Source organism: Schistocerca gregaria, chromosome X (assembly GCF_023897955.1).
Source record: "Schistocerca gregaria isolate iqSchGreg1 chromosome X, iqSchGreg1.2, whole genome shotgun sequence".
Lineage (NCBI taxonomy): Eukaryota > Metazoa > Arthropoda > Insecta > Orthoptera > Acrididae > Schistocerca > Schistocerca gregaria.
Window position 1 is genome coordinate 38,402,424 of NC_064931.1, and position 144,179 is coordinate 38,546,602.

At 40.4% G+C, this 144,179-nt stretch overlaps 1 protein-coding gene across 1 annotated transcript; it reads right to left on the bottom strand.

Moving 5' to 3' along the window:
• Positions 1–4,377: 4,377 nt before the first annotated feature.
• On the bottom strand, positions 4,378–77,611 carry LOC126299544 (calsyntenin-1). The gene is made up of 18 exons (XM_049991539.1): positions 77,328–77,611; positions 62,573–62,730; positions 61,821–61,942; positions 59,278–59,486; positions 58,736–58,882; positions 58,208–58,399; positions 56,457–56,720; positions 53,831–53,958; positions 43,853–44,030; positions 39,429–39,602; positions 38,765–38,897; positions 36,395–36,594; positions 34,723–34,910; positions 34,487–34,603; positions 24,925–25,216; positions 15,786–15,958; positions 9,584–9,796; positions 4,378–9,434 (listed from the first exon to the last, which is right to left on the bottom strand). The coding sequence occupies exons 1-17, from the start codon at positions 77,461–77,463 to the stop codon at positions 9,596–9,598; spliced, it is 3,012 nt and encodes a 1,003-aa protein (XP_049847496.1). The 5' UTR covers positions 77,464–77,611; the 3' UTR covers positions 4,378–9,434; positions 9,584–9,595.
• Positions 77,612–144,179: the final 66,568 nt, after the last annotated feature.

The following is a 144,179-nucleotide window of genomic DNA, read 5'->3' on the forward strand; positions in this document are numbered from 1 at the left end:
CTGAATCTACAGTGTCTGAGATAAACTTGTTTTCGTCCAAGAATTAATAATTTCTGAGCTAAAGAATATGCCCTGGGATCCTGTAACAAATGAATATTCTTTGTTTCTTGTAAGCCCTCATTGGTAGCATTTATTAATTAATTATACTAATTTCAGTATCTCCACTAACAGTATCCTGCCCCCATGCTTCTGGAAATGGCTTTGTCAGATTGCTTTTAGTTCAGGATTCCAAGACATTCCACACATTTTCAACCAATTTAAATTACGAGACAGGAATCTTTTGCTGTTTTGAAGTGTTCTACAGGAATCCAAGTACAGTATTTGCAGCCACATGCTTAGTACTGCTGTCCTGTTGGAATATTAAGCTGTTTAATCTTCATCTGTACACTTGAAGTTACCTTATTCAGCAACTCTGACCACAACAGCTGCACACAGTCAATATGTGACTTTACACAATAGCTGCATTCCTATGGAATAGTTCTTACATTAACATAAGTGATCTACATAGCTGGTCAAGACATTTCCCACTCTTCTGAACATGCTCAAGTGAGCCAAATTTCCACCCATACAAGCAACTGTTCAGATTATTTACTGGAAACTGGAAGCCAACCCCCCCCCCCCCCCCCACTTTATAACTGATATGAAGACTAAAAACAAAAGGCAAAGCTGTCCTAAATACAGAGGTTGGTTTGAAAGGTCAAGGCTTCATTAAGAATGGTCTTATTGGATGTGATATACCCTTTTGATCTGTGAACCAATCGACTCAGCCAGTCAGACGGGGACCTACAGACACTGAAGCATGCTGCAATTTGATACTTTTCACGTATACAAATAATTGTCTGGAGTGAAAAGTAAAATGAATGACGAAAAACCAAACTATAACCTTAATGCCGTATCACATGATAAGAGTTTCTGGATGAATGTTTTTTAGCAGTGGTGTCATGTAACTGGTCTAGTGTAGCTCATTAATCTTTATTTTACTGCTTCCTTTGTTTTGTGGTGCTGAATGAAGACTCCCTAAAAGATACCTCCAACATTGACTTTCAGCTCACTGAAGGAGAATTATAATTTTGAAGAAACACTATGTAAATGATAAAGTGAATGGGCAATGTGCAATACGTTCTAAATTTTATTGTTCCACTAACACTGGAGGCCAGCCACCTAGAAAAATATAGGGCTTAAGGAATTGGCCATTTATGCTGTTATTTAAAGCGTTACTGGCACCTGTGTAATTTATGTATCACCAAGAGTAATACATACTAGAGGAGGACCAAGCTTCGAGAATTATTTTTCATAGTTACTTCAAGTTCTTTGATATATTACAAATTTTTGAAGCATGATAGAGTATGAAGTGCAAGGTGAGTTAATGAGCAATTTCTTCCTCTTGAGCTTCCCAAAATTTCCTGCTCAATCAACAAACAAGACTTATTTGTAACACAATTATAGCGCACTGCAATACCTAATGAATACAAGCATGAAATTATGTCAATGCAATCTTATTGGATCAGCCATTGATGAAAGCAGCTGTTACATTCCCTAATCTTTCTATATAAATAATTCAGCAGATTGGCAACAGAAAGCAGCACCAATTGAAGGTCAGGTAGCGAGACGTCTATACATTGTTCTCATATGAAATGAGACAAGTTTTTGAGCAACAGGTGGTTCATCCGCGGCCTGATCTGAGCTCAGGCTTGGCCTTTAAGGTGTTAATACGAACATATTTTGTTGGCTTTCATGTAGAGAACTGTTTTCGTGGTATTACGTTGCAGTTCCCCACAGTATGTAGAATTTACCAAACAACATCTGTCAAGAACACGTATTATGACAATTGCATTGTACATTAATAAAATCAACTATTAGTAGTGCTAGTTCCTTCATCCCGACTTCTTTTACACTGAGTCAGCCATAACATTTTCCTTGTTCTGTACAGAGCAATGTCAGATGGTATAAATCTGTCATTCCATCTAGTAAGACTATCTTTGCACTTAGTCAGTCACTATCTTTTGTAAAAAGAAAGGAAAAAATGTTTTTAAATCACATGAGACTGTGTGTTTGAAATTTCCAGTTCAACAGTGCACAACACACAGTTGGATACTATTAAGAAACATTTGCTGACAAATTTACTTCAGTTCAATTTAACACCTATGACATCTTCAGTTTGTAACTTAAACCAACTTTTTCAATGGCACCTAAAAAAAAGTCCACCATCAATAAAGTGGAAGGCATATAGAGCAACAGATGTTAACAGAAGGACAGTTGTTAATGATGTACGTGTGAATTTCACTGTCCGGATGCTGCTTATTTTGTGTGCCTACACAGAAACGTACTTGCATAATTAACATTAGTAGAAAATTTTACATGCTTTCTTTGTTAGAAAGTCCAGCTAACAGCTATTGCATAGCAATCAGGAACATGTCACATGAGGTAGCTACTTACTAGTTACCACTTCTGGAAATGTTACTTACACAAATATACAGCAAACTAATACACCAACCACAGATCATTTTCAACCCACTACATACAATATTTTGCCAACTACACAGTTTAGTGTTAATTAGTTTCCATATACAGGAACATACCATACAGTATCTAATACTGGTTCTGGAAACCTAATTCATATATTTCTATACTGTCTTCTACTGATGCACATATATGGAATTATATTCCTAGTCAAGCTTATTTCATTCAGAGAATGAAACCAAAAAACTTTTGGAGTCAGTCATGCTGAGAAATCTGACACTATTAAACAATCCAAAATTTAACAAAAGACTAACCTGGTTAATCTATTTTTTGTAAAAACCAGACTACACTATTGAACAATCAAACTTTTAATGAGAGACTATTCTGTTTAATCTAATATTTGTAGCACCAGACTACAGTTACAAAAAGCAATGCTCATTTCTGAAATATTTTTCAGTTTAGTATGTGATCAGAAGCCCATACTTTACAAATAAAAATAAATTTATTAACTAATCAAAGCACTGTGTCATGTTGTCTGTAAGTGATAAGTGTATCTGCTTCTAGTATGCAATGAGGACAGTTTATTCTTTCCAACAAAAAATAAATGAAAATTAAATAAGTTGGAAGAATCAGAAATGTGTGCCGCTAAATACACTAACCTTGTTGACTGAGTTAGTGTAAAACATCACAAACGCAGAGTATGTAAAACTTTTAGTAACAGCTGAGTACTGAACATACACGAACAAAGAAACCAGAGTGGGGAAGCAGATACTTATAGAAAGTATGATGTTAAGTCTGGGCAGAAAAAAAATAATTATAGAAAGTTACATCACCTCACATAGTCCTTAAATATAGTCACATTTGTTCAAAAACAAGTATAACATGAAAACCACCTCTAACGCCAAATATGATAGCTTAAGAGCAAAAGCTATGACCATAAGCAACTATAAAAAATATGTAAAAGTAATGTCCTGTAAATATGGAATGGATGTATTCACTGCACAAACATTATAAAATATACAACTTATTACTTTGCAATAAAAGCAGTTTTAGAAACAGCACAAAAGAAGACATTCTGCTTTACTCTACAGCACAATATATTAACAAATATTAATTATGACATTATTCTTTTCTAAGGTGTAGTGTTGGGGAGTAACATGACATGCTACTACAACTTTTAAATTCCACCAGTATTATTTATTTGTGTGTTCTAAGTGTGCACAGTTGGTTAGCAAATTTATTACTAATGTTAATATCTTTAAAAAGCCTAAAAGAACTGTTAAGAAACAAAATATTAAGCAAACTACAACCTATTATGCTAGGTCAGTATGAAGAGGATTTCATACTGTTAAACCCTTACATCATTGTCATCAATTTAATCAGTCCATATAAGTTCGCTTAACAAACCTAACTTTTGTTTAGATCATGTCTCTAACAGTCTGAGAACATCACTAGCAACACTGAGATACCTAACAACAGAACACTGGAATATTTTCAAGTTTGTTTTTAAATTTGTGGTGTTTTATTTTCATAGTTCTCCCTCCCTCCCTCCCTCCTCTCTCTCAACCATACTTTTATTCACATATTCCGCCCAAAGCATATAAAATGCTTCAAAATTTCAGTGAAAGGACACTCATTACAAATTTTTATAAGTAACACACTGGATAAATTGTTTCATTCTGAAGAACAGCAACAACTTTGAAAAAACAAACAGGTAATTCATTATGTTACACAGTGTGGCACAAAAATTCTGTACAAAATATAAATCAGATTTCTGAGAAAATGCTGAAATGTTCTATGTACATATTGCTTTTGGACATTATACTGGGAAATTGTACACACATATTTTCATTACCATGATATGCATTTTACTTTTTATGTAATCACATTCTCATAGGAAATATAAAACAGAATGAATATGTCTCTCACACACACATTTATTTTATGCAGTTGTTTTAATATTATTTGTAAAATATACAAACACTGTCTGAAATTATTTCCTTATGTTCAATAAAAACAAAAGTTTTGCATCACATCACAAATGCAGTCTAGCCTAATTCAAAATCATAACGTTATTTGTGTGACCACTACAGCATTCCAATTACAAAAGGAACAGCAAGTTTATTGGAGATCTTAAATTTCATGCAGAGTGCTGTATGTAAGTCTCAATGTTTGTACACCCAATCAGTTCAAGTGCGAAGTGAGATTTGTTGACTGGTCCAAAGCATGGCCCACTGAAATCTATTCAAGTCATTACTATGTGAAGATTAATTCATCTTATAATGAATGGACAGTAACACGTGAACTCAGAATACAGACAGATGGTTGAATCGACACGTTATGCAGTCTTAACACTTATGGCAGAAGATCATACAAGTAAGTCTCACAAAACCAACAGGCAGTTTTTTCCCCTAATTAATAACTACCATTTTTCAATTTCCCCTTTAGACAGATTATTGTGGATATGGTGCACTACTCTTTTTGCCTCTGCTCATGTGTGACAATCTATGGAGCTAACACTGTGACAATCCTCTGGATTAAGCCACCATATTTTGTGCCAGGAAATTGTGTAAGAGTGCACTGATCTTCAACACTATAGCACTATGTCAATTCCAGCTGAATTCTTCATTCAACTTCCAAAGCTGAAAAATTGGTCTACAATATATTTATATTTATTTGTTTACATCCAGTTTAGTCTTAGTACAGCTCTAAGACTTGTTTTAAAGTAGCTAAATGATATGTCGATTTGAAAATGAAAACTCTGCAGACCATTATGAAATGTGATCTCCGAATTCTATGTACCTTAAATGCACCAATATTCCAGTCAATATATGATCTTCACCAGTACAGTCAAATGTACAGCCAAACTAAACACAAACACTGCCACACAAAAAGGGATAAAGCAGATCCAGCTGCAGAGGAAACCTCTTGTTCAGAGTGGAATGTACCAAACAATTTTCATACTGCCAGGAGGAAGGAAATGCTTTGTAGCTTTTACTGTTATGAGGCAGGAAACAGCACACACAATAATGGTTTCCTGTGTGTTTCTAACAATACTGAATTCTTTCTCAGTGAGGACAGTATGAAAATGATTTCCTTCCACTCTGGTTTGAGATGATTATTGGTGATTTACTCTTGATCTGTACAAATAAAAATTAAAATCACACACAAAAATAACACACAACACACAAAAATCCACTATAAAAATTTTGACCATCAGATCACAAATGTTCAGTCATCTTAGTTATTTCTTAAAATTACACAAAGTTTTGCTTGCAAAGAACAAAAAAGGCATGATTCAAATAAAAAATGTATTAAATAAAAATTTTCAACTTATTTTTAATTACAGGCTTTCTGTCAGGATACGGCTGTGAAACTAGCCCATGTGAAACCTGAATCAGTGCATGTCAAATGAACATTTTAGGTGATCGTAATATTAGAAGCCTTAAGTACATCACACCTTAGTAGCTGCTTATTAGAAGTGGCTTAAAACATAAAATTAACAGAAAAACTATTACAATAATGCAATTAAGAATATTACAACACAAATTATGTGTCATAAACACACATTCTTCTAACAGATTACATTTAAATATATAAAAGTGGATTTCCGTGTAATACATTTTCATTTTTTGGTCTTTCATGACCATAAATAATTACAGTCTAAAATATAAAGAAATACTGGAAAGAAGCTGTCAACATGTATGCCAAGTTGTCTACAAACTGTTTGACTTTTAATGTTCAGACTTCAGATAGGTCTAATGGTTAGAGGAAATATGTGGTATAAACAATGAGCCTATCATATGGGCGACTGAGATTAATACTTAAAAAACCCTCAAGTTAATGCAAGCATGACAATACTGAAAAAACTTAAACCTGTCAAATAATTAGTTACTATGCATTTCAAAACTAGTTTCTCTTTTGCTCTCCATATACATAACTATGATGATCTTTAACCAAATTGTTAGAGAAACAATGTGGTTAGTGCAATAGTCTCAGAAGTACAAAATAAATGCTCTGCTTACAAAATTACAACTCTTAACAGGCCAGTAATGAACCTCTTCCTAGTAACAATGTCACAGAATAATCAGTACAGCCACTAATCTTGTAAAATAAAGTAATGTGCCAACCTGTTCTTTTCGTGAAGTACAAACACCCAAATATCTTTACTCAAAAGGTAGAAAAATTAATTTCCCATGTATGTTAAACTTACTGCATGTATATTCCAGCCCATACCTATAACATCTTTTAGAAATTACAGTTAAGAGCAACAACAGAAGATTCCCACGAGTATTTTTCATTCAAAACTATGATACTAACTTAGAAAATAACTTGGCAAAACATTGTTACTTATGGCACATGTTACTGTCTATTGGCCCACGTAATAGGCACTAAATGGCAGTACATAACAAGAAAACATGGCAGTAGGTTGCATGATCGGAAGAACACCAAGTTCGTGATTCGAAGTTCAGGAAGAGTTCCAAAAATTTTAATTCTTCAACAATATCCTCCCGTTTTTCTGTTAAATTTCATAAAGTGCATATCTTTGTCAAATAGTGTATTTGCACTATAACTGGAATATTTACTTGAATGTAACAATAAAAGTTAAATATGTGACGGTGTACTGATAATCACACAACTGTTAAGACGGATGTCAGACAAGGGCAAGTAATATGGACAAGGGTAAACAGAAAGACAAGACCCTTTATTTCAAATGCTTTAACAACTGCTATGAGCAGTAAATTAAGTTACGAAGATTTAGAAAGCTGTAACATACATCAATCTGAAATCCAATAGATCAAGGGAATTTTGTGCGAATGTTTATTAAAGACAGAAAACCAACGTGACAATCTGTGGAATTTCATTCCAACTGCAACAGTTTGCATAATGAAGCCTCAAGGTCTTTCTTTCTAAAACATGAAAGTCCAATAATACCGAAATAATGAACACTGCTACTGTTCACATTGTGTATTTTTATGAGATGCATTGTAACTGAAAATACTCTCATACACTTGGAAAAAGCTACAGCTAACAACATATGCCCTTTCTATCCAACAAAGACCACTCACTGTAACAAAATTTTAATACTACAAGGGCAAGTGAAGGAGCACAAATGCAAAAGATCCAGACATGATAAAGGATAGTTAAACAAACATTGTGTATAAGCTGCTAGCAAAGTCACAAACACAAAGTGATCAAACTGTCTTTGTACAAAAGAGAATCCCTTCAATAACCAAATATGATAGTCAATAGAGGGGAGAGAAAAAAACAGACAGCAACATCCACTGCACAGATGAATCAGCAAAGATACAATACATGCAATATATAACAATAACTAGTTTATCAATAGTGAAGTAGTTAATAGTACTATTATAAGCTGAAATTGGAGTAATGGCATTTTCTCCCCATAATCTATTCATGATTTTACAATTTAACTCTCCCAAAAAAATTGAGATTTACAGTAAAGTTAATTTTGTTCCTTCTCCATTCAGTTAATACTACATAACTGAAAAAGGTGATATCAAAATACTTTTTACAAAATGATTAAAATAATTCCATTATAATGTTTCATTGGTCATTCACCATTAGTCAGTCATTATAATTGGTGTTTATATTTACCAGTGAAAATTCTAAGTCATGTTGTAGGACTTCTATCCAAGTATTTATTCCTCACTTCCTTCAACATGTTTATCACTTCTATTCTTTAACCAACAAGCTGCTTTTGCTATGGTCATCATAAGAGCAATTGTATATACCTGTGGGCGAGTAGCATACATATAATATGCCGAGGATAATCTATACTGAAAATTTAACTTCTTTCGCAATCTGTCTTCCCCATTTCTCCTCCATAGGGCTTAACAAACCTTCCTTAACTCAAATGTGTAACTGTACAACAATGGGTTGTTACAGATAACAATACTTAACAAATCTGTCCTGTTCTGCTCTTGAAAAATTTCATTAGGGACATAGATCACGTAATACCCTGGCATCTAACTCCATTTCCACTCATTACTTTAAGAATTCTGTTCTTTGATGAACCTTAGTTCTAACTAGTGTACAATCACTTCTGTTCCGACAGGCAGAGAAGAATCTCCATAAAACCTGTTAATGAAAGTTCCTGATGATAATTACTGTATTCATGCAAAAAAGAAAAATGTGAGACCACTGAAAGTGGGGAAGCAGGCTTGTGCAGTGTTTATATATAGTCCAGCAACACACAGTTTCAATACCTAAGCAGTTCACTGAAACACTCTACAATATACTGAAGATATCTTGGCAGGTGTTGACACTGTATCTACACACCAACTGCTCTGAAGCCTTTAACTGGGCTGACAGTAACAGCTACAGGTTGACAAGACTAATGACTGGTTCAAAATCTGTTAAGTTTCCCCGTGATTAACTCCATTCTCTTATACATTCACTTAACTAAAAAAACTGTAATTACACTACTAGGATGTTGCTGAATTTCTCTTCTCTCCTAAAATAATTCTAAAGTACGTATCACAAATTGGGAGACTTTTGTAGAAGGGTCACAAGTCAAACCTGACATAAGGACCAAACAAACAATAGTACTATGAAGTAAATGCAGAACTTGACACCCCAGATAAAGATAACATCCAGCTAGAACTGGGGTTAATAAATATGCTTATATAAAGCTGCACAAATGGAAAACATGTGATTAATGCAACCAAAAGCAAAGGAATGTGTAAGTACAATTATTCGAACAACTCTTAAATTACAATCTTAATCAGGTAACCCGTGTGAAGGAAATTATTTTCCTTTGAAACTAGTAACCATCATCCACAAGAATCTCATACCCAGCAGAAATGTTAGACATCTGAATTTAAATGCTAATAATGGTGTGTATTTGCCACTGAAAATTATTCTCTTTCAATTTTTCAGTGTGATATCTGAGAACAAGAACTGAGGACATCGGGCTTGCCTCTTGATTCCTCTCCACGGAAATGTTGCACCTAAAAAATAAAAATAAAATATAAATATCAATGGTTAAAAAGAGTGTGACTGCTAGAAATTAATTTTTCTACATAGTATTATGGACTTACGTAATATCTACCTACAAGACAAACATATCGGAAGGATAAAAGATTTTAAAATCACTTACTTTGATACTGATCTAAATAGCAAGTGTGGAATTGTCCCATTCAAGATCTCTTATTTTTCCACCTTCCCCACCTTCATCCTCTTCCTCATCCGTTGAGTCTAAATCATCATCACGATAGCTCGAACCATCATCAGATGTGTCGTCGTCTTCACACGCAGCATTGTTACTGCTGTTACCACCAGGTCTCGGTGGTTGTGCCGAGCCATCCAGTTGCTAAAGTTTAAACAATGTTATTAATACAGTTACTCAGAAAAATGGAACATATGACATGTACCTTGCAATACCATTTCATGTTGAACTTTATCATGAACGTCAAAAATTTAGTCTAAAAATTAAAATACAAAACTGAGAAAATAAGACAAATTTTTAAGTTGGGTTCAAACAAGAAATAGCACTTGACATCTTTGGATTTCTATTTCTGTAACCCATTTAACATGTCAAGCCAATTGCAGTGCCCGTGGCAGATTATTTCTGTACTGAGACTTCTTTGATGTGAGTTATCTTCTGTGTTAACAAACGGCAACAAAACTTCATGTGTGACTAATGTTGTCTGCTTCTCAGTTTGGAGCCTGTATCTGGATAGAGGAGGATACATATAAATAAAAAATATATCATTTACTTACAGGGGTTTTAATTATCTACTTGTACATATAAAAACATGCATTTTAATCATAACTGCAACTAACTGTTTCAATATTTTGTGAACACAGTAACTGGATAGAGATTTCATGACAGAAGAAGCAGTGCTAAAGTTACCACTGTACTGCAGGAATAGAACGACCAATGAGACTGCAGGAGAGGTGGGTAGATTTGTTATTGACAGCAAAGCTTGTTAGTTAATAGTAGTCAGAATACCATAACAAATTCATAAACTTGTTGATGACACAGAAGAGGAAACCACCACACTTTTAACCAAAACTTGCCAGCTGCTGTGGATCCACTCCTTTTTTTGCTCTGAACCTTACCTACATAGTTGCCACCTACTTCAACCCTTCACCTCTCATATGCTACAAAGTACAGGATGTCTCTGTGACACTTCTCTACACCTGTATGTATCTCTCTGCACCTATCCATAACATTATGATGAGACAGAATACTGGAGACATAAAATTATCTCATTGTGATAAATTGAACTTTCTGATAAGCATGTGCCACCACTTCAATGACATTCTTAGTCTACTCTTTCTATGCAAAATACCACACAATTATAAAATACATGTAATTACACATCTATTGGAATTGTACCAATGACTTGAGAAATTTGAGTGCAACAGTGAAGTTACCTGCAAAATTCTTTAATGGCTGGCCACATAAAATGTCCAGATGAAAACAAGTTAATTGTTGGATGTTTTTATGACTACCTGATTGAACTGTGATAGTTTTAGAGACGTTCAAACAAAGTTTGCAGTTAGTAGCGCAAAAATATCTAGATGCAATATTATTTGGAGGCAACTTGAACGTATCGCGTGTAGATTAGGAATGCCTACGTATTCACTGCAGGGGGTATAGACAGTATTGCGAAGTGCTTTTGACCAAGTTTTCCAAGAACTGTCTTGAACAGCTAGTTTGGAAGCCCACACACAAGTGAAATATCTTCAACCTTGTAGCTACAAGCAAGGCTGGACCTTATCAATGGCTTTACTATAGAGATGGGGGATTAGTGATAGTGGTATCATGGCAACAATGGTTACAAAAGTTAATCAATCAAGAAGGCTAGGAGACTATTTCTGCTGGTAAGAGCAATAAGCTGCTGTTAGCATCCCACTCAAGACAATAAACTGACATTTAATTACAAATGATAGGCATAGAGAAATTACAGGCAAAGTTTAAATGGATTTTAATTTGAGTTCCGGATAAGTATGTGTCGAGTAAGTGGATTAAGAATGGAAAAACCCGTGTGGGATTAACAACAAAATTTGGAAAATGCTAAGGAAGAACAGTCTGTTGCACACTCAGATCAAAATAGAAGGCACAAATGACGACAGGCAAAAGTTAATAGAACTTTGTACGTCTGTAAACATCTTGCTGAGAGCCCAGGAAAATTGTGGTCCTACATAAAATCAGTGAGTGTGTCTAAGGCATCTATCTAGTCATTCACTGACCAGTCTGGTGTGGCAGTACAAGATGGCAAAATGAAAGCAGAAGTACTACATTCCACATTTAACAAATTGTTCATGCAAGAGAATTATACAAACTGTTTGGCCATCACACAGACTCCTGTATGGATGACATAGTAATAATCAACTCTGGTGTAGAAAAACAACTGAAAGAATTTCAAGTAAGCTGCAGGTCCAGATGGAATCTTAATTCAGTTTCACGAAGAATACTTTATGGCACTGGCCCTTACTTAGCTCGCATTTACCGTGAATCTATCACCCAGTGCTAAGTCCCAAGTGATTGGAAAAAAAGCGCACGCGACTTCAGTATATATGAAGATTAAAGGAACAGACCTGCAAAATTATAAACCAATATTCTTAACACAACTCTGCTTCATAATTATTGAAAATATTCTCAGTTCAAATAACATTTCCTTGAGGGGGAAAAGCTTCTGTCCACAAATCAGCACAGTTCTAGAAAGCAGCGCTTGTGCAAAACACAGGTTGCCCTTTTCTAACATGATATTCTGTGAACCATGGATGCAGGACAACAGGCAGATTCCATATTCCTAGATTTCCAGAAAGCAATTGACACAGTGCTCCCACTGTAGGCTGTTAACGAGGGTATGAGGATAAAGAATAGGTTCCCAGATATGCGAATAGTTGAAAGACTGCTTTAGTAAAAGAACCCAGTACGCTGTCCTTGACAGCAAATGTTCAAAGACAAGGGTATCATCACGAGTGCCCAAAGAAGTATGATAGGGCCGCTACTATTTTGTGTATACATAAATGATGTGCTGGATGGGGTTAGCAGCAATCTGCAACTGTTTTTTGATGATGCTACGGTGTACGGGCATATGGTTGGCTCCATTTTATTGGGAGAGTTTCAGGAAAGTGTAGCCCATCTGTAAACGGATTGCATACAGGACACTAATGCGACCCATTCATTGCTTACGTGTTTGGGATCTACACCAGGTCCGATTAAAGGATGACATCAAAGCAATTTAGGGGTGGGCTCCTTGATTTGTTACCAGCAGGTCTGAGCAAAACCCAAGTATGAAGAAAATCCTTCATGAACTCAAATAGGAATCCCTAGAGGGAAGGCAACATTTTTTCTAAGGAACATTACTGAGAAAATTTAGAGAGAGAACTGGCATTTGAAGGTGACTGCAAAATGATCAATTCTACTGACACCAATGTACATTTTGCGTAAGGACTGCAATGATAAGAGAAATCAGGGCTCATACAAGGCATATGGAAAGTTGTTTTTTATCTTTCTCCGTTTGAAACTGGAACAGGTAAGAAAATGACTACCAGTGGTACAGCAAACCCTCTGTCACACACTGTACAGTGACTTGTGGAGTAATCACATACATGTAGATGATATTAAATGGGTTCTGTAATACAAAGAGCATCAGCAACCACACATCTGCTGTAGATGCAATGTATTTTGTGTACTCAGAATTTTAGAGCTACACAGATGCCATAACCAATACACAATTGCTGTTGTTGATCGACTTACATTGTGGTTGCCAGCTCTTTTACACACTGGCATGTCATGCACACCTATCATGAGTAGTCACCTTTTGACAACAAAGTCATTCCTGTGAAATGGGTTTAAGATTTACTGGTTATATATGGCAACACTGGCTACAATTCAAACAGCATTTATTCACAAAGTCCAGTCACAAAACCATCAGATTATTCATGCCACATATAATTTTACTACACAATGAGAGGTATCAGTTTTTCAGAAAGAAACTTTTAAACACAAACTTAACCCTCAGATTCCAAACTTTTCTCCCAAATTTTACTAAAATTGTTACTCCACACACTGAATTCTAAATTTAGTAAACAACAGCTTGCTTTAAACATTTACATTATTCTGTGGTACAAAATTTGATAGTTTTCCTTCATCAAGGAAAAAAAAATTGGTTGACAGTCTATCACCCTCCCCCTTTTACGCTCATTAGGAGATGTGATACTTATATCAGGTTCCTTGTCTCAAATTCATGGCATATTCCAGCTTTTTGAATGCATAGGTATATAGCATAAAAAAGTATAGTACTTGCATGAATTTCAGGCTGGCATACATCAAGAATACAACTAGAAATATTAATTCATGGCTTGGGGGGGGGGGGGGGGGGGGAGATTACAAGTGATGTGGATTAAATATGGCTTACCAATCGTCCAAGCAAAAAGCTGTTCTTTCTTGAGAGATCTTTTGCTGTATACCTTAATGCAACGCACAGGAAGCATCAGCCCTTTTCAAATTTATGAAGACAGTTAGAAGTCACTAATCTTTAATCACATTAGCAAAGAGAAAAAATGATTAGGGTGAGGGTAGGGGTTAGCGAGAGTGGGGATGGGGTGGGAGGTGGGGGGGGGGGGGGGAGGTTTGGAGGAGATGGAGGTTGCACACCTACCTCTCAGCACAGCCAAGAGCATTGGGGTCCCACCAGACACTCCAGGGTAGGCCTCCAGTGCAAGTCTACAGCACTGGCTGGGAGCACTGACTCAAAATAATAGAGCCACCACTGTACACTTGTCTATATTTAGACCAATGTGAGCCTCCCAGCTTCAGTCTATGCCCTGCTGTCAACTGTTACTTATACTGCAGCCCTCAAAATGTGGAAATTATTAGGTTACTGACCCTGTATTGCCTCCGGGCACTTTCATGTCATTGTATGATGTAGCCAATCAACAAACAAATTCAATAACCAATGTTTGTGCAGTGTGCCATAACACTTACATTCTCCTCGACCCAGATAAGCTGTTATTTTCAAGAGAGCAGAGAGTGGAGCTTTGGTACTATAAACAGCACAGAAAAAATATCCAAAGAAACAAAATGTACAATAGTGTTACAAGTTTCTGCAAACAAACCTTTTATCAACTGTTTCCTCCACTCTTTAATATTCTACAATGGAGGTATCAACCAAGGCGAGAGACAAACGGTTGGTCTTTTAAGTCAACAGTGTCCAGACATACTCGTACATGGTGTGCAATGAGCAGGTACTGAGAAGCTCCAGGCACAGCAAGACTGTGGTTCTGGTGTTCCAACAGAGGTTGCAATGTTATGTATGAATCTCTCAGTACGTGACACTCCAATACCGACGTCCGAGCTGTCTCCTCTTACTTCCTCTAAAGACACTGATCTCAGATTCTAGAATTAGCGTAATGATTTTCATAATTTTTTTAATTCAAAAAGGGTTCACAAAATGTGATAGTCTGGAAACACTAATCATGACAATGAAGCAGACTTTTTTTCATGACAATGAAGCAGACTTTCTGATTTCACCATGTACTACTTTTTTATCATAGTAACCAAATTTGAGCTTTTCTTCCTTTACAGTGAAGATCCTTTAATGGGAAAGAAATATAAGTGGCTTCAGGCCCTTGTATAGTTTGAATGGTGCTGCTGTTTCACTTTTTTTTGCGATGGGACAGTATACATATAAAGAGAAATATTATGAAATTTGCCAATTAGGTCTTATCTCACTACATATTCACCTCAAAACAATGAAAATTTACTCCTCACTTTGCTTATGAGCATCTCCATTATGGAAGTTACAAAAATGGTACAATATAAAACCCAAGATAAAACAGAAGACGCTACAAAAAAACCTTTGATATGACAGATCAGTCCATCCTATTCCTTTATTATAAATCAAATAGTTAGTAGTGTATTTAACACATTGACGTACACATTCATCAGTGTGACACCAATCTCTTGTAATAGTGACTCCTTTCAGCTGAAAAATTTCAGTTCAACAGCAACTGATGAGAACCACTACATAAAACTGTTTCATTTGTAATAGTGCTACTTCAACAAAAGCACCAACACAGATAAACTGCCACTCTAATAAAACTGTTTCAACTATTTTAGGTCTCTCACACAAAGAACACACTGTGAGAAATTTACTTCACTGCAAACAACTAAGATCTCTACTATTTCGCCACCTGTGCCACATAGTGGAGTAATCTGATTTTTAATGTTCCAGTGAGAAATTTAACTTCATGAAACTTCAATCCATTACACATTGTTTGATACAGTGTTTACAAGGTAAGTTGAGACTTTTGATTTGGTTTCTAAAAACTGCACATACCTCCATTGGATTGACGGTTATAGTAAGGGCAGAGTCATCCCAGGCCATTTCAGTGTCAGCAATTTCCTCCTGTGTAGCCCGATGATGTGCAGCACGGATTCTGATTACTCCCAACACAATCATGAACAATAAGAAACCCACACAGACAACTATGATAATGGTGACTGCATGACCTGTGACACACACAGACAAACATAAAATTAACAAAACCTCAACAATCTTGAAATAATGTTTATATACACTATTGTTTTAAAAGATAGTATAATCTTTTCAGACAGATTTTCATATTCTTTCATTCCATGCAGTGGTACTGAAAACTTGGAAGAATCCTCCACAAACATTAATAAATTGTTACAACTCAGTTGTTTCAGTAAGGCCACTCGGATTTTATATAACATTTCAAAAAAACGTTTTAAGTAAGCAACATTTCTTTCTTTCACACAATTAACTTTTAAGTAAAGTACATTATGCTTATGGGAATGTGAGTTTACATGACTGAGTTACAGCAAAAAATGCCATGTAAATGACAACTGTTTTAAAACTGGAACATAAAGTAACGATTACATGTTACTCAGCAAATAATGATTCAAAATTTTACTGTCTTGTTACATGAAGTAGGAGGTGGTATTAAAACTGGCTCAGTTTGCTTCTGCATCAGTATGCATGTGTCATCACTGCAATTTTCATGGGCAAATTCAGTTTCACCCACAATGCATATTACAGTGATCTTACAATTCTGCTTCATCCCATAGAGTTAATTATATTTCAAATATGATTGGGCAAAGACATTGTCCCTGTGTTTGGCATTCATCACTTATGGTGTAGAGTCTCTCTTTAATCAAGTAATGATTAAAATATTAATTCCTATTACATCCATTTCTTTGAACTTTCAGACATTGTTTGGAATACTTAACAATACCTTAACCCTATCCAATCCAGTTTTTCTACTCCCTGCATTCTCCCCAATTCTTATTTATTTAAATGGGTAAGATTACAATGTATTACATGTTATAACAGCATGGTTTTAAAAAAGTAAACTGCAATATGAGATCACTTAGACAATTTTCTATTCTTTTACACTACTCTTTGAAACTATATTGATGTTTGTGTACAATTTTTTTCTGTATTATAATTCTTAAAACATTCTCCCGTGTGCAGTACAGGCTTCCTCTGGAATGTTTTGTAACAGAAAATCTTTTTTCTTCTTCCTCCTTTCTCCTTGCATTTGCCGTAGACCATGCAATCCTTTGATTTTTTTTCACATTGTAAAATGCATTTTCCCATTTAGTTTTTCCTCAGTGTCAAGACAATAATGGTCTTTCTCTTTTCTTTGAATTTGTATTTCTCGCCTGGCCAACTAGCTGTAGGAAAGGTTAGTCTGTAGTTTTCCACGTTCATTTTTATCTACTGAGTAAAGAATGTAACTTCACTATAAGAACTTCATTCAGCCACAATAATAATTTTTCCTGCCATTTGTGATTCTGCCTTTTAAAATAATATCAACCACAGTACCAACCAGCACTGTCAACTCCTCCGATAAACTTGATGTATTCCAAAATATCAGTAGGTTTCAGGAACTGCACAGACTCTTTCTTCCTGTAAAGAGTGGTCAATTTGGTTTGAGAACCAAAGAACAAACTCAACGTAGTCTTTAACATCTTGTCATGGAATGAAAGACCCTATTTTCATCTCACTTTGATAGGCACTTAACTCATATTCAGCAAGTTTTCTCTTTTTCAAATCGCACGGAAAATCCTTCCTACAAGGCATAACTGTATCTTTTATACGTGCAAATTGAGGGCTCGTGTAGAACTTGTCAGTATAGATCTGATAGCCTGAACCGCCTGCACAAGCCAGCAATTACTGTTCCAAATGAACTACTATTTGGGTTGCGAAAGGTAAATCGAGACAAATTAGACTTTCTGTAGTTGTCTTTCCATAATACGAAATGTGAGAAAGAAGAGAGACATTTTCTGAATCACAAAGACAGAAAACTTGTAAACCCCTTTGTAGGCAGCACTTTAATACTTCCTTCGGATCCTAATGAGTTCTCATCTACAGCCACATTTCTTTTTGGTAAATAAAGTTCTTTGCATTTCCTGTCAATGTCATCAGGAAAGTTCTTCACCTTGCTTCTTCTCGAATGTTGACACCATTCAGCTGTGACAGATTGAACTAAATTCAGCATCCGAAATATCTGAGAAAAATGGAGATGAGAAAAAACATCCTTGAAGAATAGCGTTCATTGTAGCCAGTCTTCTGTAAAATAGTCAACTAATACGGCCTTCAAATTCAAGGCTATGTTCAATATAACACCAAGAAAAGTCTTCAGTTCTTCTACTGAAACAGTCCTCCACAAGTGCACAATGAGTGTTTTGTAAATGGAGTGACTTTCTGTATCTTTTCTTTGCATACATATTTGTAGCATTCACAATTTTTACTAATTAGACTTTCAGTGAAAGAGAGCTGAAAATACTCAAGTTCGGATTTTGTTCAAACTCCATGAGCAATGGTGAAACTCTACTCTGTGACACAAACAGGAAACTTCATGAGATCATTGTTTCCATCACAATAAACTTCTGGTACTAGCTACATAATGTGTCCACCAGTAAATACTGACTCACTAGAACTTTTATCATGGCACACGGTGGAAGTTTCTCCCCAATCACTTTCATCACAAAATTTTCCTTTGTCTTCAAATACATTGACAAACCACCTGCCAAAACAATCATCACTCACACATTTTCCACCAGATGATATCGTATAAGAAATATGCAAATCCAAAACGGTTTGAGTTGTCAGATCTTCGTACAAAGTGCTGCCATGTGCCTAGTAAATTCTAACAATGAAGTGTACAGAATGCACCATAATGGAAACATGTACATCTTCCAACATCGGAACCGTAACAGAAAATCAATGTTGGACACAGTCTGACAGCAGACTGGAAAGCTTTTAAGACTAGTTTTCTTGGAATTTTGCAAATGTTTGTTACAAAATCTGTCAACATCTCACAACTTGCATTTATCATACACTGAACACTGGGGAGCACAGCCAAATATGCAGTATGTTGTACCCTATCAATTTGATGCTCCATTTGGTCAGACTGTACAACCTCTTGTTACATGAGGTGACAAAATTACAACTTTTTGTGGTATATGAAGTTCAAGCCGTAAGTCAAGGAATTCATTTACATTTTAATTAAGAATTCTAATCACAGACTAGACACTACATGGTTATGTTAAGGCGAAACACAACAACTTACCACCCCCTCCCCCCCCCCCCACACACACACAAAAAACAGTTTATTAAGCAAAACATCCCTCCATGGAAGTGGAACACAAGAGAGCAACAAGGCTCTTACTATCCTGCCAAAACTACGTAGTACTGCATGTTACTGGGAGGTTTACAAATGTATTCTATGTAAAATTACATACCTATTACTGCCAGTCATATTGAGCATGTGGGCAATGAAAAATACAAATCACCTATGTTAGCATAATTCAGAAATATGGAGTGACACCAGTTATATACTGCACTGAGGGTTTCGAGAACAGTGAAAGAATTTATTATATCTGGAAAATTTGAAGCCAGTTTGTATGTCGTTTTAATCTATGAAGTGTTATGTATAAATGGCTGATAAATCTAAGACATGCTTTAATTTTCTTTTGATTCAAAAGAAGGAAGTAAGTTGTTATTCGGTAAGATAAAATGATAATCCCGCCATAGCAGGTACAAACATAGTCATATGACTGGGTAGTCACATTCCAATTCAAAGTTGTGCAGCATGAAAAGTGATCTTGGAAAATACCATTGCAGGAAGATATGACAACCTGCTGCTATCATTAATTTTACTGACAATGAGAACCAGAAAAGTGCGATAGTGCCAACAGCGAAAGTGACAGAAGGTGCAAGCAAACCTTGATAAAGAAAAGTTGATGCAAGTCAATGGTGTGCAAATCATGGAAGGAGAGACACAATGTCAAGTGGAGCAGGATTTAAGTACCTGCCCCAAAACAGAACTAGTAAAACACATCTAAGTATTTCACTGATGAGATACGTAAATGCATTATTAGTCAGCAATTTCTGTGGTACTATGAACAATAAAGGAAAACTCTCTCTGCAAAAACTTCACTGCTTTTGCTGCACAAAACTGGACTTACAGGCTAGCAAAGAAACTAAGAGAAAAATCTATACCATCTACCAGATTTGATTTCAAAAGAAGTCTAAATAAACGAGTCATTTTTCATATACACTATACTGTGAATAAATGTAGAAAAGTGACAGCATCCAACAAGTACTGTCAAACAGCAGTGCCAGGTATTTTTTTATTGTTCCGAACACAGGGTTTCACTTCATTGTCATCTCTCTTCTATGACGATAAGAGGAAAACTTCAGACTATCATGTAAGAATGGACAGTAAATAATTAAAAATATATAGAGACAATGAAAGGCAAACTTTTTGATTGATTAAGAGCACCAACCTTCTCAAACTTTTGCACGACAATGGTTCCCTATCCCCTACTGCCATACCATCTAGTAAGTCCTATTGAACTGGTCTGGAATCTTGCAAAGAAGAAGATCCATAGACATAATACGTCAAACCTCTCTCTGAACCCAAAATAAATAATGGTTGATGCATTTGTTGCTAATAAACAAACATTGTTTATCACCTTTCCTGGCACAAGTCTTTAAATGTAATACTACTACTACGGTGATTTGCATGTCAATTTTTGTTATAAGTGGCACAGAAAATCAGTATATAACAAATAAAACAACACAGAGTTAAAATGTACAAGTTAAAGAGTTGATTTCCCAGCATACACTAATGGCGCAAACCATGATGGTAACTTACACTTGGTGATCAAAAGTATCCAGACACCTGGCTGAAAATTACTTACAAGATTGTGCCACCTTCTATCGGTAATGCTGGAATTCAATATAATGCTGGCCCACCCGTAAGTCTGATGACAGCTTCCACTCTCGCAGGCATATCTTCTATCAGGTGCTGGAAGGTTTCTTGGGGAAGGACAGCCAATTCTTCATGGAGTGCTGCACTGAGGAGAGGTATCGATGTCAGAGTTCCAGAACATCCCAAAGGTGTTCTATAGCATTCAGGTCAGGACTCTGTGCAGGCCAGTCCATTAGAGGGATGTTATTGTCGTGTAGCCACTCCGCCACAGGCCGTGCATTATGAGCAGGTGCTCGATCGTTTTGAATCCCCGAATTGCTCTTCAACAGTGGGACACAAGAAGGTGCTTAAAACATCAATGAAGGCCTGTGCTGCTTGAGTGCTACACAAAACAAGGGGTGCAAGCTCTCTCCATGAAAAACACGTCCGCACAATAACACCACCGCCTCCGAATTTTACTGTTGGTACTACTCATGCTGGCAGATGACGTTCACCGAGCATTCGGCATACTAACACCCAGCTATCGGATTGCCACATTGTGTACCGTAATTTGTCACTCCACACAACATTTCTCCACTGTTCAATCACCCAATGTTTATGCTCCTTACATCTAGCAAGGCATTGTATGGCATTTACCGGCGTGATGTGTGGCTTATGAACAGCCGCTCGACCATGAAACCCAAGTTTTCTCGCCTCCCGCCTAACTGTCGTAGTACTTGTAGTGGATCCTGATGCAATTTGGAATTCCTGTGTGATGGTCTGGATAGATGTCTACCGATTGCACATTTCGACCTCCTCCAACTGTCAGTAGTCTGTCAGTCAACACACGAGCTTGGCCTGTACGTTTTTGTTCTGTACATGTCCCTTCATGTTTCCTCTTCACTATCACATCGGAAACAGTGTACCTAAGGATGTTTAGGAGTGTGAAAATTTCGCATACAGATGTATGCTACTAGTGACACCCAATCACCTGACCATGTTCAAAGTCCATGAGTTCTGCGAAGTGCCCTATTCTGCTCTTCACGATGTCTAATGAATACTGAGGTTGCTGATATGGAGTACTTGGCAGTTTGTAGCAGCACAATGCCACTAACAGGAAAAACTTATGTTTTTGAAGGTGTCCGGATACTTTTGCTCACAGAGTGCAGCTAGTATAAAATTTCTCAGATAAGTAAGTATAAAGTTGTTTACATAGTGGTGTCCCATAATCTATAAATCAATACATGTACCACGCTGGAATTATGTCTTTTTTTCAATCTCATTAAAATTATTTTTAAGACAATTTCAGTAACATTTTAAATCACAGATTTTAAACAACATTCTGTTTTGAAAATATACAGCATAATTTTTTTAAAGTAAAATTTACAATTAAATATACATCATAGGTTTACATGTAATGGGTGACAAACCGTCATTTTTAGAAAGTAAGTCCACATAGTTCAGATTATTAATCAACACAGAGTCATATCAAAAGTCTTGACAAAAACATCATCAAGATAACTATAAGCAACACAAATTACGCCATACAATATCACTCCAAGAAGTACTATGAGGTTCACATAATTGTATTCTTTGCACTATGTAAAATTAATTACACCACGTCATATCTGTCCGTGATGCAGTGCTTGTGATCTAAGTACAGCGCATTCATTAAAAAATTACAGGTTAATGTGTCAGTGTAACGGCATAGCGGATTACTGAAAAATATTGTGGAAGTTGTGGTATAGTTCCTAAGCTATAAGAGAATATGCATCCATTAATATATATAGAAAGAAACTTCCACATGGGAGAAATATATTAAAAACAAAGATTCCAAGACTTACCAAGCGGGAAAGCGCCGGTAGATAGGCACAATAAGTAAAACACGCAAACACACACACAGAATTTCTAGCTTTCGCAACCGACAGTTGCTTCTTCAGGAAAGAGGGAAGGAGAGGGAAAGACGAAAGGATGTGGGTTTAAGGGAGAGGGTAAGGAGTCATTCCAATCCCGGGAGCGGAAAGACTTCCCTTAGGGGTAAAAAAGGACAGGTGTACAATCGCGCGCACACACACATATCCATCCAATGTCTGCTTGTGTCTGTGTATGTGCGGATCCCCCTAAGGGAAGTCTTTCCGCTCCCGGGATTGGAATAACTCCTTACCCTCTCCCTTAAAACCCACATCCTTTCGTCTTTCCCTCTCCTTTCCTCTTTCCTGAAGAAGCAACCGTCGGTTGCGAAAGCTAGAAATTCTGTGTGTGTGTTTGCGTGTTTTACTTATTGTGCCTATCTACCGGCACTTTCCCGCTTGGTAAGTCTTGGAATCTCCACAGTACATGCTACTGTGGAATTTGAAGCTTACATATGATAAAGTGCTCATAGTTTGCCCTTTCAAGTTTTCAGTGTAAGTAGGCAGAAAGTACATCAGCAAAACACCTTTTATGTTTTAATTGTGTGTTATTTTATTTGTAACACACAGATGTTCCCCACCACTATTTATTACAAATTGACAACATCATTATGTGCCTTTCAGTATAGTAACAAGCATCTGTACATCTAAATATGAAATAGTGCATGTCTGAGCCATCTTCAACAGGGATGTTTGTTTTTGTAACTTGCAGACCCAATGATGAAAACACCGATCTGTCGAAACCGGTAACAGTAATAAAAAGAATTGCTAGCAAATCTTGGAAAACTCGATTCTTCGCGAATAATATAACTTTCAGATTGCTCCCAATGATTGATGCAAAGTCGTCAAACATATATTTGATATTCAAGTAGCTTTTTAGCTGGCCGCACAAGACTGTGTGGACTTCTTTGCAGGCATTTCCACTAGAGACTAAGCAATTGCCAATAATGGAACCTCTGGTGTTGGTGATATTAGCTGAACACATGACCCATTAGACCATTCGGTAAATTTGCTTATGCAGTTATATTAGATTTTAGTGTTGTGACATTGTAAGACCCTAAAGGCAGTCAGTCATCCACTTTTAACACTCTGCTGTCCGGCGACACCACAGTTGTGTTGGGCACGAAACAACGGTCAACGGCCAGCGACACCACAGTGGTGTCGTGAGCATAGTACCGCGCAGTGACCGGCGACACCACTTTAGTATCTTTTGCATTCTGTTGGTGTTCTGTTTAGGTAACAATAAGTTACACATGTCAACAAGTCTTTTGTTTTTATAACTACTTGTGCCCTTTCATCATGGCAGACAAAAGGGACGATACAATTAATTACAATGAATTCGTGGAGAAAAACTTGGAGGTTGGCACTCCATCATGTACGTTTCATCATGATCCGGTTGACAGACTTTCTGGTCACATAAAGCAATATCAACTAATAGGCCTACGCATTTCTGAAATGAATAAATTAAAACCAAGAAACTGCCATAAAAAAAGCAAACTTAATGTGCAAGTCTTGTGGAGTTGCGTTACATCTTGGAGACGTTTTTGTTTATCATATTAAAGAAATACTAAGTACCAAAGACAATGTAAATAAACAAATGTATGAAACAAATTTTTTATTTATTTAGGTATGTGTATCTTCGAAATTTCATGAAAGAATGGGAACACGGTTGAGAACTTATGAGAACTAACAATGCGATTAGCAAAACTTAACAATTTATAATCTCTTGATAATGTCAAGAATGGCCGGCAAAAAGTCAAGTAATTCGAATTAGCGATGTCGGCACCAATAAATTTGTACGAGACGCGCGGACAGCAAAGTGTTAAGAATACTGGAGTGTACACTATTGCCAGCTCCCCTCCCTGCTTCTCGGGTACGGACATGGCAGTGCTGACGCTGTGGCCAGGTTACCAGTTTAATTTGCCATGTAATAAGTATTCTGAACATAAGGGCATCATGTTTGTCAAGTGATTTACAAAAAATAAATAACCATAGAGAGTTGACCTGTATTGCTGTGGGAGTACAACACACAGCACACTGTGACTCATGCCATACACATTATGGATGAAATTTAATTGATCACTGAAAACCAAATATCAACATTCCTTTGTTGATTTTGATTTCTAATTATCCTAAGGAAAATACACTAAATGATACAAGAACCAAAAGTAACTGGACTATGACAAGAAACCTATCAAACCTAACTTTTTTTTGTTTTGTTTATTGTTCTACTGCAAAATGTGCAATCAAATCAAGTCAGCATCTCAGTGATGAAAAGTTTCACTTAGGTTATACGTACACATGCACACATTCTCTTTTGTTCACAGACAATTATACTTACTACCACCAGCAACAGCTGCTTGTGTGGAGTCCATTCCCGAAGTTAGGTAGACATCACTAACAGTCTGAACTGGGCGAAGTTCTACGTGATGTTTGTCTACATGGGCATGCCCTTGCAGTGGCTGCTGCACTTGTTCAGATGCCACAGCCACATCTGCAGCAGAAGCATGCTGATCTTTTTGTTCCTTCAACAGCGAGTCCTGCACAGATGCTGGTTCCACTGTAGCTTTTGCCGACTCAGTATTTTTACTCGGTCCTCTGTTAGCAGGTGGCCGTGGATGAATAACAGTCAACTAAACAAAAAGAAAATTAATTCCTGTGACTGCTTTATTTAGTGCTAAATTATTAAATCTAACGATAACTATATAGTTCATAAATAAAGCCCCAGAGTACAAAGAATTACGAGAGGAATCTGAATTCAGTCTATAATAGAAACTGAAAACCTTTTTACACAAATGAAAACAAGTTGAGGCAGAAAACTACTATACCACTAAGATAATTTTGTACTTACACATCTCAATCAATTATTAGAATTACAAAAAGTTATAGAACCAGACGTCCAATAACAAAAGGGAGAACCAATAATGCAGGCATGTGGGATAGAGTGAGATATAGTCGGATCGGGGCAGTGAGTGTGTGGAGAATCGGTGCGAGACGTGTGTGTGTGTGTGTGTGTGTGTGTGTGTGTGTGTGTGTGTGTGTGTAGGTGGAGTGGAGACGAGGGGAGGGGAGTAGAGTCGGGGAGGAGGGGAGGGGAGTAGAGTCGGGGAGGAGGGGAGGGGAGTAGAGTCGGGGAGGAGGGGAGGGGAGTAGAGTAGAGTAGAGTCGGGGAGGAGGGGAGGGGAGTAGAGTCGGGGAGGAGGGGAGTAGAGTAGAGTCGGGGAGGAGGGGAGTAGAGTAGAGTCGGGGAGGAGGGGAGTAGAGTAGAGTCGGGGAGGAGGGGAGTAGAGTAGAGTCGGGGAGGAGGGGAGGGGAGTAGAGTCGGGGAGGAGGGGAGTAGAGTAGAGTCGGGGAGGAGGGGAGTAGAGTAGAGTCGGGGAGGAGGGGAGTAGAGTAGAGTCGGGGAGGAGGGGAGTAGAGTAGAGTCGGGGAGGAGGGGAGGGGAGTAGAGTCGGGGAGGAGGGGAGTAGAGTAGAGTAGAGTAGAGTCGGGGAGGAGGGGAGTAGAGTAGAGTCGGGGAGGAGGGGAGGGGAGTAGAGTCGGGGAGGAGGGGAGTAGAGTAGAGTAGAGTAGAGTCGGGGAGGAGGGGAGTAGAGTAGAGTAGAGTAGAGTCGGGGAGTAGAGTAGAGTAGAGTAGAGTCGGGGAGGAGGGGAGTAGAGTAGAGTAGAGTAGAGTCGGGGAGGAGGGGAGTAGAGTAGAGTCGGGGAGGAGGGGAGTAGAGTAGAGTAGAGTAGAGTCGGGGAGGAGGGGAGTAGAGTAGAGTAGAGTAGAGTCGGGGAGGAGGGGAGTAGAGTAGAGTAGAGTAGAGTAGAGTAGAGTCGGGGAGGAGGGGAGGGGAGTAGAGTAGAGTAGAGTAGAGTAGAGAAGAGTCGGGGAGGAGGGGAGGGGAGAAGAGTCGGGGAGGAGGGGAGGGGAGAAGAGTCGGGGAGGAGGGGAGGGGAGAAGAGTCGGGGAGGAGGGGAGGGGAGAAGAGTCGGGGAGGAGGGGAGGGGAGAAGAGTCGGGGAGGAGGGGAGGGGAGAAGAGTCGGGGAGGAGGGGAGGGGAGAAGAGTCGGGGAGGAGGGGAGGGGAGAAGAGTCGGGGAGGAGGGGAGGGGAGAAGAGTCGGGGAGGAGGGGAGGGGAGAAGAGTCGGGGAGGAGGGGAGGGGAGAAGAGTCGGGGAGGAGGGGAGGGGAGAAGAGTCGGGGAGGAGGGGAGGGGAGAAGAGTCGGGGAGGAGGGGAGGGGAGAAGAGTCGGGGAGGAGGGGAGGGGAGAAGAGTCGGGGAGGAGGGGAGGGGAGAAGAGTCGGGGAGGAGGGGAGGGGAGAAGAGTCGGGGAGGAGGGGAGGGGAGAAGAGTCGGGGAGGAGGGGAGGGGAGAAGAGTCGGGGAGGAGGGGAGGGGAGAAGAGTCGGGGAGGAGGGGAGGGGAGAAGAGTCGGGGAGGAGGGGAGGGGAGAAGAGTCGGGGAGGAGGGGAGGGGAGAAGAGTCGGGGAGGAGGGGAGGGGAGAAGAGTCGGGGAGGAGGGGAGGGGAGAAGAGTCGGGGAGGAGGGGAGGGGAGAAGAGTCGGGGAGGAGGGGAGGGGAGAAGAGTCGGGGAGGAGGGGAGGGGAGAAGAGTCGGGGAGGAGGGGAGGGGAGAAGAGTCGGGGAGGAGGGGAGGGGAGAAGAGTCGGGGAGGAGGGGAGGGGAGAAGAGTCGGGGAGGAGGGGAGGGGAGAAGAGTCGGGGAGGAGGGGAGGGGAGAAGAGTCGGGGAGGAGGGGAGGGGAGAAGAGTCGGGGAGGAGGGGAGGGGAGAAGAGTCGGGGAGGAGGGGAGGGGAGAAGAGTCGGGGAGGAGGGGAGGGGAGAAGAGTCGGGGAGGAGGGGAGGGGAGAAGAGTCGGGGAGGAGGGGAGGGGAGAAGAGTCGGGGAGGAGGGGAGGGGAGAAGAGTCGGGGAGGAGGGGAGGGGAGAAGAGTCGGGGAGGAGGGGAGGGGAGAAGAGTCGGGGAGGAGGGGAGGGGAGAAGAGTCGGGGAGGAGGGGAGGGGAGAAGAGTCGGGGAGGAGGGGAGGGGAGAAGAGTCGGGGAGGAGGGGAGAAGAGTCGGGGAGGAGGGGAGAAGAGTCGGGGAGGAGGGGAGAAGAGTCGGGGAGGAGGGGAGAAGAGTCGGGGAGGAGGGGAGAAGAGTCGGGGAGGAGGGGAGAAGAGTCGGGGAGGAGGGGAGAAGAGTCGGGGAGGAGGGGAGAAGAGTCCGGGAGGAGGGGAGAAGAGTCCGGGAGGAGGGGAGAAGAGTCCGGGAGGAGGGGAGAAGAGTCCGGGAGGAGGGGAGAAGAGTCCGGGAGGAGGGGAGAAGAGTCCGGGAGGAGGGGAGAAGAGTCCGGGAGGAGGGGAGAAGAGTCCGGGAGGAGGGGAGAAGAGTCCGGGAGGAGGGGAGAAGAGTCCGGGAGGAGGGGAGAAGAGTCCGGGAGGAGGGGAGAAGAGTCCGGGAGGAGGGGAGAAGAGTCCGGGAGGAGGGGAGAAGAGTCCGGGAGGAGGGGGAGAAGAGTCCGGGAGGAGGGGAGAAGAGTCCGGGAGGAGGGGAGAAGAGTCCGGGAGGAGGGGAGAAGAGTCCGGGAGGAGGGGAGAAGAGTCCGGGAGGAGGGGAGAAGAGTCCGGGAGGAGGGGAGAAGAGTCCGGGAGGAGGGGAGAAGAGTCCGGGAGGAGGGGAGAAGAGTCCGGGAGGAGGGGAGAAGAGTCCGGGAGGAGGGGAGAAGAGTCCGGGAGGAGGGGAGAAGAGTCCGGGAGGAGGGGAGAAGAGTCCGGGAGGAGGGGAGAAGAGTCCGGGAGGAGGGGAGAAGAGTCCGGGAGGAGGGGAGAAGAGTCCGGGAGGAGGGGAGAAGAGTCCGGGAGGAGGGGAGAAGAGTCCGGGAGGAGGGGAGAAGAGTCCGGGAGGAGAGGATCATCATCATCATTATTATTATTATCATTATCATTTGCTGATTTGTCATTATTTACTAGCTTCCTGATATTTCAACGAGATAGATGATTTCGAAACACATCACATCATTCTGAAGTAGAACTAGAAACCATTGTAACGAAATGAATTGAAGGCATATTACAATCAGGCTAATGTACTACTGTCATATATTCCTGACTCAAGTTCCACACACAAGCTGTGCTAGACTTTTGTTTCATGATATACTTGAAATCAGTGTCATTGGTCACTGAAAAGACAGTGTCAAAGAGCATCACACTCGCATAAGCAAGAAATGTATTTGTTAACACACGCAGAAAATTAGGCACAAGCTCATAATTAACTGGGTATATCATTCACAGAGACTGCTCGCACTGTTCAATTGTTGCGAATGTTATATTATCACCCAGGTGCAATGTATGCTATTCAGCACACTAGGGACGTTAAGAGTATTCTTTACTTTTGACCGATAGACAGCTCCAACAGACTCCCTCCTCTGAAACAGGCAGATAGTAAAAGTGACTCCAATTCATCACATAATTTATATGAATCCTAGCCTACCACTGCCCCTTTGCACCCAAATTCCTCCTAGGCAGCCTTCACACTTTTCTATATCTTCACTTGCTACCTCAAAACTTTTTCTATTTTCCATATCCTGGAAACTACCTTATTGTTGTTTTCCATTCACTAGATTCACTTCTCTTTGTGTAACATTTTATCCTGTATGTTAAATTGGTTGCCTTTTTCCTCTTCGTCAGATGTTTCACAACTTACTCTACCTCACCCAAGTAGGTCTGTTTTTGTCTGGTCTGTGACTCTGAACTGAGTGGTGATTCTGCCCTCTAATTCATTGCTTGTTTGGCCTGTATGTGATTCCTTGAGAGGTATGGCATAGTCTGTAACATAGAAGTTATTAATACTATTATCAGAATACACAAATCTACTCTGCATTATGACTGTAAATAATTGCACCACATGGCAATGGCTGTTGGGCTGGTTTGATTGGAGACGACCACAAGCCATTAGTGTTAACGGTCATCGTACCCTCGAGGCAGCTGAGAGATGACAGTCACGCATTTACAATTACTGTATTTACCCAAATCTAAGCCACACCTGAAAAATGAGACTCTAAATTCAAGAGGAAAAAGTAGGTTGCACTTCAAAATCTAAAAAAATGTTGATTCATTCTAATATGACATACAAATTAGACAGAATGGATGAAGATACAGATACAGTAGTTTGGTTCAAGTCGTATGCTTAACAGTCACTTAAGCATTGTTTTTTGTAGATTAATTTGCTCTTTCGGTCATTGTTTATAGTCGCAGAAGATTTAAAAATCAATACTAGAAGTGAGCTGCCAGACTTCATTTCTGACTGTACTACTATTCCGCACAAGAATAATACAAATGTAAACGTAACATGATTTGTATATTCTTCCACGTTTCTTATTGTCTCACACGAGTTCGTTAGGCGGACAGAATGTAAGTGAGGTAAAAGCTGAAATGGAAGAAGAATGTTTACAGTTGTGTGTTCTTATAGCAAAGAATGTACGTGATTCACAGGAATCAGCTCGTCACTGGTAGTGACACATCAAGATGTAGCATTGGCCACACAGGCTTGCCAAACAGATTTTCGTAGTAGACTTGAAATGTGTGACTAGCGACAGTTTAAAAAAAGCAGCTTACAAATTAAAAGCAGAAATAGAAAACAAAATTTTATTAATAATACAAATTTTACGAAACGTTTAAAATATCAATTAGATTCTATATGAGTCTAATCCATTCCAGCACCATGTCCCCCAAATGCCACCCACTTTCATTTGCTTGTAGAATTACAGTTTTTAGAAAAACTTCCAATTTCAATAGTCTTTCGCTTGAAAACTACGAATGGGGGTAACTTATGTTCATAAGCTATGCAAGCAACCATGCCAGACAGCTGTTTTCCGCTCCCTGACAACAATACTGATATCTTTCTTTCCTCTGGTGTCAACTATATAATTCGATGGCATGTCAAAATATATATGAGAGTTTGGTCAGCATTCCCTATCTGGACAAGAAGGTACTGGTTTTCAGTGTGTTGCCTGATTATGAAGCACTGAAACTCCACAAGTTTTTCTTTGTAATTTTTTGGCAACTTCTGGGCAACTGAAGTTAGCATCTGAAGCGAAAAACCACTGCACTTCATCAAAAGCACTCCAGTTGCAACTAGCCTTAAAATTTTCAGTATTTTGCACTCTAACAATTTCATGTGCGTTAATTTTAAAAGTTTCACCACTCATACGCAGGAATGTTTGACGCTGTTCCTTAACAAACTTGTTTAAAAATTACTTCAAGAGCAAATCAGCCACATTTTGGCCCACTAAAGGCTTCCCTGCACTGGAAAATTCAAATAATTTGTCTATTTGCGGACACCATTATCTGGCGTTACTCTCATTAATCCCGTACAGTGTCACAGACCTGTAGCATGAATAGAACTTTTTTTCTGCACAAGAAATAACTTCCTTCTTGCATTTGGCTCTATAATGAAAGTGCTTCATTATGGTTCACTAACACAAGCACTTCACAAAATTTTGATGAAACAATACATGAAATCAGAATGATCCATGGCTTACCAACTCATCCAAGAATCTTACAGCCTTATGCATTGTTGGTATTTACGTAAAGAATTTTAATATTTGACCTGCAAAGCATGTCTGTGTAGCATTGCATATATTCAATGGGAAAAGTTAGTCGTGATGGCTCCTAGCACAATTTTTCTGGACTTCCATTTGCTCTGCACTTGATTCTAATCTGCAGGCTGTTTTTTGGACCCCAAAAACCAGAAGAAAGCGTGGCTGAGATTTGAGTATGTACGATAGTGACATGGCTACCTAAATAAGTGTTCATAACACACACACACACACACAAAAGGTTTTAACTTTTACAAGGTTTTGGAGCCACTGGCTACTACTTCTGGGAGAAGAATTGAAGGGGGAAGTATGAGGGATGAAAGAAAAGGACTGGACAGGATCAGGGAAAGGGAAAGGGAAAGGGATACTGTTCAGGAAAGTCAACCAGGACACTTGGTCAGGGGAGACTTACTGTTAAGTCTCCCCTGACCAGAGATTCTGGGTGGCTTTTCTGAACAGTACCCTTTTCCCTAAACCTCTCCAGTCCCTTTCCTTTGCACTTCTTCCTTCCCCTTCAACTCTTCTGCCAGGAAGAGGAGCTACTGGCTCCCAAAAGTTTGTAGAAGTTAAATCCTTCTGTGTGTATGCTCCCCTGCCACTGCTTGGTGAGTAGATTTTTTAACTGTCCATTTACATTATATTATCAATAATTAAGTGACCAGGAATAATATGGCATCAACTGGGTTTTAAAGACGACTTTTGAAATTTTGGGGCTATAGGGCAATGTGTTATCGTGGTATAATGCATATCCACTGCGCGCTGAAGGAAAAATAAGCCTCTAAAACTTCCAAGAACAGGTGTTGGTACTGAGAATACCTGAAAATTGTATTATTTTTAGACAACTGTGGTACCTAACAGTATTCCACCCATAAACAACTCCCATTTACCCATTTTATACAACCATGTGGAAAGACCTAGTATTTACAACATAATGAATGCTTATGCAGTCCCATTTACAGCCAGCAATTCATCCGAAACTACAACTTTTCACCAATATGTCTATAGTTGGCCATATTTATGCATCCAATGTAATGTATACTGTTGATGTATAATCGCTCTGCTACAGGAAAGGGGACAGGGGAAGGATTAATTTTCTGCAAAAGCAAATATTTCACTAAAAAAACTTCTTACTATACAGAATATAAACTATTTATTCACATTATTATTTATTTCCTTTCTCAAACGCTATGTCTGGTTAAAAATGGAAAGTGACATGGACGTTGATCAAGTGTGACTCTTTTAACCGTACGGTATGTATTACATTGCATTTAGGAACTTTCGGATAATTTAACATATATCAATAATTACAGATTTCTGTAGTTGTATATATGTGTTTAGATGTAGCTGTATTGTGGATATTGTGTGGTATGACACCTGTAGTTGATAGTACAATTGGTATAATCTCAACTTTATCCTGATGCCACATGCCCTCAACTTCCTCAGCCAGTTGGATGTATTTTTCAATTTTTTCTCCTGTTATCTTCTGTATATTTGCGTATTGGGTATGGATATTTCGATTAGTTGTGTTAATTTCTTCTTTTTATTGGTGAGTATGATGTCAGGTTTGTTATGTGGCATTGTTTTATCTGTTATAATGGTTCTGTTCCAGTATAATTTGTATTCATCATTCTCCAGGACATTTTGTGGTGCACACTTGTATGTGGGAACCTGTTGTTTCATTAGTTTATATTGTATGGCAAGTTGTTGATGTATTATTTTTGCTACATTGTCATGTCTTCTGGGGGTATTCTGTATTTGCTAGTATTGTACATCCACTTGTGATGTGATCTACCGTTTCCATTTGGTGTTTGCAAAGTCTGCATTTATCTGTTGTGGTATTGGGATCTTTAATAATATGCTTGCTGCATTATCTGGTGTTTATTGTTTGATCCTGTATTGCAATAATGAATCCTTCTGTCTCACTGTATATATTGCCTTTTCTTAGCCATGTGTTGGATTGCCTCTTGATCGATGTGTGGCTGTGTTCTTATTTTTTTGTTTTTTTTTCCCCCCCTTCTATGAGTTTCCGGTTCAGGTATGTTGTGTGGCAAACTTTTAAACCTGTGCATATAATCGTTTATAAAAAAATGTGGTTATTTAGCCAAAAAACTAGATACTAATTTAATCAAAAATAAATGCTACATTTTCAGCACCCTCATAACACTTCAAGTTCCATTACAATTCATTATCCCTCATCTGCTTTGTTCACTGTCGAAATATCCACATCAGATGATACATATTACATCCTTCATAAAAATGTAATTTCGTGAAAGCATTCCTTTATATAGCTGAAGATGTGTTCCCTTTTGGAATCAGTAATCATCTAATATGCCATTTTCTGACAAGTAGGAACAGCAACTCTACAACAGCTTGTCTTAAAATAACAAGCTAACACTGCACCTAGAACGGGCATTCAAATGAACCCAAGACAGATGGAAAAAAAGTAAGTAAACTATTCATTATTTCAAAAGTAACTGCCATAACTATTACTACATTTATCGTACTGCTGGACGAAATGGTCAATGCCTTAATGAGAAAATGTTTGCAGCCACCTACGGAACCATGATGGTACTAAGATGTGCATCTCTTCGACTGATGAAAATCAATGGCCACACGTCTCTTCAGGGCTACACAAACATGGAAATTGCTCGGGACAGATCAAGACTTTATGGGTGATGTGTATAAGGGCTTCCCAAAAAGCTCATCATGATTTTCCTTCAGGGGACTTGCCTGTTGTTTCGGCTATGCTGTAGAAGTTTCACTAGGAAGCTCTTACTCATCCTCCACAGTCCCGATTTCCCCCCATATGATTTCCATATTTTTGGAGCCCTAAAGAAAGACATTTGCGGCCACTGATTTGCTTTGGACAAAGTGGTGCATGGCTGGATACAATCGTGGTTCCATAGATAGCCACAAACATTTTTCCACCAAGGCACTGATCACCTTGTCTCACAGTGGGATAAATATAACTGTTATGGCAATTACTTTTGAAATAAAACAGTTTACTTTCTTTTTTCTGTCTGTCTTCTTCATTTGACTGCACCTTAAACTTCTTACATCATCATTTTTATGCTCCTTACAGACAGCACGAGCAAACATTTGAACATCATACACTAGTCTAAAATTTTTTGAGTTTCATTTTGTATGACTCATTATGTTGCTATTTTGTTATGTATGGATGTAAATTATTTTTTCTTGTAAATATGTCAGTGCTTTTCAGTGATTAAGACATTGTGCAAGTATTACCAGTGAGCTGTAGAATACACTGGCACTCATAAAAACAGAACCATTAACAAATTCTTTGAAGAAAACTAGATAACTTACAGTTTGGACATATTCATTGCTCATAAACCTCCCATTCATTTCTGAGCATGTCAGCTTGAACACCCTGTTGAGGTAATATGCAGGCTTCCTATTAGTGTACTGTATCTGACGGAGAACCTAAAATAAGAATGTACATGGAGGTCACATGTTAATTCTGTTAAAAAAAACCACAGCAACTTTAGTGTCCAAATTTCTAACTTAGTCCATTTGATCTTTGATAGATGAGGTGGCATTACCTGTTCATAATTGTATATCATGTCAGCCCCAGACACCATAACACCATCTTTTGTAACCTTGGCAACAATACCAAACTGTGTTAGCATGTTCTCTGGGAGGGTCACTGTTTCATGATCTGGGTTAAGTGGTGGATAGACTGAAACAGTGCAAGAGTCCAACTGTTTCTCGATAACACTGATTGGCTCTCCTGAAATTCAAGCAAAATCTTTGTGACTAACACTGCAAAATCTTTTATGAACTGTTAAGTTCAGTATTACAGAGCTACCATACACATACATAAGCTATTCACTGAAATTCGTACTCCTGCCTTAATAAAAATTCATGGACAGCAGTAGTTAACTTTTGTACAGTATGCAAACTACAAGCTCATGGCAGACAGATGTATATTAGAAATTATTAACAATTTATTGATGTATGCTGTTTGCACTGAATGGGTAACTGTAGTGGCATTTAATAAATGAAGTACAGGCATTGTATACTGAGCTCAATGTGTGTTACACATTGAATCAGGAAAGCATTTGATTCTGCTGGACAAGTATAGAAGTAACTGCTGATAACCACCATCTTAGAAGCCAAATGGTAATGTGTAAATACCTGTTATCACTGTGTGACTATAGCCAAGCAAACCACGTGACTGCCTTACAAATTATGAGATGCTGCTCATCGAAGCTTGATACACTGCATTTATGTTTTTGAAAAGGATATACCCGAAAAGCAGTACCCCGTTTGGTTGGTTTAATGTGTCATCAATAATGTGATTCATACATTTAGAATGTACGATACACATTGTGGAACAATCTCCAAATAAAACCATTCATCTAATCAACAAAGGAAGACATGACCCCCTGGAAGTTGCAGTATGACTATTCAACAGCTAGTTTTGACATCTTCATCGTCTAGTCATTGTAATTGCTGGCTATTTTGAGCTATTGCCATCATATACCATAAATCACAAAAATATTAAAAAGTTATTTATGTAAAATTCATTTAATATCAAAATGAACTTTTAAGCTGCAGTGTACATACATTAATTATGCTGTTTGTACTATACAACATTTTATGGTCAGCCATGAAATAACATTCACTGTATGAACACTCATATTTTAATTCTTGATAAATAAAACTTTTGACTTAAAGTTAACAAACTTCATAGACTGTTGCAATTATACAGTTACATATAATATTACTTTCAATGTTTAATCATTCACAGTGTGTGACAACAATAGGCTGCCAAAGTAGCCAGTACGACTCAGTTATGCTGGCCATATGAAAACTGTATTGAAAGTAGCTGCTGAATAAATTGAAGTCATATTTCATCTTCCCTGCAGTATTACAGAGCTACATACACAAACAAAATCTATTTGCTATTTTTAAACACATAGAAGCTGCACAAAACATATCAATTCCTTCACTCACATCAGATTGCTCCAACATAAGAAAACTTATCAAAACAGCAAAACATAGTTTTCAAAGAATTCATTTCATTATAAGGTTGTGCTACAACAGGTGTGCCACCACACTGTTTACAACGCCTGTAGAAGACAAAAAAATTATGAAAATAACTATCACAATCCTCTCTACTAACAATAAATAATTGGGAAATAATTATTAATACTTGATATTAAGTATTGCTTTTATATATCATGAGTAGAACACGACAAGGAAACTCACCATGCTTCCATGGCTTTTGGCCTTTTGTCTGACCAACAGTGATTCGCACATCAGTAAATACTCGCACACCAAGTCTGAAGTCTTCATATTCTCGGGCAACATTTCCTGTTCCATTTATGTCTATGCTTGGCTGCTGTGGCTGAAGGACCATTACATAGCTTTCTACACTAGGCACTTTCACAGAATGCTCACGTTCACAGCTGAGAAAAAGGATATTAATTTTATGAGTGTCAAAGAAAGAGTAACAAAATTTTGCATAAATCAAAACATACAAGAACTAAAAAATTATATGAATGCCATTGTGTACAATGAGAAATTTTACAAATGACAAATGCATGAAAGTTGCACAATATTTGAAAAGCTCCAGTAAAATTTGAAAGCCAAAATAAACCACTTCTCAGTCAGGTATTAAGAAATATTGCTAACTTGTACAGATCTGCGAAGTACAGGTAAAAACTAATGCCATTACCCAACACTTCAGCAATTAGGGGCAGCCAGAACCATTCACATCTGTCACTAATTAGAAGACAAAATATGTGGAGAAATACATGAGTTATTAGAACCGTCTGAACAGATTATAGAGCCTTTGCCCCAAAGGTGCATTATGTTGGGGTTGGGTTGTTTTGAGGGAGGAGAGCAGACAGTGAGGTCATCTGTCCATTGGTTAGGAAAGGATGGCAAAGGAAATTGGCCGTGCCCTTTGAAAGGAACCATCCCAGCATTTGCCTGGAACGATTTCGGGAAATCACGGAAAACCTTAATCAGGATGGCCGGATGCAGGATTGAACCGTCGTTCTCCCGAATGCGAGTCCAGTGTGCTAACCACTGCACCACCTCTGTTGGCGGTGCATTATGCCACCTAGTATTTTCATACTACTGATCATTATAGCTTTCAACTCAAGTTGTTGACCAACATTATTGGGTGGGATCTTCTCTAGTTCTCCACATGATATTACCTCCATCTGAAGGAACTATCAAAATCTGAACATTTACCTTAGTAAGAGTACAAAGTGCATCAACGATAAAGCGCACCACCATAAATCGTTTGTTTCAGTCTTGTGTCCTCATAATTGTACAAAATAATTGAACTTTTGACGTGTGTAGTCTACATATACACATACTCCACATGCCACTTTACAGTGCATGGCAGAGGGGACAGTGTACCACTACTAGTCGTTTTCCTCTCCTGTTCCACTTTCAAACAGAGCACAGGAAAAACGACTGTCTATAAGCCTCCACATAAGCCCTAACTACCACCATCTCATCTTCGTGGTACTTACACAAAATTTATGATGGTAGCAGTAGAAGCGTTCTGCAGTTGGCCTCAAATGCCGGTTCTCTAAATTTCCACTAAAGTGCTTTATGAAAAGAGCATCATCTTCCCTCCAGGAATTCCCATTTGAGTTCATGAAGCATCACCGTAATACTTCTGTGCTGGTTGAATCTACTGATAACAAACTGAGCAGTGCCTCTGAATTGCTTCGATTTCTTCCTTTAATCAAACCTGGTGGAGATTCCATACACTTGAGCAGTAAAAGAATGAGTCGCACTAGCATCTTATATGCTGTCTCCTTTATAGATGAGCTAAAGTTCCCCAAAATTTTCCCAACAAAATGAACTTTGGCATTTCCCTTATCTATTACCCATAGGGTCTGCAAAGACTAGATTAAGACTGCCTATATTGAGCACACAGGTATTTACCTTAGTGGTCATTCTTCCTATGTTCCATAAGCAAATGGCATGGGAAGAAACCCTAATACGTGGTACAATGGGCAATACCCTCTACCATGCACTTCACAGTGGTTTAAAGAGTATAGATGTAGAACAAATTTATTTATGTCATATCTGCGTGTGCTCTCTTTTATGTCCACAAGACGACAGCTTCAATAAAACTACATGTTGGAGATAGATATCTGGTACATTACCTACCAAAATCAGTCACGAGCTACAACTGATGATTCTATCACAGCGTAGCCTTTGGTAGCCAATGCTTTCTTAACTGATTCAGTAGCACTGTACTGACACCCTGCATTTGCATTATATTCTACAATATTTTTTACTCTTGTGTTTAAATAACCAAACAGGTTATGTACTTTCTTTTTCAATTTTTATACTCTTAAATCGCTCTTGAAACATTGTCTCTCAATCATGGAACCACCTTGTAATGTTTAAACTACCGGAAGCTAACAAATTCAGAAATAAAGGGATACTATCAGTTGGCATATATGTAGCTGTATTATTAGATTTTTCTCTTAAGATTTTAATTTATTAGAATACATATGAACAATTGGAAATACTTTTGAAACACTAACTGGAATATCATAGAAATCCAAGTAATCAAAAACAAGCAAAAATATGCTGAATGCTTACATCACAACAGTTGAGAGGTGCAAATTGCGTCTGCCAGCAGTGGGAAACTGTCTCAAATTTGTGTAACCAACTTTTCTCAAGAGAACAACAAGATTAGTCTTGTTATCACCTTCAATGCTTAGTTCTGTCAAATCTGCAAAAGAGATTAAACTGTGTACATAAAATAAGACACCCAAGACAACCTTAATGACCAATAAACCATATTTATGACAAAATGTTTCATGTTAACAGATACTTTTAATAAAATTAATATGATGAGCTGTGGTAAACAAAAAAGGGGGGGATGTCATACAAAGACATTAAAAATTTCAGAGCTTCAATATGAACACACAAAACAATTCTTGCTTGAGATAAGGCTTGTAACCCTTGCCCTGTAGACATGACATCAGCTAAACAAAAATTCATTGCCTGTGACTGTGTTTCTAATTAAGCTGCTCAAATGCCACAACATGAAACAAAGTCACTACTGTTGAAGATTTTTAGACATGGCTCACTATTTCGTTTCAGCACTGAATGAAGAATATCTGCTTTGGAAATAAGGAAAATGAAGTTAGTCGAAAAAGTTTAACAGAATCAATCATGCAGTAATACTAAAATTTCCTGAACAGATTTTTCAAGCAAAGTTTCAAACCCTATTACTGAATTTGCTCCCTATTTTACTCACCACTGTTTGTCAACAGCTCCATTCCAGGTTCCAGTAATTCCATAGCAGGTACCTCTAAACTCTCTTTACATTTATGAAGGCAGCTAAGAACTTCAGGTTTCTCAGTCTTATTTAGAAGTATTGATAAACCTGCTAGGTAGCCTCTGAAATGATGCTTCATCTTGCTGTCAGAACCTGGAGAACAAGATGCAGTCTGAAGTATATAATGAAAGTTTGAGTAAAAATATGTCATAGGGAAAATTCCAGCCAAGCTCACTTCATATCTGGGTTATTAAATGCTATATTTATCCCAGGAATGTCTTTTCTTGCAACCTATGATTCAAGGTATTAAAGAGATATCAACACATTTTATTGCTTTAGCAGTACTGTTGCCTTTCTTAAATAACGGTAACTGCCGAGCAATGATACAGAAGGAGTGTTTTAATGAATTATCTGAAGACTTTCATGCAATTTCAACCAATTTTGAGAACTAAACAGGAAACAGAACAATGCAAAACAATGGCAGAAGTGACACAGGGAAGCATCAATCTCAGTGACTTACAGACTATGAGGTTAATATTTCACCGAGATCAAAACAGTTTGGCATTCAACCAACATCAAGCAAACTGCACACATGAGGTTGTGGATCAGCCAAGTGGAACGAGAGAAGTTCTTCAGCAAGAAGAGAAATCCTCTCTTTTGGCATTATTCTCTCTGAAATGATACAAATGTGTAATTACTAGCACTATCATTGTGACTCACCCTTATTCTGGGTTAAAGAAATGTGTTATTTGGGGCATGCAAAACTATTTTCGGGACAACTCACATCACCTGTAAGTAATACTGTTACAAGGTAATGCAGCCAGAAGGTTAGTTTGCACACCGGCAAGTTGATTGTGTTCTATTAAGCACGAGGAACAGAAGAAATCTTTCTTCATCCCTTAACAGTGGACTGTTTGATTCAGACCAAGATGTGGGATTTGTTACAAAAGCGCTACAGCTGAATATGGAATTACAAGCACAGTGGAACTTGCAATTCTTTTATATGCATAAGCATTGTTAAGCAAAGTGGGTATCAGATTACAAATCCAAAGGTCCAGGGTTGAATTTTGAGCCAGTTCTAGAATTTTTTCTCACACTAATATTTTTTTTACATCTAGCAATATATTTGTTAATGTGCAAAATAGCATGTTGCACTGTAGTTCCAAGTTCACTTTAAACTGCAGGTTGTCTAATAACTGGCATACCACTTAAAATAATACCTAGCAAAGCACTCTCTTGTAAAATGGATTTCTGGGTTAAAGGCTGCTTACTTTTTTAAAAATAATACTGGGAAAGGTACATTACATGCTATGATAAAGATCTAGGAAACATATTTTAACTTATTTTGAAAGTCGATGGCAATGTTGTTTCACAGAAGTAATTAATCCAATCCAGATCTTCATTCAGGGAAGTGGTTGACATACATTATGATACGAGGCCATCACAGCACAGTTAGATTTTCCTTGTTGTTTGGGTCACATTAAGCACTTCCACAACTAACCATGCGATGACAAATACTGAAACTACTTCAGTGATAAACATCTCCTTTGTCACCACACAGTGAATGGTCACACGTCCCTAAACAGAGCTTACAGAATAGTCAGGCAAGGTTTTCCAGTTTGGTTTGTCTGCCAGAGGATTTCTAAACATGTCTGGCAACCATTCTAATTGTTAATATGTAAACAGCAGTAATCATAGGCCTTGCAAAAAGATAGAACCAGCAGAGAAGTGCAAGTAACTGAAGAAAGAATCAGTCTGAATGTTCATTTCTGAGGCAAAAGGTAATGTCTGTAAACTTAGCACTGACTGTCTGAAAAGCTGAAATGTTTAAAAAATTTACAGAGTTATATGGAATGTGTGAACTATGTGAGATCATCATAGACTCATGTACAGAAACTCTGTTTTGACATTTTTAAGGCTATGAAACAAAGCTTATGGCACATAAGGTTGGGCAGAGTTACAGTTAAAGCCCAAAAAGTTAATGTGGAACTACAGTTACATTTTCTACAGTAAGTAGGTATTATGAAAACCACTGTAGAAACTTGACTGAGTTACAGCCTAAGCATGCGGGATCTTTTCTGAGGCAATCTTGCATTAGGCTGCAGTCCCATAAAATACCTTTGATCGTAGAAACATCTATGGTTTGCTAAAGTGGAAATAAACCACACTGTTTACATGGAAGTCTAAATATTTCATTTTGGGTAACCAACTCCCATGTATTTAAATTACTGTGAGAAAACTATGTTTCCAAGGTACCATGGATATTACAAGGACCCAGGGTTTGGGAAGTAGAGACTGTCTGCAGTGTGCTTCTGGTGTAATTGATAGATTCTGGGGTGGTTGTGAGTGCATTCAGGTAGCATTAGGGTTTATATAAGTGATGGCATAGTTAAACATATCATTCACTTCTTATGACTGTTATGCCTCATAAGGAAATCGCACCTAGCATATTTCACATGGACTGTGTGAATTATGACTGTGCAAACATTCTACTGTAACAGCAGAAGAAGAGATGAGAAACTACAGTAATTTACAGGTTCACATTCCACTTTTAAATTTTTATTATCAGTATTTTATTTTTTCATCAAATGAGCTTAATGTTACCCATATCTGCTTAAATAAATATCTCATATTGTACATTCCCAAACAAGCTTTTGTCAATCCCACCTGTATCTGGAGGTCTTACAATAATATCTCTCCATAATGATAAACTAAATGTATGTGGTTTATACATATTCTTGTCCCATTAATGTGACGACTGCCTACGTTGGACATCAACATGCAATAACCACTCTCCGACAACAGGTGGCAGCACTAGCAGTGGAGTGGTTGAATGATTCAGAAAACACTGCAGTTCTCATAAATAGGAAATTGAGTGATGTATCTGACATCCAAAAGGGCATGATCATTGGCTTTCGGACCAAGGGTGGAAGCATTTCTGAGATGGCCAAGTTTGTAAACTATTCATGTGCTGTTGTGGTTGTAGTATACTGTGCATGTCAAAACAGTGGTATCCAAAACTGGCATCGAAGGAACTGTGGTGCACAACCAGCCGTAGATGACAGAAGTGAAGACGGGTGCTGAGATGCGTACAGGCAAATAAACGTGCAACTGATGAGCAACTAACCACACAGTGGAACCGAGGGGCTACAAACAGTGTCTCCTCAATGAGCATTCAGCATACTGTGTATGGGCCTCCATTGCAGGCACTCAATTCATGCATCTTATGCCGACTGCTGTTCATCGACAACGAATGCTGTAATGTGCACACCAATACTGGAACTAGACACCCACTGAGTGGTGACAGGTAGCCTCTTCAGATGAATGACATCTTATGCTACATCGGACAAATGGCTGTTGGCATGTATGGCATGAAACATCTGAATGCGAGCACCGTGTAACAATTGTCTGAAGGGTACAGGCTAGATGAGGGAGCATTATGATCTGGGGAATGTTTTCATGGCATTCTCCAAGTGATTCTCGATGGCACAATGGATCAACGTAAGTACACATTGACCTTGAGGGAGGACCTGTACACCCCTAATGCAGTTTATTTTTCCTCAGCATGGTGGCATCCATGACCAGGACAATGCAACATGTCACACAGCTCTTAGTGTGTGTGGTTCGAGGAGCATCAGGGTGCATTTACCATACTCCTCTGACCATCAAACTCCCTGTGGACTTAAACCAAATTCAGAATCTGTGGGACCATCTCGATGAGGCAGCACGCACCATGGATAATCAACTGAGAAACGTAGCACAGTTGGCCACAGCACTGGAGTGAGTATAGGTACACATCCCCGTCAGTACCTTCCAGAACCTCACTGGCTCTATCTGCAGGTCTCTGAAGTGGTCCACGCTGCGAAAGGTGGTTATTCAGGCTTCCGACAGGTGTTCACATTAATCTGAGGGACATTGTATGTATGTATGTATGTATGTATGTATGTATGTATGTATGAGTTGGTTGCATATTTCCAAGGAGTTTGAATTCTGTCCCTGGTTGGTGTAACAATTTTTATGAAAATTAATGAGACACTAACTCTGGCTAAGTTTAGCATAAGTTAAACATGGTAATATGCACTGTGGTTTTAAATCAGCATTAAACTCTCACACTCTGGGTAAACCAGTTCATTACTTTACGAAAGGAAAGCAATGGCATTGCAATACTAGAGGAAAGTTCCCAGCATTGCACTTAGGTGTGCAAACTGATCTTCAATTAGTGATTAATTTACTTGTACAGGAAGTAACTTTATATGAAAGAACTGCTCTTGTAACTAATCTCACAAAACAGTATGCAATCTGCAAAAACCTGGTAATACAGAGTTAGAAGTTCATCAACTTATTATATTAAACAATTTTAGTAGTGCTGGGATGGGGAGTAACAATAGAACTGCCGACCTTACCTTGCCAGCATGCTCCCACAGTGAGTGTAGTATTGATGCCTTTTGTATGATGGAGTGGCCAATCATCTATGATTTCAGGATTCTTCTTCTCTGCTTTGAACATCTGACCATCCACATACAGGGTAACCTCAGGGAATTTTACAGACACTGCATAATGATGCCATTCATTATCACACACCTGAATAACAAGATTAAACAGTGCATATAACTGTATTGCCATGAAAATTTTAAGTATGCAGAAATCAATAAAGCTTTAGACATTTTACCTGTGTTTTAATCCCAAACACCACAAGTGGAGACTATTTGATTATTATTTTAAACGCAATCACATAACATAAAAATAATGCTAACTAGTTTTACACACAAATAGAAGCTGAGGATGGCCAATGTATGACTGGAATCAGTTATGATTGTATCTCAAATAACAAGAAGTGAGTAATACGCCCAAATAAACACATTGTCTGCCCCCCTCCCCCCTCCACATAAATAAATTTCAGACTCTTGTAAATTCTTTTCTCCAGATCTGACCTGAATATACATTAATTTGCGAACTCCACTATATGTGCCTGTTCCTAAACCTTATTCAAACCTGCAAGATCACTACCTGTTACACTGATATACAATAAAGGTTTCAAACGAAGTTTTTCTGCCACTATCCAATGCTATGCTGTAGTTAATGCCATGCTAAGGTTAACTAACTAGGCTGAGATAAACTTTAAACTGAAAATAATCACATCCATGAAAATAAAGATGTTTGGTGTTATAGCTCCATCTCACTTTCAACAATGGGAAACATCAATTCTGAAGTATTTCTGTGTAATCTGAGATAATTAGATGGTTGCTAAAGAAAAAGAATGCATAACATAAATACAATGAAAAATTTTACTGTAAGAATGTCAGACAATTACGTGTCGCAAATATAATTTAGTAGTGTTAAAACACAAAGGCCCTTCCAGAAGTTTAAAACTTTTGCCTTGAAAAGGAAACTATTGCTATATATTTTGTGTACGGACTAGAGATCAGAAATAGAGTGAGCACTAGTCTAATGTTGAGGGTTGCATACTTTATAAATCAAGGCACCATTGTTACACCATCAGTTCATTTCTGCTGTAGTTCTGCAAGTGTGACGAATCAGAACTGTGCGCTGCAGCATACTTAACTCTCCCTCTTACTGAAGCATGCAGAAGTGTACAGCTAGTCATTACTTACTGTTAGTATGCAAGGCAAGTATACAATCTTGTTGCTGTAAAGTAGCATTAACAAGGCTTAACAACTAATTGTCAGGTTCAAATGGCCTTTAAATATGCTGTTTTTTGAGAGACAGTGAAAGATGTAAGACAAAAATTAACTGAAGCAAAGTATACTATTGCAAATGTCTTCCATTAGGTGACGAGTGAAATCTGAAGTAAGTTTCATGCTGTAATCCAAAAGTCACATGAAAAACATACAAATTTCATCCAACGCATGGTCCCTCCATCCTAGATATGTCCAGCTGGGAATAGCCCCAGAGAGGCAGGATGCAGAAGACAAAGCCTGACGAACCCGATTATATCCAAGAAGCAAGTAGAAGTGAAAGAGGGGTAAATGGGTGAAGGCAGGAGAGCTGTCCCACACATAAAGCAGCTGGAGGCCCCTGGGACACAGTCATATGATGGGAGATGCACCCTCTGCATCTGACTGGTGCTTCCATACCGTCTGTTACCCCATGAAAACTAGTAACACAGACAAGTTGATAAATTCTTGTGAAAGTGAGCAACAAAATTGAGACAGTAAACCAATGATAAAAAAGGAAAAGAAAGAATTAAAAAGGTGGGAAGGGCAGGAACCAGGCTGGACCACCAAGGGCAGCCATGGACCACCTAGGTCAGAGCAGGCAACAGGGCACTCCTCCAACACCTCAAGGGGCCGACGAGGCTAATGTGCTCTATGTCACAGAGAGGAGAAGAAACTACTTTCACTGGCAAAACAAAACCCGATAAGCCACTTTGGTGTCATCTGCTAGCACTAGAGGTAGTACATCAGCTAGTTTAAGGTTTTATCGTAAGGTGGCCAACTTAGGGCACTCCAGCAAGGTGTGGGCCACCGTCAGTGGATCCTCATTCCCAATGCTAAGCCGACAACAGTAGATTCCCTGTGAGAAGCATAGAAGGAAGACTGCCACATAGTAATGGTCTCAGTTATGGTTCACAGTTCATTCAGAGAAACTAGGGCACACCAATACGGGTTCTAAGCCTCCAATTATTGACACCAGTTGGGGCACAGACTGCTCTACACTGTGTGTAGAACAAGTACCAAACAAGTCATATTTCAAGCCATTCTTATCTATTTTTCTTTTAGCTACCAATTTTGGCACATCACTGGTGCCATCCTTTGACTCGTGTACGTGCTGTGAACACGTGTCACACAAAGCTTGTTGCGATACAACAGGAGCCATCAAATACATCCAGATTCCATGAGAATCTATGCACACTGTGACTGGAAGTACCACATAACTTGGTGTAATGCACCAGGAGCTAACATAAAAAAAATTGGATTTCATAAATATTTTTTTTGGAGTGGATACCCGAACAGTTCAACAGTAACTGTGTAGATGGCCAGTCAAAGACAACAGGTCGAAGATAACATGTTTTAGGCTGCCTTCTTCAGAAGAATATTCATGGAATCTAGATTTATTTGATGGCTCTTGTTGTATTGCACCAAGCTTTGTGGTACATCAATTCAGTTGCATAGGGGCATGGCAATGGCACCATTGAAGTACTACAACTGGTAGCTTACAGAACAATAAATAATTAATTGAAATAAAGCTGTTATTTTGTTCTTTTTCTACACACTGTTTGATCAGTAGCTGTCCTGAGGCAGTGGTGGATCCTTGAAGGCTCTACAAAGCTCCAGTCCTGTCCTGTCTTGGTTATGGGATTCTGGCATATAGCTCGGCATCATGTTCAGTGTTGCAGGTGCTGGACTCTGTGCACCATTGTGGGGTCCAACTAGAAACAGGTGCCTTTTGAACCAGCCCAGCCTAATAGTGGAGGTGTGGGTACTCCTCCCTCCCCCCCCCTCCTTCCTTCCTTCCATTGATTTAACGCAAACACCACACAGGGTATCTGCTCCAAAAACTACACTACTCCCATTGTCATCTCTTACAAGGGAGCAGCCACATAGGCCCCCATTTTGTGTGTCCCTTCCTCATATCTTGTCTCAATCTACCCTTTGGACCAAAACACACTGTTGATCCCATTGTTTTTTGCCATCTGTATCTAGCCATCCTTTATGTATTTGTAGGTTTGAAAGTGTGCTTGAGCCCTCAGCCAAGTTCATTCTTGCACCACCAAGACGTCCGCCGCTCGTGGTCTCGCGGTCGCATTCTCGCTTCCCGAGTACGAGGTCCCGGGCCTCGAGATGACTGGATGTTTGTGCTGTCCTCCTCATTTAATCATCATTCATGAAAGTGGTGAGAATGGACTGAGCAAAGGTTGTGTGCCCCACAAACCTATCACCAGCATCACTGCCAAGCCAAGATGTTCTTAATCGACAGTGACACCCCCAGTTTTTCTTCAGGCTATTGACCACTACTACCCTGAACACCCATTGTTTGTGATCATCTATCTTCTTCTGTGGAATATAGCAAGCTGGACACTAAGTTGTTGACCCTCAGGTCACTTTGACATCCCAGGGAAGAACACACAGGTTGGCCGCCTTGGCTTTCAGGATACTGACTGTAGATGGGGGTACCGTAACTATAGCTTCTCTAGAAAGCTCATGTACTTGCCTTGCATATTAACAGTAAGTCATGACTAGCCGTACACTTCTGCATGCTTCTGTAAGAGAGAAAGAGTCGATAAGTATGCTGAAGCACACAGTCCTGACTTGTCAAACTGGTAGCTAACAGAAAAATAAATAAGGAAACAGATTGAAATATGACTTGTTTGGTTCTTGTTCTACACACAAAGTGTAGAGCAGTCTTTGCCCCAACTGGTGTTACTGACACAGCTTAAGAGTGTTAAGGTGCAACTAGCATGTTTTGCTTAAGTTGGCATAGATGGAGAAGCCACATCAACAAGGCACTAAAGACCAGTCCCAAAAAGTGGTCAAACTCCACCACACTGATCAACTAGTCGTTGAGTTAGAGTTGTGGGTGTGGATGTACAGTACAACAGTGACAGAAGTGCACGATGCATGTCTTGGTAGCTGAAAACCGGAAACCAGGGCGAGAGCCCAGAACTGCACCTTACATGTGTCATCCTACAGTGTAATTACACAGTGGAGGAGCAACAGTAAATACATAAATCCATCAGCCCACAGGAACAGTATCACTGTAGACACCACTGCTGCAGCTAGGTTATTTACAGCCACTAGAAAAAGCAGCCACACTACTGAGATCTGTGAGACCCTATTCTCTTGTATATGTGGGACACAGCGATTAGCATCAACTTTAATTCTATAGTGTGACAAGAAGTTTTAGACAAAAATCTGGAGCAGACCCCTGAGACCCCACTCGTGTAGGGTAATGAGGATGCGGTGATGCCATAAGCCTTTTGCAAGTTGAAGAAGATAGCAATAAGGTGCTGATGCTAGGCAAAAGCTGACTGGCTGGCAGACTCAATTCAGACCAAATTGTCAGCAGTAGAACTGCCTTGGCAAAAACCATCCTGGGATGGAGCTAAAAGACCACGAGACAAAGTACCAACACAGATGCCAGCTAGCCATATGTTTGATCAACTTCCAGAGAATATTAGTGAGACTAAATGAGTGATAGATAGCGACAAGAAAATTCCATGATAACAATAATGCAAAAAGCAACATGAAATTAGTGGTTTTCAGTGAAATAATGTGACATGGCAATTTTTCCAAGACATGGAAAAATTTTTAATTTTGCCATAAAAATTATTTATAAATCTGAGGACAGCTGTTACTAATATTTGTAAATGATAGTTACTGAATGTTTAAAAAACCACTGAATACAAAAATACAGTTCAAAACAGAATCTGTCAAAGAAATACAGAAATTGGGAAAAAATAGCACCGAATTTGGCAAAATTATAACAGCAAATATGGCAAAAAGGAGAACACTGAATTTAGTAAAAAACACTGATTTTGCACAAGTAGCACTGAGTTTGACAAAAATAGGAAACCAAATGCATAAAAAACAACACCGAATGTGGCAAAAAAAAAACCAACCTAAGTTTTGCAAAACAATGATGAGAGTTTGGCAAGAAAACTGCACTTGGAAAAAAATTGCATTTGGCAAAAATTGACACCGAATGTGGGGAAAAACACCAAATATTGCAAAAAAAAAAAAAAAAAAAAAAACCTATTATATATAAAGAAGAATGTCCACTTGTTTATTTGTAATTCATACAAATCTACAGTTTTACTCCAGTTATCATGAAATTTTGCACACTTGACTTTCAAGATGGGAGGAAGATCACTGTCTAAATAATATTTCATCATCTAAATATGTATGTAATCTATAAAGGGAAAAGGTTGCCACCAAAACTCTCTGAAAATTCTTGATCCAATTTATTTCAAATTTCTACACGATCCCCTAATGAACATTTGGACACAAATAAGCTATGTTTTTAACATATACTAAGGTAAAAATGAAAGTCAAGGTATAGATATGCACATGTATAAATGTCAGCAATAAGCACATATATCAGATGTCAGTACTATCACGCACACACGGTATGGAAGGGCAGTGCATTGGCAGAGCTATCATTTGTACTCCAGTGATTCATGTAAGGAGGTTTCGGGCACGATTACAGCTGCATGATGGGAATTAGACTGAGTGCAGAATGGTAGTTGGAGCTAGATGCATGGGTCATTAAATTTCAGAAATCATTAGGGATCTCAATACTGCGGGATATACAGTCAAGAGTGTGCAGAGATTACCATATTTCAGGCATTACTCCTCACCACAGACAATGCAATGGCTGACAACCTTCACTTGACGACCAAGAGCAGCGGTATGTGCCTGGAGTTGTCAGTGCTACCAGACAAGCAACATTGCACGAAATAGCAGCAGATGTCAATGTGAGACGTATGACAATTGCATCCATTAGGACAGTGCTGCAAAATTTGGCATTAATGGGCTATGGCAACAGATGACCAATGCAAGTGAATTTTCTAACAGCATATCGCCTGCAGTGCCTCCCTGGGTTTGCGACTATATTAGCTGGACCTTAGGTGACAGGAAACAGCGACATCATCATGTGAGTCCCGATTTCAGTTGGAAAGAGCTGATGGTATGGTTTGAGTGTGGCGGAGACACCCCGGAAGCCATGGACCCAAGTCATCAGCAAAGCACTGAGCAAGCTTGTGGTGGTTCCATAATGGTGTAGGCTGTGTTTAAATGGAACGGACTAGATCCTCTGGATGTTTGGCTACTTGCAAAGCAATTTCAGTCATTCATGAATGTCATGTTCCCAAACAATGGTGAATTTTTACGGATGACTATGTGCCACGTTACCGGACAACAATTTTACGTGATTGGTTTGAATAACATTCTGGACAATTCGAGGAATGATTAGACAACCTGGATTGCTCGACAGGCGTCCTATTGAACATTTATGGGACATAATTGAGAGGTCAGTAGGTGCAGAAAATCATGCACCAGCAACTCTTTGACAATTATAGACACAGTATGACTCTGTATTTCTGCAGGGGATTCCAACAGCTTGTTGAGTCCATGTCCAGCCATGCCGAGTTGCTGCACTATGCTGGTCAAAAGGAGGTCTGAAACGATATCACAAGGTACCCCATAACATGGCACATGAATGTACATATAAAACATATAGAATGAGATTACTCTGCAGCGGAGTGTGCGCTGATATGAAACTTCCGGGCAGATTAAAACTGTGTGCCGGACCGAGACTCAAACTCGTGACCTTTGCCTTTCGCGGGCAACTGCTGGAGTTTCTATCAGCGCACACTCCGCTGCAGAGTGAAAAATCTCATTCTGGAAACATCCCACAGGCTGTGGCTAAGCCATGTCTCCGCAGTATCCTTTATGCCGGAGTGCTAGTTCTGCAAGGTTCGCAGGAGAGCTTCTGTGAAGTTTGGAAGGTAGGAGACGAGATACTGGCAGAAGTAAGGCTGTGAGGGCCGGGCGCGAGTCGTGCTTGGGTAGCTCAGATCACTTGCCTACGAAAGGCAAAGGTCCCGAGTTCGAGTCTTGGTCCGGCACACAGTTTTAATCTGCCAGGAAGTTTCATAAAACATATGAACGACAGAAGTTATTACCGATCATTTTGAAAAGTACTTGACCAATTTACTTCATATTTCTACATTCAAACGAAAGAATGAAGATGATTAACAAAAAATTAAATGCCTGAGCAAAGAAATACCTCATCAGAAACTGACTAATTCCTTACAATTACTGTCGCAATACTCGTATTTGAGAACCATCAGACGTTACTAAATTGCACACCAAGTGAAAGCTCGAGAATTTGACAGAAAAATGACTGTAAATACTTATTTACTGATTAGTTGCTATTGTTACATATGACATAACAAAGAAGATACTTTACTCTGTGTTTCACGGTTAATTTTATTAGTAACACACTCAATGCCAAGTCAATAGATTATACGGGCAGCATGCCCTTCCAAAACTGCCAAATGCTCAGGTTCTACGGACCAGCGTATTTTGCTGATCTCATCCGAGAGCTGCAGTAGTGATAATGACATTACGTATAGTGCTGCTGTTCCTTCCACAAATGAATGTGATGCTGGTCCAGTAATACCAGTCAACAACTCAGAGAAATTCTCGCAGACACTGACTGCTCGAGTTCAGTGCTTGATTGAGTTAGTATAGTCATAACTGATGACAGAAAGTAACTGCAGTCACAAACTAATCTCTGTGCATCACAAACAATTGAAAGAAACCTTATGCAGTACTCAGTTCCTGGAAGCCAGTTTCTCTTGCTGAAATTAGATGCTTCTTGGGAATTGTGTTTCATACGAGCATGCCACAGAGGCCAAAATTACCATATGACAGGAGCACTAACAATGTTTCCAGCTATAATTTTTGTCCACAGGTAACGAGTCTTTACGTTTCGTGCAGGTACTGTCAACTCTGATCAAAAGAAACCAGGAGAACAAAGCTTTAATATAGTTTTCAAAGTGCTTCCTTGCTACAATAATTTGAATGGGAGATGTGTTCCAACTTATTGCCCTCCTGAAAAACTGACTACTGATGAAGGTATATGCCCATTTCGTGGCCGAGTCAGTTTTTGTACTTCCATGCAGAATAAATCACAGAAGTATGGAGTGAAGTCATACACGCCTGCTGAAGCAAATAGCGACTACGTCATAAACTTCAAAGTTTATGCTGGAAAAATACAACAGTGATGACAATTCATCTTCAACAGTTGTTACGAGGTTGATGTCTAGCGGCAATTGCTCGAACAAAGGACATAATGTTTATTTAGATAGATTCCGTTCTAGTCCAACTCTCCAAGCAGTTTTCTCGCTAAGGTATCGGTACTGTAGGGACTGAATAATAGCAGAAAGTCAATGCTTAGAGATCTATTTACAGCTAAATTGTAGAAGGGTGAAAGGACAAAAAGATGAAAAGGAAAAGTCTTGGCAATGAAGTGGTAGGACACACAAAGGATGTATATTCATTGTCCACAAGACCGTTGCCACTTTTGCATCACACAAAAAGGAAGGGAGTTGAAGTAATGAAGCCACTTCAAATCTTAGATTATAAAATGACCAAGGTTGGAGAGTACCTTTGAGATTAGCAGCTGCAGTACAATACATTCATGCACAGAACTGTAAAACTGTGGTGGAAGCTATATTTTAATTTACTCTTACTATGAGTATTGAATGCATTTGGACTACACAATTCCTTTCAGACCAAGAAGATTACAATAACTGATTTCATTATACACCTTGCTAGACAGATGGCTCATCATATGGCAATAGCTCCAAAAAACCAAAACAGACCTGTAGGCAAATTGATAGAGAGACTTTCTGTAACATTTACCATCCGCAAGCAAAATATATGCCTCTCATGTATGTCGTGTCTTCTTCAAAACCACAGAAAGAATGTAGAAAAGTATCTTCCGAGGAGATACATCATTAGTGTGAAGAGTGCTCTGTGGCGTTATGCGTGGAGTGCTGTTATAAAATATTCCATACCAAAAAGCAGTACGATTCCACGTAGAACGTGCTATTGTATTTAAATATGATATTCATCACTGATCATTATGTATTTATAAACTCATTTACTCCACTTATTGGGCCAGTACACAGACTTAACATCCACAGTGCCCTACAAACACAAAGGTAGGTTTGGATATAGTACCAACAAATGTCAATAGATTGGAGGCCGATCAAAAGATAGAACAGAAGCCGAAATTTGCTGAACAGTAACAACCTGTTTGAACAGTTTGAGTCATGCAAAACCGGTGATACCCGAGCTCAAACAATAGAACACAAATTCTCTAGAAACACAATGAGATTCTTAGATAGTGCAACTTACCATCTTTCCATGCATAATTTATTGCATGCCTTTGACACCGAATGATTCAAATATGCCAACTTAAAGTGATTGCAGTTTCCCACGTGGCTCACACTGTCAGATTTTTCCGACATGTCAACTTGCACTTGAAAACGGTTATAGCTAAAATCGTGACTGTGTGAAAGGATTTTTTTTTTAAAGTGAAAAGTCATATTTCCGATGTAAAGAATAATGGATTTTCTTTCAATAACATTAATATAGGAAGTCATTGTATACTGCAGAAAAATTTCAGCTAGTGACTGTGAAAATTGTTGGGATTATTATTTCATTTGCTTCTGCTTGCTCTAAACTCGATGATACTCGTCTAACCTTAAGTCAGTTGCTCTATCAAACACATTAGTATAAAATTGTAAAATAATATGCCTGTACTACAATAGTTTATTACAAACCTTTTGCTCACTTGGCCTGCCTATTCCAACAACACACACAAAAATTATGAAGAATGGTACACACCTGAGATAATTTCCACCTCCACTCTGCCGGTCTAAATATATTGAGATCTCCTTCAGAAAAGTCTCGACGAAGAAGTAAGATTAAACGGCAGTTCCGGACGAACAAAGCATAATGGTGTCTATTCATATCTGTAAATGAAAGTAATTTTAGATTGAGATATATTGTATACAAACCTTCAATAAATTAATATGGTTAATTGAACAGTAAGGTCATTAACTTTATTTTTGTAAGACCTTAAATGTCTTTGGAGTGATTGTATTGTCTCTGACACCTTTTTGGCTATAATGTCTTACAATTTTCAGTTCCTGCTGTAACAGGAGACAGAAATACAGCAAAGCACAACACATTAAGCGATATTTTAAATCATTTGAGGAAATCATCATTTATATTATCCACTTTGATACATGCCTAGTGAAAAGTTCTCACCCTGTGAGTGAAAGCAGATTTCGTGAGTAAAAACTCCAGTTCTATTTCAATGAAGACACTCTTTAGGTCAGTACACTTGATCCACATCTATAAACTATCCACATACAACATAAGACGTAACTGTGTCACTGGACAGCAATGTTTTCTAAGTGCATAGGTCTTCACATGTAGGGATAGATGGTAGCTGGCAGGTGCTGAATCTTGAATATGGAGTTTATTTTTTTAATACTACCTCAATTTTTCCAGAGGGCTTATATAGGCAATTAAGAACAAAAATCCTTTATCACACAAAATTTTGGTCATTAACTTCATGGTAGATTAAGTTGATATCTTCTCTTTCCACTGTGCTATTGGCTTATTACAGCTCATTCACTACCATATTTGCACAAAGCATTGGTGAATCTTTTTAAACAGCATGAATGCTACTAAGAAATTGATTTTTTGATTTGATTTTTGCCAGTATTCAATAAATGTAGCTCCTATCTTACACAAAGCTTTCTTGTATATAATTGTTCATGTAAAATATATAACTCTCATCTAATATCCCTAAAGCCTCAGGTAATTCATACACTTACACTAATTACCCTATACCAAATTGCACACCTAATCATAATTTTTGTCTCATTGAATCTTCTGTGGATTTTTGAAGATAATGGGCACATACGCATTTTGCCAACCATACCTTGAAGACTGGAAGTGTAGTAACAGATTCCTATTCCAACTTCAATTATTTTACACTGGTATGATTGCCCAAGCAGAAGAATTATATGACAGCATTTCAGTTGATCCGTTTGAAAACACACACACACACACACACACACACACACACACACACACACACACACACACACACACCAAATACTTTAAGAATAATCATTTAAAAAACTAAGACAGTCGACACATGTTATGAAGCTAGACATCTTTCTTATTTATTTTTTTTATTATATGTACCCAGAAGTACTATGGTAAATTTTGTTTTTTGAAAGCAATGTTACATAATTACCTGACATTTTCAGGAGAGTAGTTTCTGTATCAATGTAAAAAAACTTTCAAAATAGATGTTTTATTGCCCAGATCACTGTTGATACATATCCTGATTACTAGTTTCAGCAAAGTTTTATTGCTATCTTCTGATCACAGTATACATGAATTCTAAAGCCCCTACATGTGGCACTTTGCCACCTGGCCATTGTAAACATGGATATAAACTCTCAGAAAAGACACTCCATTGTAACACTAAGTACACTAAAATAGAAGCTGTAACTATCAGCAAGGCACAGAGATGTCAAATACATCAGATAGAGTACATCCACTGTTGGCACACTGTGTGTTAACTAGCTCCTGGTTATCAACACACACACATCTGACAGCAGTGGATGTGTTCTTTCTGATGTACTTCACACCTTTGTGCCTTGCTGATCTAGTTATGGCTTTTATTTTTGTGTACTCGGTGTTGTATGGGACTTATTTTTCTGTGTGTTTACCTTCATGTTTTCAATGGCCATATGGCACGGTGCCACACTTTTGCTTTATAATTCACATGTCTGAGGATGGCCATACAACTTTTCTGAAACTAGTAATCACGATATGTATTAACAGTGATCTGGGCAATAAAATTGCTATTTTGGAAGCTTTTTTACAATGTTAAATACTTTTCATTAACACAACTCTATTGTCAAAGAAAGTTCTTTGGTAGTTTTATGGCTATAATCTTAATATCTTTTGGAGTATCACATTTGTATAGGCACAACATTGGATTGTTTGACAAATTTCTTTAACAAAATTTAGGTCTTGTATATAATTTACATTAAAAATCCAAATTCAAAGATATTACTTGTTTCATTTGCTCAAAGATTAACATTGCAGAAACTGAATACATAGCGCAGACTGATCTGACTAGCTATTCGTCATCAAACAGCTTTTCTACAACCAGCATGAACACTACCTACTAAATTCAATGTCTTTCATGCTATGACACCACAAAAATGTTAATGAACATTATAAAATATTTAATGATAAATTAGCAATATCTTTTGATGAAATATCAACTGAATCACAACAACATGATAAGCTCACAGATGGTTATATTAAGACACTTTAAAGAAAAATTACTTATACACAGTTTTAAGCCAGTATATTACTGATCAGTAAAGCAACAGCTGGTTATTCAAATAGAGTTAATGAAATTAAAATGACGTACTATGGTCATCAGCTGAGCAGAGTATGTGCTCCTTAACATGTTTATCCTGGTCAGGATTTTGTTTGTGCTTCATCCATGTTGCAATAGTGAAAACAGGAGATAAATTATGGTCCATGACATCAGAAGGAATAGTCACGGCAGAGCTAACACCATCAAATTCAAAAATCTGATCTGATTCTCTTCCTTCATCTGTTGGGAGAGACTTTGTCCATTCAGATCCTATTCCAGGACTTGGCAACAAATCAATACTTTCCATACTTGCTCCTGCAAATATTTTAACATTATTAAATGTCTAATATGAACAAATCGTAAATATTAAAATTACATAACTGACACCCAAAAGACAGTTTACTACACAATTACTTTTGCGATAATAGTTGTCCACAAATTACATGGGGACAGACCACCACCACGTGAAAACAATTTGTGTGTATAGGAGTCTTATAAAGATATGCACAATACATCGATTTTAGTGATAGGTAAAATGTTCATGAAATTTTAAAAAAGAAAAATCAGTAAATAGGCTGGAAATGGGCATGGAACATGGAGAAGGACCTGAGTTTTGTTTAGTATAAGTCTGAGCTGATAAAAATTTGAGATGGCAACCACATAATAAAGATATCTACTCAATCAATTAGTATTTTGTGTCACTTGAGTTTCTAGCCAATACACTGCAGCTTATGTAACAAATCATCGGGCTAACTGAAGACAAAAGAGCACCTCTCATCTTTCACCTTTACTGTGATGATGATAACTCCTGTAGGAATACACTACTGAATCAAAACTATCACAGGACAACATTCCTTTATTGTACTTGCTCATAGCACTTAAAAAGTGTGTTACACCATAGCATAAGATGGAGTGCAACAGTTCATTAATTAATTATTCCACACACTCATCTCACCTACAATTTCCACCTGCAACAATAAAAGGTTAGTAGTGTGTGATGCTCTTTAAATACACAGAACTGTGAATAACGTTCTGCTCGAAATATTCAAAACTGGCACACCATGTCTTACACGACTGTGATCTACACACTTAAATGAAATGTTAAGGCCAGAACCAGGACTATAGTTCAAATTTTCAGGCTGAGTGCTTAACAATAATTTACTCCCTATGTTTTCAGTATCCTGGTTATATAAAGAGAGATACTATGGACTCAAACATTTTTTCCAGTAGTATCTCCACATAAAAATAAAAACATTTCTGCTTTTTGAAGTTTTTGGACAAGTAGAGAGAATGCTTCAGTTACAGATTAAAAACAAGAAGTTCAAATCACACATTATGTTGTATGTTTGCACATCTTATAGTCAACAAAAATTTCAAAAAATTTTAAAGTCAACTTACACTATTGGAAGTATTTCTGACATGACAATTTGTGTTTCAGGGTTACACTCAGTATTAGTTTCTCTAAAAGTTTTACACTGCTGCTTTCAAACAAAGAAACAAAACAATTTAGGGCTTTATTAAGTCATCACACCAACTGCACATAATAAATAACTGCCACTAAAGATGCATCTAAAATTTCTGCTTTACCAGTTTTAGAAAAGCACTTGAAATTACAATTACCTGCAGTCACCATAGGTTTAAAAACACCATATTTAATTTCCCATAATTTGTGAAGGAACTCAACATTTATCATGTTTGGACTAATTCTGTTTTGGAGGCTTAAAAACTTACAAATGAGACCTCTGATGGTGTATTAGTAGTAGAGCAAGTTTTATTTTAGGAAAAACTTTTTGCATACATACCACAAAGTTTACGTTGGCTCTGAACAGAGTATGTGTCTCTGTCACATCCCTTTCCAATGTGAGAAGTAGCAAGACTAAGTTTGGCCTCAACACTTCTAACATTGCAGGGCACATCACACAATTCTAAATCAGCATCAGGAAATAAATCCTGTCGACCAGTTCCAGGTGCGTAGTCTATTCTTTCAGGGATACCTACAATTATACAGACATTATATGTAAAACTATAAACCAATTACTTAAATTTGAAGACAACCCACCAATTGAGGTATATGTATATGTGGAAACAAAACTAATCACTATTTGAAGTCTAGCAAAGATTTATGGTGAAACAAACTACTTTTAGAACTATGACAAACATTACACACTCTAAGAGAATTTTTCTCATTTAAATATCTTTTAGTGCTAAAGATAAAATGACTGTTACACAGTGGTGAAATTCTGAAGATGTTTCATTGAAACAGAACTCACAGTTGATGGGAAAGTGAAAATTCATTTACAATGTGCAATAATATAAACAGGAAAACTTACCTTTCCATCCAAGTTTGCACACTCTATTCACTTTTATTGTTACCATGACAGGCACAGATTGTTTCATGCCACAGTCATAAGCAACAACAGATAGAATATGGTTGTGACTTCGTTCATAATCTAGTGGTTCTGTGTTACGAATTGCTCCTGCAAATTGCAAGAAACGTTTAGTGGCTATACAAATGCTGTGCTTATAAATCACAATACGAGAGAGAGAGAGAGAGAGAGAGAGAGAGAGAGAGAGAGAGAGAGAGAGATGGGGTTCCGAACTATCCACATGTAATATTAAGGCCATAAACTATACTTTTCATGACAGATCACTCAGATGACTAATGTATATTACTCAAATTTAAATTTGAGATCATTAGCGCTCACCAAAATCAATATTACAGTGGGTTACAGAAAAATGAATCCATAAATTTTGCACATGGTAAGTGTTATCCAAAAATTATTAGACTAATAGTAGTGATTGATTCAAGGAACAACTATTATGCACCACTATATAAATATTTTATTTTTAAATGCTTATTTTTTTTACATACCTTCATTATCAATGGTGAAAGGCTGGTCATTTGTCAGGATTTCATATTTGCAAACATCTCCATATTTTGGGGTACAGTCCCTATCAGTTGCTTCCACACGAACTATTTCTTCATACAATCTACCTTCGTCGACCTGATTTACATATGAAGGCTCCAAAAATGTTGGTGGGTACTCATTAATATCCACAACTGATATATGTACTGTGGCACTAAGAAAATTAATTTAATTAGTTTCATATTCAACAGATGATTTTATAGTCACATCACAAATTATTTTGTAAATATGGTTACGTGCTCATCTTTTGTAAGTTTTATTAAGAACATACAGATGTTAATCAGTAACTCCTACCCACCACCTTTTACACATCACAATCTTTTTTCCAGAACAGGAGTAGTAGTGGGTAAAAGATCAAAAATTAGTTACAGCATTGTGCACAGCATTTTGTGCAAAGATAACATTAATACCATGTAATGGATGCCTTTTTTTCTTTTGGTACAGTAAGTACATATTCAACAGTGTTTGTAATTACAACTATCAAATATTTACAGTGAAAACTAAGGCTGCATGCACTGCAAATACTTCACATGTAACGGAGCAAACTTGGCTTCAATGGTATCACACTAGAAAGATTATGGTGAAACTAGGATCATCATTTGATTAGAGACTGATAGTAACCACATGATGCCAAGTTCAGTACTATAAATAATTAGTTCTGTCAGTAGGGAAAACAGAACCAGAATCTTTAATCTGAACAAGTGGTTCTCACCTATAAACTTTAAGGCTTAATCCATTTGTTAATGTTACTTGAACCTTTCAAGATGGTACATTGCATGCTCATGTGTAGCCTACTGGCATTAGATTATGTGGCTAACAGGAACAGGAATGCAGTTTCATTTAAATTGCTATAGCGAAGGAATTATTTGTCAAAAATAATTAAAATTTCGGATATTGTTGACAACAGACCTCTATTGTGTTTCAAACACACACAATCACTTAACATGAACCTTCAGTGTGATACAATTGGAAGCAATCATTGAAACAAAGTCTATAATACAGTTTTCTTCCTGTAGGTTTCCAGCAGTTTTGTTACAAGATGCTACCTGATGTTTACACATGCACATCCCTTTGCCTTTCACTGGCTTGATAAACAATAAATACACTGTGCACTGAATTATTTATAGCCTTTCAAATATTTTCATGTATTACTTTACATATTTTTTTCTTTCTGTAGACAGAATTTATAGTTCCCAATTTATTCCAACTTGCACACTTCCAGAAAAAGATCTTAATGGTGCGTCAGCATAGAAATGCCTACACTTTGCAGTGTTGCCTGTCATTAGTAGATGCAGAGTATCACAGTTTTACCTGTTAAACTGCAACTGTTGTGATTATTATGATTGGGTTATCACCAATGCAGGTGCTCATGATGTGCAAGTGCCTATGATGATTCCTGGCTTGAGTGTTAACAATTAAATACAGGGGGTTAAGGATACAGGTACAGATATTGTGATCACTGGTACCATAATTTGTACTCACTTCAGTGTGTTAGTTATTTTTTCCTCTCTGGCTTCCCACAAAACACGTCAATTTATTACCAGATGTTTTCTGCACAGTTGTAACTGCACAGCAAAGTGGACTATGCTTGTCAATATGTATTTTGCGTTCACACTTCAATAAATATCTGACCTGCTGCCCACAGGTAAAATTAACATTTAACCTCCACCAGTTGCACTGTTTTACTTCGCTCATTTTCACTGCCCATCATTTCCGGTCAGCTTTTCTGAATATTGGCACCAGATATCATCATGACAACCTTCTTGCCACCTGCCCCTCCCCACCCCTTAGTTGTGGTGTTTTTCTGCTTTCACATCAGTACGCATCTAGTTGCTGGATGGAACACAACATGTGATCAGTAGAAGGTTAATGGCTTACTTGTGCCATGCATACTTTGAGGTAATAACAAACCTAAAAACATACTACTCTTAACAGGTATAACTATTAGTCTACAAAGGAATTAAATACTGATGTAACTCTGTTTACTACCTGTTTTCAGACATCAATAAAAGCATTTATATCCCCAACACCCCATATATAAATTCATAACGTTACTTCTTGACTTACAGAGAGGGAAAATCCTGTTTATGGCCTCTCACATAAGAACCAAACAGGTCACATCATTCAAACTGATTTTACTGCCTATTTACACCAATTCAAACAAAATTAATTTCTGTGAATGCTTTCCAAAAAAATTTAACACATATGGGGGCAGTGTGGAGATGGAAGGGGGTGGGTTACTAACTCGCAAAGAAAGCAGTTTCTCACAAGGTCAAAAGCTTCACTGCATTGGGGTTAATAATTCAGATGTGTGATGTTTCAAAACAGTCTACCTTTCGCATTAAAGAACATTAATAGGTCAACCAAATTTAAAGGATCACAAAAACATATTCCCAAGGTGCTTTCTTTCAGAGTTGGGTGGCAGAATATTCACAATCAAAATTTTAAAACTCTACACACAGTTCAGAGTAAAAGTTTTAGTACTTACTTTTGAGAGACTTTCCCTGAACAGCTAACAGCAGCGATGTCAAACTTATAGTTTTTCCTCTTCTCGCAGTTCAAGGCTTTCCTAGCATGCAGTTCAGCTTCACCTTGGTTTTTCAGGATGATCTACACAACATAAATACCCAAATTAAATTATGTATTGAGCATCAGTTATAATTAAATCTTAACATACAGCTTCTTTGGAAGTTAAATCTTTTACTTTCACGATGCACCTCATCCCACAAATTTTGCAAAATGACGTACAGCAAAAACATGATACAAATTCCTCTACCCCATTTTTGTCGAATATGAACATACCTTATGAATAGGAGACTTCAGTCAAATGGAAGAACATAACTTTATATACAGTTAAGTCCCTGCCTGATGTCAACTTCGGCAGTGTTTCAAAACAGTCTACCTTTCGCATTAAAGTGTGTGTGATTATATTTACTTAATTCAGTGCTACCTAGAAGTCTCCTGAATTACTGTTTAGTAATTAACAGTCACAGAACTCTACACAGTACTTTATAAATTTCATAAATTACATGATAGGGATCATTTTTCTCTAGTAGCGATTCTTGCAACACAGCAAAACAAGGCAGAGAGAAAGAATGGCATACCCTGAAGGATGTCACCTTTGTTCCAAATTTCAACTGCAAATTGAAAGATATAGCAGACTATACTGACACCTACATAAATTATTACTCTAAGTATTATTTTAGTTGACAAGAAAGCTTCAGTGTAAAGATACATTACCTTGAATGGAGCTTCACCATGGTGCTTATTCACAATTCGAAACTCACAAATATGAGCACCAGTTGCTCTAATTCTTGGTCTCACTTCTACAATAGTTTCATTCTCTTTTACAAGCCCATGGTAGCCACTTTCCAAGCTGGGTAGCTCTAATCTGGGAACTGAAAAACAATCATTAACATTAAGTATGATTGTCTTACACACACTGCTAACTAATAGTACCAACTGGAAAAGTATTTTTTAATTAAGTTAGTACTTGTCTACCACACACACACACACACACACACACACACACACACACACACACACACACACACACACACACACACACACACACGAGAGAGAGAGAGAGAGAGAGAGAGAGAGAGAGAGAGAGACACTAGTGTGTTCATCTACTACTGTAAAATTACTATGACTAATAAACTGTAATGGCATATATCCATACATTTTACAAAAATGTATGTATGTATCTGTGTGTTTACGTGTTCCACATCTCCCCCTAAACCACTGGACAGATTTCAGTCAAATTTGGTACACACATCACATCTTGTTGTGGTCTTCAGTTCAAGATTGGTTTGATGCAGTTCTCCATGCTACTCTATGCCGTACAAGCCTCTTCATCTCCAAACAACCACCACAACCTATATCGTTCTGAATCTGCTTACTGTATTCATCTGTCTCCCTCTATAATTTACACCCCCCACACTTCCCTCCAATATTAAACTGATGATCCCTTGATGTCTCAGAATGTGTCCTGTTGATCAACCCCTTCTTCTAGGCAGTGTGCACCACAACTTTCTTTTCTCCCTCATTAATTACGTGATCTACCCATGTAATCTTCAGCATTCTTTTCTAACACCACATTGAAAAAGCCTTTATTTTCTTCTTATACAAATTGTTTATCATCCATGTTTCACTTTTATACATGGCAACACTCTATACAAATATTTTCAGAAAGGACTTTCTCATACTTAAATCTATATTCAATGTTAACAAATTTCTCTTCTTCAGTAATGTTTTTCTTGCCATTGCCAATCTACATTTTATATCCTCTCTACTTCAGACATCATCAGTTGGTTTGCTACCCAAATAACAAAACTCATCTACTACACTGTATCACATTTCTTAATTTAAGTGCCTCTGCATCACCTGATTTAATTTGACTACATTCCATTATTCTTTTTCTGCTTTTGTTGACATACATCTAATATCTTCCTTACAGGACACTGTCCGTTCTGATCAACTGCCCTTCCTAGTCCTTTGTTGTCTGACAGAAATACAATGTCATCGGCAAACCTCAAAGTTCTTATTTCATCTCCCTAATTTAATTCCTACTCTAAATTTTTCTTTGATTTTCTTTACTGCTTGTTCAATGTAGAGATCAGATAACATCAGGGATAGGTTACAATCATGTCTCACTCCCTTCTCAACCACTGCTTACCTTTCATGCCCCTCAACTCTCATAACTGCTATCCGGTTTCTGTACACGTATATAGCATTTTGCTCCCTGTATTTTATCCCTGCAATCTTCAAAATTTCAAAGAGAATATTCAACATTTTCAAAACCTCTCTCTAAGGCTATAAATGTAGGTTCATCTTACCTGAACCTATCTTCCAAGATAAGTCGTAGGGTCAGCAATGCCTCATATGTTCCTAAATTTCTCCAGAATCCAAACTGATCTACCTCAAGGTTGGCCTTTACCAGTTTTTTTTCCATTCTTCTGTCCTCATCCGTGTTAATATTTTTGCAACCCTGACTTATTGATCCGATAGTTCTATCATAGTCTTTTCCTGTTTTACTAACTGGAAATCATTGCTGTTGAGGTGAGAATCACCTACCTATCAAAGATGTAGGGGTGAAAAAGCAGTGTAGCCCACCACATGTGAATACCCATACTTTAGTCATCCTGTATTTGAGAATGAGAGCACTGAGACTTGCAACATATGTAACACAATTTCAAAGCTTTACCAAACTACTACTCACTTGTGAGCTGCACAAAATGATGAAAGGAAAAAAATTCATTGTTTACAACATTTTCACTATTCATCTAGTAAAACTGCTACATGAAATGATGTTTTAATTTATTACTTCATGACTATGAACAGTACTTGTAATATTCTGCACACAGTAATCACATCTTTTGCTGAATATACATGCAAAATTATATTGTGTGTTACACAGTTCAGGATGTATGATGTCAAACATGAAAAGTGTGAAAGTGAAAAACTGCCGCAGCCAGCATGAAGATTTGATTTATTACTTCTTTGCTACAACCTCTATTCACAACGCATTTTCCTGACAGTAACCACATAAACCACTAGATATACCTGCAAAACAGTATCACTGTGCAACACATAGTTAAGGAGATATGATGTCAAATATTGAGGTGCATGAAAATTATGAAAATACATGTGAAACTAGTTAAAGATATGTGAAATATATTTGAAATGTGCGTACACTAGCAAAGCCGTGAGCTAAAAGCTCTTCCTAAACACCTGGAATGATTTAAACCAAATTTGGTATACATCTGGAAAGAAATGCTGTGATGGTAAGAATAATGAGCCTCCTATTGCAGTGGGCATGATATCATGGGAAGAGAAAGGGCAGAGGAGGAGATGGGCACTGAGCGGGGGAGGAGGAGACGCAATTACAGGGAGTGGGAGGAGATGCAGTTAAGAGGGGGGAGGAGGAGATGCAATTAGAGGAGTCAGGAGGGAAAGGAATTCGGAGGGGGTGGAGGAGGTAGGAGGAGGAGATGGTCAGAGTGAGAGGTGGCAGAGATGGACTAACAGAAGACTGGAATATATATGTACACAGGCAATGCCAGGTACTCAGCTAGACAGCCTGTTGAACTACACAAATAATTTACTGAACCTGACTACACCCCCCCCCCCCCAAAAAAAAAAAAAAAATCATACCTGGCTCATAAGTTAATGACAGTTTTGTCTCCTTCAAATGAAAATAAGTAGTTGATAACTACAAACAAAGACATAATAAAAAAATTTAACTTCACTAAAAGACGACAACCTGGTTGATCACTTGATTGCAAAAGTAACATTTTTTTTCATGTACAATGCTATGCCTAAGACACTGACATTGTCAAATAATTCAGTTTAATTCAAAGAGGCAGTTCTTGCTTGTTCTCGTCATCACCCCACATAACATCACTGTATGAAGTTTTGAGCATAAATGCCAAATAAAGGAATAGGCATAGTCCATATCAATTCAGGCAGGCTAGGAAAAAATCTTACCTTCATAGTCTCAGATGTTATTGAATTTAGCATATGTTAAAATGAAGGACTAAGTAAACTACACACATTCTTTTTTCCCCAAAAAAATTTCTGCTCCGAGATACAGCCCTCCAAAGATGTCACTGCGCATACCATATTGAAGACAAGCATTTTAGGGAAAAAATTTAAAATGCTGTATTTCTGGAACAGTTCTAGATATTTTTTGTTTTTTCTTTCTATTTGAAAGATAATTGCTCTATGAATGCAAAGCAATCCATCACTTGGACTTATATGTCAAAGTTCTTTTACTATAGCGTTCTGAACATTTTTATAGTTTATGGAATTTTTTTTTTCGAAAATGTCAGTCCATAAAATTTTGATTTTTTGTTGTTGTTGATTAGTACTGCATAGTTCTACATTTCCTGAAAAGAAGATCTTCCACTTTTAGGTTAAACAGGTTTTATAAACAATTGAAATTTTTGTCATACATAAAACCTGTTTTATCATCACATAACAGACTCATAAAAATCAAAACCTAGCCTTATTTAACATAATTTTAGTTTTGAAAGATGAGTAAGACACTCATTTTTTAAGCATTTTAAACGGTTCCAAAAAGTATATGAAAGGTCCACAGACTTAAAGGTTTCAATTTATACAACTTCTGTGCACTCTGCTTTGTACTGAAATTAGCCAGTCAATGAACTAAAAATGCATTTCACTGCTTCAATATCTCCCTTTGATATAGAATAATGTCTTCCTGTTGAACCAATAGGAACTGGAGCAATTACAATCTTCAAAACATTGTAAACAGGCAGTGAACACTGATGGTGGTGTTGCCATACAGTTGGAAACCTATATCCACAGCAGCTGGTACATGTGGTAGCACTAAGTTCACTACACTTTTAAGTCGCAACTGGTGTCAATAATCTCTACAATCCACCAGTCACAATCATACACACATGCCACAAACATCCTCCTTCTCAGACTGTGAATCCGAATATTATCCTGCTGTTTCTGAGGTGTTGGCCGAATGAACAAAATTTCTTCTTTCTTGCTCTTTATAGTGCATGCAACTTGAGTTCGCCCATCACTGAGTCCAAAAATGTGTCTTCGTAATTGCTGTCACATGAGTAGTTTGTTTAGACCATTCTTCTTCTCGCAGAATTCTTCAGTTTCCTCTTTGGACAAAAGAATGAGGGCTGTGAATGTGTAAGATTTCACAACTCACGTAAAATCCTCAGAATTCTAAATTGCAACTGTATTTCGTCTGGAAAGATTATGTTTTGTAGCATGTGCTCCAGCAGGCCTCCTACACTATCACAAAGCCTCTTCCCGTGACCAGAGGCACTGCATACCCAGTCAGTGGGCACAAGTGACTTACTCAATTCAAACAGCTGGTAATGATTTTTAAAATGAGTACGAGCACCATCAGAAATAATTATGATCTTCTCTGCTCCTGTTTGCAGTTCAAGAATTTTGTGCACTGCTAGCGAATCATGTCCCGAGTCATGTCCTGTGTCATCACTTTTAACTGCAACATTTGCAGTCTTGCTTTGGAAATACGTCACTCCTGTAAAAATTGAAACCTGGTCATTACTCCAATGATACCCTTGTACTTCCTCACAGAAAATTACAGACCAGTGCTCAGCAAAATCACAGTGAAGCAGTAAAAATAGTTCTTCAGCCTGTACACACCCTTTCACTTATGCAATGTGTTGCAATTTCTTCAGAAACTGTCAAGGCAACAGTTTTCTTAATTAGTTTATTTTCCTCCCATGTCACATGTGTGATTTCTGCAAGGCCAAGTGTCTAAAGACAATCCTCCCTTTCCAGGGCAGTCTTGAAACAAATAAGTTTCTCACTTTACATCACAGACTACTAATGACTTCACATGCCCAACCAAGGCGTCATATGTCATGTGCTCCAGTAAGTTCTTCTAAGTTACCAAACAAAGTTCAAAATTTGTGCAGTACACACACAAACAGTCTCTAAGTGGGTGTGGAACTACCCACTTACGCCGTCATGCATAAAATTTTGATCTTCCAATATGTGAAGTTGTATAGTTGCTCTTATAAATTGCAAAATTTTCTTTAATACTATGAGTCATGTACCTCTTCATTTTCACAACTGTTACAGTTTGTGCCTTTTTTTGTTGGCACTCTGGCAAGAACAATTTGTCTTACAGCTAAAACGACTGCACTATTTGAACATGAGCTGCTTCTACAGGATGACCATAATAGGGATCTGGTCTTCTAAAGACTCCTTTTACAGACCTCACATTTCTTCATTTATCTACCATGTACTTTGATACTGACGGAACATGGTTCAAAATTGTTTTCTTTGAAAATGTGTCTGGAATAATAGTTAAAACTTTTACCTTTTCACTGTAGGTTGCACAATATTCAACAACTGAATTGATATCTGTGAAAAATTCCTGGCAAGAGTCCTTTGGTTCATTTTCTTCTGAAGATGGAATTTCTACTTTGAAGAGTGTGGCCAGTTTTACTGCAGTGTATTCACCCACAGCTTTAGTAATTTCTCTGCACTTTCTTGATGCATTGAGCTTATGACTACTTCACTGACTATGGTTCCTTAACAGGACTAACACCTACTTCTGTAGTTGACTAATTCTGGGTATTTAATTCTTCCTCTATTATGCAAAATCTGCACCATGGGAGGCTTCACCTTGTTCAGATACTATCATTGTTCTATTCTGTCAAAACATTTAGAACATAAAAATCTGTCACTGGACACATCTTCACTTTAAAACAATCTTCAAATGAGAACACTTATTCCCAACCTGAACAAAGTCTTTTTGTTTTTCTTATATATCACTTTTATAGATATTCATATAGTCAGCACACTTCACTCTTCTGTGGCCTCAGTCAGAAGACAATTCAAACAGTCCTTTTCACAAAACACTGTGTCAAGTGGCAAATTCCTCACAAAAACAGAACTCACTGGATGGTCTCAGATTTCTTAGAAGCCTCTTCAGTCAACAAATTAGCACTGAACAACTACAATACAGAAGAAAGCTACACTGAACAACCACGACAAAGAAATTTACATAAACCTACAAAGAAGTTTAAGAGATACCTGCAACAATGAAAGTGAAAAGAAGTAACTGTAACAAAGACAATAGAAAAAAACACTGTAACAAAGAAACAACTTCAGTGAAGACATACATTACCCTCGAAAGTTAAAAAAATAATGTATTAAAATAAAACATGTTCAACTTAAAAGTGGAAGCTCTCCTTTACAGAGAATATAGTACTACATGGTACTAATCAACAAAAATCTAACTTTCCTGGATTGGAATTTTTGAAAAAAAAAATTTCAGTAAATTATAAGAAAATTCGAAAGGCAACAGTAAAAGAACTGACATATGTCCAAACAGAGGATACTATTGTAATCATAAAGCAATTATCTTTCAAATAAAAAAACTAACAAAATATCTACAACTGTTAAAGAAATATTTAAATTTTTTTTCCGAAATTCGCATCTCCAAAATGACGTTCGCAGTGTCATCTTTGGAGGCCTGTATCTTGGGACAGGTATTATTTTATTTATTTATTTATTTATTTTGGAGAAAACAAAAAAATTGCTCTGATTGTTGCCAGCATCATATCACTGGTATACTTGGGAAGGCAGGGGAACCAGACCTGTCACTGACTATATAATAAAAGATCAGGAATTCAGGAAGGCTGCGAGGGACACACGTGTATTCAGGGGATTCTTTGATGACACTGATCACTATTTAATTTGCAGTGAAATTGGTATTGCAAGGCCGAAAGTGCAGGAGGTCATGTCCATATGTAGGAGGATAAGAGTGGAGAAACTTCAGGATACGGAAATCAGGCACAGGTACATAACAATGATCTCGGAAAGGTACCAGTAAGTTGAATGTAGTCAATCACAGTCATTGGGAAAGGAATGGACAAGGTATAGGGACACAGCACTAGAAGTGGCTAAAGAAGGTCTTGGAACAGTAGTGTGTAAAGGTAGGATGAAGCAAACAGCTTGGTGGAATGACAAAGTCAAGGCAGCCTGTAAAAGGAAAATGGCGGCGTATCAAAAATGGCTACATACTAAAACTCAGGTAGACAGAGAAAGTTATGTTGAAGAAAGAAACAAAGCCAAACAGATAATTGCAGCATCCAAGAAGAAATCTTCCCAAGACTTTGGGAACAGATTGGAGACTATGGGTCAAGCTGCTGGAAAACCATTCTGGAGTGTAATTAGCAGTCTTCGAAAGGGAGGTAAGAAGGAAATGACAAGTATTTTGGACAGGTTAGGAAAACTGCTGGTGAATCCTGTTGATGTCTTGGGCAGATGGAAGGAATATTTTGAAGAGTTGCTCAATGTAGGTGAAAATACGATCAGCAATGTTTCAGATTTCGAGGTAGAATGGGATAAGAATGATGATGGAAATAGGATCACATTTGAGGAAGTAGAGAAAATGGTCAATAGATTGCAGTGCAATAAAGTGGCTGGGGTGGATGACTAAGTCGGAACTCATCACATACAGTGGAATGTCAGGTCTTAAACGGCTACACAGAATAATTGAAATGGCATGGGTGTCGGGACAGGTTCCATCCATCAGACTGGACGAAAGCAGTAATCACACCAATGTTTAAACATGGAAACAGAAAAGATTGTGGGTTAAATCTTCACAGGTATTGTTGAAAGGAAAGTGCGAGTATTAGTTGAGGACGAATTGGATGAAAATCAGTGTGAATTTAGGTCTCAGAGGTTGTCAGGACCAGATCTTTAGCTTATGTACCAACAGAATAATATTGTACAAAACATAGTTCAGGAGATATGACATGAACGTTGAATGGAAAGCAGATCGGGTTTAATGTGCCATCAACATTGAGGTCATTAGAGATGGAGCACAAGCTCTGACTGTGTCAAATGCCCTGTCAAAAGAACGATCCCACGATCTGCCCAGAGTGATTTAAGAAAATCATGGAAAACTTAAATCTGGTTGACTGGACACGGGTTTGAACTGTAACTCTCCCGAATGCGAGTCCATTGTGTTAATCACTGCGCCACCTTGCTCTATCACTAACAATGAACTGTGTGTGTGTGTGTGGGGGGGGGGGGGGGGGGAGAATCTTTAGGCATAATTTCAAACCTTGTCCAAACTTTATCTCACATACATGCTTAACATTATGTATTTAACATGTTAACTCATATGCAAAGTAATCAGATGTTTGAAGCTGTTTCCTACATGGTAGTTTAATTCTTTAAAGAATTAGGGGTTTTCTGGTGTACAACTGACTGTCAATATATTTCAAAGAAAAAAATTAATGAGGAAGGCAAATGTTTACTCCATTTTCATTTTGTCAATCATTCTTTCTACTGACCAAGTAGAGGTTCAAACTGAATTCTGATGACTTGGATGTTCTAATGTTGCTTATGAAAGGCAAAGTAGTTGATATCAGTCAAAGTCTGCTACATAGCTGAGAACAGTCATCAAGGGTCACTTTCACTTCAGTTTAAAAAAAAGATTATTTAGCCTTGGAACATCTGAGCACACCCACAATGAGGGAGGAAAGTGAGAGCCTAAGCAACATATCTGAACAACAAACCTTAGAGGAAACATTAAGAAATGGTTACCATAGGATTCTATAAAATGAAAAATTTCTTCCAGAAAATGAAACATGATAAATTTAAGACAGATTAAAAGAACTGTTTGTTGGTTTTGCTTAAATATTATGACTTCCAGTCACAATGAAACAACCTGCATAGTTAATTTATGGTCCATCATTAGTTAGTACTGACAGCCAACTGTTTTCCACTATTTCAAATTGTTCTTAGAAGTCTCTTGCAGTTTTTCCTTACAAAACATATTACTGTATAGTGTTTGTCACTTTGCAAAAAGTCACATTACACTGTCACCTTACTACAAGTAGAGAAACATTATTTTAAGCTCTCTAAAAGTCACCAGTCAGAGAGTGGAATTAAACAACTTTCTAATAATTCCAGTGAAACTGACAATTGTTTCTCTGACCAGATGCCCCTCCTGACACCACACCATGTTAACTTTACGGGTAGGCCTGTTGTGTGTGAGCTGAAAGATTATGCCCTTATTTCTGTGCATTAACACGTTTCAACTGTTTGAGTGTGTTGTGTTACTGATGTAAGGATTGACAATCCTGATGGTATCCGTTTAAATGTTTGTGAGGAGACTGGCTAAAACTGCACTGGAATTCAGCAGTGGGCCAATGTTTTCTGCAACATCATCATAAATAGGGGTTTTTGAGTAGATTTAGGTAACAAACTCTGCTGAACCTAGTGGTTAGGATTCTCTAATGCTGCTTTAAGCATTAGATATGCCGTATCAGCATCTCAAAGCCCCCCCCTCCCCTCCCAATGTTTCTAATGACCTGATTTTACAAAGTTTTTTTTTAATAAGTAAAATGAAATATTAAGGGATGACACACTGCAACTTCTCAGTGACATTTAATTTCAATCACGCGATTTGAACTTTGGAATTATATTAATGTTTGTAGTGGGGTGCATTATGTAATTATCTCAAATTATTGCAGCATCACAATTAAATATCTTCCCCAGCAAAATTGCACTTGGAATGGTTCCAATTAATTCTACCCAGTCTCCACAGCCATAGTGCCTAGCACAAATGAGTGGAGGCACTTGACTGACATACCCAGTCGTAGATGGTGGGGGAAGCAGTCCTCCAGCATCATCATCATCCTTATGCTGACAGGAGCAGAAGCATAGTAGGAATAGTTCTTTATTTCCAGGCTACTTACCAGTGTCACAGAGTAATAACATACAAAACTTCTGAACAGTGTCTTACGATGTGAGAACATGATGGTGGCCAGTCCTTTGATGCTAAAAGAATGGGAAAGGCTATATATTGCCAACAGGTTTCATTCACTCCGATCCTTCATCATTTGCACATTGGACAACTGCAGAACCACAGCACTAACACTCCTAACATCATACAAATACACACTCAGTACCGTGTACGAGGAAGGTAACTTCCTATCTCCACTAGGACCATACGAAGAACAATGTTGGGTTCTTGTGATGTCACCATGACTCATTTGAGTGTGCAAATTCCTCAGAAAGAGATACCACAAAGGCTATCAGTGAAGTGACACAGCAATTACACAATGGACATATGGTTGAATTTACACTCATTTAATGACTCCAAGCAAGAATATTACTTTATCGGGAAATGGAGAGTCAACTTACTTCAACTGTTGCCTCAATTTATAATTCACAGTCAATACATTACACAATTTAGATTCCTATTATGTTATGTATACAACTCACATATCAAGCAGGTTACTATTAGTAGCTAAGTTTTACCCAATTATTATAAAAATTGTTACTTTGTAGTGGAATTTAAATTTAAACACCTGAAACTAATTTTATGGTCATTAATAGAGCCACCCATGGAAAAAAAAATTAAGAATGTTTACACGATCAATTTAAGGTGAGTCTTTTGACGAAAATAAATGGAAGAAAATGTAACAACAAGAGAGGGGGCAGGTGGAGGGAGTTAGAAGGCATTTAAGAATACTGCTGGTTAATCAGAGTAGCTTTATGAAGAGCTAGATAAATAGTTCTGAAGTAATAATGCAAGATTCACAACATTTGAAAATTCTAATCTCCCCCCCCCCCCCCCCCCCCCCTCTCCAAAGAGATGGAGTACTAACTCAAATTAGTCAGGACTAGTTTCATCAACTGTGACCTTGACAGATGCAATTCACAACTCTTAAGCGAGTAAGAAAGACCATCGGAGATATATATCAAACTGGGTAGACCCTATTTCACTCAGATGTAAAGTCAGTCTTGACCTTCACACTACCAAGCAGGGTCAACCAAGACCCCAACACTATATTTTTCTTGTTTTGACATGAAATTGGCAGTTTTACTTAATGACACTTTTGTTACCGTCAGATAACTTGTTACCTCATGTATCTTTGGTTGGTAACACAACTAAATGAATAAGATGAAAATAATATTTGATGTCTGCTGTTAGGCCTACTTGACAATTACCAACATTGCTGAAGTAGGCTACTCTGATTAGTCAAATCAGTTACAATAACAATACTGTCAGATACTTTCTGTTTTCTTGCACTGTCAATAATTACCTTGAGGTCACACGAAACACCTCAAAAACGTACAAAAATTTTCTTCAAGTTGATGGCCTGACATACAAACCCCAAATTAAGGTATTAACATAAGATTTCTCTCTCACATCGGAATGTGATTATGTAAACTGGTACAACTTTGGACAATACTTATTTAGCCTACTCTGATACAAATTTAGAAACGTGAAAAAGCTATCTTCAACAAAACAAATGCAATAAATATTTCACAAACTAAGGCACAGGGCATGACTTGATTCTTACTTAGGTAAGGTGGCAACGACAGTTATATTGAATGGGCTGTACACCTAGCCAAAGCAGAATAAGCAACCTGACTATTTTCATATTCAGAACAGGTTAAGATGGATAATCTTGCTGTGTCTTATTTGTGATGATAATGCAAAAGTAAGTCAGCAACACTATGAAAGTGACGTAATGTCACTGGCTGCTGTCATGTCAATGTTTTGGTGCATATCTTCATAGTTTTGTTGTTAGCTGGTGAAGCCACTGAATGAGGAAAAAAGCCCTGGTTGTGGTGTGAGACTGATCTATATAGTTTAGCCCATCTGAAAATAACCACCAATAACATAGTTGCTATATTGTTTACGGATTTTGTCGTGTTTCCTATGTAATTGATCAAAGCCGACAACTATTATCAAACATTCCTCATTATTCGGAATGAACAGAACCTTCAGAAGGGTAATCAATTGAAGAGCACTCAAAAGTGAGAACAGAAAAAAAAACAACCTACTAGGATAAGGAGTAATATTCGATACTAGTTATTTGCTTTGACCAGCGGCATAGGAAACTCGAGAAACAATGTAAACAACACTATGACTATAACATCATATCTGTGGTGATGTTTCCAAATGGGCTAAGCTACTTATCAGTTTTACCACAACCAGCTTTACTGGTTTCACATTCACTGGCTCCACCAGCTACCTACTAAACTGTGAAAAAACAAAATGTGCCACAGGTCAAAACAGATGACTAGTATTGAATATTACTTTTGACCCACATAAGAACTTCAGAAAGTTCCAACCAATATGAATCCACATGTGAACCGACATACCTCTAGTCTCCGTTTGCAGTTCACATATCTCTTCCTGTTCACAGACAAACCCACTAATATTATACTATGACCTGACTTCATAAGCCATCACAGGAATGGGAGGTACTTAGCTAAATAGGCCCAATTTCCCATTACTAATGTAAGTGTACATTACAATGGTTCACCTTTTGTGAATTATCTATCACCAGTTGGGGGAAATGGGGATTAAGTTCCTCATTTGAGATTCATCATTTCTTCAACTGATTAAGGAAGGCATGAACAATCATTTTTGGCCTCTCTGAAATACTTGGAATTTACTTGCACAGCTCAATTTAATCCCAGACAAACAAAACAAGATGGGTATTTACATACAAGCACAGTGCCACCTTGCACTGAGAATACAAGACTGCCACACATCAATTGAGATGGCTGCTTCAGTATGATAAGATATTTCCAGCTACAACATAGTCTACCACAGGTAAGCAAAGCTATGTGACTGTGACATACTGCACATTTAGGTATCATGTCATACTGAACTGCAAGAATCTCCCCAATATGTCAGCAGCATATATTGCTGTCATGACCAAGTGATCTCCTAGACTGAATACAGCATGAGTGAATGTATTTCACACATTAACTCACCACCTCAATTTTTTTATGATCAGACAGGGGTAATTAGTTCTACAGTATTCAGGGGTACTTAGATCTACAGTACTGTCAAGCCAACTCACTTGAAGATAACATACACTCCTTAAGTATGAAGCATTTTCTATATTGTCATCTAACAAAGCATTTGAGAAAAACTTACAAACAGGGACACACTAACAAAAAACTGCAATGATGAAGTGTGGATGCGCAGGGACACAAGGAAATGCATGCATGGCAGGGAAGGAGGGAGAATGAGAGTGCCTATAGCTCACTGATGGAACATGTAAACAATAGGGGAAGGGGGGTGGTTAAAAAACACTAACTAATGTTTTATAATTCAATCCAGAAGGAAAAGGTGGAAATTTTTCCCGGCTTCTACAGAAATAATGGGAAACGTGTTTAGCTGCTGAGGTCACATATCCCAACACTTTAGCACAACAAAGCATACCAAAAATGACACGTTTTGTGGAAATCTTTCATGTGGTACAGCAATTAAACTGCACGTTTTCATAGTACGCAAGTATAAATTCTAAAGCAAAACATTTTGTTTAAGGCCCAATATTCCAACATGCACTGCTACTATGACATTTCTTGTATTTACCTAACGACAAATACTGTTCACACTATATGAGGGCAACGTCATTGTTGATAGTGTGGTACCCATGTAAGAATTATAGGAGTATCTGATGCTGAGTACACTTAACATTTTAAATGTCGCTCTAAATGGCTAATAAAGTACTATGTACGTTTCCGACTTTAAGAGGTTACCGCAAAGTACAGTAACTTGAGCATACAATAACTTGGGCATTGTGTTAGACACTGTCTTTAAAAGTTTCAACTGTAACATTTTTACACACACGCACTCACAGCCTATAAATCGTCATTCACTTCTTCCATCATAAACAAGAACAGCTACTAAAATAGATCAATAATTCAAAAAAATTCAAAAAACAAGGCCATCTCTGAAAGTAATCGCCCACTCCGAAAATCTCACACATCATGTTATTCCTCTGGACAAAATTTGCAGCTTCGCATCAGTATCACCGGTTTCACTCGGAGATATTACCACGGTGAATTCGCAAGCCCAGAGGAACAGAAAAAGCAGTACGGCTATTGCCCAAACACGCTGATACCGCCTAGCTCTCTCTCTTTGCATTGACATTTTGTTTGGCATGTGGTATTTCCGTACAAATTCAAAAAGGTAAGGTTCCCCCCTCCCCCCTTTTTTTACCCCGTTACCAACGATTTAGTCATGAGTTTTGAAGCCGTTCGTTCCATACACATGAATCTTTGTTAACTACAAGCCCACAACTGACCGAAGACAACAGATTCCTGTGAGACTAGTTTTTCGGTAGGCTTTAAAATATCCGAAATCTGAAAATGAAAGAACATGGCGACCGCATGAAGATGAGATGACAGAAAAATCGACACTAAGGTATGGAAATGTCTCAAAAGTAGTTGCGGCTCACTTCACAACAAACATTTCGTCGCTTCTTGTCAAATACGTTTTGTAAATTTAATTTGCTGTCATATTTAACGAAATAAGAAACACGTTTGACGTTTGTAAGTGTGCTCTTCATATAATATGCTTAAGTAAGTTGAGATTTACTTCCAAAACACCAGGATTATTCTAGTGTCACATGTGTTCAGATTTCAGAATCTCAGAGCTCGCCATTAACCTGTTTCACTCTTAACTCACCTCCATCTGCCGATACAGATCCCGGCGTGGCGTTTGGTGAAGATGCAACAAAACCTAGGAACGCTAACGCTAAAACGTATTTACCCATGCTAGGAAAGTAACTTAGAGTTCTGAGTTCCAGTGTACAGAAGTCCATGTCAAAACCTTCACACGCACATAACGCTCGCCAAACCTTTACGTCAAGAGCCCAGATACTACGAAAAAACACATCGGCCACAGCAGATATGTGAAAGCTATTTCGTTGCCCCGTCCCTTTACTGTATAGCTTCAATATCGTACTCGTAGATGGCACTGCTAAGCGCATTTGCTTGGCCAATGAGAAACCGCTACGCAGAGCGCAGCCGCGCAGTAGTTTGCCATCTTGCGGATATTTACTAGAACTAAACTCTAAGGGGTATATGCAGACCATATCCGTACTTGATTAAAAATCACAATCAAGAAAATCTATGGCAACCTATCGCACCTGCGCACATAACGTGACCCATGACGTCACAATATTGAACATCAATGATCGAAAATGATCTCGTCAACAATAACAATAATTCACCTTTAAGACGTTAAAAATCGAGATACAATTAATAGGTGTTTGCTGAAATCGTGTTTCATGTGGCTAGCACCAAAACGCCCACTATTACAGCAACAAAGAAAAGATTCGATTTAAAAAATGAAGGAAACATCCTGAACACCTAACGTGTAATCCAATGCTAGGACATTCGCGGGGCTGAGGTTTAGTTATTTCACTTGCGCGGCCTGTGTGGATTTCGATCTTGTGGTTTGGTTTTTAACAATATTTCGCAACTTCTATCATTCTGACTTCGAAACTACGGGGAGTTCATTACTACTTCGATCTTCCAAAATACCGGTTTTAAAGCATTTGTGGGGTTTGACACTTATGATTCGATATTTTACTTCTCGTTATAAAAAGTGTTGCTTTGGCACAGTATTATAGAACTGATGGAATTAAGACTTTCGTAACTAAGCCACATCACTCCATCTCGACAGCATCTAACATATGATAGTCGTAATTGTTGTTAGTACTGCGGAGAATAACAAACGCAATATGATGAGAACCCTTTCTCACAGTTCGCATTATAAATATGGCAAGGGAAGTTCTTGTAGACCGTAAGTCTAACATCAGCATGAAGTCACTATTAACCGCTACCCGGTAATAAGCATCTAGATAGTATTACTAGGAAAGCAAACACCTTCCCCCCCCTTTTCACCTTTTTTCTTTTTATTGGAATGTTATTCTGCAGTAGTCAAGTGCACGAGTCACTCACATAGTCTAGCATCAACGGCAACAAAATACTATACAATGTCATTCCACAATAACTGCTGTTTGCGATAATGTAGTTTTTGACTCATTCCGCTCCCAGAAAAATATTAGTACGTGGTGGGCCTACGGAACATAGCCAATGAAAGAATATACTGGAGGCCAACTTGACCTTTTTCCCTCAGATTCAGAAATCATGAGCTAAAATAGGATAGTCACCTGTTAAGTTTTTACAAACGGCGAGCTTGATATGTGACATAACTATTATTTTAATATTTGTCTTTTATTATTGATAAAAATGACAACTCAGGAACTGGACGAGTAGATAGTTTACAGCAACTGTTTAAAGAAATAGTGTTGTGTCAAAAATGGAAATTTCACTTGAAAGTTTTCGTTGGATAACTTTTCACGATTTTGGTGAAGTACAAAGGGCGTTTTAACAGTTTTGCATAGTCGTCTCTGTTTTTTTTATTTTTTGCAGGAAGAGAGTGAAATTTTTTGTGAACATATTTGGAACATTTAGCTATACATTAAGCCTACTCAATGTAGCCTCCATCAGCTGTAACGCATCTGGCCCAACGTTCTTTCCATCACATAAATGCACTTTGGTAAAATTCTGAGGATTGACTTTTACACCACCGCTTGACACAGGAAATAAGGTCTTTCTCATGATTAAATGTTTTACCGCGCAGATGGGCCTTCACACAACCAAAGAGGAATAAGACGGAGCCAAGTCTGCATTTCAGGGAGGATGAGGAACAATTTTCCAACACATTTTCCTTATTTTCTCCTGCGTCATAAGGGCTGTATTGGGTCTGGCACGGTCATGGTGTAGTCTGATGAGCTGACCCTGAAGCTGTGGTCTGTGGGTCTTGATACCACACTATCCAATGACAAGCGAGTCATTTCAGCAAGCTGTCGTGTGGCCACACATCTGTCATTTTGGATGATTTGATCAGTGGTCTCCTTATTCATATCACTCACTGCCGTCGATGGTCTACCGCTTCGTGAATTGTCCAGTAGAGAGAAATCACCTTCTTTAAACCTCTGCAACCACCGCTGGATACTGCTGCGATCCGCTGTGCCCTCCCCATAAACAGGGAGCAACTTGTTATGAATGGATGCTGCAGAATCATCTCCGGTCTTTAAGAGCAACTCCATCAGAGACCCTTGTCGCAACCTGACATCTACTTCACGGTCCATTATGACCCACCCGTAGATAAAAGAAAATATTTTTATATGCCAACTCATAGCTAAATGTTCCAAGTATTTTCACAAAAAATTACATTCTCCTTCGGCAAAAAAAAAAAAAAAAAAAAAAAAAATAGAGACGACTGTGCAAAACTTTTTGAACGCTCTTTGTAACTCAACAACAATCTCTCTAATCGCGTCGTTCAGTTTTTGTTAATAAACCACCCTCAGGAAAGCCTGTTTACAACTGGTTTGTTTAACTTTGTCACGGCCGGCATTCTGTCTGCCATTAATTTCGTGAAGGTCGACCAAAGTCGGTTTTCGTAGCAGAAAACGTGACTTGCTGTGAGATGAGTCATTTCGAAGACTGCAGTATATTAGATTATGCACGAATACTTGGCAACGAAAAAGCCCTCTCTCTGGTGGATTCCGCGCTGTTTGACCGAAGCTCAAAAACAGGAAATGCTAAAAAATATTTGACCGAGGTAATGCAAAATCTGGATTCAACACCGTAACAGGAGACGAATAGGAAAAAACTCGCAACACAAAAAATAATTAATGTATATAATGAAATTTCGGGAATACATTTTGTCTAGGTAAGTTATTTAAATGATTATCATTGAAAGATCACAGGTTAACGTAAACACGAGATAAGCCATTGGAAATGTGAACTGCCGGTACTTTAAATGCTGGGTGTCATTTTGTGAGATGGAGTTCCACGCCTGTTGCACTTGTCAGTACAGGGACGGTTAATCCTGTCTGTGGATGACGCCGGAGCTGTCATCCGATGACGTCCCGTATGTGCTCACGTCATTGAGCAGACCAAGGTACCAAGTCGACTCTCTGTAGAGCATGTCGGTTACAACAAAACGCTATACTGTTGGAAAACACCACCCGGAATGATGCTCAGCACGGTAGGTCGAATCACCAGACTGCAGCCAGGCTTCGTGGAATAGCCACGAGAGTGCTCCTGCTGTCATACGAAATCCTTCTCAGTCGTGACTGGCTCCGAGGCGGAGCAGTAGACTTCCATCCCTTGACACCACTGAAGTCGTAAGTGTGAGCGGAATGCACGCTACAGGGCGATCGGCTTGAAGCTGTTCTTGAAGTAACCGATTTGTAACAGTCGGTTGTGTCACTGCGGAGCCAAATGCTGCTGCAAATTGAGTGCGATGTCCCAGAGCCCCACACCGAACACGATGTTCGTCCCTCGTGGCCGTTCCGAGCCCGGTCATCTTGCGACCGAGCGAGGTGGCGCAGTGGTTAGCACATCTGCGTCCAGCTATCCAGATTAAGGTTTCCCGTGATTTCCCTGAATTCCTCCAGAAAAATGCCAGTACGGTTCCTTTGAAAGGCACGGCCGATTTCCTGCCCCATCCTCGAATCAATTCGAGCTGTACTCGGTCGCTAACGACCTCGATGTCGACGGGACGTCAAACCAAGTCTTCCTCCTTCCTTTGTCTTCTTGCGACTGTACCTTCTCGTGACAACCGCTGCCAGCAAACATGTACAGTGACTTCATTACTGCCAAGTCTTTCTGCAATATCGCACAAAGAACGTCCAGCTTCTTGTAGCCCTACTGCACGATCTCGTTCAGACTACGTGAGGTGTTTGTCGCCTTAATGTCATTCTCGACTAACATCAACTTTTCACGTCCGATCTCAAAGTTAACTAACGTTCACGACCGTTACAGCGCGTATTTGAAACAAACTTGCATCGTCGTATTGTCGCTACTCGCGACTGGCTCGGAATTTGAATAGGTATCATCTTTCAGATGTAGAAAAATGGATACCAACTTCCATTTATGTTGCAAAACTCCTTAGTTTTGCGATTTTATTTTCCGAGAGTGTACTTGCAAAAATCGTAAACTGAGCATCAGTTAACTGGTTGGAAGTTTCGAGATGAACCGAAACCAACAAAAGTGGTTCGTTCGTGAAAAACTTCAAAGAAAATGTTCGATTGTTTATTTGGTTGTCCTGGATATGTCGTACGACTACCAGTACTTCATAAGATCAAAGGACAGCTCGTATACTGATGGCCATACGACAATTTGTTTGCCACCAGTCATCGATAAAGTCAGGAAACATCAGGAATCGTCGTATCGGTCTTCATCGTGACAATAACAGCTGCGACATAGCATCTTAAACAATTAATTATCGAATTAACGTGTCATTGCCCGTATCCCGTGATTTATCGCCTGGCGACTTATTTTTGCTCCCTTATGAAGAACAAGAATGCGTGGGGGAACGACTTCCATCGCGTCAAGACGCTGTTAAATAATTCCAAAAGTGTGTTTCTGAGGTACCAATACCCCAATTAAAAAAAGGTTACACTATATTTATTTATATTAGGAATATCTACCAATCTTTCCACCAGGTGCTGATCATATTCAAGTCTCTCTGTATTTCTGAGCAATTTCATGACATCGCTTTCATGTACAAAACTGTATCGTTTGCGAACAGAGTTACGGACATTATATGCAAATAAATGATTTTTCCTGTATGGGTACCACAGTCATATAGAAGTTTTTGAAAGAAATTCCCTCAATTTGACTGTAAATTACCTCTCATTTATTTCACACCGCCATGATTTCAGTTTTATAGCCATTCACATGTACAAGCTGAAATGTCACAAAATGACCGACTTGCCATCTTCTAAAAGAGATATATTTGGTCTTATAAAGCAGTCGTCGTATTACTGGCTATGAGTGCAAAGCGAATAAACGTTAAAAAACTGTAATGCGTATTTGGCAGCCAATACAGTGCTGTGACCTGCATTCATGACGTCGATACGCATTACAGATTGTTAACGTTTATTCACTGTGCACAATGTCAGCTTTATTATGTGTTTTTGACATGTACTCACATCCATTAATACGATGACTGTTTTATAAGACCAGGTCTACATCTATGTCTACATAGATACGGTACGTGGCGAGGGATACCGTGTACCACTACTACTCAGTTCCTATCCTGTTATACTCGCAAAGATGCATGTTATTTCAACGATGACTTAACATTTAGGCATGTCGGTCATTTTGTGACATTTAGACTTGCAATTGAGAATGTCGATAAACCATGATTGTGTGAAATTAATGAACAGTAATTTACAGTCAAATGGCGGTAATTTATTTCGAAAAGTTATATGCAAATTCATTTATAGATTGTTAGCTATCAGAAATTCAACACCAGCAAGGGCAGCAGTTAAAGAAATTTTACTTATTGTGCGTATACTGCGTTGTAGGAAGAATGTGTAACTTAAGAATTTGGGGTCTGCAGGATTCGAAGTTTAGCACACAGAGCTTGTTGTAAATGTTACTTGATTTAATCATCCAGGTGTAACCCCAGTTTCAACTCCTGGTGTAGGTACTGCTCATGAATGTAAAACATCCGATACTTTAGTTAAGATTCGAACTCCTGTATTTATAGGTAGGATTGTTCACTCATCTACATCCGGAACTCCCCCCCCCCCCCCCCCCTCGAGCATACGTTTTTCATACTAAGTGCATTGCGCTGCCAACTACTGCCAGATACTCCACATCAGCGACCCCAGTAGTCATTATACATCGTGAGAGAGCAGAATGGGGCGCTCCGCGGAACTGGCGGACTTCCAACGTGGTCAGGTGATTGGGTGTCACTTATGTCATGCGTCTGTAAGAGAGATTTTCACACTCCTAAACATCCCTAGGTCCAGTGTTTCCGATGTGTTAGTGAAGTGGAAACGTGAAGGGACACGTACAGCACAAAAGCATACAGGCCGGCCTCGTCTGTTGACTGACAGAGACCGCCGATAGTTGAAGAGGGTTGTAATGTGTATAGGCAGACATCTACGCAGACCATCACACAGGAATTCCAAACTGCATCAAGATCCACTGCAAGTACTATGACAGTTAGGCGGGAGGTGATAAAACTTGGATTTCATGGTGGAGCGCCTTCTCACAAACCACACATCACGCCGGTAAATGCCAAATGACGCCTTGCTTCGTGTAAGGAACGTAAACATTGGACGATTGAACAGTGGAAAAACGTTGTATGGAGTGAGAAATCACGGTACACAATGTAGCGATCCGATGGTAGGGTGCCGGCCGCTGTGCTCCAATGGTTCCAGGCCTTCAGTCCGGAACCACGCGGCTGCTATGATCGCAGGTTCGAATCCTGCCTCGGGCATGGATGTGTGTGATGTCCTTAGGTTAGTTAGGTTTAAGCAGTTCTAAGTCCTGGGGACTGATGACCTCAGATGTTAAGTCCCATAGTGCTCAGAGCCATTTGAACAATTTTTGAACCAGTTCATAATGCACGGCCTGTGACGGAATGGTTACACGACAATAACATCCCTGTGATGGGCTGGCCTGCACAAAGTCCTGACCTGAATCCTATATAACACCTTTGGATTGTTTTGGAACGCTGACTTCGTGCCGGCCGGCCGCGGTGGTCTAGCGGTTCTAGGCACTCAGTCCGGAGCCGCGCGACTGCTACGGTCGCAGGTTCGAATCCTGCCTCGGGCATGGATGTGTGTGATGTCCTGAGGTTAGTTAGGTTTAAGTAGTTCTAAGTTCTAGGGGACTGATGACCACAGATGTTAAGTCCCATAGTGGTCAGAGCCATTTGAACCATTTTGATTTCGTGCCAGGTCTAACCGACCGATATGGATACCTCTCCTCAGTGCAGCATTCCGTGAAAATGCGCTGCCATTTCTCGAGAAACCTTCCATCAGCTGATTTAACGTATGCCTGCGAGAGTGGAAGCTGTCATCAAGGCTAACGGTGGGCCAACACCATACTGAATTTCAGCATTACCGATGGAGGGTGCCACGAACTTGTAAGTCATTTTCAGACAGGGGTCCGGATACTTTTGATCACGTAGTGTAGTTGTGGTAGTGAGGGTGATGCAATGAAAATGAATGTAATAGTAGGAAGGGCCGTTCAAGTAGTTTCGATTAAATGTCTGTGCAGCATATTTCGGTTTGTGTAAGCAATAACTAGTTTATATATATATATATATATATATATATATATATATATATATATATATATATATATATATATATACTATAATTAATAGTAGTACAGATACAGTATGATAGTGAAAGAATGATAATTGCTCCATTAATGATGAAGTTCCGTCTTCCATAGATAAATTTGACCATGTTGCCATTAATTTACCATCATTTGTAGAACTTAAATCTACTGCAATAACCTGACATATCAGGCTCTAGAAATTAATGGTAGTTTTGAATAACTGCGTTCTGCAGGAGGATTACTTTGTAACCATTCTGTTGATCTGCTTATGTCAGATTTACATATAATTGCTCAGTTTGTAATAATTATTTGTCATACAATAATGACAAATATAATGAACCCAACAACTGAGACAGTAGATCCAATACTTCATAGTACGTTTCTCGATGTGTAAGTGTTGCACATGACTTCATACTCAACAGTAAGGAGAGGTGGGCTGCAGAGTGGTGCAGCAACTGGCGCCTTGCCGGTCGGGGTGGCCGAGCGGTTCTAGGCTCTACAGTCTGGAACCGCGCCACAGCTGCGGTCGCAGGTTCGAATCCTGCCTCGGGCATGGGTGTGTGTGATGTCATTAGCGTAGTTAGGTTTAAGTAGTTCTAAGTTCTAGGGGACTGATGACCTCAGAAGTTAAGTCCCATAGTGCTCAGAGCCATTTGAACCATTTTGTCCTTAGGTTAGTTAGGTTTATGTAGTTCTAAGTTCTAGGGGACTGATGACCTAAGAAGTTAAGTCCCATGGAACTCAGAGCCATTTGAATCATTTTTTGAACTGGTGCCTCAGGAAAGCTGGGCAGGAGTAGAAATGATTAGTGAACAAGTTAACACAGTAAAGGGAAGATTGACTTAACTTGTATTTCTCGAAGCGAATGAAGGCTCAGTACAAATAATGAAGCAAGAAACAGAGTCCAGCTCATCGGTGTCATCGAGAAAGAGTTGCTCCGTACTGAGCACAAACTGCGGTGTCAGAGCCACGACCGGATGGAGTGTGCACGGTGTCACGTGAGGTAATGGCTCCGAGAACAATGGGGCCGAGGGGCTGCGGCTGGACATCCCGTATCACGCTCGTGGCACGGAGCCGCTACAGGTGTGCGCCACTGGCTCTGCCAGATCCTGCGTGACCACTATCGGTGCAGACGGAAACTTGTAATTCCGTTGCCAACTGTTAAGATGCCTGTGGGGTGGCATCAATACGTGATACCACAGCGAACTCTGACTTGACATCACTGAAATCGTAAATGGCGGTGGTTCGGGGTCAGTGGATCCCACACTACACGGCGTTTGGCTCAGTGCTGTCCTTCGAGTAACCGAATTGTAACAGTTTGTTGTGTCACTGTGGTGCCAACTGCTGTCCGAATTGTCGCTGCAGGTGCATTGCGATGCGCCAGACCTGTACGCCAAACACGGCGGTCTTCCCTCTCGGTAGTGCCACGTGGCCCTCCGGAATCAGAACGTACATTTCCGTGACCACCACTACCAGCAATCGGGTATAACGGCTACATTTCTGCCGAGTCTTTCTGCAGTATCGCAGAAGGACCATCCGGCTTCTCGCAGCCCTATTATTCGACCTCGTTCAAACTAAATGAGTTGTCGATAATGTCGTCTTTGTCGCCTTAAAGACATTCTCGACTGACATCAGCTCACTACGTCCTGTCTCGAAGGTAACTAACACTCACGACCATTACAGAGTGTATTTAAAGCATACCCTTATAATGGCGCTACTAGCGTTACCCTCCGAGCGAGGTGGCGCAGTGGTTAGCACACTGGACTCGCATTCGGGAGGACGACGGTTCAATCCCGTCTCCGGCCATCCTGATTTAGGTTTTACGTGATTTCCCTAAATCGTTTCAGGCAAATGCCGGGATGGTTCCTTTGAAAGGGCACGGCCGATTTCCTTCCCAATCCTTCCCTAACCCGAGCTTCTGCTCCGTCTCTAATGACCTCGTTGTCGACGGGACGTTAAACACTAACCACCACCACTAGCGTCACTGGCGCAAAATTTTAACAGAGATCATCTTTCAGATGTAGAAACACGCCTACCAACTTTCGTTTATGTCGCACAACTCCTTTTCGGTACTGCGATTTTTTTCTGTCAGTGTACTGTATGTCGTACATCCCACTGACCGAGGGAAAAATACAAGTCTTGACGAGACACACTCTGATGAGCCAAAACATTACGACCACTCGGTTAATACTGTGTGGGTCCACCTTTGGAACGCAATACAGCAGTGATACTGCCTAGCACAAATCCGACAGGTCCTTGTTTATGCACAGGTCACACAACTGTAAATCGTGGGCCGGCGGTGTACGGGCGGGGGGCTGGCGCCCAGGGGCATCCCCTGCGTTCCATTGTGTTCAGATCACGCGTATTTTTTGGTAAAGACGTCAATGTCAGTTTACTATAATATTTGTCAAACCACTATAGCACGACTCTGATCTCGTGGTATGGGTAGTTATCCTGCTGGACGATGCCATCGCAGTTGGGGAAGATACCACGATGAAGAGATGCAGATGATCCACAATAATATTCACGCTGTCTAAAGCCGTCACGCAGGTCCCAGGGAAGCCCAGCAGCATAGCGTGGTGCACGTTTTGAGCAGCTGTTCGCGTGAGAGAAAATATTGACCTGATGTAACAAGAAGCGCGAATTGTCTGAACAGGCTACACATTTCCATTGATCCTTAGTCCAGTCTAGATTTTTCCTCGCACATTGCAATCGCGGTTAACGAAGGGTAGAGGTCATCTAGTGCGGAGCCCCATTTTCTCCAGGGAGTATCGAATGGAGCGCACCAGAACACTTGTGCCTACGCCAGCACTACAGTCTGCTGTCAGAAGTGCCGCAGGCCGCCTACTTCGTTTTACAGGGCGGAAAAGCCTCCGACATCCGAGTTCCCTGATGAGGCGTGGACGTCCGACACCGTGTCGCCTCATCGTGATTTTACATTACAATAGATGCTCACAACTGTAGCACATCAACAGTCGACCAACTTCACCATCTCCGAAATCCTCGTTTCAGGTGCTGGGCCATAAAGATCTGTCCTTTTTCAGTGCCTCTTATGCCAGTGAATTTCCTCATTATCGGCTCGTATCGTCTCTAGAATAAATCGCCATTCGCCTCTGTTTCCCTTATACGGGGTTTCACAATTCGTGTTACACACTTGTGGAGGTTGTAGAGAGGACGTAGTAGATCAAGTTTTACATAGGAACTAATGCCCGGAAGATGACCAAGTGCTCTTAGCTCCTCAGGTATGCATTTTAGAGCACATGTTTACATTTTCCCTTGTTTTGGTCCGTACTATCACCTCTGTAAGTTGCCTACCGTGTAATCTTAGCAACAACAGTACCGGTATGTGTATTCCATTGTCGGAGGTATCAGAACGATTTTCGCTTATAATTTTCGACTCTTTCATTTCCAGTTCAAGGACCCTTACCTCAGATTGATACATTTATCCTTCTCCATCGTCCCAGAAAGTTTGTAACGTCATCACGGAATCACTCTGTATATATCTGCATTTACAGGCGCCGGCGCCTATAACTTTGACACTCTGTATCATCATTGGATGACCTTTCCGGACGTGGATTCCTATGTAAAACAATCTTTAGAAGTGTGTAGCATATCCTGCCTCGGGCATGGATGTGTGTGATGTCCTTAGGTTAGTTAGGTTTAAGTAGTTCTAGGTTCTAGGGGACTGATGACCTCAGATGTTAAGTCCCATAGTGCACAGAGCCATTTGAATCATTTTTGTGTAACATGAATTATGAAACACCCGGTATACATTCCTTACCACGTCACGTCCCCCAGTGCCACCAGGTGGCATTAAATCCCACGATGGGCAGTAATGGTAATGTTTTGGCTATGTGCACACGATCTCTCACTTATTTTCTAAACACATACAGACAACACAACAGACCTGTGGATGTGGTGATATCGTCACCCCAGACTGTATCTACTGACAGAGCACCACCCACGGATATAGTGACGTCAGTATTATTGTTTAAAACAGCATCATGTTAGGAACACACACGTCAGTTATGTTCTTAGTAGGGGTTCCGCATAAACTTCCATTTGTAGGAATGAGATTCTGCAGCGGTATGTACGTCTTTCCTGTGATGCGTGTGGTCTATATTTCCATCTGGTGGATGGTAATGTTCATCACATACGGTTTAAAGGACGAATAGCTGTAGCATGATGACATCACACATGCAGAGTAGGCGTCTTGTACTCCAGAATTAAATCTGGTTGAACGTGCACGGGACGCTTTAGGACGAATCGTTGGAATAGACCACTGCTGATTTCCAGAATGCATCTGGGTGTGCGGCTGGTCCGGGCGGAGGTTCGAGTCCTCCCTCGGGCATAGTTGCGTTTGTCCTTAGGATAATTTAGGTTACGTAGTATGTAAGCTTAGGGACTGATGACCTTAGCAATTAAGTCCCATAAGATTTCACACACATTTGAACATTTTTTTTAGCATCTGTGTAACAACACAAGGCGTTCCGCAGAGCTAAATGGGATGGTCCGATTAACAGTACCATTAACATAGCTACGTAGTTCGCCAGTCAAGGCTGCATAGACTGCGTCAGTATTACAAGGTTAAGATTACACAAGCATTATAATAAAATACCCAATTAGCATAAGTATGCATAGTAATTCAGAACAAACTTGCGTAAGTAGAGCATAACACTTAATGACATATATAGAGAGAAATTTTTAACAAGTACATGTTCACTTCATTTCACACGGCACTGCATTATTTAGGGAGTCCAATATGCTGTTTCACTGTCAAAGAACTCATTTAAACTCTACAGTCGTTTTTGGCGTAGGTTTTGCGACATCTTTGCTCGAAATTTCACCAAGTCCAAGGACTGCATTTTTGTATTTGGATGGTTGAACATTTTAGTAGCTACTGTTGGAAAAGTGTCCCACGTCAAAGAGAGTCGACAGCTTGAGATGTTTATGCCTTCCTTACTGTGCGTGAGATAATTGTGCACGTCACCCCTGTTGATGAATGTTTCATATTTTCTTTCACAAACCTGAGACAGGTGACTGAAAATTGTCATTATTCCTAGACGTGTGAAGATGGGTTTGCAGTGGTCCAGTTTCTTGCTTGATGTAATGATCCTTATTGTTTTTTTGTAGTAGTAGAATTTTTTTGTAGCCTGTAGAGTGACCCCATAGTGGCAGGCCATAGCTGATATCGCTGTGGCAGATACTGCTCAGTTATCACCTGCTTCACTTTCTTCAGGAGATATATGACTCTTGACAGTTTGTCACATACAAGTGCAGTGGGCTTTTGCCAAATTAGTTTATTATCCACCAAAACCCCAGAAGCTTCACAGTTCCTGCACTTTTTCGGTATCCTTTGTCACTGAGGGCACTTAGCCTTTTTATTCGTTTTTTCTTCATTTATTTTTATTTTGTGTATAACAAACCATTCCTTTGAGACATCATACAAACCGTTGTACATTCTGTATTGTCATACGAGGGCATCACACCCCGTATTCACTTGTTGTATACAACCAGCCGACGGCCACCGTGCACGTCCTCACGTGTGACCGGTGTTCCGGTGTACCATTCGTATTACTGTGTCACGTGTCAAACTTTTAGCTGCCGTGCTTCATTTCGTTTCGTAGAACACGAAAATTCTTAACTCATGGACAGTAATTTACTTGAATGGAAATGGACTTGTCTCGCAAAGCTCAAAAGAATGTAATTATTGTAGAGAGTGCTATTCACTTCGCAGACGTTGCATTTCGTGGGAAGCAGTTCATATTTACGAAACTGTTGTGCTCTGGAGAGAATTCTTGGGACTCAGACAGATAAGAGGCACGACTATTTGAAGCCGCAGTCTAACTTCGAGGCAGACAAGCTGTTTTAAATACAGGACGTTTGTAGCCCTTCAGGAAAGACAGTCTTTGCGAATGGAGACGCATAACGAATTAAGAAACATTGTTTTGTAAGAGTCTGACTCAACGCCAAGAAGGCACAAAAATACCCCAGACTTGTTGACGAAAACAAAATATTCCTGTCACGCTTTTCGATTGCTAACTGGAACTAAAATCGTACCACTTTTCCAACGACGGGTGTAGTTGGCTTCTTAATATATGTGGCAACGTTTTTAAATGTGCCGCATGGTGCTCTGTCTCAAACGCTAATTGCAAAATGTAGCTCAGGTGTAAGAGATAAAGAGTATTTCAAGTGACAGCTGACTTTGTATTAGGAACTATTGCAGCACAATGAGTCTCAGGAGGAATGCTCAATATTCAGGGATATGACAGGAACGATGATTCGAAGCGAAAATGTTTGGTATACATGGGCTCTAAAATGCATACCTTAAGGGGTATGAAATGGCTCTGAGCACTATGGGACTTAACTGCTGTGGTCATCAGTCCCGTAGAAATTAGAACTACTTAAACCTAACTAACCTAAGGACATCACACACATCCATGCCCGAGGCAGGATTCGAACCTGCGACCGTAGCGGTCTCGCGGATCCAGACGGTAGCGCCTAGAAATGTTTGATCACTGCGGCCGGCTTTAAGGGGTATGAGCACTTGTTCAGTAGAAGCTCCTAAGGTATGCATTATAGAGCCCAACTTTACTACATTGTTTTGCTTCGAATGATCGTTCCTGTAATATTCCTAAACATTGACAATTTCTCCTGGATCACCCTGTATGAGGATCGCGCTACGCTCAAAATTTGAAAAATGTTAAAAAATAAATTTATGTACAACGAAATTACAATGAAGAATAGATAAAAAAACATGCGAAATTTCCTCCAGTGTTGCGAGAAGAGCGATTGCTGATCCAGTAATGGCTGTAGTATCAGGAGATTAATGACTTTGCTATCTTAGGTTACAATGACTACATATGGTATAGGCGACCAACATATTTATCCACATATTTTGGGAAGTCACGCTGAACGAATAAAAGACATGTTGCTTTGTTGTATATCCAATATATCATCGACGATCTAGACTACTATAAACCCAATAGCAAAGGCCACGTATGGGAATTTGCATACGGTAAAATCATATTCCTTCTAAAGCACCTGTCTGAAGCCGTATTCCATTTCCGACAAAACAGCGGCCAGACACGTATTGCATGATATATATAAGCCTTCTTGTAAGCGCAGTACACGGATATCCCATACCTGTAGTCTCGAAATTATACAGACGCTGGCGGATCCTAACTGAGCACTTAGTCAAGGAATCAATGATCGCAAATGAACATTTCATGTGGCACCATTTCTTGAATAATAAATTTGTATGAGACATGTGTTTGGGAACTGCTTATCGTTCATAAAAAGTCACTACCTGACGCTGGTGACGCTAGAATGCCAAAAAGAAAAGGTTCGTCTATAATGAGATTTACCACTATTTACAGTTCGTGTCTGGTTGCGGAAGATGGAGTATTCGTTCTAAGAAACTGCGGTCATTCGTTTAATGTATACAAGGTGATTTTGGTAAATTAGACAGTTTTCTAGTCGATACCGATGTAGAATTTAGTGGTGAAGGATTGTGGATGGGATTTTTTTTTTTTTCCTTATAAGATAGGGAATGAGAAAAGTGATGGTGGATGTGTTGGATCCGCGACTGGGAGGGGTGGAACGGATGGGGAAAAATGATGAGTCATCACTTGCTTAATCCCTTGTAACTTCGCTCCTAAGCATTAGATTTTAATTTTTTTTAAATATGTGTTTCAATGCACTTTACATATTATGTTATTAGTAACGCTAGGGTAAATGTAGCCATTTTGGTTAAAATTTCAAAGAAAAGTTTATTTCCAAGGATTACCACAGGCTATTAGCTCTTATTACCCTTACTCATTAACAGTAAAACTGCAGTCGATCGTTGTAGGTAGTTCAGGGTTCGCAGTATGTGCTTTACGCCATATTAGGACCTGAAGATGTGCTCTTTTTATAGCCCGACGCAGCATATCTTGTGTTGGAGGCATGCGTGATCCATCGACTTGCTTTTTAGTGAAAAACAACCACCGGAATTCTTTCGGGGATGTTATCTTCGGCAATCCTAAGTATACAGAGCATATAAAAGCTTCCAGATTTCGGAACATTTCTTCACCAAAATCGTCTTTTCCCAGGAATGACAAAGCGTCAAGAACTGCATCATCAGCGTTCATTAATGTATTAAAGAACCTGCTTTTGAGACTGACCTCAAAATTTCACTCATTTCCTCGCTTTTCTGCTACCTAGAACGAAAATATACATTTGTGAGAAAAAATGTTCAAATGTGTGTGAAATCCTATGGGACTTAACTGCTAAGGTCATCAGTCCCTAAGCTTACACACTACTTAACCTAAATTATCCTAAGCACAAACACACACACCCATGCCCGAGGGAGGACTCGAACCTCCGCCGGGACCAGCCGCACAGTCCATGACTGCAACGCCTGAGACCACACGGCTAATCCCGCGCGGCATTTGTGAGAAAACTATATAATGCAAAGAGAGCGTTTATAATCAGAGGTGGATTATAATACAGTTCAGAAACTCAACGTACACAAGTATTAACAGAGAGACAGACTAACAGCGGTGTTTTTTTTTTTTTTTTTTAGATTTAACCAACACGGCTACATTTTCGTGAAAGGTACTAATAACATCATGTGTAGAACGTACTTAGACCTTTCATTTTTTTAAAAAAGAAAATCAAAATCGAACAATTAGGAGCGAAGATATAAGTGGTTAACTTACCAGCCACGGGTCTTACGTGTCTAACGTCACTTTCATGATTCCCTACTTTATAACGGACAAAATGTACCATCCACATTACTCTGCTATTAAACCGCACACAAGACGAAAAAAGTGACCACTAGAAAAATGCCCAAATGGGGAGAAACTGCAAGAGACGATCCGTGAGAGGATAAGAAGCAAGAAAGGTCATGTGGACATACGGCTGCAAAAACGTTCCAGGGGAGGCACAACCACCTGAAGGTGGTCGAAGTGTAGGTTTCAATGGTTGGAAGCATACACGAGAAAATACCAGCCGAGTGCGAATGTTCCGTCTGTTCTGGCGTTATAGCTCCACAGTCAAGAGAGCAGCAATGTTGCCCGTGACGTCGGTACGCTCACACATCTGTACTACATCTATACTCTGCAAGCCACCCTGCGGTGTGTGACAGAGAACGTTTTTGTACCCCTGTCACTTCTCCCCTTTCCTGTTCCAGTCGCAAATAGTTGACAGGAAGAGCGACTGCCAGCAAAGCTCATTGTGGGTTCGAATCTCTCTCATTTTATCTTCACGGTCTTTTCGCGGGATATACGCAGGACGAAGCAGTAGTATTTTCTGACTCTTCTAGGAACGTACACCTTCAGAAATGTGATAGTAACCACACTGTTATGTAGAGCGCCTGTCTCGAGTTGTTTGCCACTGGAGAAGATTAATCGTCTCCATGAATCTTTCGTGCGTACTAAGTGAACCTGTAACACAACAAGCTGGACTACTTTGAGTCTTCTCTATTTCCTCTGTGTGCCCTATCTGGTACAGATCCCACACTGACGAGCAGATTCGAGTACTGAACGAACGACGGGTTTGTTAGCTACATCCTTTGTCGACGGACTACATTTCCTCAGGATTCTTCCAATGGAACTCAGTATGGCATCTGCCTTCCAGCAGTTAGTTTTATATGGTCGTTCCACTTTAAATCACTCCATGTGCGTACTCCTAAATATTTTATGGAGGTAACTGCTTCCAGAGACTGTTCTGCAATAGTGTAATCACTCAATAATACACTATGTGATCAAAAATATCAGGTCACCCCCCTCTCCCCAAAACATACGTTTTTCATATTAGGTGCATTGCGCTGCCAGCTACTGCGAGGTACTCCATGTCAGCGACCTCAGTAGTCATTAGACATCGTGAGAGAGCAGAATGGGGCGCTCCGCGGAAATCGCGGACTTCCAGCGTGGTCAGGTGATTGGGTGTCACCTGTGTCACACGTCTGTAAGCAAGATTTTCACACTCCTAAACATCCCTAGGTCCAGTGTTTCCGATGTGTTAGTGAAGTGGAAACGTGAAGGGACACGTACAGCACAAAAGCGTACAGGCCGACCTCGTCTGTTAACTGACAGAGGCCGCCGACAGTTGAAGAGGTCCGTAATGTGTAATAGGAAGACATCTATGCAGACCATCACATAGGAATTCCAAACTGCATCAGGATCCACTAAAAGTACTATGACAGTTAGGCAGGAGGTGAGAAAACGTAGTCGAGCGGCTGCTCATAAGTCACACATCACGCCGGTAAATGCCAAACGGCGCCTCGTTTGGTGTAAGGAATGTAAACATTGGACTATTGAACAGTGGAAAACCGTTGTATGCAAAGACGAATCATGGTACACAGTGTGACGATCCTATGGTAGGGTGTGGGTATGGCGAATTCCCGGTGAACGTCATCTGCCAGTGTGTGTAATGCCAACAGTAAAATTTGGATGTGGTGGTCTTATGGTGTGGTCGTGTTTCTCATGGAGGGGGCTTCCACCCCTTGTTGTTATGCGTGACTCTATCACAGCACAGGCCTACACTGATGTTTTAAACACCTTCTTGCTTCCCATGTTGAAGTGGAATTTGTGGATAGCGAATGCAACTTTCAATACGATTGAGCACCTGTTCATAAGGCACGGCCTGTGGCGGAGTGGTTACACAACAGTAGTGGAACTACGTTCGTTTTACCCCACTCTCCATTGTTGCCACATGTATCCAAGATGGCGGCCTGTACACTTGGCAACAGCACATGACTACATCCAAGATAGTTGCCATGACGTCATCCAAGATGACGGATTTTGGCAGGAAGATAGGTCAATTGGGGTACCTCCACTATGCTAACCCCCTCCCCACCCCTCCTCTAGAAAATGGGGGATGTTCAAATTCCATCAGGACAATGCAACACACCTCTAATAACCTAAGAAAATAGCCAGAAAATAGGTCACTTGGGCTACCTCCACTAACCCAAGTCATCTGACCCCCACCTTTTCCTAGGACCTGGCAGGAAGTTTGAATTTTGGAGGGAAGATCGGTCAATTGGGCAATCTCTACTAACCTAAGAAAATTGCAGGAAAGAAAGGCCAGTTGGGCTACCTCCACTAAGTCATCCGACCGCCTCCTCGTCCTAGGAAAAGGACTCGACCTGTGCTGGACATAAGTCTTTATTTCGCATGCACTATTTATTAAAACAATTAGAGGCAGTACTGTCATCAAGTTTGTTCCCCCCAAGGTCCGGAGTCCAACTGACCTAGTACACAGTACTGCCACCAGAGGGCGCTGTCATCCATTCTATGATGTAATCCAAGATGGCAGTCTGGGGTGGGGGAAATGGTGGGAAACAGTGTGGTTGCCATGGGGTCCAGAGTCCAACTGATCTAGTATACAGTACTCCCACCAGAGGGCGCTGTTGTCCATTCCGTGAAGTAATCCTAGATGGCTGGGGAAAATGGAGGGAAACAGTGCAGTCGCCATCGGGTCCAGAGTCCAACTGACCTGGTACACAGTACTGCCACCAGAGAGCACTGCCCTCCATTCCGTGACATAGCACAAGATGGCTGTCTGGAGGGGAAAATGAATCAGCCTACACTGGGCTGCTAGAGGGAGGAAGGAGTGTACTTTATTTATTTTGGAACAATTTATTTCGGGATGGATTTTAGATAGTATATTTATCACACTGATACAAAACACATGCTCTGACATGCTTGGGGTCACGCCACACAGCCTACAGACCTGTAAACTACTCGTAAATTACCGAAATAATGCTCTACAGGCATGCAAACAATTCCTAAATTACCGAAATAATTTAAGTTCACAGCACACAGACATGCAAACTCCTCCTAAATAATGCAGTTCACTGATGTACAGACATGAAATCAACCTGTAAACTGTCCAAATAACGCATAGCACAGCCTACAGACCTGCTCGCAAAATAATGCAACAGACACGCAAACAACATACGCGGGCACCACCCGTCACCCCCTGTCCACTGGACTGCACAGGAGGCTACCGCACACATTCCAGAAATCGGGATGCACTGGCAGCCCATGCAAAGTGACGCAGCCACCAGCTGCTAAGCCATGCACAGGTGCCCATTCAGGTGCGGCAAGCATGAGGCGGCAGCATTACTTTCATACTTGACACCTGAGAAATTCCTCTTGAAATACGTGATTACCTAGGCACCATTGGTGACGCGATCGGATGGGAGCGAAGACCTACGTATTTGCAGATTGCAGATGCTCCAAGGGCGTGCACGCCTAGACGCTGCTGTGAGTCACCATTGGATGCAGGCCAGCACAAGCCACTGATCTTATGCCGCTGCTGCCTACAGCGAGCAGGTGAAAGTTGGGTCTTTTTCCGCGTATACAGTTAAGAGTTATTCGAGTGTTATACTGACATCGCAGAACTGCAAGGCATGCTAGCGCTGACCTATACGCGAGACGCCTCTGGGCAGCATGTGTGTTTACCATTGCTGGTGTGATCCCTGCGGCCCTGTGAAGACCTGATTGCCAAGCGACTAACCCTCGCAGATGCTGCACAAATCCGTTCCAGAATAGCACAGGGTGCATTGTTCCCAGTGATCCTAATAGGACATGCGAGCTGCTTCTAGCCATTCGTGCATACCGAGCATGGCTGACGCATCGCGCGAAATGTTCGTCCTGCTATCAATATACGTCTCAGAAACGTTAAACATTCTCACCGCTAAAAGCCTGTACACATTTGCGAAAACATCGTTAATCATAAAAGCATTCTTGTTATTTGGAAGGAGAGCACTCTTTAAGCACAGATAGGGGGTGGGGAAGTCAGAACAATTACGCAAATAGAATTCGAAGCACTGCCTTACAGAAGAAAGAAAAATGGCCGGAATTTTCGGTATCCTACAGCTGCAGGTCTGGAGATGTCCCAATGCCACAGTGGTGGATAAGTGACGGCATCCCCACCAGAGATGGATGGTCTGCTTCAACTTGTCTTTGAACACTTGCTTTCTCAGAACTTTACGTACATACCTTGTCTCCATCTTGTTCGAATCAGTTTGTAGACATTCCTACGTCCTGACATAAAGAATGTCTTCTAGATGAATTGGTCATTATGAGTGCGTCTTGTCGAATTTACCCTCCGAATTACTTGCGTGTCTTCTGCTTGGTGCAGAACTATTTGTACATGGGAACAAGCATGTGACAGCAAGAGGTATCCGAGAAACCTTAGACATGGAAGCTAAGAAAACCATGGAAATAGCCACATTTTTCTGTCGAGGCAGCATTCTACTGTATGTCTATTGAGGTAACAGTAATACACGCAAGTTGACTACTGTATTTGACGCTTTTCAGGAAGACAGAGAACCATCTGCCTCTAAACTCACTTGCATCTGCGTTAAAGGACGACATAGAGTGGATGGATTGGCCAGTTGAGATGGTATTGTAACGAGATGCGACTTGATGGTAGACTGATGATGCATTCTAGAGAGAGAGAGAGTGACACGGAGAAGTTGCTGGAGGTCATTTGACCATTTTCTACCTGATGTTCCGTCAGGATGCATCAATTGTGTGACATAGCCCGCGTTCGACTCATACACAACTGCTTGTTCTGTGTGGGTCTTGGAGCAGTGTCTACTTGCGATCGTTAACGGTAAACCTCTTTGTCATCAGAGGACTTCCATCTCAAATGTGATGAAACGTGACACATTCCTCGAAACGAACGATTATTTATGTGATGTACTCCATTCACCTGTCGCATATTAAGTGTAAAATCGATACTTCAGTTTCATAACTAAGTTATCGGTAGGTGTTTGTGAGATACTAAAATCCCCTGTGTATACATTTTCTTGACAGATGTGCTTCTTACAAAGTTAGTGGCGACATGGCTTGTAATTTCACATGTCGAACGCCACTGCTATGCGTTTATCTATTTCCTTGTAAGAGGTATCTCCGTTACTCACGATAATTTTATATACGACTGATGTTGGTATAGTATAATTTCTGATCCATGATAAGATGTGGACAGTAGACGCTATACATCTCTGGAAAGCTATATTGTGCATGTGTCACACAGAGCCATTGTTTTATGGAAGTAGTTTTCTCGTTTTACTGTTCAATACCACAGTTTATCGTAGAGAAACCTGCAGGCAGGATGTATATTAGGCGCTGGAAATATATTTCTTACATTGGAATATTAACAGCGCTGCATTCCACACGACTGATAAGTCGGAAATTGGAGCGATCTGACATTGTAGCCTGTTTTAAGGGCAGAAAGTTGTAGCCTTAGGAGTGCGTGTGTTTATGTTCTCTCCTACCAATACCTTCCAGGTACTGATCCTAGACTCTAGAACAATACTTTAGAGTTGATGCCATAGTTGATTTACGTAAAATGCTGTCCGTCTTGAGCTATATCATGCATAAAAATCACTCGATTCTTGTTCTTCTTAACTGTGTGCTGTTACATCACAACACTTTCAAATCTGTTATTATACACCGATAAGGGGTGCTAACCTCCTCGACATGAGTGCATCTGGAGAAATCTTGTGTACTTGGATGAGCGAGGACTTGGCTTGCTCCATTCATACACGAGACGTGGAATGTAGCGGTCTACTTCTGGTCAGTTGCAGATTAAATCGGTAATGGTGCTGCAGGGCGGGTTGGTTAATGACAGTGTGAGGGGTCTTTCAGCCTTTAATTTTACCCTAATACTGTGAGAATGCTCTGTGACTCCCATCAGCATAGAGACAGATCGTAAATTAAGCAATATGCTCGAGGTGTTAGAAACATGTAGAGCGCTGTCTGGTACACTTTGATGATGTATGTGTTCGACAATTAACAATGAATGGACGTACTGCAGAGTCAGCTATCTAAAATTCGCAATGATACTCGATAAGTAGAAAGGGGGGTGGTGTACCTATGATACTGAAATGGGGAAACATGCTGTCGCAGCATTGCTTGATGTTGAAATTACTGTAAATTTGCTAAAATTGTTTGCACTATCAACTGTGATGCTTATTACTAGAGTAGATTGATGGTGTCTTATCCACCCCATCTGTGAACTGGTACGCTGTTGGTCACCACGTAATGATTGACTGACATTGCTTGTTTGAGTTGGAGATAGAATTTCGGCGGAGGGACAACACTTTCTGGGCACCGAAACAGCGATCGTGTACATGACTGAAATGTGAGGAAACAGTCGAAACGTAATGCAGAGATATCAGCTATCCCATCACGGTGACAGATGACTTTAAATGTAGAGGTCGTCAATCATTTTTGGTCATCAGTTTGGAAACTCTCCACAATGCCATCGAATTCTTCCAGTTTCCTATGTTGTAACTGTCTTTTATTTTAAAGTATCCAGTGTGTGTGGTGTGTTATGGTAGCCAGAGTAACAAGATGATATACTCTGTGTGACGCCTAGTTTTCTGTGAGAGGCAATGGATCAGAACGTGTTAATGTCAGTTTAGAACATGACATAGACCTCGAAGTTGTGGCGGAAAAATAAAATATATGGCAGTGCACAAAGCGTGTTACAGCAGAAAAAAAAACAATGTTTAATCAACGACACAGGGTCACAGGGAGCGTCTCTTGAGACTTACAGTATGGTCTGTGGGATACGGTCATCCTCCGACAGTACACGTAATGAAACTTTAAAGTGGTCTGTGCAGTGGGTCAACACCTGTATATTCAATAGGTTCGTCACATGTTCTTGATGCCGTCATGCGGTAATGAAATTCTAAACTCAGATTGGAATGTATACCGCAGAGACAGGCTGGACAGTGAAGGGGGTGGCGTGTTTATAGCGATACGAAGTGCAATAGTATCGAAGGAAATTGACGGAGATCCGAAATGTGAAATAATTTGGGTGAAGGTCACGGTTCAAGCAGGCTCAGACATGGTAATTGGATGACTCTATAGGCCCCCTGGCTCAGCAGCTGTTGTGGCTGAGCACCTGAAGGATAATTTGGAAAATATTTCGAGTAGATTTCCCCACCATGTTATAGTTGTGGGTGGAGATTTTAATTTGCCGGATATAGACTGGGAGACTCAAACGTTCATAACGGGTGGCAGGGACAAAGAATCCATTGAAATTTTTTAAGTGCTTTATCTGAAAACTACCTCGAGTAGTTAAACAGAGAACCGACTCTTGGCGATAACATATTACACTTTCTGGTGACAAACAGACCCGAACTATTTGAAAGAGTTAACGCAGAACAGGGAATCAGCGATCATAAAGCGGTTACTGCATCGATGATTTCAGCCGTAAATAGAAATATTAAAAAAAAGGTAGGAAGATTTTTCTGTTTAGCAAAAGTGACAAAAAGCAGATTTCAGAGTACCTGATGGCTCAACACAAAAGTTTTGTCTCAAGTACAGATAGTGCTGAGGATCAGTGGACAAAGTTCAAAACCATCGTGACAATATGTGTTAGATGAGTATGTGCCAAGCTAGATCGTAAGAGATGGAAAAGAGCCACCGTGGTACAACAACCGAGTTAGGAAACTGCTGCGGAAGCAAAGGGATCTTCACAGCAAACATAAACATAGCCAAAGCCTTGCAGACAAACAACAATTACGCGAAGCGAAATGTAGTGTGAGGAGGGCTATGCGAGAGGCGTTCAATGAATTCAAAAGTAAAGTTGTATGTACTGACTTGGCAGAAAATCCTAAGAAATTTGGTCATATGTCGAAGCGTTAGGTGCATCAAAACTAAATGTCCAGACACTCTGTGACCAAAATGGTACTGAAACAGAGGATGACAGACTTAAGACTTTTTCCAAAGCTGTTTCACAGGGGAAGACTGCACTGTAGTTCCTTCTCTAGATTGTCGCACAGAAGACAAAATGGTAGATATCGAAATAGATGACAGAGGGATAGAGGAACAATTAAAATCGCTCATAAGGGGAAAGGCCGCTGGACCTGATGGGATACCAGTTAGATTTTACACAGAGTAGGCGAAGGAAATTGCCCTCCTTTTCCAGCGGTGTACCGTAGGTCTCTAGAAGAGCGTAGCGTTCCATAGGATTGGAGAAGGCCCAGGTCACCCTCATTTTCAAGAAGGGACGTCGAACAGATGTGCAGAACTATAGTCCTATATCGCTAACGTCTATCAGTTGTGGAATTTTGGAACACGTATTATGTTAGAGTATAATGACTTTTCTGGAGACTAGGAATCTACTCTGTAGGAATAAACATGGGTTTCGAAAAAGACGATCGTTTGAAACCCAGCTTGCGCTATTCGTCCACGAGACTCAGAGGGCCATAGACACGGGTTCCCAGGTAGTTGCCGTGTTTCTTGACTTCTGCAAGGCGTTCGATACAGTTCCCCACAGTCGTTTAATGAACAAAGTAAGAGCATATGGACTATCAGACCAATTGTGTGATTGGATTCAAGAGTTCCTAGATAATAGAACGCAACATGTCATTCTCAATGGAGAGAAGTCTTCGGAAGTAAGAGGATTTCAGGTGTGCCGCAGGGGAGTGTCGTAGGACCGTTGCTATTCACAGTATACATAAATGACCTTGTGGATGACATCGGAAGTTCACTGAGGTTTTTTGCAGATTATGCTGTGGTATATCGAGAGGTTGTAACAATGGAAAATTGTACTGAAATGCAGGAGGATCTGCAGCGAATTGACGCATGGTGCAGGGAATGGCAATTGAATCTCAATGTAGACAAGTTTAATGTGCTGCGAATACATAGAAAGAAAAATCCGTTATTATTTAGCTACAATGTAGCAGGTCAGCAACAGGAAGCAGTTAATTCCATAAATTATCTGGGAGTACGCATTAGGAGTGATTTAAAATGGAATGATCATATAAAGTTGATCGTCCGTAAAGCAGATGCCAGACTGAGATTCATTGGAAGAATCCTAAGGAAATGCAATCTGAAAACAAAGGAAGAAGGTTACAGTACGCTTGTTCGCTCACTGCTTGAATACTGCTCAGCAGTGTGGGATCCGTACCAGATAGGGTTGATAGAAGGGATAGAGAAGATCCAACGGAGAGCAGCGCGCTTCGTTACAGGATCATTTAGTAATCGCGAAAGCGTTACGGAGATGATAGATAAACTCCAGTGGAAGACTCTGCAGGAGAGACGCTCAGTAGCTCGGTACGGGCTTTTGTTGAAGTTTCGAGAACATACCTTCACCGAGGAGTCAAGCAGTATATTGCTCCCTCCTACATATATCTCGCGAAGAGACCATGATGATAAAATCAGAGAGATTACAACCCACACAGAGGCATACCGACAATCCTTCTTTCCACGAACAATACGAGACTGGAATAGAAGGGAGAACCGATAAAGGTTCTCAAGGTACCCTCCGCCACACACCGTCAGGTGGCTTGCGGAGTATGGATGTAGATGTAGATGTAGATGCAAGCGGTATTTGTTTCGATATATGGGAGGAGAAAACTGGGATAAAAATCTTATCGGGTTCTCTATCGGATGAAGTTAGTGGAGCTTTTATAGTTCGTAGTTTTTCTCTGGTGGATGGAATAGAATAATGATGATGGAATGTTGGGGTGATAGATGTGAATGGGCCCTGAAGGACCGGGATCCATAGAACCTGCTTGTAGTTATGAGAAGCACCACAATGCAGTAGCAATATCCACGTCCTTCCCCAATGTCCCGTACTGTCTCTTACACTACCCCATGTTGCAGGAGCAGGCTTCTCTCCAGCAGCCCAGTGCAGGCCGAGTCATTTTCCCTTCCAGACAGCCATCTTGTGTTAAGTCAGGGAACGGAGGGCAGCATTCTCTGGTGTCAGTACTGTGTACTAGGTCAGTTCGACTCTGGTCCTCCAGGCAGTACTGCCTGTAATTGTTTAAATAAATAGTGCATGTGAAATAAAGACTTATGTCCAGCACAGGCCGAGTCCTTTTCCAGCCAATTCCTAGGACTAGGTGGCTGTCGGATGATTTAGGTTAGTGGTGGTAGCCCAACTGGCCTTTCATTCCTGCCATTTTCTTAGGTTAGTACAGATTGCCCAGTTGACCTATCTTCCCTCAAAATTCAAACTTCCCACCAGTTCCTAAGAAGAGGTGGGGGTCGGATGACTTAGACTAGTGGATGTAGCCCAAGTGACCTATTTTCTCGCCATATTCTTAGGTTATTAGAGGTGTGTTGCATTGTTCTGATGGAATTTGAACTTCCCGCCATTTTCTAGGGGAGGGGGTTAGGTTAGTGGAAGTAGCCCAATTATTGAATTCCAGCAGTACCGATGGAGGGCGCCACGAACTTGTAAGTCATTTTCAACCAGGTGTCCGGATTCTTTTTATCATACAGTGTGGGTGTTTCTGTTTATGTATATGCAGTACTTTGCCTTAGTTTATCGTGAGTTTGAGTTGCTACTCTGTCCACCAAGCGTACATCCTCTGCAGGTCATCCCGCGTTTTGCAACAGCATCATTCGCATTGTCTGCAATGTCATTTATATACATTGAGAAACATACTGAACCTACGGTCTGCCTCTGACTGACGTATGGAGGACCTGGGTTTGTGTCCCGATACTGCCAGCAATTTTTCCTTGCTGGGAGGACTGGGACGGGTAGACTCAGCCACGTGAGGCCAATTGAGATGCTACTTGACTAGTAGTGGCTCTGGCTTACGAAAACTGACAACAGCCAGGAGAGCGGTGTGCTGACCCCCTGATCTTTCGTACTGTGCTGATGATTTTATAGACAGTGGACGATGCTGGGGACAGTCAGTACCGATGGGTCTGCCGGGGCTTGTGGGTGAAGTTTCCGTGTAGGTGATGGGCCACTGTCACTCGCTTGGGGTATGCTGGAAGCTACTTTTGCTTCGGAAGACTTATTTCGATTGAGAATGAAATGCCGTTCAAATGATTCAAATGGCTATGAGCACTATGGGACTTAACATCTGAGGTCATCAGTGCCCTAGAACTTCAAGCTAACTAACCTAAGGACATCACACACATCCGTGTCCGAGGCAGGATTCGAACCTGCGACCGCAGCGGTCTCGTGGTTCCGGACTGAAGCGCCTAGAACTGCTCGGCGACAGCGGCCTGCTGACACGGTGTGTTTGTTTGCTAGAAACTCATCAATCCAATCACACAGTTGATCTGATGTGCCAGAAGCTCGCATTTTAGCCGGCCGCTGTGGTCGAGCGGTTCTAGGCGCTTCAGTCCGGAACCGCGCGACCGCTACGGTCGCAGGTTCGAATCCTGCCTCGGGCATGGATGTGTGTGATGTCGTTAGGTTAGTTAGGTTTAAGTAGTTCTAAGTTCTAGGGGACTGATAGCCTCAGATGTTAAGTCCCATAGTGCTCAGAGCCGTTTGTACCATTTTCAGCTCGTATTTTGTTCATTGGGTGGCAGTGCAGAACAATATGGAAGGAATTCCGGAAGTCGAGGAACACAGTACCAACAAGGGCGCCAATACCTACTGCTTTGTAGATCTCGCGGACGAGCAGAGAGAGCTGGGTTTCACGTGATCGTTGTTTTCAGAACCCGTGTTAATTTCTACAGAGGAGATTTCGGACTCCAGAAATGTCTTAATATGCGAGCATAAAGTGTGTTACAAAATTCTACAACTAACTGACATCAGAGATATCGGCATATAGTTTTGTGCGTCTGTTTTTATGACCGTTCTCGAAAATTGGGATGATCTGTGTCTTTTTTTCAGTCATCAGAGCCACACACCAGGGGCAGCCGCGGCGTGTGAAATGCATCGTGTGTGGGCTGCGGGCGCGCCCAAGCTTGGCCTGTCACTCGGCTCTGCTCGGCCCTTCTCGGAATTACGCGGAATAGGTTTGGCAGAATTGTGGTGCCAGCACTGTTATTTGTTTGTGGTATGAAGGATGTTCACAGGTCCAGTGGTTATCTGCCAATAAGAAGCAGTCTAGTGATATGTCGTCACAATCCTTTAAAATGAATGGAAATAACAGAAGAGAGTAATGAAAATTCTCAATTCGCACAAGCGACAGGTACTGCTTATTTGCTAGGAAACGGCATTATAGTGCCATGCAGAACGAATCTGAACTTTTAGATGACAATGGAAGAGGAAAAAATTGCAACGGCAGACAGACAGGATTCATTGTTCTCTACACCAAGAAACACTTGGTGCTAAATAATCAGGTACAGAGCACTTGAAAAATTGGTTGGTATGAACAGTAAAATTTCTGAAGCCCATTTTTAGTTGCACCATGTTTCAGTGAAAATGCACGAAGCATATAGAGGCTTCATGTACAACTGCAAAGTCAAGGGGCATGCCAGGAACGATTTTTCGATTAAATCTCTCTATTGTTGAATTTATGAAGGAAAAAGAAGTGCAGGAACGAAAATTAGAGTGCACATTGCCCACAGTAAGGCACTGCAAGGTTACTTCTTTCTGAATTGACGGGGATTCATTTAAAAAGGAAATCGCGTTCCAGAAGGGACACGTTCTCACAAAGATCACCCAGTTCCATAAGTTCATTGTGACCTTGCAAGAATTACAACGATAGTTTTACAAAGGTTTTGAGGGCACTGCCACTCTTTCTTGTGTTATCGAGCTGTTTTCGAGACTGTTTGCCGTTTCATTTGAGAGCGCCCCTGTACATGCTCAGATGTAAATCATTGTTCTCCAGAGTAATTCCAGTTTTAATTAGAAATCATTTTGCGTCAAAACTGTCCAGGACGTCTAGATTGCTTTTCTCAGGTAGATTTTCCAAGTCTCCATAATGATGTTTCAAAAGTGCAGCAGTATTCTGTGATAGATCGTTTTTGGTTATGAAACTAAATAAGTCACGATTATTTGGCAATTTGAGTGCGAAACTCTGTGAAATCGTCTGCATCCGTCTGTATGCCGACAGTTTGTACCAGAGAAAAATCATGTCTTCAGCGCGCCAAAAATAATTAATTAATACTGAAAAGTTTGTGATCTGTGCTGTTGAGAAATGTGAAATATAAAACCAAGTCATGTGCAGTGCGACTGTACTGCCATTTAAATGCGGCTCGTTTACTGTTTTGCCCTCTTTCACCTCCTTGCTTTCAGAGAGCGTGGTGTGGCAGTGGTGGAAATAAGCGAAGCTGAGCGCTTTGGCACTCGGCGCGGGCACGGTCCACTAGCCGAAGTCCATGTCATCCCTGACATACACTATGTAGAATCGTACTGGTATCCCGTCAGGTCCAATGGCCTTTGCTCTGTTGAGTCATTTCAGTTCCTTTTGTTTCCCACGGTCACTTATTTCAACTAGGGGCCATCCGATTCATTGTTATTGCTGACTGATTTTTGTGAGTATGTATCGTTTAGTGCACCACTGGGAGACGATGGCCTGGTATATCAACCAGTGACAGGTCGATATGGTCTTTACATATGGACAGGCAAATGGCAATAGGCGGGCAGCAATATGACTGTACCAGGGCAAATATCCCCACAGCACAGTTATCGTGTTTTGGCGTAGGACAGAGGAAACGTACTCGAACATGAAGATGGTTCAGGTCAATCCGCACTCTCTGAGCGGTAAGGAGCAAATGTGGCAAGTCTAACGTCCAGTGATAGCAAGTAGTTGCTTGGGTAAACACTCTCACAGGGCACTTACGAGAGTTGCGAATTTTGGGGCTTCATAAGGATACTTGTAGGGGACTCAAGGAACTCAAGGGTAATTGTTCAATTAATTCAGACTGAACTACCAAACTGAAGGCTACTTCTAAGAGTTAGAAAAAGGAAAGGATTCGACTGTTGGCACAACAGAAGTCAGTGCCTGAGACCTTACAGAAGTAGCAATGACTAGCAGCATGTTGTTGTTGTTGTGGTCTTCAGTCCTGAGACTGGTTTGATGCAGCTCTCCATGCTACTCTATCCTGTGCAAGCCTCTTCATCTCCCAGTACCCACTGCAACCTACATCCTTCTGAATCTGCGTAGTGTAGTCATCTCTTGGTCTCCCTCTACGATTTTTACCCTCCACGCTGCCCTCCAATACTAAATTGGTGATCCCTTGATGCCTCAGAACATGTCCTACCAACCGATCCCTTCTCCTGGTCAAGTTGTGCCACAAACTTCTCTTCTCTTCTCATTAGTTATGTGATCTACCCATCTAGTCTTCAGCATTCTTCTGTAGCGCCACATTTCGAAAGCTTCTATTCTCTTCTTGTCCAAACTATTTATCGTCCATGTTTCACTTCCATACATGGCTGCACTCCATACAAATACTTTCAGAAATGTCTTCCTGACACTTAAATCTATACTCAAAGTTAACAAATTTCTCTTCTTCAGAAACGCTTTCCTTGCCATCTACATCTACATCTACATCTACATCCATACTCCGCAAGCCACCTGACGGTGTGTGGCGGAGGGTACCCTGAGTACCTCTATCGGTTCTCCCTTCTATTCCAGTCTCGTATTGTACGTGGAAAGAAGGATTGTCGGTATGCTTCTGTGTGGGTTCTAATCTCTCTGATTTTATCCTCATGGTCTCTTCGCGAGATATACGTAGGAGGGAGCAATATATTGCTTGACTCTTCGGTGAAGGTATGTTCTTGAAACTTTAACAAAAGCCCGTACCGAGCTACTGAGCGTCTCTCCTGCAGAGTCTTCCACTGGAGTTTATCTATCATCTCCGTAACGCTTTCGCGATTACTAAATGATCCTGTAACGAAGCGCGCTACTCTCCGTCGGATCTTCTCTATCTCTTCTATCCACCCTATCTGGTGCGGATCCCACACTGCTGAGCAGTATTCAAGCAGTGGGCGAACAAGCGTACTGTAACCTACTTCCTTTGTTGTCGGATTGCATTTCCTTAGGATTCTTCCATTGCCAGTCTACATTTTATATCCTCTCTACTTCGACCATCATCAGTTATTTTGCTCCCCAAATAGCAAAACTCCTTTACTACTTTAAGTGTCTCATTTCCTAATCTAATACCCTCAACATCACCCGACTTAATTCGACTACATTCCATTATCCTCGTTTTGCTTTTGTTGATGTTCATCTTATATCCTCCTTTCAAGACACTATCCATTCCGTTCAATTACTCTTCCAAGTCCTTTGCTGTCTCTGACAGAATTACAATGTCATCGGCGAACCTCAAAGTTTTTATTTCTTCTTCGTGGATTATAATTCCTACTCCGAATTTTTCTTTTGTTTCCTTTACTGCTTGGTCAATATACAGATTGAATAACATCGGGGAGAGGCTACAACCCAGTCTCACTCCCTTCCCAACCACTGCTTCCCTTTCATGTCCCTCGACTCTTATAACTGCCATCTGGTTTTTGTACAAATTGTAAATAGCATTTCGCCCCCTGTATTTTACCCCTGCCACCTTCAGAATTTGAAAGACAGTATTCCAGTTAACATTGTCAAAAGCTTTCTCCAAGTCTACAAATGCTAGAAACGTAGGTTTGCCTTTTCTTAATCTTTCTTCTAAGATACGTCGTAGGGTAAGGATTGCCTCACGTGTTCCAACATTTCTACGGAATCCAAACTGATCTTCCCCGAGGTCGGCTTCTACCAGTTTTTTCATTCGTCTGTAAGGAATTCGTGTTAGTATTTTGCAGCTGTGACTTATTCAACTGAGAGTTCGGAAATTTTCACATCTGTCAACACCTGCTTTCTTTGGGATTGGAATTATTATATTCTTTTTGAAGTCTGAGGGTATTTCGCCTGTCTCATTCATCTTGCTCACCAGATGGTGGAGTTTTTTCAATAGTGGCTCTCCTGAGGTTGTCAGTAGTTCCAATGGATTGTTGTCTACTCCGGGCGCCTTGTTTCGACTCAGGTCTTTCAGTGCTCTGTCAAACTCTTCACGCAGTATCGTATCTCTCATTTCATCTTCATCTACATCCTCTTCCATTTCCATAATATTGTCCTCAAGTACATCGCCCTTGTATAGACCCTCTATAGACTCCTTCCACCTTTCTGCTATCCCTTCTTTGCTTAGAACAGGGTTTCCATCTGAGCTCTTGATATTCATGCAAGTGGTTCTCTTTTCTCCAAAGGTCTCTTTAATTTTCCTGTAGGCAGTATCTATCTTACCCCTAGTGAGATAAGCCTCTACATCCTTACATTTGTCCTCTAGCCATCCCTGCTTAGCCATTTTGCACTTCCTGTCGATCTCATTTTTGAGACGTCTGTATTCCTTTTTGCCTGCTTCATTTACTGCATTTTTATATTTTCTCGTTTCATCAATTAAATTCAATATTTCTTCTGTTACCCAAGGATTTCTACTAGCCCTCGTCTTTTTACCTACTTGATCCTCTGCTGCCTTCACTACTTCATCCCTCAAAGCTAACCATTCTTCTTCTACTGTATTTCTTTCCCCCATTCCTGTCAATTGCTCCCTTATGCTCTCCCTGAAACTCTGTACAACCTCTGGTTCTTTCAGTTTATCCAGGTCCCATCTTAAATTTCCACCTTTTTGCAATTTCTTCAGTTTTAATCTACAGGTCATAAACAATAGATTGTGGTCAGAGTCCACATCTGCCCCTGGAAATGTCTTACAATTTAAAACCTGGTTCCTAAATCTCTGTCTTACCATTATATAATCTATCTGATACCTTTTAGTATCTCCAGGCTTCTTCCATGCATACAGCCTTCTTTTATGATTCTTGAACCAAGTGTTACCTATGATTAAGTTGTGCTCTGTGCAAAATTCTACCAGGCTGCTTCTTCTTTCATTTTTTTGCCCCAGTCCATATTCACCTACTATGTTTCCTTCTCTCCCTTTTCCAACTACCGAATTCCAGTCACCCATGACTTTTAAATTTTCGTCTCCCTTCACTATCTGAATAATTTCTTTGATTTGATCATACATTTCATTAATTTCTTCGTCATCTGCAGAGCTTGTTGGCATATAAACTTGTACTACTGTAGTAGGTGTGGGCTTCGTATCTATCTTGGCCACAATAATGCGTTCACTATGCTGTTTGTAGTAGCTTACCCGCATTCCTATTTTCCTATTCATTATTAAACCTACACCTGCATTGCCCGTATTTGATTTTGTGTTTATAACCCTGTAGTCACCTGACCAGAAGTCTTGTTCCTCCTGCCACCGAACATCACTAATTCCCACTATATCTAACTCTAACCCCTCCATTTCTCTTTTTAAATTTTCTAACCTACCTGCCCGATTAAGGGATCTGACATTCCACGCTCCGATCCCTAGAATGCCAGTTTTCTTTTTCTTGATAACCACATCCTCTTGAGTAGTCCCCGCCCGAGATCCGAATGGGGGACTATTTCACCTCCGGAATATTTTACCCAAGAGGACACCATCATCATTTAATCATACAGTAAAGCTTCATGCCCTCGGGAAAAATTACGGCCGTAGTTTCCCCTTGCTTTCAGCCGTTCGTAGTACCAGCACAGCAAGGCCGTTTTGGTTATTGTTATAAGGCCAGATCAGTCAATCATCCAGACTGTTGTCCCTGCAACTACTGAAAAGGCTGCTGCCCCTCTTCAGGAACCACACGTTTGTCTGGCCTCTCAACAGATACCCCTCCGTTGTGGTTGCACCTACGGTACGGCTATCTGTATCGCCGAGCACGCAAGCCTCCCCACCAACGGCAAGGTCCATGGTTCATGGGGAGAGGGACTAGGAGCATAATGAAGTAGAAACACCTGAGAGCTGACGTGTGGTTCTGCCCCTCCTCGGTACTTCTGGTCAGCCACAGTCAGGTCTTTCTCCTTCTCCTGCTCTATAGGTGGGGATGTTCCTGGCCTTTAACAGACTCCATGTTGACACTCCGCACATTTGGAGTTCGAAAACTTCTTCCATTACTGTTTGCTTTGTGTAACCCAAACGCTACCGTCTATTGCTGCCGCCTGCCGCCTGCCGCCTGCCTTACGTCTCTGGTTTCCTGTCTTGGAGTGTTCTAGTGGGCTTCCTACAGCGTCAAGCTTCATAAGCCTTCAATACATGAAACCAAAAACGGTTTTTGGTAGTGTTTCGTCGCTTTTGTGATACAGGCTCATTTTCGAGACTGGTTAATCATAAAAGGTGAGTGTGTCCAGTACGTACACCATCCTTGGAGGAACAGGAGTTGAACACTGTAGAATATGAACAGTATGGAACATTGTCCATGACAGCTGCCAATATCCGTACCGCTTGCAACGTGTGCAGACCTTATTACTGACGGACTTGACTCTGCTGCGACGTTTCTGTTGCTGGTTAATCCCACAGGCCACCATGGTTATGGGATTTCTGTTATCCATCCTATTCACAGATGAGACTGTCTTTACGTGGGGCAGTATCGTTAATCTTCACTCTACTTACCTGTGGGATATGAAGAAATCCTTCGGTATAGTGGCAGTGAACCATCAGCACTAGTTCAGCCTAAATGTGTGAACGGGGATTATTTTCGACTCCATCGTGGGATCAGTCATCCTCCCACAACAAGTCACAGGCGAAGCATATCATCTGCACTTCCTGTGAGTGAGCCTGCCTCCTGCGCTGGAAGATGCGCCTTCGGTGATACGAATGGTAACGTGACTACTACATGTTGGTGCTGCAACTCACTTGCGCATTTGCGCGATGAGGCATGCCGTCAACATCTACCCTGTCCAGTGGCTCTAACAACGTCGTCCAGTCATATGGCCCGTCCATTGCTGGACTTGAACACGCTGGATTTCTGCATGGTGGCCACTTGAAAGAAGTCATGCATGAGGACGTGCAGACAAGATATTCATGCTGCCTGTGAACCCATTCAATTTGGTAAATTTGAATCTGTGTGTCAGTCGAGGATGCGTCATGATTGTAGATGCCTAGGGATTCGTTTGGACCATTTTGAACACTCTGTCTAATGGTGGTCTTATCACAGTGTGCTTTACACCACAGTACAGGCCTGATGGATTGATAAATACCGTGTAACACAGACAAAATGCATTTCTGACCATATATCCGTATGACCTTTTTTGCTCTTTTTCCCCTCTGCGATAGCTTCGTGCAGTTTTCCCCCATTTAGCAAAAAAAAACTGTTTAGACCAGGAAGATGCAGTGCATGGAAAGTTGAAGGAATGTACAGAGAAAGCTGCCCAAATGGTATCATTCAAATTGCAAGAAATTTTATCATCGTGGACAGAAACTTACGAGACAGTGGGTCGTTCAAGACTCAGACGGTTGACCAAGCTCCTCAATAAAGAATTTTTGGCAGAGAAGATCTTGATGAGATGCTTCTAGATCACGCGACAGTAGATTAATGCATAAGCGTCCGTCAGCTTGGCCGTGAAATGCATTCTTTGAAGACTACAGAACGGAGCAGCAGTCACACCCCTATTATAACGGGGCCATTTGATTTTTAAACCCAGAACTCAACAACGGATTATGTCGCAATGCACGCTTTGAGATTTTGAACAGTTGCTATGAGCTTAATTAGCTGTTATAAAGTATAGGTGGTTTATTCCAGTAAATAACTAAATATTATTTCTGCTATTATGTCGAAAACTGACATTTTGAACCCGTGGTTGCGTGCAAAATACAGATTGACTCTTACAGAGACTACAACAGCAACCACCTACTTTTTACGATGCTATTTATTTATTTAAATAGCGCCGTTAGCGGTTTCGAACCGAAAGGTTCATCTTCAGACGGCTAGTTCATGTTACGATACATTTTAAATTAGCTTTCACTTTTTGTTTTTCCTTGGGGTGGTGATGTCCTACAACCAAAAGAAGATGAGAGATATTGTATTTTTCACTGTAATTTTGTCTCGCAATGATTTTAGATGAGGTAAATAAATTATTCTAGTGAAGATGTTTTGGTTATTTACGTTGAAAAAAACCGCGCCATTACGTTCCTGTGCCGACTGCTTGTTCGATGCGGTTTTTTCAATGTAAATAACCAAAACATTTTCACTCGAATGATTTATGATCTAAATTCGTTATGAGGTACTGTTACAGTTAAAAAGACATTGTCCCACATCTTGTTTTGGTTGTGGGACACTACCACCCCGAAGGAAATTTCATCATTTGGGAAAACAAAAAGTGAAAGCTGATCTAAAATGTATCGTATCGTGAATTAGCCGTTTGAAGATGCACCTTTCGGTTCGAAACCGGTAACGGCGCTATTTAAATAAATAAATAGCATTGTAAATAGTGGCTGGTTGCTGTTGTGTTCTCTGTAAGAATCAACCTGTAGATATTATTTTCTGTCCATCAGCTCCATGTCGCAAACTACTGATTTTAAGATTTTCTTTCATCTGTATAAGTGTGACCCTAAAGATTTGGGACACCTCGTATTTTTCGTCGTTCCTACTGATCCCACGTATCACAGATCAAAAACATTTTGGATAAGTTCACCTGAAATGGGGCTATCAGCTTTATGCGGAGTCAGAACAAGTAATTTCTAGACTCGAAACAAAATAGGCTGGAACGCAATACAATAAAAAGCTCTCCGATATACACTGTCGACTGACATTAATGTCACCACCTGTGAAAAGACTGAAGAACCTCCTTCTGCACCACGAATCACAGCGAGGCGTGCAGGAAGAGAGCCAATGTGGTTGTGGAAGGTACCAGAAGGGATGTGCAGCCATGCCAACTCTAGTGCCATCGCCTACTGCACTAGGTTTCTTGGTTGGCGAACAGCCCGATCGAGCCGGTCCCATAGATTCATCTGAAGAGGCCACTCAGTGGACGTCCTGTTGCGATAGTGGCGTGCAAATTGCAGCCTTCTTCGTCCACGAACAGCAGTCAGCACAGGCGCACGAAGAAGGCTCATGCTGCGAAGGCCCGTACACAGTAACATTCATTGAACGGTCTTTGAGGAGAGCCCCTCTGGCCATATGGGTGGTTGCACGTGTGTTCGGCCACACACGTTGCGGCAGCGGTCGCTCACCTCTGTCATTACGGTCTATAGTGCACCACCGTTGCCTCGGCACCAGTTTTCGGTAGCGCCATTTTGGCATGCATGGTATACTTTAACTTCGGCGAAACTCGAACGGTTTACAAACTTAGCGGGTTTGGAAATGCTTCCACCTCGACCCCGAAAGCCAATGATGTCAGATAAATGGCTCCTTTTCCCCATTACGACAACGACAGTGCTGTGTTCCGCGTCCCCCGACACATTTAAATACCCTCCACTGCTAGAGCTGCCACATGCCGCCTGTGACTGGTTATTGTATGTTGCCGTCGAACATAGGTGGTGGTCGTGTTAATGTGAATGGACCGTGTATTACTTCATACGTGGAAAGATTCCTTCTGTTCTATGTGGTGTCACAGAATACCATTTCTTTCGGAATAATGTAGTTGTACTGGTCTGAAACTTAAATCATTTATTTGTGTCACCATCACTCACGAGTTTCACAACTTTTACGTATTTTTTTACGATTCCTACACCATTTTGCGTTTTGTTCCTGACAGGGATTTCGAGGGTGAAATTTACAAGGAAGTTATATAAGTTGGAACAACTAGACGATTACACGAGCGGCGTCACTGTGTACGTAGCGCTGCCTAAGTGACTCTTCAATGGGGAAGAGATAATCTCAAAATCTTGATCGCTAATAGAAAAGAGGAGACGAGAGGCGTAAACAAGCGCTGCTCAGCACTGTACCGCCACGATACGAGAAGACAGAAGTCAGTTATCCCGCGAAAGCGTAGCTACGAAGATTCGAGAAGTAATATTAAGTGGGGAATCTAGGAACGCACCATAGCCCACAGTGATCGCTAAGACAAAACGGGACTACTTAACAGCATGCGCAGAGACTTCTAAGCATTCGTTATTCCCGCGCCCCATTCGCGAATGAAGGAACTATGTTACGTGGTACAGCTTCAAGTACACTTTGGCATGCACTGCACAGTGTTTCTACAGTTTGGTTGCAGTTGCAGAGATGTAGATTAAGGTAATATCGGTGGACGTATCGAGCAGAGGTTACCGATAGGCCTAACAGGAAGTGAACTGGGGAGTTCGTTTATATGAACTTAAAAAGAATCCTCAGCTGTCTTTGGCGAGAAGAAAGGCGCCTTCTTGTGACCACGTTGACGGGCGACTGTTAAGATCAACAGGAGAAAGCGGGCTAGGACCGCGGTGGCCCACATAAGGCCACGCACGCCGCTAACGGTACAACGAAAGCAAAGCATACGGAGGCTGCAACAGACCTCTCCTGAGGTCGAAAGTAGCTACAAAATGTAAACTACGTGCTAACTTTTCCGTTGATGTTCGTATACGCAGGGCTGTCACTCCTGTAATGTTTGCCGAGAGTGCACCATGTTTCGGAAAATACTAGATGAAACAACGAACGCCAGGTCAGATTTTGTAGCTACGTCCGCTTTCTTAAGGCTACTGAGGAGCTGGGTTAGGAAGGGTTTACTTTTCAGCATTTCCTTCATCTGCTGAGTGTGGTGAGTATTTGTGTAACTTCTTTATTGTTGTGTTATGTCTTGTGTGTTTGCGGAACGATTAAAAGTTAACTATTTAGGGGATAAAAATTTTCTTCTTTCTTCGTTTCACTGCGTCATCTTCCAAGCAGTGCAGCAGTGCAATAAGTTGTCGATGGCGTTCATTTGTGTCTCGGGGGGGGGGGGGGGGGGGGGGGCAAACTCCTGATGAAGGAGGTACTGGCAGGTTAAGTGCCACAGGAAAGAGCTTATTTAGCGAACCACAGACAGTTATGTATTGCACTAAACAGACGCATACGTGTTTCTTTTCCATATTGTACCTAATTTTCGCTTGTGACAGTGACTCATGCTATTACTAATCTCGTAAACTCGTGTAAGAACTTTTTTTGACTCTTTCGAGCTCAAATATGCATAAAAACATAGGATATTTGTAGTAGCGCTGGAAACGAAAACAGTTTTTTATATGCATAGTTTTTGATTTATAAGAGAAAAACAGTTATTGTTACACATTTGTCCAATGTCTTGCAGTTTCGGAGGTACAGTTAGCACAATTTGTATCAAGTCAGTAATGTCAATCGTCCGTAATGGAGAGACAGGAGACCGAAAACTCAAAACGCGTACGCTTCCATTTTTATTGCTTTTCTGATTTTGTTTCACTCAAGGGTTCAAACAGATATATTTGTTTAATTCCAATGGACACTCGAGTTGCTATGTAAAATGGGGACCTAATAAGAATCAAAACAACTGAGCGATACGTAGGTTAGAAGTTTTAAGGAAATTACCACTTTATCACTGTTTTGTTATTTTATCTGAATATATGATAAATATTCCACCTGTGCTCAGAACAGAAGTTTAAATTTAGTATGAGTTCAGTATGCGATATAGGACTGGTACTAACCGCAATAAAACTTATTTTAGAGGTGTTTTATGCCAGTAGCAAAACATAAATAAAATAAGTATTATAATTATTGCGAAATGATTCTTGCAGTTTTCTTATGACGTAAGTTTTCTATTTATTCGTTTTGTTAAAATCGTAGCTCCTATGTCATAATCACACTCTTAGTTGCCTTATTGAGATACAGAAATGCGTCTCTCGATCGAGAATCACGAACTATGAACACAGAACAACCTTCGAGACTCTATGATCGATAATGAGGTTATGCGTAAGCGAAAATTACGGACCTGGCGGGTAAAGTACATTTCGCGTCCTCTGATCTGGCGCATCTGCTGTTTGCCTCTGCAGCAGGAGGCAACTGACTTGTGACGCCAGAGGCGCGCTAAGCCCCGGTTCGAGCGCTAGTGTTCAACTCAAGCGTACTGGATTTGGGGCTCGATTGCTCGCCCGCAGCACAAAGGCATTAAAGAGAACTTCCCAGCTGTCGCTAATACCCCTTTAATTATCGTTCCGGTTGCGAGACAAGGTTTGCTCAATTTCTCTTTAGTGCTTTATAAATTCTCCGAACGGTGTTTGACCAGTCAGATATTGCCAATTTGACTACAATGCTCTGTTTCACTAAAGCATTGAATATTATACAGTATCTCAACTTATTAATTGTTTTGGCTTCTTGGAGGAGAATGGTTAAGTTTCGATTGCTTAACAGAGACGGTTCACGTTTAACCTCTGTTGCCATAAGACCTTGGAAACTCAAGTTATTTAGGTCAGAACGTTGCAGGCACGATTTATGGGAATTGTTGTCGAGTTCAAAGTAAATGTAATCCTGTTATCAGATAGGAATTTACCGTACATTTCATTAAAAGGCGTGATTTTGCAGTTTATTATGACACAATGTATCCATTGTTTTATTAATCTTTCAACTATTTTTGGCCCTTTTTTCCACTTATATAAATAAGAATATTTGAAATTTTGAATCAAACACAATCGAATAATGAGAGAAAAAAGTAAAAGAATGTGAGTACTGCTTGCAGCCGAATGACGACCGTTATGCCACATTGTGATAAGATGTAGATATGCATTGCACACGTATTAACCTTACTGCACAGACTGCAAATATGTGTGCAAACAACAGGCCTGATAAAACACACACAGGCACACACCCAGACCCACCCACCCACCCACCCACACACAGACACACACACACACACACACACACACACACACACACACACACACACACACAGAGAGAGAGAGAGAGAGAGAGAGAGAGAGAGAGAGAGAGAGAGATATCTAATTGGTTCAAATGGCTCTGAGCACTATAGGACTTAGCTTCTGAGGTCATCAGTCCCTTAGAACTTAGAACTACTGAAACCTAACTAACATAAGGACATCAGACACATCCATGCCAGGCAGGATTCGAACCTGCGACCGTAGCGGTCACACGGTTTCAGACTTAAGCGCCTAGAACCGCTCGACCACCCCGGCCGGCGAGATCTAATTCATACATTTTGGTTATCCGTGTATACGATTAGTCTCACAATGGTGGTATAGTCAGTCTCAGGTTCTGAAGGGTGAATAGATGGAGTAAGTAATATCGCAACTGAGTGCTACACGAAATTAGTGCTGGTAGTTTTTCCTAACATTCTATTACTTAAGTGCCTCGCTAAAGTAATCTGCGAAATACAGCTGCATCTCTACAAGAAAGCCGAGTCTCTAATTGTAGTACAATAAGTAGAACTGAGAAATAATATGTTCGTTAATGTTAAGACTAATCACATATACATACACTGCATGACAAATAAGTGAAACACCCAGGAGATGAGAAGGGAACGAAATGAAACTTCATGGGTTGAGAAGGTATGTGACGTTATTTCGGCGATTACAAAAATCGACTCAGATTTACAAAGAATTTGGCAGTACGATCCCACTTATCAGTATGACGTTGGAACCCTTCTGGCCTAAGTGCACTGATTCGGCTACGAAGAGTATCACGAAGCTGTCGTACCTTTTGTGGAGGTAAGGTGGACAACAACTGTTGTATCTGGTTTTTGATGTCCTGGATACTGCTGCTGGGACGGAGTTGCCGTCCGAGCTGTTCTACCGAGGACGAATCTGGGGGGGGGGGGGGGGGGGGAAGCACCTCGACATCGTGCAAACACTACCCGTGCCGTGTATTATCCTGTTGAAAAATGGCACCGAGATACTGTCACACAAGAGGTAAGCTATGTCTCACGTATTACCTCTTATGCAACAGTATCGCGGTGTTATTTTTCAAAAGGTCACTGCTCACATTGCAGAATGTCTATGACAAACGGTTGTGCCGTCAGAGTTCCCTCGCTCCCTACTAGCCGCGGCCTGAAACCGTACCACACTACGACGCCGGGATTACACTACTGTGACTCACCGAAACATTGGGAAAATGGGACCCCCACTCTAGCCACCATGTGGGGTAGAACAGAAACACAATTCATCTCTAAATACAGTACGGCACCATTCGTCAGCATTCCAGAATTCCTGGCGACGGAAATACTCAAAACGCTGCGGCTTGTACTGTGGTGTCAACAGCCTGGATATTGGCTAGACTGGCTGCTGCTAGTGTCCAGTCGATGGTGCGTGGTGACGCAGAATGTTGAAGGGGGGACTCAAGTCGTTGGAAGTCCCCTTTCGACCCAAATCATGTTTACAGGAATGAAAATAAAATCCATTTGCCAATACACGTGGTAATTCAGATCCCAATATTAATGCCACCGAGTTTTAGAAGTGCGGGCATTCCCATTGCTAGCTAGCTTAAGAAACACTACGGCTAATGAACGTTTTCTGGATGAGGCGAGTCTAATGGAGAATTCGAAACATTGTAGAATACGTTTGGCAGCTATGTAGCCCTTTATTTCCTGGATTGGTGCAGAGTTATGCTACTAAATTTAATCGCTAATAACAGTATTTTGTTATTTTGATAAACATCCAGAATGATTGTCACATAAGCGGTGACGCAAAGGTAAAAAAATTCACCTTTTTGAGACCAGAAAGCTCTATGCGACAGAAACTGCAGATCATTTTGCCATTTTCATTGCGAAATTGCCGGCTTATTCATGTCTGGGGTAATAATAGAGGGCTGTTTGCGTGGGTTGTCTGCTAGCGTAGTGAAAGGTGTTTGCTACTTCAAGGGAGGTCTGGTTTGTTTCCGGTTCTAATCTCGATGGGAGCAGATAGACTATCAGTAAAGCAATTTTAAGAAATTCACGCGCCCCCAATACGTTTTATTGCTACCTTTATTCTGTACCGGCGCCCTGTTGATGTAAATATGAAAATATTGTAGAATTTTATACTTGTTACTGCCTACATTTTCCACTTCTGTCAAAAATAGAATTGACTTACGTGTGGCACTGAATGATTTTTAACTGAATTTCTTTATGAATCTTCACGCATTGCTAAATTTGCACACTTTCATGGTAGGTCAGCAACGGTAATCCAGTATGACTGGCCTGAACATTGACACAGACCGTTTCGTGGCCGAATGCGCATAATATTTTGCTAATTCGTAACGATCTGGGGTACTTTGTCTTACTAAAACAATTATAGTATCTCGATAAGCTGAAATTCATATTTACTTGTACAGTTCATACTAATTAGCGTTTCTTCTTTCATTTATATCTTATATTTACATGTTGTGTTTCACACACTAATCAGCATTAATATAGTCTTACACATGATTGAAAGCAGTCTGGCAAAGTTCAGATAGTTTGTCAATTTCACACCTGTGTATAGTATGTTGGTAGCACTTCGTTGCCTTGCCTGTTACGCTGTGTAGCAGACTTTAAAGCTGTGCGGATCAGTATAACGAAAAGGCGAGGGGTCTCGCTCGTTTTGTTCACGACTATACACAACATATAAACGTACAGGACTTGTGCAGATACTAAAATATAGCTAAAAAGGAAAATTTAAAACTGAAGAAATTAATACAAATATGTCACAAACACAGGTTAAACTTTATCAGCCAGTGACATGTGGACGAACACGAGTGTAAAAACAAGGTAAAATATGGAGATAAAGAGAAATTTAAATATAAAAATGAATATAAAAATATTACAAACACAGGTAAGGTCGTGGATATCTTGTAGCGATCCTTGAAAAGGAGTATCTGAGATTTCGAAGGCCATGTGGAAGATAATATACTCAACAGTATATTAACATTTGTCTTGGACAAAATGACTACACTCAGTTTTACACTGTAGAGCGATTCTGGTAGAGAATGGTTATGCCGTAAGGTGGAAATGGTGTTGGTGACTTCTTAAACTATATGGGGCGCAACCCAGCGCAACATGCAACCATAGAGATACAAGTTAGGCCACTCCAGTTACCATGGCTATGAAATAACTTTTCAAACCAGGGACACGAGGAGTATTTCGTTTCAGTCCAAGCCTGTTACGGGCTGCTTGCACTTTACCAGTTGGTAGTTGCTTTGAAAGGTTTCCTGCATCCAAATTCATACTAATTACTTATTATTATTATTCTCGTATGAACATTACACGTTGCTTCTAGTTTAACAGATACAAAACACATAGACGTACAGGAATTCTACAAGCATAGTAAAATATGGAAAAAAGAGAAATTTAAAATTTAAAAAAGGAATACCGGTATATCACAAACACAGGTTGCAGTTTTTCAGCCAAGGACATAAATTCAACAGGAAGTATACAAAGTAAAGTATGGATAAAAAGAGAAATTTAAATTAAAACAATAAATACAGATATCTAAAAAATTTAGGTAAGGTCGTGGATTTCTTCTAGCGACCCTTGAAAGGGAGTTTTTGGGATTTAGAAGGCTATGTGGAACATTGTTTGTTCATGGTTTCACAGTTTTCACATGAAGAATTTTCGGTGATTCCCCATTGAAACACTGATTTAGTGCATATTCCCTGTCCGGTGCGTATTCTGTTGAGGTTGCACCGTACTCCTTTACTGTGGTCGAAATGGCGACTTTTCTTGTGGGTCTTTTATGACATTACAGTTTCTAACTTTTTGTCACTGCTGTGATCGCCAGTGCTCGTCTATGGTAAAGCTTGGTTGCTGTTTCCATTGACACCCGCTCCCCTGTTTCATGCAATTGCGGTGATGCGAAAAGCTGACAGTGTATAGTTACGTTGTAAACTGTACTTCCCCCTATAACATCATTGTCGAACAATATGGCGTACGAGATAGTGGCGGAAAAAAATGACAGAATGGCTCCCACTGTAAATTGTTGTATAGCTGGTGGCAATGCATTTGCTTACCGACCCACACTAGCAACCAGACACGGCCCATTTTATGTGTTCTGTTCACTTTAGTGGAAGGTTTAAAACCATGTAATTGGAGCAGCATCAGCAGAGGTCGCTTTCCCCCACGGCAGAATAAAAAGAGGAATGAGACCACCACATTCGAATTTAAGTATTATTATTAACGATTTCCTCTAATTGTTTATTACACATGTGTGTGTAATTTCACGAATACTTACAGTTTTTATTCTTTTCCACAGCACAGCAGAGCTGTTCGATTGTCTACTGTGTTGCGCCACTCATGGAGTGGCTGCAGCACATCAATGGCCTACGAAATTTATGGGATCAGCCATTTAAATTCCTACTGTCTACATTACCACAGCAGCACACCAACACCCTACCTGATTTATCGGTCTTCAGGTTTCCACTGTTGCAGCAGCTGCACCCACCTCAGTTATCGTCTGGCTTAAGTCTGCACCCTAACAATACTTAAATTTCTGTCCATCAAGTAAGAGCTCTCAAAAAGTCAACATGTCAAAATGCATAGCGACAGTACACTCATCTTTTAAGTATTAGTGAAGACGATGACTGAGGTAGAGTGTGGCTGTAAAAATGTATATGTGTAACTTTTTTTCGTTTCTCCATGTAGGTGAGGCTGAGCCATCCGATATGAAGACAATTTTGTTGAATACAGTGTGTACTTTATAATCAGTGGCAACAGTAAATGCATCAGTGTGGGAATTATGTCAAATTGTGAGTTTTACCCAGTGCTGGTTTTCGAAAATCTTCAATACACTGATATAAAAGACATATTATCCCGGGATGAGTGGAATCGCCGATGTGATGCTTCAATGCATATTACTACCATGTCCAATGCAATTGCTCAAGATCCCTCAGTGATATTGGAGGATCATGCAGTCTCTACATGGGACTTCCCATGAAAAGTTAAACTTTTTAATGTGAGAGAGTGCACTCATCTACAAGAGCAAACATTTAAAAACCCAATGCATGCCAGTTACATAATCCAGCATGCTCTAGACAAAGGAGAAAGCTGGCAGCCTTATGTATACAGATACTACAAGAGAATATGGACCAATCTGGTGGAGCCAGTGCACCAAACTCAGAGGCCATCAGAAGAAACCGTCGCCTAAGTTTATAACACCTTCAGCACATCAGTAAATGCAAATATGTATGAATCAGCCATGTCTGATGTAGGCAAAGAACTGTGTTCTTATTTAAGTGTGTATATATACTCAAAAATATATAAGAACTTATGAATAACAAAAGTTTAACAGACATGATTTTTATTTTTCTATAAAACTTCTTACATGCTAATGTTGTCATAAGTCATCGTCATGTGGAAGGGGGTAAAACACTGTCATCACAAGGGCTTTATAGTAACGAGCCAGACCATTAATAGCACTGAAGACTAGGAGAAGAATGGAACTCTCTTTCATCATAACATCTTAACGATAATTGTAGGTCCATCTGACTGGAGCATGATGAATGTTATCATGCCAGTGCTAACACATACAGATAGAATGCGCTTTGAACAGGTGTATCTATTTAAAAAAATATTATTTCAGCCCAAATACCAGGAGATATTGCATGGCATTAATGTTGTAAGATACACAACAATCAATGAAAGCAGCGATATCCCACCAACTGAGAGCGTAAAGCCAAACACTGTGTTTTTATTTGACGATGTTGCAGTGGAAAACCAGTATCAAATATGGAAATACTTCTGTTTTGGCTGTAATATGAGGCTTGGCGTCTTTTATTTGAGTCAGACATAGTCTAGGGTTCCAAAATAGTTGGTGGGGGAATAATGCAAACTTTATTATTTATATTGCAAACAAGACAATATAAATTTAAAACACATTTATCAAGCATGTGTAGGAACAGACATGACATTCAGCGAATTTATAAAGATATGTGGATATTGCTGGAATGACACACAGTACTGATTTCTGGCTATTGATGAAACAAGAAGACTGAAAGAAGTATGATATAGACAAAACAAAACATATATCAATACTCTCTCCCTCTCTGTCTCTCTCGCATGAGAGAGAGCCACGTGGGGTAGCTGTGCGGTCTGAGGTGCCTTTCCACATTTCGTGCGGATCCCTCCGTTGGAGGATCGAATCCTCCCTCAGGCATGGGTGTGTGTGTAGTTCTTATCGTAGGCATAGGGACCTATGACCCCAGCAGTTTCGTCTCATGGGAATTTATCAAAATTTTCCAATTTCCAGAGAATATATATATATATATATATATATATATATATATATATATATATATATATATATGAGAGTAATGAAAGAGGTCAGCACATATACATTACATCATGGACCAATTTGCATGCATGTCAGGTGTTGAGCATGAGAGGAGGGGGTCTATGGATAAAGCATCCGTCCATACATGGATGGAAAATTTGAAGGTATCAAATTGAAGCAACCAATAAAACCCAGGCTGTGAGAAATGCAGCATTAAGTTATAATAGTGAAGACCTCAGCGAAAATCAGAAACATATTACTATGCATACTGTAATGTGCAATAAAGTTTTCAGATAGCGACTGAAAGATGGATGATATATATGGCCAAACTTTCAGGAAACATTCCTCCCACGCAACGAAAGAATACTTCTCTTCAAATCACATTAATCATGGAATGGAAACACACAGCAACAGAACGTACCAGCGTGACTTCAAACACTTTGTTACATGAAATGTTCAAAATATCCTCCGTTAGCGAGGATACATGCATCCACCCTCCGTCGCATGGAATCCCAGATTCGCTGATGCAGCCCTGGAGAATGGCGTATTGTATCACAGCCGTACACAATACGAGCACGAAGAGTCTCTACATTTGGTACCGGGGTTGCGTAGACAAGTGCTTTCAAATGCCCCCATAAATGAAAGTGAAGAGGGTTGAGGTCAGGAGAGCGTGGAGGCCATGGAATTGGTCCGCCTCTACCAATCCATCGGTCACCGAATCTGTTGTTGAGAAGCGTACGAACACTTCGACTGAAATGTGCAGGAGCTCCATCGTGCATGAATTACATGTTGTGTCGTACTTGTAAAGGCACATGTTCTAGCAGCACAGGTAGAGCATCCCGTATGAAATAATGATAACATGCTCCATTGAGCGTAGGTGGAAGAACATGCGGCCCAATCAAGACATCACCAACAATGCCTGCCCAAACGCTCACAGAAAATCTGTGTTGATGACGTGATTGCACAATTGCGTGCGGATTCTCGGCAGCCCACACATGTTGATTGTGAAAATTTACAATTTGATCACGTTGGAATGGAGCCTCATTCGTAAAGAGAACATTTGCACTGAAATGAGGATTGACACACTGTTGGGTGAACGATTCGCAGAAGTGTACCCGTGGAGACCAATCAGCTGCTGATAGTGCCTGCATACGCTGTACATAGTACGGAAACAACTGGTTCTCCCGCATCACTCTCCATACAGTGACGGGGTCAACGTTACCTTGTACAGCAGCAACTTCTCTGACTCTGACATTAGGGTTATCGTCAACTGCACGAAGAATTGCCTCGTTCATTGCAGGTGTCCTCGTCGTTCTAGGTCTTCCCCAGTCGCGAGTCATAGCCTGCAATGTTCCGTGCTCCATAAGACGCCGATCAATAGCTCTGAACGTCTTCCTGTCGGGACACCTTCGTTCTGGAAAACTGTCTCGATACAAACGTACCGCGCCACGGCTATTGCCCGTGCTAATCCATGCATCAAATGGGCATCTGCCAACTCCGTATTTATAAACATTGCACTGACTGGAAAACCACGTTCGTGATGAACATTAACCTGTTGATGCTATGTACTGATGTGCTTGATGCTAGTACTGTAGAGCAATGAGTCGTATGTCAACACAAGCACCGAAGTCAACATTACCTTTCCTCAGTTGGGCCAACTGGCGGTGAATCGAGGAAGTACAGTACATACTGACGAAACTAAAATGAGCTCTAACATGGAAATTAAGTGTTTCCGGACACATGCCCACATAACATCTTTTCTTTATTTGTGTGTGAGGAATGTTTCCTGAAAGTACGCGAGGGTTAGCTGTGCGGTCTAAGGTGCCTTGCCACGGACTTAAACAGGTAAGGCTACGAAGGATATTTGTGGAGTACGACAAAACTTCGATTTTGGCCACGGCAACAACTTTTTGGGACTCCATTATCAATAAATCCGTTGAAATACGAATTTGGGAAATCTAATGAACCGTGACAGTGGTTACCAATTAAATAACGCATGGAATCCCGTCGTCTCCGAAATTTGCTCGAAACGAACACGCCAGAAGATTTCGATAGCTGCGGCCAGCGACAATACCGACGGCAGCTGAGTATTGCAGTTCCACCAGCGAGGGCGCCGTCGCTGGGCGTTGTGGCTCTTCTGTCTCCTTGACTGCAACGCATGCGCTGCAGTACTATCAGCGCACTGTATAAGCTGGAGCGGAAGACGTCTTCGTCAGTCCTCGTTCGGCTCAGCTGAAGATGGCTGACAGCTGTCCAGCCAAAATATCGTGCAATGAAGTTTACGACGACCGGCTGCAAGCCCGAAATCTTTTTGAACAGTTGATTCGCCGAGAAAATTTCAAATTTTACATCAAACGCCTTCACGGGAAGGAGATGGCCTCAAATGTTAGAACGTTCGACAAGCTACGTGGTAAGAGAGCAACGCTTTCAAGCTCTTTAAGTTTTTTAATGAGATGCCTGGACCATGGCATAATACCCAAATTTGCCAGAATGACACATTTGATTAAGACGACCACTGCACGGAAAATAATGGAGAAGTCGAGCCGTGCTATTGTGAAGGAGAGAATTTGTTATACGAGACGAAGGTTGGACGCTGTATCAGAAGAATTGTTCCATCTACACTTGAAGATTGCAGCACTTCTTTCTCCTATAGCATGGGACTGGGTGGATGGAGTGACTTCAGCCAAATTCGATTGGGTATATAAGGCTGCTAGTTCCCGGCAGATGTCAAAATTTGATCGCTTGGTGCAACAACAGACGACGCCACAGGAAATAACTGCACGATATTCCGTGGTTAGTTTCACGGAGAAGATTTTAGACGATGCAGCGCTGTCAGTTTTAGGCAAAGGTCTTAATTTTGCACCTACACCAAGTGCAGTACCTCTTATAAGTTTCGTAAGTGGTGTTGAGCAAGCTGTACGTCGCCTTCCTATGGGCGCTGCTGAAGAAATAAGAAGGGAAACTGGTCGGGTCCTTCTGAAAGATCCTCCCCAACGCAGTTATATAACCGCAAAAGAAAGGGCTGCACTGCGGAACCTTCGAGAAGATCCGGAAATAGTGGTGCTTACGGCTGATAAAAGTAATTCTACCTTTTTGTTACCTCATGGGTTGTATTTGGTAAAGATATATTGTCTACTTAGTGATACTATGTATCGGAGAACGGAGCAAGACCCAACAGCACGTGTGCAACGGAAGACGTGTGCACTTTTGAACTCTTCCTCGCTAGCTCCAGAGGCCATCAAGCGTTAAGACCACACGGCAGCGTACCACCGAGACTGTGTGGTCTTCCTAAAAAGCATAAAGGTCTGCCTTTACGGCCTATAGTGAGTAATATTGACGCACCCACGTATTATTTAGCCAAACATCTAGCTTCTTTGCTGAGACCATTTGTTGGCAAATGTTCACATCATATACGGAACTCTGCTAATTTTATCAACAGACTGGCGGCTGTCCACTTAAGTAGTTCGAATCTTCTAGTGAGTTTTGATGTAGTTTCCCTTCTCACAAAAGTACCTCTTGCGGATTCCTTGATTCTATTTGGTCAACAGTTTGAATCGGAATTACTGCTTTGTTTCGACATGCTCTTTCTTCAACTTATTTTATGTTTAACTAGGAATATTTTGAACACTCTGGCGGTCTGTCTCCTCTGGTGGCTAACCTTTTTATGGAGAATTTTAAGGAGAGAGCGCTTGAATCAGCGGTTTGTAAACCAACTGTTTTTTGAAGATATGTCGATGATACTTTCATAGTGTGGCCCCACGGAGAAGAAAAGTTAATGGAGTTTTTTCATCATATTAACTCCATCCATGAGAATGTTCGATTTACTATGGAACTGGAGAAAGACGGCTCCCTTCCATTCCTGGATGTTTTGGTTAAACGGAAGAGTGACGGCACTGTGGGACATTTTGTCTATCGTAAGCCCACTCACACTGATTTGTATTTGCATTCTTCAAGTTGCCATCACCCATCCCAGACGATGAGTGTACTCAAAACCCTTGTGCACAGGGTTCAAATGGCTCAAATGGCTCTGAGCACTATGGGACTCAACTGCTGTGGTCATCAGTCCCCTAGAACTTAGAACTACTTAAACCTAACTAACCTAAGGACATCACACACATCCATGCCCGAGGCAGGATTCGAACCTGCGACCGTAGCAGTCGCACAGTTCCGGACTGCGCGCCTAGAACCGAGAGACCACCGCGGCCGGCTGTGCACAGGGCACATACGGTGTCGTATGCAGAGAATTGGCCTAAGGAACTTGCACATTTGAGGACGGTGTTCAGAGACAATGGGTACTCGACCCGGCAAATTAACAGGGCCTTCTCAACTAGAGCCAGGAACCGGGAAGTGGAAAAAGAGGAGAACGCGCCAGCCAAGTCCCTAGCTTTTCTTCCCTTCGTTGGAAATATCTCCTTCAAGATAGCGGGGATTCTTAATAATTTTCATGTGAAAGTGGTTTTTCGTCCGCCTTCTAAGATTTCGGATTTGCTGGGATCGGTGAAGGATGATTTTTTACTGCAGAAGGCGGGAATTTACAAAATACCGTGTCAATGTGGTATGGCCTATATAGGACAGACAACGCGTACAGTGGAAGAGCGTTGTACAGAACATCAACGTTGCACTCGTCTACTGCAACCCAGTAAGTCTGCAGTTGCGGAACATTGTATTTATAACGGACATTCAATGGAATACGACAAAACTTCGATTTTGGCCACAGCAACAACTTTTTTGGACTCCATTATCAAAAAATGCGTTGAAATGCGCATTGCGGGAAATCTAATGAACCGTGGCAGTGCTTATGAAATCCCGTCATCTTCGAAATTTGCTCAAGGCGAAGACGTCAGAAGACTTCGATAGCTGCAGCCAGCGACAATACCGACGGCAGCTGAGTATTGCAGTTTCACCAGCGAGGGCGCTGTCGCTGGGTGGTGTGACCCTTCTGTTTCCGCGACTGCAACGCATGCGCGGCAGTACTATCAGGAGCGGAGGACGTCCTCGTCCAGGCGATCATTATAGGCAAAACCCCCCTTCCTTCCGTCTCCTCGACTTCTATATCACCATTTATGGCCGTCCTATAGCCCTCACCCCACCCTCAAGTACCTTGACATCAGCCTTGACTGTCGCCTCTCCTGGACCCCACCACTCTGGACAATCCGAGCCAAGGCACGCTGCCAACTCCATCTCCTCAAGTTCCTTTCTGGCCGCACATGGGGTCTGGAGCCCTCCTCCATTCTCCACACCTATAAATCCCTCATCCGCCCTATCCTCTGCTACACCCACCCTGCCTGGATCTCTGCCCCTCCTACCTTTTACAAATACTTTCAAATCCTAGAACGCCATGCCCTCTGCCTCGCCTATCGTATCGGCCGCCCCTCCCCCATGCAGATCCTGTATGACCTCATTCTGTTCCTCGCACCTCCTCCTTTTCCTTGAACGGATACGGATCCTCTACACCACCTGTAAACTTGATCCTCCTCACCCGCTTGTCTCTCCCATCCTCTCTCACCCGTGTCTGCTGCTGTGCCTTTATTCCCTCGTCCTACCTGCTCTCTATCTCTCCACTCTTCATACCCTCGCCCTAGGTGGCTTCCGCCAACTCCCCCACCCTGATGATGCCCTCATCCCCTCCATATACCCCTCCTACCAACTTTGATCCTCCCGTTCAACCCCCTGTGTCTTTTCCCATGGGCACCCTCTCTCCCTTCTCTCCCTTCTCTCCCTCCTCCTTTCCTCCCTCCCTCCTCTACCTTGGGCTTCCCCTACCCCCTACCTTCTTTCCTCCCCCTCACATCTCCCCTGTTACTGGCATCTACACCCTCCCCTTTCCCTCCTCCCCCACCTGTTCCCCAGACTTGTACACGTATAGTGAACTTTCGTGTGCCAGGAATCATCGCCTAATGTTTGTGTGTGCCGTCGTGTTTGTGTTCCAGAGTTCCATCGTTTGTGCTCCATCGTTCGCGTGTGTCATCTCTGTCATCTCCGTGCGTGTCCACGTTTCTGAACTTTTTTAATTTTGAACGCTGCGCCTGTGAAAGGCTCCATGTGTTTTAATTATGTATGTCTACGTTTGTAGATCCACCATGTCTGTTTTTCGATTGTCTCCTTTTGTGTCGTTTGTCATTTCTGTGGCCGAAGAACGGCGTAGTATGCCGCTGCCGGCCTACCTGTATCAGGTGTGAAAATAACAATAAAGGAAAAAAAAAGTCTTCGTCCGTCCTCGTTCGGCTCACCTAAAGATGGCTGGCAGTTGTCCAGCATAATATCGTGCAATGAAGTTTACGACGACCGGCTGAAAGCCCAAAATCTTTTTATGAACGATTCAAACTGACAGCGATCACGTGCTGCCTGTTCCTATAGGTCAACACACATTTGGTGGAATGCAAAATTCCAAGTAAATAGTCTATGAACTGTGTTACCATTATCGTTAAACCACACCCCCTTAATGACACGTTCAAAAGGAATCTCTATATTTGTCTCACACTCTTTATAAACTATACGGTTTTGACATAATTATTTTGTGAACTGAATCACATCTACTAGGTTTCATTGCTCAATGACAGACTTGTTGCTGACAATGTTCAAGGTGATACCACCAGTAGCGACTTTGTGAAGCATATGAATGATTTAGGTAAAAAGTTTTGTGAAGTTGAAAACACACTGGATGTAAATACTAATTACATCTAAACAGTTTTGAACTCAGTTGATGTACTAAATGCAAAAGTTAAAGATGTCGAAACAGTTTTAGTTGAATGAGAAAAACTCTGAAAACTGCATAGTACCGAACAGCATGCCGACAGAACACAAACTCATTGAGTCATGGAAGGCTATTCAACAGAAATTGCAATTGCTAAGGTTAGGGCATTTGGAACAAGATCAGTCTCCCAGACAAAGTTTTAAATCAATTACTGAATTTATTGAATGGATATCACCCCTCCCCCCTCCCCCCTCCCTGGCAAGACGGATGGAGGCAGAGAAGAGGAAGATGAGGATAGTGAGATAGAGGGGACATAGGGGATCAGCAGGATCCTTTAACCAAGGATGTAATACATGTTGGCAATAAAGAATTTGGAACACATAAAACATTTCATGATGCCACGTCCAAGTGTGAACATCACTGTAGATACACAAGGCTTCTATGAGCACTGTGCTCAGTATGTATTTAAGGGTATCACCTTCACTGCATTCACAAGTGATGGATGCGTAATAATGTCATTCTCAGATATAAGTTTACCAAAATCGCTCACAGACATAAATTGTGCCAAAACATGGAAGACAGCATTGTGGTTAACACACTTTTTCCAGGGATTCACTGGAATGATCCTGCAGTATCTTACAAAGATATGGTGACATTGCTTCAAACTTACAGTCATACAGACACTATCATGTATGTCAAAGGCATCGAGAATACCACATGGATGTGTAATATCTACAAGTATGCAGCTGGTATCGTATGGGTGTCCAGCCTTGTGGCAGCTCAAGAAGTAGTGTGGAGATGGATAAAATAGTGTTGTGTCTTCTTCAAATAATGTAAACTTGCTTTCCAGCTGGGTGGCAAATAACTGACTTTAAAACAATCGCTGTGTTATTAATGAGTTCATTTTTTCTATTTTTTTTCTATTTTGTTCCAGCCTCTCTAGACTTAAACAGGTAAGGCTATGAGGATATATGTGGTGAGAGAAATGTCGTTTAGTTTATGACTTCATCCAGACAAAACACATATGGTTCCCTTGAAGTACAAGTTATATAATTTTACTGTGATCCTCAACACATCATTCAAATTCACAGCAATCATGTGCTGCCTGTTCCCAGAGATCAACATGCGCTGAGTGGAATGCAAAATCCCATCTAAATAGTCTATGAACTGTGTTATCATTATCGTTAAACCACACCCCCTTAATGACACTCATGTTCAAAAGGAAGGTCGTTGTTTGTCTCACACTCTTTGTATACTATACAGCTTTGACATAATTGTTTTGTAAATTGAGTCACATGTACTATACACCTGACATGTGTCTTTTTTATATATATGTGTGTAGTATAACTTTTACATAATTATTTTGTGAACTTAGTCACATCTCCTATACACACACCTGATATGTGTCTTTTTTATACATTTGCATGCGGTAGAACTGCCAATGTGGTTGGGTCTTTAGGACTGAGGTTACAATTTTGTAAATAATAACTAGGATACAGGGTAACAAATTTTCTTCATTTATTCAGAGCATTTTCTTTGGTAGCAATTATTTTGTACATTATGTTCTTAAAATAAATTTCTTTCACAACATATACAATATTTTCTTTGGAGCAGTTTTTATGCTAATAATAACTAATAGCACCATGAGTCCTTGAAGTTTTTCTCGCAATATATATAACTTTTTGTGCAGAGATATTTTTTACATTAATAATGATGGCTACTAGCATGAAGATCTAATATAAAAAAAATCTGTAGTGTGCAGTTAAATGTGTTTCCCATTAAGGTCTTCACAGTTGTCATTCTTTTCAGTTGCTGCCATGGAAAAGATTACAATTCAACTATTGCATTGTCATTTGAAAAAAGAAATTATCATTCTTTTTCAGTTGTTGTAATGGGAAAAACTTACAATTCAGCTATTGCAATTTCATTTGAAAAATGTTTTTTCGTTTAAAAAGACAGATTACACTTAAGACCAGAGACTGATGACTAGCAGCAGGTGCAGAAATTAAAACCTACATTCACATGTATACATATGTACATAGCATACGTTTTCTTTTCGACGGGCACATACAAGTGTACACAGTACACATTTCTTTAGAACAGACACACATTGTGTGCAATAAACTGACTGACACACACACAGTATTTACAAGTAAATAGGTTCACCTTCTCTCTACTAATCGAGTGAATACTGTGAGTACAAGAGGTTTTCGATCCTATACTCACAAATGACCTATTTATCATCATGGCACAATAGGCCAGTTTTCAGCTGTGACACTGTGTACACCACATGATCCTGCATTTGAGTATTAACTTGGTGCACCATGGGTGGAAGGGGATGTGTTGCACCGCCAGTGGCACTGAGAAGCTGCTCTAAATAGTCTTCAACCTCGAGAGCCATTAATGCACCCTTTGTATGCATTTGAATGGCACCTGTCACTGTACAGTGAGCATACACTTTTGAGTGAAGACCAACAAACTCCTCAATCAACAATCCATTTGTTTCGTCTTTCATAAGGCTGATAAGCTTGATGTTGAGAGGCGTTATGCCATAAGGATTATGAGCCAGTATCCAGATGTGCTGAATGCATTGGGATGGCACCTTATTACTTCATATCTATCGCAACCCTTCACCCAATAGATGAAGTTGTCTGTATCCACAGAAGTTAACTCTAGCTCTCTGAAATCACTGGTACAATCGAAATTTGGATAGGTCCAGTCTACACACACCGACATAAATAGGCTTTGTGAAGTCTACTGGGATCTTAGCCATCACCTGACTGACGAAATCTTTGTTGAAGATCATGGCCCACTTAAAATTTGGCCTGCGATATAGTTCTTTGTGCCATAACACTCATCCCATTTCGTTCTTAAGTAAATTTCGTTGTGCTTTCTCAAATTATCCATTGCTTTGTCAAAAATCATACTGTTCATAAGTTTAAAAACATCTTTGTTAAAATAAAATGTTGCGAAAGCCCTCAGTTTGGTGTTAATATCAGTATACGTCTCTAACCAGGGATACTGGTCGAAAGAGATAGTGTGGCTGACTCCAATCACCTACATATCCAAACTGAGATGTTGATGGAGGTTTCTGTAATGCATGATGTACCTCTATTTACCATCCGGCGTCATTATCAGCCTGGGGATGGAGCTGGTTCTGCAGTGAAATGCAGGAAGATCTGCAGCGGATAGGCACTTGGTGCAGGGAGTGGCAACTGACCCTTAACATAGACAAATTTAATGTATAGCGAATACATAGAAAGAAAGATCCTTTATTGTATGATTATATGATAGCGGAACAAACACTGGTAGCAGTTACTTCTGTAAAATATCTGGGAGTATGTGAACGGAACGATTTGAAGTGGAATCATCATATAAAATTAATTGTTGGTAAGGCGGGTGACAGGTTGGGAGAGTCCTTAGAAAATGTAGTACGTCGACAAAGGAGGTGGCTTACAAAACACTCGTTCGACCTATACTTGAGTATTCCTCATCAGAATGGGATCCGTACCAGGTCGAGTTGACAGAGGAGATAGAGCAGATCCAAAGAAGAGCGGCGCGTTTCGTCACAGGGTTATTTGGTAAGCGTGACAGCGTTACGGAGATGTTTAGCAAACTCAAGTGGCATCGCGGTGTAGCTTGCTGTCCAGGTTTCGAGAGGGTGCGTTTCTGGATGAGGTATAGAATATATTGCTCCCCCCTACTTATACCTCCCTACGAGATCACGAATGTAAAATTAAAGAGATTCAAGCGCTCACGGAGGCTTTCCGGCAGTCGTTCTTCCCGCGAACCATACGCGACTGGAACAGGGAAGGGACGTAATGACAGTGGCACGTAAAGTGCCCTCCGCCACACACAGTTGGGTGGCTTGTAAAATATAAATGTAGATTTAGATGTAGAACAGGAAATCGCTGCAAATGTCGTGTAAACTATTAGGATATCTTCGTTCTGCCTCCACAACATATCCTACACCAGCAACTGCAGTCACATCTTTGAATTTATAGAATACGGTGCTTTCTGGATCGGACAGCTATCGAAACCTTCAAATTAGCAGAGGTTGTTCCAAAGTGTGCTCATATAAATTGTATGCATTGAATTTCTCACCTATTCACAGGTTATTTGCGTCGTTATGCCTATGCACATCTTGGCAAAGTTCATCACGTATCCCTCATATGAAAAAGAGCAGCATGTCAACATCAGTCAAACGTTCGATGCTGACTCCTGTCTTTTTCGACATTCTGTCATATGGAAGCCAGGGTGCAGAGTATTAAAAGGCAGGATCTGGAGTGCGTGTGGTCATGAATACACTCTAAAATTTCTCGATAATGTCTATAAGCAAGTGCACATCTGTGTCCATGTAAAACTTTGTAGAACCCTTTGAATTACAGAGATTGAATTCCTTGCAAATGTTGAACACATGTTCATACTCCATATTTCTAATTGAATTGAATGTAAGATTACTGGAAAATGGGGTTATGCTGGGCAATGTGGTTTCGTTGAGTTTCTCAATAGAATCCAGATATTTGTATGGGAAGACCCCCTTCTTCACGACCAGCTACAACTGAGCTTCATCCGCATATACAGTTCTAGTGAGATGCACATCATCATGATATATTGTTTTAGGAAGTTTTTGAAGTGGTACATGCATCAAACATAGCAAGTCAAGGAAGAGTAGTGTAATGTTCTTGATGTTTGTTTGGAAAATTAAATATGTTTTTCAGTGCACTCAGGCAGGACAATAAAATCAGCTAAGTGTTCAGTAATGAAGTGAGCATCATATCTACACAAATCATGAAACAAAAAGAGAGGTATGGGGCATGGTAATTATTAGTTCGAGTTGCATGCATTGTGTGCTGCTCTGTGGAACTTCTCTGTTAGATATCAGTGCACTCTACATGGAGTTTCCACTTTTCAATCTGATGGCACCTCACAAATCTGACAGTTAACTGCATTCTTTTATAAATCGTCATTTTCCTGTGATTTGCTCATAGGAATATGGGTGTGATAAATCTCAGTAGCACCCATTGCAAGTTGTTCAAGTTCAGAGAACAGCACAGAATTATCCTTAATATATGATTGAAAATGATTAAGGCTAGAGTCATATTAGCATACAATATGATCCACTACCACATATGGTACTTGCTGTTCTGTGAAGGTGGTGTGGGTGGCAGTGGAACCACCCTCACAATGTGGCACAGGAAAAAGGAGGCACACAAAGTCAGTATTCACTACAAAGGGCACACACTCCTGGTGACTGATTTTCTTAAATTTTAAGAACTTGTTTTCCTCACTGTACCCTTCAACGTGCACTGGTGCCTGTGAAGACTAGTCTATGAAGTGCTTTGGTGAATGCTTACTTCAGGTAAATGAGTTGAAGCATCTAGGGCAAAAATGCCATTTATGACAGTGTTTATCAACTGGGAGGAAAGGAATTTGGACACGTTCTTGACCCAGCAGTAGTGTTGATTTTCGCCATGGTAGAATAGAAGAAAGTGTACATGCCGCTTATGTTGACTGGTGGAATCGGAAAAATGGAGAGGTCCAACGACTTTGTTTGTAAGTTTACTATCATCTGATTTGCATTCCTTCAGGTTGTAAATGTGAACTGCCTTTTAAATGTGGATATGCTTTGAAGACTTATAGGTCAATCAATACCATCAACTTTATAACATCCACAGACATAATTACCAACATATTATTTACCTGGACGCTACACATTTTTGTTATATTTTCTATTGCACATCAGGACTGTCCATGCAAAACAAAACTCATCATCACTTTGGACATTAATGGGCAAATTGAACGTTCTGATCTTGGTTGTTAGGTATATCCTCTGGAAGCTGGATATAGCTGGAGACTCCATTTACTGGGTCAAAAACATGTGAACGGATGTCTAGCTAGAGTACTTGGCTGAATGCCTTCCTGCATTTTGGAAAAATGGTCTTGTAGGACACTCAAGGTGAAAGTTCAGGACCACTGACCAGTTTACCTGCTCTGCGATATCACATCATTCCCCCACTACTCCCCCTACCTCCCTCCCCCCCACCGCCGAAATATAGATGACGCTTTTCTCCTCAACATCGCTGATTTGGTTTGGAGGATATGTGAGCTCACACCATACCAGTGCACTACACTTAGTTGAGGGATGTGCAGATTGCTAAGGATTCTGTAAGACTCCCTTTCCAGAATGGATAGACACAAGTTCATGAAATGGTTCTGATCTTGGTTTCAACTGTACTGTTGCCCATATGGATATATGAGTTCCTGTCCTCTAAAGCACGCACAACCACTGAGTAGTTTAAAACTGGCATGTCACTAGCCAGGTGCCTGTCAACATTATTAGTAGGATGGGACAGAAAACTGCTGCCAGCCACAGTATCTTCATTACTAGTGGTGGAGGTTGATGGCTGTGGTGATCATGACATCTCATGAAATGAAGGCCCATTTTACAGGGACTGTGGCTGTGTTGATGTGCCAGGCCATGGGAAGTGTGATAGACGGACTACTGTGATTCACTGCAGGACCCCTTCAAGATGGCTCAGGCGTTCCAGGGGATTAAAATAACGAAATATAAAAGTATAAAATTACAATAACATTTTGGATGTATGTAGGTGTACAATAATTTTTTTGCCATTTACAAGAAACATCATCAGTTTCAGGACCAGCCCATCATGAATGCATCTCATTATCACCACCATCATCATCAGATATGTGATTTAGTGTATCCCTCATTCACTCAGACATACTTGTGTCAAAGGCCTGTTGTGACTCGGGTACATTATTGTCAGAGGATGGGCTCTTGCTAGCCCCAGTTTATCAGTTCATAAAAAATCGCATCCCCCCCTCCTTTTGTGCTGGAGAAGGATTGACTCATTATTTCTGAAAAAGGATGACAATGTATGAATTGCAAGCACAAACACCCACTCACACATGCACACATGTGTATGTGTAGATATGTTACGCGCCCACACCATATACATTCCTTACACTTTTATGCGGAGATCTGCTTCTGTCAAAACATCACTCAAAATTCCCAGAAATAACATTATATATATATATATATATATATATATATATATATATATATATATATATATATATATATGTGTGTGTGTGTGTGTGTGTGTGTGTGTGTGTACATATATAAGTTGTTGAGTTGTGGCTTTTTTGAGCCTTATATGTATATATAGACATGTATTATCGAGTGTAGTTGGTTAGTGGTGCCAGTTCATCCTCACCCACCCAACCGAATATTTTCAGCCAACTGATTTAATTGCATAGCCAATGTAGTAGGCTCAGTCATAGGCACTTACAGAGCATCAATTTGTAAATATATAGTTGATATGCCCCAGGCAGACAAGTGCACTTGCATTCGGCACCAGATTGGTTGTATGAGGATTTCAACTGAGATGATGCTGCTTAACTGTTTAGAACTAGATTGAGTTTGACACAGTTGCAGATTATATTTACACATGTCCATGTGCTTGTGTTGTGGAATCACACCGGCGTCTACCCCTGCTGTGGGACACAGTTGGTGAGCGATCAAGCTAGAGGTTTAACCGGGAAATTTATTGTCACAGCGTAATATTATGGTATAGGAAAGGCTGTGTCTTACGTAACAATGGGAAAACTAATTGCAGTGGAATACTATGGTGTTAAGGAGTGCTGTAGAGCGTACTGGCTGCCTTTAGAAATTATAGAGAGACATATCACAGTGATATATAAATGTTGAGGTTAATTGGAGTACAAAATATTGTAGCATTAAGGAACGCTGTGGTAAATATTAACTATCCTTAGAAATTACTTTGCAGTGAAATATTGCAGGAAAATGTTGCAGTAAAATATTATAGGAAGGTTAATTGGAGGTGATGTCGCTAGAATATTGTAGGGATTGGAATGTTCTTATTGACGTCAGCGTTAGAAATTACAGGAAAGAATGCACCCTCAGAAAGAAACCATATTGCTATAAATGGATAACATACACTGAAGCGCCAAAGAAACTGGTATACGCATGCGTATTCAAATACAGAGATATGTAAGCAGGCAGAAAAAGGCGCTGCGGACGGCAACGCCTATATAAGGCAACAAGTGTCTGGTGCAGTTGTTAGTTCGATTACTGCTGCTACTATGGCAGCTTATCAAGATTTAAGCGAGTTTGAACGTGGTGTTATAGTCGGCGCACGATGGGACACAGTATCTCTGAGGTAGCGATGAAGTAGGAATTTTCCCATACTACCATTCCGTGAGTGTACCCTGAGTATCAGGAATCTGCTAAAACATTAAATCTCCAACTTCGCTGTGGCCAGAGAGATCCTGCAAGAATGAGACCAAAGACGACTGAAGAGAATCGTTCAACGTGACAGAAGTGCAGCCCTTTCGCAAATTCCTGCAGATTTCAACGCTGGGCCACAAGAAATGTCAGCGTGCGGACCATTCAACGACACATCATTGATACGGCCCACTTGTGTATCCTTGATGACTGCATGATACAAAGCTTTATGCCTCGCCTTGACCCGTCATCACCGACATTGGACTGTTGATGATTGGAAAAATGTGCCTGGTCGGACGAATCCCGTTTCAAATTGTGTCGAGTGGATGGACGTGTATGGGTATGGAGAACCTTACGCATCCATGGACCCTGCACGGCAGCAGTGACTGTTCAAGCTAGTGGAGGCTCTGTAAGGGTGTGGGGCATGTGCAGTTGGAGTGATATGGGACCCCTGATACGTCTAGATACGACTCTGACAGGTGAAATGTACGTAAGCATCCTGTCTGATCACTTTCATCCATTCATGTCCATTGTGCATTCCGTAGACGTTATAGGCAAGTGTGCCAGTTTATTTGCCTCTTCAGTGTATTATGGTATCAAGACTATTGGTTAGGAAATTCTTTCATCTTCTGTTTGTTAGGGGTGTTGTAGGCCACTTGCGTGATAAATTTGGGTTAGACCTGCCACAACATGTATGAGAAGGAATATGATGAGATCACAGGTGTGAGAATTGATTGACTGAATGGGACACCTGCTTGTGCTGTCAGCAACATATCTGAGACGGACCGCGCTGATGTGATGTTTCATGGGCGCACGATCGATCCAGGCTCGTCACATCCAGAGGTGGCGACTTTCGGAGTTGATGATTGGTCAGCTGGAACCCTCTGCGCACTGGTGTGGACTGGTGAGCAGTGGGGGAGGGGGAGGAGAGATGTTGCAAGCACTATGCCAATTCATTCCGACTCCAACAGCCAATGTGTTTGGACCATGTTGACCGTTGCACCCTGTGGCTTCTGCATGTATACTGCACTGCCCTGGGCGACGTGACATGTATTTGCAGTTTGCATGAGATCATCAGAGGCTGTTCGTGGTCTGCAGACCAACAGTTGTGATGTGATTGATTATTATAAAATCATCAAGTCTGACACATTCGTTACTTCCTAACACATCCTGCAGAACGACTGGATAAACGTGTAACTAGGTGATATCTACTTAATTTTAGTGACACCTTATCTGTGATCTCTAATTTTAGTGGTGGCTCATGCTGAATTTCGTTGGTGGGATCCAGATAAAAAGTCAATATGCTTTATAACGGAACTGTTGCGAATTGTTGTTATATAACATTCATTTTTGTCGTTTATGCCAGAGGATAGGAACCTTCCACAGGTTTCTTTCCCTTAATGTAGAGCACTATAATGACAAACTGACGTTTCCACGCAATACTTGTATTTTTGTCTACCTGAACAGAAACAAAAATGGCAGCATTAACGTTTTTAATCAGTTTTTCTATGTAAACTTCATAACATACTCTAAAAGTTCATTTTGTGTATTGTGTGACGTATATTTACAGATGGCAAAACTGGAACTGTTTATGTTGTCATCAAACATACTGTTAATATTTGCTAGAAGTGTTAACAAATCTAAGAGTTCCAGAGAAAACGTTAAGCTCTCTGCTACTGTATTTAATAGGTTTATATTAGTCATAAGTAATTCATTATGATTATTATTTGACATTTTATACACTGAATCAATGTAAGCAACAATATTAATTGTGCCAGATATTTTGTATTTACAACTATTTTTTATATGTGGTTCACTTTCCTCATGTGTCTTAATCCAATAACTTAAATCCTTTAAATCCTTACAGCCAACTGTTGCCCACTGTGCTTCACTACCAAATAAGGGACAATACAAACAAAATAACTTTTGTTTCTCTTCACTTACTGTTAACTACGACTTTCAGCAGAACTCTGTGCTGCAGAAAGTTGTCTTCTTCCTTCCGTTGCATTCAGACATGAACAAAACTTTCGTTTGATGTGCACCTGACCGCTTGATTTCTAGCTTCTCTTACATTCTTAATAAGTTAAAGGTTTTTTAAGAAAATAATCTGCTTTAGTACTTTTAAGATCGCTGTAAGAATACATGAGTTTCAACCACATAGCTTCAGAATATGGCACACTACTGAGATATGGCCACGTTTGCTGTTTGTAACTTTCCTGTTGACCTACAGGTGAAAATCTGGGCTACAGGCCCAAGCCAGTTGGCCCCTAATACTGAGTACAGGTGTGGAGAGGTGTGAGAGTGATAACATGACAGAGAAAAAAAAGTTCACTAGGTGTAGGGAAGAAGGAGTATGCGTGAGTTCGTCTGTCTGATGGTCCCATCCAGGGTGGCCCCAAGCTATGCTACAGCAAGCAGCGAAGCAGAGAGAAGGAAACGGCTTCGTCATGTCACTGTGACTGCAGTTTACAGAGGTGGGGGTGTGGAAGAAGTAAGGGCCACCAGATCCTGGTCTTGGACCTCGGCTGAATGGGATGTGGAAAGGAAAGCAGGTTTGACACTGGAAGGATAGGCTGAGGGGAGGGGCGAGCGAGGCTGCGCCCCGCTGCTGGCAGCTCAGAGTAACAATATGTGTATCTGCAACTGAGCAGTGGAAACTGCACCTGATTGCCTCTAGTGTCTGTCAATCGTACTACACCAAAATCATGTCATATTCAATTTGGACAATATAATACTGAAAAAAATGCGAAGAATAAAATTATATCACAAAATTGTGATATGGTTGGTCATCTCTGGCCCTTATCTACGAACTGCCCCTGATGTGTGTGTAGGCAGTGTGTGATGTCCTTGGGCCAGTCGCGATGGACGAGCGGCTCTAGGCGTTTCAGAACAGAACCGCGCGACTGCTATGGTTGCAGGTTCGAATCCTGCCTCGAGCATGGATGTGTGTGATATCCTTAGGTTAGTTAGGTTTAAGTAGTTCTAAGTTCTAGGGGACTGATGACCTCAGATGTTAAGTCCCATAGTGCTCAGAGGCATTTGAACCATTTGTAAAGTCCTTGCTTCATGACTGACTGTGGTGATTGTAGATGCTTGTTTTAAAAACCAGTGGGGTATCTTGCATTTTAAACTGATTATGGACTGTGAGCTGCAGTGTACATATGTGTACATGCAGTTTTTAATGTGATACTGGTATGCATTTAGTGTGATATGCTATGTGGAGTCATAAGTCGTGTGTATGTAGGTCAATTGGCCCAGCTTTCCTTCTTCAGAATCAAGGTAATTGTGGAAACATGGTAGATTAATTGGACTCATTTCTTTAGTCACATAGATCCATAGCGTAATGTTATGATAACGTTTAAATTTGGGGTTAGTGCAATTACTTTGGTATGTCAACTGGACTCAACCATCAGCAATAATAATTACAAGGATAACGCCTTAACTAATTTTTTCCTATTGTTCTGTCTGGATGTTCCACAGCAGTGAACAGAACACAAGTGATTGGAGATAAGTAGCGACTGCAGCTTGCCCGCCATTTTTAAGCCACCCATCTGGTAATGGGAAGTTAGGGAGAGGGGAGCTTTGAGAGTGACGTCATAGGGGCAGCCATCTTGGTCGCCATCTTGTTTGATAGTGACTTAAGCTGAAGCACAGTTTGCAACATAAGTATAGACTGTGCCAGCTTTTTCCAGCTAACCAATTGGCAGGAAAGAGGGGGGTGGGGTTGGGTGGAGGGAGAAGACCAGGGGAAGGGGAGTACAGCTTGCAGTATAAGTACTATGTGTGCCAGGAACGGCACTGACCCTCCTACTAACCTACTCCTACTAACCTAATTTTCAAAATTCTTTGGTAGTGCCACATTTGAAAAGTTTCTATTCCCTTTTTGTCTGAAACACTTATTGCCCATTTCACTTCCATACATAGCTACACTCCATACAAGTACAGTCAGAAAACATTTCATAATACTTAAATTTATATTCGATATTAACAAATTTCCCTTTTTCAGAAACGCTTTTCTTCTCATTGCCAGGTTGCGTTTTATATGCCCTCTACATAGGCCATAGCCAGTTGTTTTGTTGCTCAAACAGCAAAACTCATAGATTACTTTTAGTGCTTATTTCCTAATCGAATTTTATCAGCATTGCCTGATTGAATATGAGTATATTTCATTACCCTAGTTTTACTTTTATTGATGTTCAACTGATAACCTCTTTTCATGACACTGTTCATTATATTCAACTCCTCTTGCAAGTTCTTTGCTGTCTGTAACAGAATCGCAGTTGTATCAAAAAGTCGTAGTTTCTTTTTTTTTTTCTTTTTGAACTTTAATTCAATTTCCAAATTTCTACTTGATTTCTTTTATGCTTTCTGAATGAGCAGAATGAGTAACATCGGGGAGAGGGTAAAATCTTGCCTCACTCGCTTCTCTACTATTGTTTCCCTTTCATATACTTCAATTCTTATAACTATCGTCTGGTTTCGCTACAAGTTGTAGATAACGCTCCCTGCATTTTGTCCTTGCTGTGCTAGCACAAGCTGTCGCCCAGCACACCAGCCGGCAAAGACGAAGCGCAAAGATTAATTAGCAGGCGCCGGATCGAGCGCAGCAATTGCTAGAGTGGCCAGAGACACGCCCACAAGCAACATGCTGCCAACGCCCTCTCGACAGTATATACTTAGGCAACCGCTGTTGACGGGAGGGTTTCGCTCACTCACTCAACCTCACTCAATCATCCAGTTTGGCATCTGTCAGTT

Bases quoted from the DNA above. Each gene is read 5' to 3' on its own strand.
- LOC126299544 (XM_049991539.1), bottom strand. From the start codon at position 77,463: ATGGACTTCTGTACACTGGAACTCAGAACTCTAAGTTACTTTCCTAGC. The intron at 59,487-61,820 runs GTAAGTACTAAA...TAATTTTCTTAG, and splicing joins TCAGGGAAAGTCTCTCAAAA to TGCCACAGTACATATATCAG. The intron at 36,595-38,764 runs GTAAGCATTCAG...CCTTTTTCTCAG, and splicing joins CACCTCTCAACTGTTGTGAT to CTGTGAACGTGAGCATTCTG.